Source organism: Thermobia domestica, chromosome 16, assembly GCF_964235325.1.
Source record: "Thermobia domestica chromosome 16, izTheDome1.hap1.1, whole genome shotgun sequence".
In the NCBI taxonomy this organism is placed as follows: domain Eukaryota; kingdom Metazoa; phylum Arthropoda; class Insecta; order Zygentoma; family Lepismatidae; genus Thermobia; species Thermobia domestica.
Genome location: NC_137469.1, coordinates 177307124 through 177451302, shown reverse-complemented (window position 1 = coordinate 177451302; position 144179 = coordinate 177307124). Strand labels below are relative to the sequence as shown.

Below are 144179 nucleotides of genomic sequence, written 5' to 3'. Positions count from 1 at the left end.
GAACATTCACTGAAATTAATTGCACAAACTTACAACGCAGCTTCTTTTATGTCTGGTTATTCCGTGGGAAGAGAAGAGGAGTGTGAACCAATAATTGAACTAAACTTTTCCTAATGACGAATATATACATTGTTTTTCTAATCTAGTTAACTTGGTAATAAACAAATCTCAATAAATAGAAAGGTAGGACTTTTCTAATTTACAAGGTCTTTGCACATCTTTTTTCTCTGGTAGCCCACAGAGGACCGCGGTTTTGGATTGATTACTAATAAAACTTCAACTGACCAAAGCAGTAAATATATATTTTAAGATTATATATTTGTGTTACAGTTTCGGCTATGTAACGTAGCCTTCCTCAGACACAGCGAGATCAGCGTGTTCCTCAGATAATGTGTCTGAGGAAGGCTACGTTACACAGCCGAAACTGTAACACAAATATATAATCTTAAAATATATATATACTGCTTTGGTCAGTTGAAGTTTTATTAGTAATCTTGAATTTTCCAAAGCTACAGTGAATAATTTACATTTTGGATTGAATAGTTCAGAATGGTTATCTTAGGCAAATAATAATAATACTCGTTGGAATTGTATGTTTAGAATGTGAATACGGTATTTTTATCATGAAAAAGACATCTTTCAGTGCATGGATAAGATACTAACGATGGAAGAGATAAGAAAATGGAAGTACAATCCATCAGGCTGGTGGTCTAGAATAATTCCGGTAAGTCATCACTTCCATTTTGATTATCTTTTTTCAGCAAAATAATGCCACTTGTATGTACAAATTTTGTTTGGGCAGCTTCAAAAGAGAGAAACTGATTCGTCTTGTGCAAAACAGGGAATTTTAAAATTTGAAAAAAAAAAAAAACATTAATGCAATAAGAAATTAAAATTGATGATGACAGGAGCAAGGGAACGGAATCTGTAAAGAAAGAGTAAAAAGAAAACCAGGAAGAGTGACATCACAGAATGAAACAGAGAAAACAAAACATATGTGCGATGTTATATTGTAATTTGTGAAGCTAAAACTCCGTTTAAATTCATAGGACATCTCATAGTATATAGAAAGTTTCCTCTTCTTATATACTAAATGCTGGTAAAGTATCACTAGCTGCCAGCTTCGTTTCTAAATCAGCTAAAAAGATAAGGATAGAGAGAAAGAAAGGAAACATATTTGAGTTATTCTATTATATATAAAGTCAAAATCGCCAGAACTGAAAATCATAATCAAATTTATATAAATAGCTAGTGCTAAGTTAGTGCTACAACATAACTATAGTGCTCCTACATACGGCAAATAATTAAATTAATGTCGCGGTTTTATCTTAACGCCAAGCCAATATCGCCTCTTTCATAAAAATGCCTTGCGGAAACCATAAAGAATATCAATCGTAAGTGTTACGTGAGTACTGGTTAGTACTCTCACGTACAGATAGTTACATATAAAATAATGTGGCGATTCTGCCTTCACGTCAAAACACAACCATCACTTTCACAAATAAGTTTCTGCGGAAAACGAAAAAGGTGTCAATTATTAGTGCTAATTTAGTGTTGCTTAGTGTCCCTACATATAGAAAGTTATAAACAAATTGGTGTGGCATTTCTGGCAATTAGTGTGATAAGTGAAAATCACCATTTTTACAAATAAGCCTTTCAGAAAGCTAAAAGGGTGTCCATTGTTAGTGCTACGTTAATGCACGTTAGTGATAAAAGCTCAGTGTTACTGCTTCTAAGTAAGGAAAGCTATTAATAAAGTAGAGTGCCGATTCTGGCTAGACGTGAATCCAAACTCAATACTTTTACAAATAAGCTTTGTGAAAGAAGCAAAGGGTGTCAGTGGTTAGTGACATGTTCGTGCTGATTAGTGTTATAAGCTTAGCGTTAGTGTTCTTACGAATGGATAGTTATAACCATATTAATATGGAGATTCTGTCTTGATATCAAGCAAAAATAGCCGCTTATGCAAATAAGAATTGAAGGAAACTCGAAGGGTACCAATTGTTAGTACTGGTTACTGCTAGAAGCAAAACACTGGTGCTCCTAAGTACAAAAAATTATTAATAAATTAAAGTGGCGATTCTTGCTTTACGTCAAGATAAAAATGCCATTTCTAGAAATAAGTTTTGCAGCAAACAAAAATGGTGTCAATCGTTAGTGCTATGTTAATGCTGATTAATGCTACAAGTACAACGTTAGTGCTCTCACATACAGAGAGGTATTAAAGAATTAAAGTTAACGATTTTGGTTTGACATGAGCCAAAATAGCCATTTAACAAATAAGCTTTGCGAAAAACTAAAACAGAGTCAATCGTTCGTGATGCGTTAGTGCTACAAGCACAAAGTTAGTGTTCCTACGTACGGAACGTTACTAACAAATTAATATGGTGATTCGTGTTTGACATGCGGCCAAACTCGCCACAGTAATTCAACTTTTCATAGCCGCGTTTTACGAACGAATTTTGCGCAATTCGCAAAGGGCGTCAATCGTTAGTGCTACTTACTGCTGGTTAATGCTGCAAGCACAATGTTGGTGCTCCGGTGTAACAATAGTTGTCTGCAAATTAAAGTGGCGATTTTACTTAACGTCAAGCCAAAAAGACAACTTTTGCAGATGACGTTTGGAGAGACAAAGAAAGCTGTTGTTTAATCATTGTGCTAGTTACTACTCCTACGTCCAAAAAGTTATTAAATTAAATGGTAATCAAACCATAATAGCAATATTTACAAATATGCTTTGTGAGAAAGGAAAAGGCTGTCAAATGTTAGTGGTACGTTAGTGCTTGTTAGTGCTACAAGCACAACGTAAGTGTTCGTCTGTGTCACTTGGCCGTTCTGGATTGATGACAAGTCAAAATACCCTCTTTCAAAAGTAAACTTTGCAGAAATCGTTTTGTATCGATCATTAGTGCTGGTTAGTGCTACAAGTTCAATTGTAATGTACCATTACAGTTGAAAGTAATGGCAATTTTTTTTTACTCACCCTGTACCTAGTGAATTTTTTTTTAAATTCGATTTCGGTTTAATTATACGATTTATTTATTCTCTTTACTTCAAATTAAATGTAATGAATCGTTAGGACTCATTAGAAGTCATATTTTAACTGAATAACATATTTATTTATATTTTGATTAATTGTAAATCCCATTTTCGCATATACAAGTTGAATAGTTACAAGATTTACCATTCTGACGTCATACCGAAATATAGTTCCGCCATTGGATATAAATTTTCTTAATTTCAGACCAATGTAGATTTTGGCCAGGTAACTAAACCTTCCCTCACCCCCTCTCACTAGTCCATAGTCACTTTCAGATCCGGTTATATCTGGATTTCACTAAATTGCTATTTGCTTTGTAATTTCCGCGGCTTAAAGATTTCGCCCTGATTGGAGGAATCCTTCGACCCCTGTCGTTTTCGACGCAATATTATCATTCTAAGCAAGGACGCACCTGGATGCACAGCCCGTGACGTGTACTGTCACATTTCGACTGGATAGGACAGATATTTAATAGAATTCAAGGTAAAATTTAAGTTAATTTCCTAAATAAACACTGAAAACTGCATAGGAGCATATAAACCCATACTTTTGTTGAAAGAACTGAAAAAAACAAGGAGAAATGGGAACCAGTTTGTTAGACGCCATATTGTTCGTCATTCAAGCCAAATGATTGACAGAACGAAAGAGTGATCTTTTAGGTTTGTTTTCTCTTAAAAAAAACCAGTAATTTCAGTTCGGGGTTAGGGAAAATACGACCTGTTTTGTGTATTTTTTTCATGTATATAGTAAATGTAATTTTATTTATCCGGTAATATGCTGTATATAGTAGGTTTCGTAGTGCAATACTAATTATCATAATGGCAGTTTAATCTAACTAAAAGGGTTCCTATTCTCTCTCCAAATTGAACCATTTCTAGCGAGGGATGGGTTAGTTATTGTTTGTTTTAGGGCCTTTTCCCCTCTCAGGGGAAAGGTCCCTTAATAAATTTTGTTAAGGTGCCCCCAGGGCTTCAAATTCTAGTAAATATGTTCTAAATAATTGGTCAGGTCAATTGGACTAGGGTTACCCTTCTCATTTTGCCCCCATAAAGTTCAATAGAGCCAACTTTATATACCGACAAGGAGTAGTGTGTTTGAAGGTACTTGTCTTCAACATGACTATAATAAATGGTGCTTGTTTTGTTTAGTTAGTATTTATGTGTAGTATTTATAGTGGTGTGTAATTCGTAGTTCTGTGTGAGTGCATGATTTTTACCGTAAGGACAGTGTAGTTCACCTGCGATAATTTAATACCATTTTTCTAACTAAAATAACTAAACCAGAGTAAATATTACAGTTCTGATTAATTAGTGCAAGTATATATTTTAGTACACAGTAGATTATTCCTTACTACAGCGCCATCGTGTCGGCGATCAATTGTTTGTTGACATTACGTCATTGCACGAGTTAGTGATTTAGTTTGTTTGATTTTGGCCCCTTCTTCTTAAATTACATCCTGTGGACATGGTTTTGCGGTTCGAATGAGTATACATTCATATAAAATAGCATGAGATCTTACTGTTCTGAAAATTACAGCTTGCTATGTCAATTAGCAATCGAAATATCCACTGGAATCAATAACGCCTATTTTCTTAATATAAATAAGCCCACATGATGTTACTGTCTGTTTCGAAATGTAATATTAAATTCTCTTTTCCCGTGGCTGTAGAAAAATTCCATTGTTGCTTTAGTTTTATCAGCAAATCAGAAATAAAATAATCGTTGACAATTTAACTTTCAGTGAATGCACGTATGATTGTTTTTTCAAAACTGCGAAGTAAATACAATTTGGGTGCTTCGAAACAAAGAGTCCGTGGTTCGATGAATGTTATCGTGTAGTAGTTTAAACGTGACGGAATGTGATAATTATAGATTTATTAGTGCGTAATGTAAATATGTGTTGGCCTCCTTGTAAATGTATGTAATAGGGTGTCCGTAAAATATTACTTCGTGTGGAAATGAGTAAATAATGAATAAATGTAATGATATAGTAATAATACGATATAAAATATGAATGAGATGGTAGGACATCCGTACTTAAATGAATAGGCCCAGTGCATATTATATATGTAGAATATGAATATGTTTTACTGAAAATCTCTCCCGTTTTGACTTCTACACCAATACACTCATCCAACCGAGTTTGCTATTGGATAGTAATGTGTAGTTGGGAATTGTATGTTACTTCGCATTTAAGTACCTCATATTAACAGCCCCGGATCTTAAGCCTTTCATCAGATAGGGTAGCATCATGTGGGAATTACTTTTAAAGGTTGACAGAAATGATAATTAAGAAAAATAACTGCTATATCCTGTGATCATCGAAAAGTACAGGTTTGGTCATTTGTCCTTTAACATTCATTGACTCTCCGAGATTTTTTTCTTCGTTGGTAACCTTATTTACTGTGCAGTGTTCATATAGCTAACAGCTCAGATCGGGCTATCCGATTAAATCAACCACTACTATGTTAATATTTATGTCCATTGCGTACCCGGATGTCGACCCCTGACCCTCTTAAGTATTTTCGTTTCTTTCCTTAATTTAATTAGATGATGGAAATTAACGACATCCCAGACCTTGGCATGTCTGCGCAGGGTAGCCATCGGTGCTGTTTGGTCACTGAAATCACCGATCCAAGATTTAGTTTATTTTAATTTTTTTTATTTTGGCAAATTACTCATTAGGGATATCTTAGCTATTACTCTAGTTTCATTACTATTCTGGACTTTCTTAGTTTTTCTGAGAGGTCAGATGATTTTCTTTGAAATTCTAAATTAGAGCCTTCTCTAACCTTCCGGCATGGCCGGAGTTTCCAAGGACTCAACCGGATACAGCGAGGAGGGGAATTTCCTTAAAGCTTTCGTCTTTCTGAAAATTCCCTTGCGGGCACGGACTCGTTGTGTTTTTGGAGATAGCTTTAGAGTTTACGTATTTAAGTAAACCACCCTCTTTCGGCATATGTGAACTTTTTGGCTGTGAGTTGTTATATACATAAATTCGACCACTTATCTTTCGTAGTTGTAGTGTTGTCTCCTCTCTTTTTACCTATCCTTCTTCTATTCCTTCTCTATAGTTTTTTTTTTTATTTTTTCAAACTCCCCCCCCTCGGTTCTGAAACTCATGAAAACATACAATATTCATATCACTTATTTCGATCGTATGTACTAACTGAGACATCGAGGGATACAATTCGTGGAGGTATTTTCGGTGTTTCAGCACAACTCAGGACCATTTTCACGATATTCAATCCACCATGGGAGGGACTGACGAGAAGGTACAATACGATTTCAGATACCCAGAAACTTGATTATTGTTCATTGATTACTGATTTCTGGTTTTCTTTCTATTGATTGGTTATATGGTGTGTATGTATTAGTAGTTTGGGCCCACTAGTTTCAAATAGCCTTGATTTTTTTTCTTTCTCTGTATATGCATCTATATATATATATATATATATATATATATATATATATATATATATATATATATATATATATATATATGCTTACATAGTTTGAAAAGTTACATGCCTGTTCTATTTGTTGTATTTCCACCTCTTGTGTCAACTTATTAAATAACATCAACCATTTCTTTATACGCGGATGTTAGTAAATTGAGAATTATTATTGATTATCGGGTTTATATATACAGTTCAATGTTGCGATTATGTATGTAAAGGGCTCGGTATTTACCCTGGTTGTTTTAGGTTGCCATAGATTTTTGACACCCGATACTGACCAACTATTTGAGTTTGTACAGTATTACCGCGTAATTTGTGATAAATAACGCCTTACGGATTTGTTATTAATGTCTGTGTCTATTAAAGTGTAATACTATGTTAAATGTTGCATGTAAATAGAACAAGTAGCAGGTCGTAAGAAAACAAAACCCTAATCCGTATCCAAAGTTATTTTGTGGAACAATAGTGAAATTAATAAACTATGAAACAGTGCGCCCCAAATCCTTCCCCTACGATCGGAAACCTAACTATTTGTCGTTCGTCAGTTCAGTGACTAAAATCTTTTGACTCCATGATTTAGACCAAAAGTCAAATTTTAGTGATCTTAATTTGAACTAAAAGTGATTAATAATTTCGTAATGTGAATACAGGACCTAGACAGGTCCAAAGACCTAACTCCATTGAGATATCATATAGTATTATGGAAATATGTTCCCATTGTCTGGGACTGGATTCGATAATTTTTTTAATCTTAATAAAGTTTGAATTTTTATACCAAGTGCGTCAAGTGAAGAAATGAAAACTATATATAGTATGAAGAAGCTAATTTTTTTTCTGTAGTTAAGACAAACGATTAAATACTCTCATGGACACAAATCACAGTGCATAAAGAGAGTTAATAAAGGAGTTACTATCGACGTGAGAACAAGGACTCATAAAATTGTCGAAATGTCCCCTCTTGGGATAGAGACTCAATAAAACTGCTACCAAAGTTTTTTTTAATAAGTAACGAATTTATTCTTCTTTCGCATTGATATGTAATCGTTTTGTACTGAATGTCAAATATGTTCAATTTTAACCCTTTTTTCTTTCTCTCTCTCCTTCTTTCGTTTTGTCGATTTTTTAACGTAATCCAATTTTTTTGTATCTACAAAGAGAAATGTATTATTCTATATTGTTGAAAATAACAGATTTCTGTGCATGCTTATGAAACATATCTTTTTTAAAATTCATGTATCAAACTTTTCCTGTTATGTCAAACTAAGTTTTTATTTCTTGAAATATAATAAATGTCTATAGAAATGTAGTTAGGTTAGTTTAATTCAACTAAATGCAACCTGAAGTATACATTGTCCTTTATGAATGTGACTGTGAGTGAAATGTAGATTTAGTATTAAGTGCACCAATTCTTTTGACATATATGTGTGACTTACTATAATTAATGGTAGTTGGCAATTAAAGTTGTTGAAAGTCAATACTAACTTAATTTAAGTTGGCTCTATAAAGGAAGCAAAAAGGACGGAAATAGCCTGAACGAATGATCATCATGAGAGAACTTCGAGAGTCAAAATCTTCGACAAAGATGTGTTACTCTGATTTTTTTTTCTGTGGTCGATTCTAGCATGCCATCAACTTCATCATTTATCTTTCAAGTATTGGATACTAGTCGAGAACTTTCGAAAATATTGAATAAACTGTTAAATTAAACTTTCTCATCTATCTCAGACCTAGATTGGGATAATTCGGTAGTTGGGGTTAAATGGATCTAGGTCTGGGAGGTATGGGTTAACATGTGTTTACCTTTGATCACCTTAATACCAAATATTCACTCAATAGCTATTGGAAATGATCCCAATTCGATAATTCTTCACTTTACCATATTTCTCAAAAATATCCAGTAACATTTTCCCTCTTTTCTCATTCTCTTACTTTCCCTCTGTTTCCTCTTCCTTTTTATCCCAACTTTTTCTTCTCTTCTTTACTTCTTCTTCTATTCTTCTAAAACTGAAAAGGGGGTCGTGACTGGGAATTCTATATGTAATAAACACGGTCATGTTATTATTTATTTTAGATTTCTTCGGAAGTCCGATATAAGAGTTTTTCTTCATTTTGGTTGAACACATAATAACTTCACACTGATAGCTTCATGAATAATCCCCCACCAGGGTTGAAGGGTTCCCACTCACGACTTATTCCATGCATATCATTTGTTACAGAGCGAGCTTAGTATTCTTTCTTCCTTTCTTTTTTTTATTTTTATTCTTTTCCCCTTTTCACAATGTTAGTGCTCCTATGTAGAAAAAAGCTATTGATAAATTAAAGCGGCGATTTTAGATTGAAGTCAAGCTAAAATCGTCATTTTCATTTACAAATAAGCTTTGCAGGAAACGGAAAAGCTGTTAATGGTTAGTACTATATTAGTACTGGTGAGTGCTATAATCACAACGTTAGTGCCTACCTACAAAAAGTTGTTAACGAACTTTAAGTCAAGCCCAATTCACCACTTTTATAAAGAAGTTTTGCAGGAAATGAAACTGGTGTAAATCATAAGTGCTACGTTAGTGCTACATGCACAAAATTTGTGCTACTTAGTAATTTGTAGGGAAAGCTATTTACTAATTAAAGTCACAATTTTGGCTTGACGTAATGCAAAAATCACCATTTTTAGAAATAAGGCTGGCAAGAAACGGAACTGTTGGCAATCGTTAGTGCTATGTTAGTACCTGGTTAGTGCTACAAGTATAATGTTAGTGATCCGAGATAGAGAAAAGCATTTACAGATCAAAGTAGTGATTCTTGCTTGCTATCTAGAGATCTTATCGAGACGAGACGAGACGAGACTTCGTACAGTCTCGGTCTCGTCTCGGTTGATAGATAGCGATCTCGGTCTCGTCTCGAGTCTAAAATCGCCCTCTCGGTCTCGTCTCGCTCAACAGATGCTTGTCTCGATCTCGGTCTCGGTCTCGTCTCGAAAGTCTCGAAATAAATCGTGTGAAATTGAAATTGTAAAAATATTAATATCCTACAGTCTGTCGTTTCCGCTTCTTATTTTTCACCTTCATTTCTGACTTAGAATTATGGTATGGTGTACCTCTTCATAGCTAATTTGCTAGCGCTAATGCTTTCGATGTGTGTGTTCCATGTTCGATCATTAGTGGGTATATCATACCTTGTGACCCACATTTTACTTTCAGCAATAGACTTTATTTCATATACCCTCAGTACTGCCTATACAATTAAACTCTATTAAATTACCTCCAGTTCTATACAGTAGTTTATTTCTCTCCTTTCAATCAGAATTGTTTAATACCTCCTAACGGATAACGCAACACATAGCAGCACGAATATATTAAACGTACCGAAATTGAAATTTTAAAATGTCTCATTTATTATCCAATACATTCTGCTTTGACTGTCATTTTAAAAACAGAATGTAACGTTCATTATCTTAACAAATAGGGTAAAATATTACTACAATATATTCTGTTTCAAATTGATCAAATGCTTTATTGCCGTTTTACATATCCGTGCTTAATTGACACTTTATAACACGAACTTCCTGAACCTTGTGGTAGAAGCTACAACACTCTTCTTTGCTATGTGTGGTCACCCGGGTTGGATCACCAAACAAGTTAGATTCAAAGTCCGATGTTGCAATCTTTATTCGAGAAAACTAATCGAGAAATTTTATATTGATTGAAAATTAATTACGAAACATTGACATGCATATTATATAAGTATAGCCCTATAGGTAGTTCGAGCTTTCTGTATCTATTTTCTCTCTCTTGCCAAAACAAGTGATTCTTAAATATCTAGTTTTCTTTTGTATTAATTTTCGCAGTTTTGCTGCAACATGAAGGATTGAATAGTCAAAAATATTTTTGTTTTTGCTGTACAACTGTACACTTAAATTTTGGATCCATTTTTACCCTACTTTACCTAGTACAAGTTATATATATACAAACTTTAGAGGTAGACTATGCTAAGTCACTTTTTGGTCGAAATTGAGTAAAGAATACCTTTTAATATACTATGTCCTTTCTAGTGGTGTAATAATGTAAGTCTAAAAGCATCCTACTACTATGTAACTACGTAGTATAATTTGAAAAATAATACTATAGTTCCTAGTTAAGAAACCGGTTTTTCATTTCTCTTGTAAAATTACGAAATTATGGCTTGATTTAGTTTACCTCTGAGATATAATAAAATCATCACCATCATCATAATCAACCATTATCAATCCACTGATAGATGAAGGTCTTTCTAAGTCTTCTCCACAACTATCTATCTTGGGTAATTCTTTTCCAAATTACTCCCTAATGGTTCTTGATTTCGCCACACCTTCTTGTATGCGGACGTTTACTAGTCTGTTTTTGTCCCGTGTTATCCAATTTAGAATTGTTTTCGTCCATCGATCATAATTTCTTCTTGCACTACGTACAGCACATTTTCCAACTCATGTTAAAATTATTTCATTAGTACCAGTCATTAGTTGATAAATAATTCAATTCTATATATTTGGGCTACAAGTAGAGCAAATTCGCTACTTTCGGAGCACAGACACGCTTCTTTTTGATCTTCGGATCTGGCCACACTGACTGAATGATTTAAATCAACACAATGTGAGGACCCTCATTTGGTCTAGCAGCAAGCACGCTTGATTTCGGTTCGCATGGACAACATTCGATTCCGGTGGGGATAATGTTGAATGACCAAAATGGTTCGGACTCCACTATAATCAGTAGCTCCACGTCTCCTTTCGCGGCCCTTGCATTACGTGGGACGTTAAACTAAAACAAACCAAACCAAAAATGAACACAATGTGTATTACTAACTGTAAGTCCTTGAATAATTGCATATAGCTATATGGTAGGGAATGTCCTTGAATAATTGCATGTAGCTATATATATTGACTTTGAGATGGTTGGTGGTCGAACTAAAGCAAATGAAATAATCCACTCGCCCGGGGCGAGTGGTTCATCGGTGCGGACGAGTTTTTAATATCAGTATTAAAATACTGAATGTAAGTAAATGATTTCTATTGTAGGATGTGGCAGGCACGTATCCAAGGGGGGTGTCCGGGTTGTCCGAACCCCTTCCCTTCGAGACCAGAAATGAAAAAATTAAGGAAGGATGAAACAAAATGAAATGAGAAGAAGGAAGACTAGCGATAAAAATTTAAAAATACAGGAAGCTTTTGGTTACTCTTTCTTATGAAGAGATTTGTATTATTTGAAATACATGGTGGCGAGGTGAGCGAGATACCCTGAAAGAGTCAGGGAATTTGAAATTTTTTGAAAAGTTACGGAATTCTCAGAATTTCTGCTGCTAGTCAGGGAGATTTCAAGCGTCCGAAAACATAGTGCCGTTGTGTAACATCGTGGACATTTTTTATCATAATTTTTCGTCATCGCGTCCTTGCAGTATTAAATATGTTATTTCAAAAAACAATTTTGTACTGCTCCTTCATTAACCTGTCATTTGGAACAGACAGTAGTTGAAATAGTTTAGAATAATAAAAACAAAAAATTATGTGGAAAGAAAGTTCTGTTAACATTTGATTCAACATAGAAAGGAACGCAGATATTGTAAAATATTTTACAAGACATTATTGAGTCTGTACTTTTCATAATAGTTGAGGTCATAATGAAAGGAAAATTGTTATATTTGAATAAACAAAGGAACAACTTAAATATTGTAAAATCTTTTTAAATACGTTTTTTTATTCTTTCACTAGAGATTTCTTCATAGTTTGTTATTAAAATACTTACCAACATATCCTGATTTTACTGTCCTAACAAACCAATATGTGTTGATAGTAAAGTAGTTTAGATTAATCAAGCTCCTGGGCCTTCAGAATTTCATGTTACGCCTCCCCGTCCCACGTTACGAAATCCTGGCTAAAAGAACCAATATATGTTCCAGTAAAATAGTTTAGAATGTTCGAGCCCCTCGTGTGGTGACTACAGTATTTCATGTCACGGACCCCGCCCTTCGCGAAATCCTGGCTACGTGCCTGGATGTGAGTCAGTAGTTTTTTTCTCGGGCTAGTAAAATTTTATTGTTTATTTGGATCCCTGAATTAAAGTGTAATTAGAACTTTTAATTATCACGGTTTTAATCTAAAGTGTACACCAGACCTAAGGCTTCTGTGAAACAACTAGTGTTAATGAAAAGTTATCAGTTACATTTAATTTCAGTTACAATTTGTATTTACATGTAGACCCTACTGCTGGAACGAAAAATTTGATATTAACATTATAAGTAGCCCAAAGACTATGGAAAACAACGTCTTTGGACCATAATACAAATTATGAGTAATTTTAAAATATTTTGCAGTTTAGTTACGTTATTTGCACTATATTTAGAATAATATTTAGCAATTATTTAAGTTGGCAACACTGCTTAAAATGGTGTAACTACGACTTGTTGTAATTAAAATCACAAAAACTATTGTTGTAATGTTATAGAAGCAAAGGAAATCAACAACCATTATAAAAATTTAACACAAATACGTCATTTTAATCAGTATAATAATCATCACTCATGTGTTGGGTATCTCTGAAACTGTATGAAATAACAATTGTTGTAAATGGCAGTATGATCATTTAAGTCTTTTGGAAGCATCTCCATGATGAGACATGATATGTCAGCACGTTTTCGAAGTAAAATATTTAGAAAAAATTAAATTTTCAATTTCTTGTAACTTTGTTTCTTCATACATTCGAAATATATTATACCATGATCATAGTGCTTGACGCTAAGATAAAATTGATGCGCATTACACCATCCATGTCATTTGAGTTATTAGAGATCTCCAAAATTGAGTTGAGTTGAGTTGATTTTGAGTTTAACGTCCCGTTCATCAGCGAGGCTATATAAGACGTGGACCTACTGATTAACGTGGAATCCGAACCACATGAGCTCCCGCCGGGAATCGAACCCGGGTCTCCCACGCCAAAGGCGCGTACGCTAACCGCTTAGCCACGGAGGAGCTCGAGATCTCCAAAATGTTAATCTTAGTGATAATGTATTGTCCTTTGTTACACTGAATAATGTATGTGCTGTTGTGGTTTTATTTAATATTTAAATAAGAAATATGTAATACCATACGTAGTGCAATTTGAGAAAATACCATTTTATATTGCGTTAGCAACACTGCTTGCTTATCTAGAAGAATTTCCCCTTCAATATTTCACACAAGTTGGTACACATTTGCAACATTTTAATATATATATATATATATATATATATATATATATATATATATATATATATATATATATATATATATACAGGGTGGTCCATTGTAATCTTTCCATAGAAATATCTCGAAAACGATTGAACATCAATGAACTGAACAAAAGCTCAAATAGAAAGTACCATGGAGCAAATCGAGTGTTGATATCAGGGCCGCTCTTCAGGGGAGCCCGGAGCCCAACTTTAAAATTTTAAATAGAAACATGAAGCGAGTGACACCTCGTTCGATAGACCTTTAAAAACTAAAAAGCAATGTGGCAAAATATTTTTTCATATCGGTCTCCGTATTCAAAATGGCCGCCAATATATGTTACCTCTATCAGATAAAAGTCCAGTAGCACTAATATGAAAACGGTTGAACATAAATGAACCAAACAAAAGCTCAAATAAGAAAGCCATGGAAGCACATCAAATGGTGTTGTTGCGGTGCCCCCCAGGGCCACCATTCATGGGGTCCAGGGCCCAACTTTAAAATCTTAAATGGAAACATGGGGCGAGTGATACTTTGTTCGATTGATCTTCAAACACTAAAATGAGCTGTGACGAAAGTTTTTTTTTTCATATTGGTCGCCGTATTTAAAATGGCCGCTAAGACATGACGCTTATATCAGATTAAGCGTCTAGTACCACGAATTTGAAAGTGGTTGGAGATAAATGAACAGAACAAAAAGTGAAACAGGAAAATCACATAAAGCACGTCGAATGGTGCCGTGGTGACCCCCAGGGCTGCCTTTCATGGGAGCCAGGGCCCAACTTCAAAATTGTCATTGGAGAAAACATAGATCAAGTGATATCTCGTTCGATAGATCTTTAAAAACTAAAAAGTGCTGTGGCAAAAGATTTTTCATATTGGTCACCGTCTTCAAAATGGCCGCAAGACATGGTGCCTGTATCAGATAAAACGCCCAGTACCACTAATTTGAAAACGGTTGCAGATAAATGAACAGGATAAAACTCGTATAGGAAATCACAGAGGGTATTTATCATTACACGCCTCGACAATATTCCAGCGGAGAAAAAGATTATTATAATATAAGTGGCATAATGCTAAAGACGAAGTCTAATTCTTAGAGAATTATCTTTCCGATCTATTTCCGTAAGTTGGTGAAGCGGAAATGAATGGTAAAATCTCAAATGAGAACCCCACTTTTACTTGCAATATGTATGGTTTGTCTGAAACACTTGGATGTACAAGTGACTGGTACTGTAATGAACCAATATTGTGCAGACTACTTTTGAGCAAAACCAATGTTTGTACACGTTGTTCTAAAATTGCATTGTTCGACAAACTGGTTTCTCATTTCGGTTGATTCATTTTTGCACAAATCATTGCCTGCAATCAAAATGGAAGATACCATTTAACAAGAATTTTACCTACTTTTTTCCATTCTGTTATAAAAACACATTTCAGATAATTTTGGAGATATACACAATTTGCAAAAAATTAGGTTCTCATTTGCAATTTCACCGTTCCTTGCCGTCCAATTTCACCGTTCCTTCCCGTCCCGCTTCACCCATTACGGAGGACGTTGGAACAATGATTATCTATGAATTAGATTTCCTGCTTTGCATTATGGCACTTTTATTGTAATCATCTTCTCCTATATTGCAACATTTTCGAGCCCTGGAATGACAAATACCCTCTGTAATTTCCTATAGAAGTTTTATTCTTTTCATCCGTTATTATCATCAACTGTTTTCATATTAGTGATACTGGACGTTTTATCTGATACAGGCACCATGTCTTGGCGGCCATTTTGAAAACGGTGGCCCATATAGACAATCTTTTGCCACAACACTGTTTAGTGTATGAAGATCTATCGAACGAGGCACCATTTACCTATATTTTCGTTTAAAATTTCTAAGTTGGGCCTGGGCCTCCATGAAAGGCGGCCCTGAGGGGCACCGCAACAACATCATTCGATTTGCCCCATAGCTTTGCTATTTGCGTTTTTGTTTTGTTCATTTATGTTAAACCGTTCTGGAGATATTTCCGTGGAAAGATTAAAATGGGGCATCTTGTATATATATCCCGGATCCAAGGGGAGGGCTATAGAGGCTATAGCCCCCCTTGACGCTCAGGTATACACTCGATACAATGGGCCTCAATCCTACTTTCTTTACACTGGATAAAGCGGCAAACTATGGTTTAGCCCCCCTTCATCATATCTAGGATCTGCGGATATATATATATATGGAGAGAGAGAGAGAGAGAGAGAGAGAGAGAGAGAGAGAGGGAAGGCTATATACATCAACAGTGGATTTTGTTTTAAAAGAGGCTTGAGAAACAAGTAAGCATGATTTGTGTTACACGTGGGATGCAAAAAAAGAAAAAAACGATCACAAATTTATTCTGGGAGGGGCTTCAGCCCGATAACCACCACCTAAATACGCCACTATACATCAGTCAACCGGTACCATAGTATCTAACCACAGCAACAAAACAAATTTTTAGTAAAGACAATTTTAATAGTTAGCAGTATCAATATTCGAGACGAGACACCGAGACTTTCGAGACTGACCTAAGTCTCGTCTCGATTTATAAAGGACTCTCTCGGTCTCGTCTCGGTATATAAAAGTCCATCTGGGTCTCGTCTCTGTATATAAAAGTCCGTCTCGGTCTCGGTACTATCTCTAATTTGTATGCACAAAGAAAAAATAACCTGGCGATACAAATAGTTGTAGAGAAATGATCCCAATAAATTCATTGAAATTTTAAGAGTTTCATATGTCAATAGAATGTTTAAGAAAAAGAAAAATAGTAGTAATCAGTCTTTGAAAAAGACGAAATTTGTTCTGTTAAGTTTGACCCGCTGAGTTCGTATTCTACAGTTGCTTGGAGCTCGAAAATGTTATTATTCCACTTGTTTACCTTCATTTTTAATATTTTCGAGCAAACAATGGTTTGCGTGTGTCCCTTCATCCCTCTCATTTTCATACCTTCATTCTTACCGTCGTGATTAATCCGATTGGGTAGACAAGCGGGATTAACTAAACAAACTCATCACCGTCAAAACGCTGAACACGTATTTCAGACTTTGCCCGTTTCTGATTTTGAAAACGCTCCTGCGTACACTATGTCATTACTCGGCACCCTGTATATCTAATCGTCATTAACAGATCATATCTAATAATTTTCCTTAATTAAGATTAAAAACTTATTGTGACGCCAGTTGATGTGTTCGGGTTGCGAGCGGAACGAGCAAGAAAATTTATATATATATATATATATATATATATATATATATATATATATATATATATATATATATATATATATATATATATATATATATATATATATATATATATACGAGGGTCATTCGGAAAGTAAAGAACGTTTTGCGCTAGCGCGTGCGCGTGTTCCCCCACCCCCGCTGCCGCTGGGTTATTGACCTGGGCATGCTTTAGCCTCAGTCTGGCACCAACTGCGATCCGCTACGGTCCGTTATTGCTTCGCTGTGCGACTGTAAAATGTGCGATACAATTACTGATCCCGCCAAGTGTGAGGTTCGTAGTGTGATAAGATTTTTGAATGCAAGAAAAGTGCGTCCGATAGAAATTTATAGACAAATCACTGAGGTGTATGGAAATGTAATGAATGAAGCATCAGTTCGTAAGTGGTGCATTATGTTTAATGACGGACGGACGAATGTGCACGATGGGGAACGCTCGGGCCGGCCTTCTGTTGTGACTGACGAACTCAAAGGAAGAATTGAGCGCAAAATTCAAGAGGATAGGTGATTCACTATTGATGGGCTACACGAATTCTTTCCTGAAATTTCAAGAACTTTGTTGTACGAAATTGTCAGTGGTGAACTTGGTTACAAAAAAAAATTAGTGATTGGTTCAACAGTTTGGCGGCAACTGTGTATGCCGAAGGCATAGAAAAACTTGTACCACGGTATGACAAATGTTTAAATTTAGACGGCGACTATGTCGAAAAGTAACTTAAGTATCACATAGTATGTAACACAAATTTCGCCTTTGTATATCAGTTATTAAAGTGTTTGTACAAAAACGTTCTTTACTTTCCGAATGACCCTCGTATATATATATATATATATATATATATATATATATATATATATATATATATATATATATTGCAAACCGACAATATTGATTTAATACGGCGTCAATACTTTTTCGTGGCGACGCGTCGTTTACTCATTTCTAACACTTTTCCTTTCTTCTTGGTCATTCAGGAGTGCCTAGGGCAACCGTCCGCTGTTTCCCCCTAACTACTGCTCTGTATCTATCTCACTACATAAAAAAGTAGAATTATAGTCTATCATTGCTTTTTTTGGTTTTCAGATGATAAATGTCGTGTATTTTAGGTATTTAACCAAGATCGTTTCGGTGGTCCTATTACCAGCCTCCTGAGGATGACTATCCTCGGTTAAATACGTAAAATACATGACGTTAATCACCTGAAAACCAGAGAGAACAATGTTGAACCCTCGTCGTGAAAGATGAAAACAACGGACTTACACAGTTTATGATTCTGTTTTATTATCAGCCACTGGTGTGAAGGCAATGAAACTACATTCGTTGTGTTGTCTTTCTTGATATATTGTATATCCATTGCATCTACCGAGTGGAGTTGTCCGTCTTCCTTTACAAGAAAATATTTTAAGAGAAACGAGATGTCTCCTCTCCTTTCCCAATACATCATCCTTTGATTAGTGTGTCAACCAGTCACGCGGCGTTACACCACAAGCGATGATTAGGCAAACAGCAAACACACTCTCTTGCATAACCATTTTTGCGTGTATTTGGAGAAATCAGGCAACTACATACGCTGGCTGGTAGCTTCCCCATTTCTATTTAGTCTCAGAAGAACATTTCTTCGGAGTTTCTACAGTATAAGACTTAATAGGATACCAAATAATAGTCTATTATTACCTTAGGATAATATAGTAATTAAGGACATCTTAATTAATGAAAGAAACGAGAGACAAATTTCGTTGTTATCAATTTACAGCAGTGGTTTCGATAACCTTCTCACTATATGAGAATAAAGAAAGACTTTTATTGCTAGCCATATATATATATGTTTCTCTTTTAACAGAATAAAAGTAAGTGATTATTGTTGTTGATAAGTATATATATATTGGCATACCCCCACCCGAAAAAAAAATTTGTTCGTTTTCTGCATTCCACATACAGCAAAAATCCTTCTTACCATTTCTAAGAATTTCATTGACTTTCCATTTTCTTATGCTCTTTGTTCAGAAATAATGCTGTATTTGTCAAATTTCATTTCATGTAAGAACTGTGTTCTTTTTTTTTTTCATTCTTTCGTCCATTCTACTCATTTCTTTTTCTTAGTTGTTACTTCTTTTTTCGTTTCTCCTATTATATTTTGGACCCTTCTTAATTATGATTCAAGTCGGTCGTCGTCAGTAACACCAAAAATAAGAGGAGCTGATAAGCGAAACTGCTGTTCCATACCAACTTGCACGGATATCAACATAAAGGGACTTCAGTTACTATAGAAAAAGGAATATTTACTTTTTTTAGTCATAAAGAAAGGTGAATGTGTGAATTAAAGAAAATCAAGATAGGGGGAATAAGTAGCCCGAGAAATTAGGTAGGCCAAGAGGATGCTTCCTTTTCCTTCTATGAATAAAATAAAAGGTTAGATTCACTGCTAAATTTTTGTGCGTTTCATATCACGTAATATTCGCCAGTCTGCAATTCTTGCCATTAAATCTGCAATCAGTATATTTCAGCTTCAACTTGGCAGGCAGGCAGGTCTGGAAAGATTTCTAATAGTGAGCATACCTGGCTCTTGCATCCAGTCCTTCAAATGTATCTTCTAAGGATGATATTGTTCACTTGACAAAATTCTGAATACAGACATTTGTATCACGCCAATCTCTTGTGCAACCTTACATGTGGATCAATTCGCAATAAATGTAACTTTTGCAACCATATCGATACTTATTCTGTAGGAAGTTGCACTTTGTGGACTTTCACTGCCCGACCTCTTCGCCATATTGCCTGTGACTTTGAATTATGCATTGAGTATCGAAATGACTTGGTAGGACGGTGCTACCTGATTTAAATAACTCCTATGATACTCCGCTGTTGCTTCCCGTTGACTCTTTCCAGGTGCATGAAGGAGCAATACTTCGTTTTTTTCTTCTATTGAACACACTTCACTTCCTGAAAACATATGTCACAAACAAAACCGATAGAAGTACATTAATTGTTCCAAAAACGTAGTATTAGACACGGCCCGGACAGACAGCCGCACAGGCACACAAATCCGATTGATATAAAATTTGCCATAATTTACCATTTGCTCTGATGATAATGGTCAAATTCAAGAAGACATGTATATTATTACGAAGTTGCTCCGCTGAGATACGAATGAAACAATTGTGTTTGCATTTGATATGTTATAACTAGACGAATCCAGAAGTTATACTGCTACCGGGAGGGATATCGTGAGTTACAACATATTTTGTAATGTAAAATCTACAAAAAGTTACCTGACAAAATAGTTTGAATAGAAAACTCGGGGAACAGGTATCCCATAATTTTTTAGGACAAACTTTTTGGGGTAAAAACTTTGCCCCAGGGTCCCCCGCAGGGTCCCAGATGGGTTCAACTTAAAATTTTCAATTGGCAAGAAGAGTTAAGTAGCACATCATTTGAAAATTGTTGTGAAATGAAAGAAAATGGAGCAAGTGTCGACTCTCTAAAACAACCCTCTGGAAAATGGCGGCGGATCAAAATGTAAACAAAAACTTAATTGAAAAGTCTATGGCCACCACTATAAATCGTAAACGATGAAACAAATGTGAAAACAGGAAACAAAGTGTGGTATTATTTTCAAAGCACAACGATTTAAGTTAAACGTATTTGTCCCAGGGCCTCCACAAAGTCCCAGGTGAGGTCCAACTCAAAAGTCTCAAATGGCAAGGGGTAGTTAAGTAGCGCATCATTTGAAAGCTGTTGTTAAATGAAAGAAGGTGGAGCAAGTCTCGACTTCCTACGATAATCCTGTGCAATATGGCGGTGGTCAAAATGTAAGCAAAAGCTTAATTGAAAATCTATGGTCACCTTCAATCCAAGATGGCCGCTTAAAACCTATATCAAAAGGATAGGCATACCAAACTGCTAAAGTTAGGAAAACCAAATTTGGCATGAATAGATGAAATTCGGCATCAGTAGATGACGAAAAGATGCGACATGTTCAAAATGCGACACCTTGAGTTCAAAATGCCGCACTATGTATCGGACGCATGTCCAGCTCAAACCACTGGTGTTGCAGAAGTGAAATGTGGTATTTACGTATATGGTTAATAGCAGATATCCACAAAATATCAAAGAGTATCATCTGTAATCCAATATGACTGCCAGAGTGAAAAATGAATTTGTATGTAAATATGTAATTTCTTGAAATATTGTGACAAACCAACAAAGTTTGCGCAGGTAGATGCACTGAAATGATTTACACGTGGCTTGGTATTTCTCGCCAACCTTGTAAATGAATGCTTTTGTATATTTGGTATTGCTTGAAATATTTGCCATCAAACCAACGCATGACAAAGAAATGTAATCATCACGAATACGTTACCATAGAGCCACCAACCTGACTTATGCAGCAAGTCCTTTATGTATGAACTACGTATGACAAAATTAGAAAAATACCCGAGGTTATTGAACTTTTGTTTAGTAGTATGAATAGGAGATCGAAGTTCATCGCATATTCGTTATATTCACGTAAATGATATCGAGAAAACCGTGACGAACGTGCATTAGGAACAAAACATATAGAATATGTGTTGTTACGGAATGAAATAATAGTGTGAGTGAATCGAAATTCAATTGTTCTTTAGTCTTCCTATTGTTTCGTAATACATAATAGAGAAAAATGGAGATTTAGATTTGTACTGGTATGAATGGCATAGGTTTTAAGCGGCTATCTTGGATTCAAGGTAACCATAGATTTTCAATTAAGCTTTTGTTTACATTTTGATCCCCCGCCATTTTGCACAGAGTTGTCGTAGAAAGTCTAGATTTGCTCCATCCTCTTTCATTTAACAACAGCTTTTAAATGATGTGCTACTTAACACCCTTGCCATTTGAAACTTTTGAGTTGGATCCCACCTGGGACCCTGTGGGGGCCATGGAATAAGAACATTTAACTTAAATTGTTGTACTTTGAAAATAATACCATTCTTCGTTTCCTGTTTTTACATTTATCTCACCGTTTCCGATTTATAGGGGTGACCATGGAATTTTCAATTAAGTTTTTGTTTACATTTTAACTCGCCGCCATTTTGCACAGGGTTGTTTTAGAGAGTCGATATTTGCTCCATTTTCTTAGTTTCACAACAGCTTTCAAATTGTGTGCTACTTAATCCCATTGCCATTTGAAAATTTTAAATTGGACCCCGTCTGGGACCCTGCGGGGGACCCTGGGACAAAGTTTTTTTATCCTTGAAAATGATGAGATACGTGTTCGCCGAGCTTTCCATTTACGTAACCGTTTCCGAACAAATGACCCTGTTCAATCTATTCTGCTCGCTTTGAAGGTTTTACAGTACATAATATGTTGTAACTTACGACATTCCGCTTAGTGGAACGTATAACTTTGGGATTTGTCTAATTATAATATATCAAATGTAAACACAATTGTCTCATTCGGATCTCAGCGGAGCCACTTCATGACCCTCCCTTGTTAGTATACGTTGTGCTCTTTCCAACTTTGTTCATTTGTCTCACAGGACACCGTTTAATTAGATTTACCTACCCGCTCTTTGCTCTTGAGTTTCAAAGTAAAATAACAGCATAAGTGATTATGTGGATGTGAAATTAAAAATGCTTTGTTTCGTTTTCCGTGTTTGTTGTTTAGGGCGGAGGAAGATGCATAGGTTAAAAAATCTGTTGTGGATATCTAGCATCTGCACAACAAAATAATAAAAAAAAAGTGAAAATTCGTCAGCTCATATAAAACACGTTAGTCTCACTGTGTTGGGAAATGTGAATATTGCTGCTCAACTAGATGCTGCTTATAGACGGTTCATTGAGAATCACAATCAAAAAGTGACGCAAAACAGATACGTGCTCAATATAATCATCAATTCGGTTTTGTGGCATCTTCGAACTTGCTTTAAGAGGACATAATGAAACAGACTCTTCTTCAAATCCATGCGTATTTAGTGGATTAATTAATTTCAGCGCTGAACTTGACAGCGCTCTAGAGTCATTTAGAAAACGGAACAATTTTTAAGGGTACGTCAAAAATCATACAAAGTGAGCTTCTCCATTGCATGTTAGAAGTATACCATGAAAAAATCGCTATTATTGTTTATAGTAACTACTATTATTATTAATAGTAATATTTATTATTATTATTATTAAATTGTTAGTATTTATAATAATATTAATAATAATGAAAAACGAGGTAATATATTGTGCACCACCTAAAATTCAAAGCACAAGCCGCCACTGATATATATATTAATGTCGAATTAATAGTATTTGGGGTAGCTGAAACGATTAGTTTCAGCGAAGCCCAAGTTCAGCCGAATGGACCTGGAAACAAAGGAGCAAAGGGACGGGAGGGTCCATTATAACTCGGTCGACGACCTCGCATCTCGTGAGCCTACAACCATACCCAATATTAAATTCCTATTCCCATTTCAATCATGATATTTTATGTTTCAATGAAACGTCCATTTAAATAACATGGAGTTTTTTTCTTCTCCCCATTAGACTCCCTAAAAACTGAAAATATTCACTTTTCGGAATTTTCCTGTGGGTTAGTCCCAGACTGCTACAATCATGCCGAAACTGACCATTGGGGCCCTACCCGAAGTGCCCAATAATTTTGGGGCCAAATCATGTCCGATTTAATTAATATGGGAACAATTTTCAGTTGCCCATAAAACCTCAATAAAGTTGTATTTTTTTTATTTTTTGTTATTTACTTGGATGATGCTATAGGAAACGTACAAGGATACCAACTTTTAAGTTTTAATTCCAATTCTAGGTACCTAAAACATAAGATTACGTCAAGAAAATCTCCCTTAAGAATAACATGGGGAAAAATTTATCCTCCCTATTAGACGTAAAAACTCAAAATATTCACTTTTCGGAATTTTCCTCTGAGTTAGACCCTGAATGCTTACGAAAGCTGACCATTGGGGCCCTACTCGAAATGTCCAATGATTTGGTGGCCAAAACATCTCCCTTAAGAATAACACGGGGAATATTTTCTCCTTCCCATTAGATCCCTAAAAGCACAAAATATTCACTTTTCGGAATTTTCTTGTGGGTTAGTACCGGAAGGCTACAATTTTTCAGTTGCCCATAAAACCTCAATAAATTTAGATTTTTTTTTAATTTTTGGTGATTTACACATATGATACTATCGGAAACGTACAAGGATACCGACTTTCAACTTTTAATTCTAATTCTAGGTACCTAAAACATAAGATTTTATGTCCAAAAGAAAAACATCCATAAGAATAACATGAAGAAAATTTTCTCCTTCCCATTAGACATCCTAAAAACTAAAAATGTTCACTTTTGGCACTTTTTTCGGTCGATCATGTCCGGAAATGAACAAACATGCCAAATTTGAAGTTTCCAAGTTAACCAGAAGTATGCATTATTTTCTGTCAGTTCATATAGTTTTATATATTATATATTTATACAATTTTATGGCGTTAGCGGCATCGACAGCCTTAAGTCCGTCACGTTTGATGAATGACGTCTCTCGGCGAGCACAGAATCCGGGGAGGGAAAGGGAAGAAAGGAATGAGGAGCGGAAGGAAGCGGCGTGGGGCCTATATGTAAGGTGTCATCCCGGTATTTGCCTGATGTGCGTGAGAAAAACCAAGGAAAAACCTCTCTCGGGATAGCTGGCCTGAAAAGGTTGTACACCTTTTCGATCTATTGGCCCTACTGGGAATCAAAAACGGCATCGCTCTTGCCTTCGGCGCGAGAGTTAGCGACTACGCCACCGGGGCCACAAATTGGAATTTAAAAAACAATTAAAATTTGGTATTGTAGGGTCTGGATAGGGTTGTCTATGAAAATTACAATAAATAAATAATTAATTAAAACAACAGTTTAAAACTTTTGTTGTGCTTTATTAGGAACTGAAAATCATTCCATGTTATTTCAATTTAAAGCATCCCAAGGTATTTATGGAATATTTTCTATACCCAAAAATGATTAGGCACTTCCAGTAGGACTACAACGATTAAATTTGCCAAAGTTTGTAGCCTCCTGGAACTATATAAAAAATTCCCAAAAGTGAATATTTTCCATTTTTAACAGCTTTAAAGAGTTTAAAAAAATGTGTAATTTAAATAGACTTTTTGGATGTATAAAATCTCATATTTTAGGTACCGTAATTGGAATCCTGATAAAAACTAGGAAGTTTGGTATGTTTGTAGGTTTATGAGGTGCGAGGCCGTAGGATGAGGAAATTTTGTATCTGGCGACAAATCCCACCTACTTAAAACTACACTAATTATACAAACATTCAACTGTGCCAACTGCAAGTTCATAAAGAAATTGAAAATCATGGCAACTGGCTAAGTAAGAAAATGCTAAGCCAAGTAAGTCAATTGAAAGTAACGGCAGTCTTTTAAGTAAATATTGACAACAACGCATTTTTATTTTACAACTTAGTCAGAAGTTAGTAACTTTGGGACGAAGCCGCACCTAACAAAAACCTGGACTAATTACATGAACCTTCAACTGTGCCAACTGCCAAGTCCACAAAAGAAGTGATAATTCACAGCAACTAGATAACTAAGAAAATGTTATGCTAAGTCAGTCAATTGAACGTAACAGCAATCTTCTGAACAAGGCATTTGTCGACTTGATCAGAAGTTGGTGACTTTGGGGGGAGGCTCCCCCTTTCTCCCCCTTTACGACGCCCCTGCTGAGACAAGACTTTCGGTTAGCTTTTCCGGCCCTCCTGAATAAGTCATAGTTCCCAAGAAAAACTTTCTGGGTATATCCCTGTATGATTATTTAATAATATTTGTCACTATTTTATTTGTCAGTTTCGTTTCTATGCAATTTGGACCCTAAGCACTTTGGATCCTACGCAGTGTGGATCCTATGAAGTTTGGGTCCTACGCAGTGTGGATCCTACGCAGTTGGGATCCTATCCAGTTTTGTTCCTACGCAGTTTCGATCGTATAGAGTTTTGATCTAGCTACGCAGGTTTTTCCCTATATAACTTCAAAAAAATTTATTACTTAATATTCTGTGATTATAAAATAATTGTTTTATTTTTTATTATTCGATCATATGATCTTACCTGTTTTGGATCCTACGCCGGTTTCAATTTCGGTCGTACGCGGTTTGGATCGTACGCAGTTTGGATTCTACGCAGTGTAGATCCTACGCATGTAACACTATTTGACCAACTCCCGCGATACCATATGAAAATTTTATTAAGAGATTTCAATGCGAAGGTAGGACTAAAGGATATTTTCAAACCGATTATAGCAAACGAAAGTATGCATAAAGGAAATAATGACAACGATGTTAGACTCGGAAACTTCGAAAAATCCAATATATATATATATATATATAGTGAAGAGTACAAAGTTTCCACATCTCGACGTTCATAAATATACTTGGACTTCACCAGACGGAAAAACACATAATCAAATCGATCACGTTTTAGTAGATAGAAGAAGACAATATAGCATAATTGATGTTCGGTCGTTTAGAGGAGCTGATTGTGACACTGATCACTACCTGGTAGCAGCGATAATAAGAGAGTGATTATCGTTCAATAAAGAAAATATTCAATGTCGGAAAACGGAGAGATTTAATTTAAAGAAATTAGAAAGGGAAATGCTCGTACACACCGCAGAACTGTATGTCCCAGAACCTAAACGAATAGAAGTAGATATCGCTATAAAAAAACTGAAGAAATACAAGTCTTCGGGTGTAGACGAAATTCTGGCTGAGTTAATTTTAGCTGGAGGCAAAAAAAAAAAAAAAAATGTGGAACAACATACACAAACTCATTTTCCTTATCTGGAACAACGAATAATTGCCACAAGAGTTGAAAGAATTGTTCCAACCACAAGAAAGGCGACAAAACTGACTAATAATTATCGAGGCAATTCTCTTCTGTCAACGCCCTATAGAATCCTCTCAAAAATTCTATTAGCAAGATTGACCCAATACGCAGATGAAATTATTGGAGATTATCAGTGCGAATTTAGACGAAATCGATCAACTATCCACCAAAAATTTACCATTCGCCAAATACTCGAAAAAAAGTGGGAATACAATACCCGGTACATCAACTATTTATTGATTTTAGAAAAGCGTACGACTCGGTTAGGAGAGAAACATTATACAATGTTCTTACAGAACTTGGAATACCGAGAAAGCTAATTAGATTAATTAAGATATGTTTAAATGAATCCCAAAGTAAAGTCCGGGTAGGGAAATTTTTGTCCACGAGCTTTCACGTCGAAAATGGCCTGAAACAAGGAGATGCGTTGTCGCCATTACTATTCAACTTTGTTCTGGAATACGCTATAAGAGAAATCAACGATAGGAACCAAGGCCTAGAGTTGAATGGTATTCACCAGGTTATAGCATATGCTGATGATGTAAATTTAATAGTGGATGACTAGCAGCGTTCACCCCGCTTCGCTGCGGTCACCCCGGAACGCAATAAACTTTGTTACTTAGATAATTTTTACTTTTTCGCTTTCAAGTGATATGATAAAAACCATAGTAGATTGCAGTAAATGTTAACATTATATCGCCTGTCATTTATGTTAACCCGCCCCGCTTCGCTGCGGTCACCCCGGAACGCAATAAACTTTGTTACTTAGATAATTTTTACTTTTTCGCTTTCAAATTGCAGTAAATGTTAACATTATAGCGCCTGTCATTTATGTTAACCCGCCGAGTCACACGGTCATGCGGGTTGCATATAAATACGTTTATTTTTACCTATGATGAACTAATAACAAAGGATTTGTACGTATGGACACCTGAATGGTCAATTATCTCAAGACACTGGTAATTGAAAATTAAAGTGATATGATAAAAACCATCTAGGGTCCAAATCCTAACAACCCCCCAAAAATGAAAGAAATTGGTTCAGCCGTATTAGCGTGATGAGCGGACAAAGGATTTTTTGTACGTATGGACACCTGAATGGTCAATTATCTCAAGACACTGGTAATTGAAAATTAAAGTGATATGATAAAAACCATCTAGGGTCCAAATCCTAACAACCCCCCAAAAATGAAAGAAATTGGTTCAGCCGTATTAGCGTGATGAGCGGACAAAGGATTTTGTACGTTCTCTTTTATATATATAGATAGGAGAATTACAGAAAGAAATGCAGAGGTTTCTATTAAACGCTTGCAGGGACATGGGTTTAGAAGTAAATGCAGAGAAAACTAAATACTTTGAAGTTCGTAGATATCGTAATACGGCAAATTATGGATGCGTTAAAATATCGAATAATACTTTTGATAAAGTGGATACTTCCAAATATTCAGGATCGACGAAAACCATATTCACGAAAAAATTAAATGTCTATTAAAAACAGGGAAATCGTGTTAGTATTCGGTTCAAAATCTATTGTCGTCGCGAATTCTGTCGAGGAATTTGAAGCTTAAAATATATAAAACAATAATCATACCTGTTGTTCTGTATGGTAGCGAAACATGGTCGCTTACTCTAAGGGAAAAACGTAGACTGAAAGTAATTGCGAACAAGATTCTAAGAATATTCGGACCCAAGAGAAGCGGGAATGGGGAATGGTGGAAACTTCATAACGAGAAACCACATATTTTTTACGGTTTACCCAACGTTGTCAGGGTCATCAAGTCTAGAAGGCTCAGGTGGGCAGGTCATGTATCAAGGATAGAAGAAAGTAGGAACGCTTTCAAAATCTTAACTGGAAGAGCAACTGGAAAACGACCATTAGTGAGACCTAGGCGCAGATAGGAGGACAATATTAAGATGAATGTCACAGAAATACTAATACAAAGTAGAAACTGGATTCAATAGGATAAGGATAGATGACAGTGGAGAGCTTTTGTGAACGTGGCATTGAACCTCCGGGTTCCACAGGCCATAGAGTTAGTTAGTTTAGGTTTCTTGATTAAGAAATGGCACGCCCAGAATCGAACATATGAATGTTCGATGTAAAGCAGAGAATGTAATTAAACAACTACAAAATTCTGTAATAATGCTCTCGAGATGATATGTCGGCTGCTTCAGTGTCGTAGGATCTGTCTGGGTCTCCACATAAGACTGGGTCTGAAAAGCCAGACTGAGACGCAGATAACCCGGACAAAAGTGGTGATCCAAGTTACCCGGTGTATAATGACGCATTTTATCACTGGCGCTAACACATTACCACCAACTAGGAACACTGCAGCCAACCCGACATGTTTCCAAATTCTAGTGTTTCGACTGCTATTAGTTTCGACTAGTCAATCCCTCCTTTAGCTTACTCGGAGCTCTGTCGGGACTCCCAATCTTAGTCCAATAGCTTGCTCGGAGCTCTGTGGAAATCCTGCCCTAAGCTGCTAGGGCCTTGGATTACATTTCTCTATCTTATTTGGTCTGGGAATTAATTCGTGCGGTTGGTACGCACACATTGAAGCTGTAGTACAAACACAAAATACATAAATACCTTAAGAAAAATATTGTCCATCGCTAGCCACCACTTTCGCCCATCTGTCAGGCAATGTACGGATTCCGTGGCGAAAGAAGTCCTCATCTTTGGAAGCGATCCAGTCAGAGACCCATGTTTCGATATCTTCTGAAGAAGTAAACCGCTGTCCAATCAAATCGTTGTTCATGCAATCGAAAAAGTAGTAGTCCGAAGGAGCAACGTCTGGTGAATACGGCGGGTGGGGTAAAACTTCCCATCCGACATTTTCTAAATAGGTTTTGACCGGTTTTGCGACATGTGGGCGAGCGTTATCATGTTGAACAATAAGTTTATCATGTCTGTTCTCCCATTCTGGTCGTGTTCCGGCCAGAGCTTGCTTCAAACGCATTAATTGTCGTCGATAACGTTTTCCATTCATAGTTTCACCCGGTTGCAGCAGCTCATAGTACACCACATCTTTCATATCCCACCATATGCACAGCATAACCTTTGCACAGTGAATATCTCGTTTTGGTTGTGATGAACCTGGTTCACCTGGTTTCACCCAGGCCAGGGTTCTCGTAATGGATCCACTTCTCATCACCCGTAATAATTCGATGCAGAAACCCCTTTCTGCTCTGTCGTTGAAGCAGCAATTCGCAAATGGTTTTTCGTCTTTCAACGTCTCTGTCTTTCAATTCATGTGGAACCCAATGTGACATCTTTTGAATCATTCCCATGGCTTTCAAGCGTTTGGAGACTGTTGTTTGATCAACGCCTAACGCTGCTGCAAGTTGTTCCTGCGTTTGACACGAATCCTGCTCGAGCAATGCTGTCAATTCTTCGTCTTGAAATTTTTTTGGCTGTCCAGCTCGCTCTTGGTCTGCCAAGCCGAAATCACCACTTCTAAACCGTGCAAACCACTTCTGACACGTTCGCTCAGCTAGAGCATGGTCACCATACACTTCCACCAAAATACGATGACTTTCAGTCGCACTTTTCTGCATGTTAAAGTAATGCAAGGACACCCCGCAAAAACACTTTATCAGGCACAAATTGCGCCATGTTCACTTAACTACAAACTGGTGTTGTTGACGCTTTAATCCACTGCCCTATACTACGAACGATACGCGATGACAGGGGTTTGCAACACATGTGTGGATACACGGAACTGTGGGACGCTCCGTTCGTTGCGCCATCTCTTGTCCACCCGCACGAATTAATTCCTAGACCAAATATATTTTAGAAGTTAAATCATTGTAGTATTTCTGTAAAATACTGTTTATAGAGAATTTTTAAATAATAAAAAACGGTAGTGGAAGAGGACTCCGAACTATAATTTACTCTACGAAGCTCTACCTACTCCTACACAGGGAGAACTTTATATGTTCGGAGAGAGAAAGAAAGAGACAAAGGGAGAGAGCCTACTTTGGAAAAACAAAAATACTAGGAGCTGATCTAGTATTTAATTAATTTTGATATTTCAACAAAACTTAAGAATATAACAATGATTACACTGTACATTTTGATAGGGTGTCCCACTTTTAGTCTGCAAGTCTGGAAGCAATAAGAATAAATCTTCATTCGACTAAGTTGAAAAATTAAGTCACATATAACCTTTCTTAATTCAAAACATAATTAACGGTAATTTTTTTAACTTGAAATTTTCGCAGAATTTACATAAACGCTCCATGGCTGTATGCAATTGTCGCTTAAACTAGTTATGTGGTTTTTTGACACGATTCATAACTATATTCCTCCTAACTTAACCAAAAATAATTTTGTCAGTAAAGCCGATTATACATCATCAAATATTGTATCAAGATACCAAGACATGTACGATACCAAGCTGTATGCAACTTTTGGGTTGGTTACAACATTTGATACAACTGTTCTAAAATAGAACATGTTCTATTCCTATTCAAAATTGTACCGAAGAAAACAAAAGAAAATCAATGTGCCGTGGAGCTAAACGTGGACACGGGAAGGAATTGAAATGCTTATTGATGCCTACAAGCTGCATCCAGTTTTGTATAACTGTAAACTTAAAGAATATTACAATGAATACAAACACAAAGAAGCCTTAGAAAAAATTGTGGCTGAAGTTAGGCTTACAAGGCCAGAGACTACAGTTTGGTGAGCGTTCACATTTCTCATGCATGGTACATATTTCCAATTGTTCGTTTATTTTAAGATTTACGATTTAAACAGCTTATTTTTAGGTAGCTTCCTCAAGCGAGTAGCGCGTTACACTCTATGTTTACCAACAAATGTTATATAATTGAATGAAGAAGTGTAAACAAATGAACAACAAAATTAAGTTCTCTTATTTCATCCTTTATACTGATTGTAAAAGTTCTAGCCAACTTATGTGATCAAATAACTATCAAAGATAAGGTTGATACGACATTTGATCGAAACCTATGACCATGTATAACAGGCTTAATGTAAAAACAATATATATTTTCTGTTCGTGAAAGTAACATAATTGAAGTTAACGAAGGAAGTTCTGAATAAGTTGAGTGCTATCACGATAGCTTTGAACTGTAGAATGATAGAATTACTACAAAAAGCAATAAAAAAAAGAGTCAATAACCCTACAAAAATTTTGAAGTTTACCAACCAATTGCTCTAACTGGCGCTATGACTTATGGAACACGAAGGTTCAATGCCGCTTTCACAAAAGCTCTCTATTGACTTCTGTTCTAGGGCTGCCAAGTGGTCGATTTTTCACTGGCCTGGCCGGAAATATTGCTGTTATTTTGATTAAAGCCTGTGACCCGTACAAACTTCTTACCAGCCCCTTTATGATCTTCTTTTCAATGTATCTAGTTGGAAGCAATATTATCTACTACCAAGTATAGATTTAAAAAGTAACTTTCATTCTGTAAATCCAAACTGCCACCTTTCACCATCTATCAACGATTAATATATTTTGTTCATTTTGTTAGATGATTTTAAACAGATGATGGACTGTATCAGGGAAAATTTGAAATTTACTTGTAAGGAATTTTATACACTTATTGAGAGTGAAAAAGGGCTTCTTAAAGCAATTTCCTGTAGTTGAAGTATAAGTTAAAAAATAAATTTTCATTTTCCAAATCCAAAATTGTCATGTACAGATTAATATACTTTTGTTCATCTGTTTCAATAATTTTAAAGAAGTGGCAGTTATTGGTAAAGACAATAAAATGGCAAATACCGATTTCAGTTTCTCATTTATAGCACAATGTATCTATTACGCTTATCAGTGAATGTACTAAGGATATGCAGAGTACAGGTGCTAATTTACTTTTGTTCACGATAGTACATTTTCTTGGCATGGATAGGTCCGAACGCAGATACTTCACACTCAGGACCTATATCAGCCCTGCCCACGGCGAGCAGATAGTGGAAACTCTCCTCGTGAACGCTCACGAGCATTCTACGGGCAAATACCATTGTTCGTGCTTCGTGTATCTTCGGGTTTTGTCCTTGGAGGAGCGGAAGTGTTGTCAACCTTGGCGGTAATCACTAGCTTACCAAAAAAAAAAAGTATGTATGGTAACTGATTGCCATTTAGTGTAAAGTGTTTTTTTTTTTTTTTTTTTTTTTTTTTTTTTTTTTTTTTTTTACAATGTGGTAACCGTTAACTATAGACAATACAAACTTGTAACAGCAATCAGATGATAAACTATGTACGTTCCTTTTCTTCTTTTTTCTTTCCTTTTGTTAAAGAGGGATGTGGGTTTGTTATATCCGAGTGTGGGTTTGTTATATTATGTTGTTTCGCTTTTTAGGAAAAGAGATAATCTGTTGATAAGAAAAAAAAAACTGTAGCACTTGTTTGTAATTATCTAAGTATATCTCCAGAAAATTAGCTTATGCATGTGTGTGTGTACGAATAGGTTTAGCAAGGGGTTGGTTGTGGAGATTAGAAGCCACTATTACACTATCAATAGGAAGAATAGTATTTCTTACTCCACTTTTAAAGTTACTTTGATCGCAAAGAATCAAACAAAATATTAAGAGAGCCAAAGAGATTTTCCATTTTTAAGTGTGACCGTTAGTGACTGCAATTAGTTTTTTTTATATATATTTTTTTTAAAACAAGGAGTGTCTTTTTAATAAGGAAAAATGTATTGTACCTGGCTGGTTGCTTGCCGGTGGCTTGTTAAAAGTGAAAAAGAATGTTAAATCATTTCAACGACTGAAGCTACACGCTTGTCTTTCTTCGATAGTTACTGACTGATTTTGAAAGTCACAATGTTCTAGGCCTACTGTAATAGCGTAGGCCTACTGTAATAGCGTAGGTCTACTGTAATAGCGTAAATTCGAAAGGAAACGTTCCAACTGAATGATACGAACAATTATTCCCAATGTCTTGAACATGAAACGTGGGTTGCACGGATAACGCTTAAAGTAGGCTGGACTGCACTGGAATTTCCTTCCGGCAAATTAGTGTTTGGTCGAAACTCGGTTCTTCTGTGTAATTGTCTCTTAACAACATTTGAACATTTCTTTTAGATAATAATAACTAACTAACTCTATGGTCTATGGAACCCGAAGGTTCAATGCCGCGTTTACAAAATATTTCCACTAACTTATGTCCTTAGCCAACTGGATCCAGTTTCTACTCTGTACTCTTACTTCTGCAAGATCCATCTTAATATTGTCTTCCCATCTACGTCTAGGTCTTCCTAGTGGTCTTCTTCCAATTGGGTTTTCAGTTAAAATTATGAAAGCGTTTCTAATTTCTTCAATTCTGGCTACATGGCCTGCCCACCTGAGCCTTCTACACTTAATAACCCTAATAATGTTAGGTGAGCGGTATAAACTATGCAATTCCTAGTTATGAATTTCCTCCAATCCCCATTTTCATCCCTCTTTGGTCCGAATAATAATAATAATAATAATAATAATAATAATAATAATAATAATAATAATAATAATAATAATAATAATAATGCGTATTATTATTATTATTATTATTATTATTATTATTATTATTATTATTATTATTATTATTATTATTATTATTATTATTATTATTATTTTCAACCTCCCGTCGTTCTCCTATCAATCTAGCAACGAAAGGCGTTTACAACTTAGCAAACGTGAAGCGAATGACAAATTACAGACCGAGTGCTAATGTAATACGTCACGAATTGTGTAAGCAAGCTAAAAAGGTCTGAAACAATTCGTTTCCGATTTTTGCAGTCGTTTTTATGTCTGTAAGATGACATGTTTAATATTAGTTTCTTTCTTTCTTTCTTTCTTGTTCATTTGTTAGTTACTTCAACGCTAACTGTAACGTCTATCATGCGTCTTCCTCAACCAAAAACGTGCCAATTTATTTCCTGTAGTGTTTTCGCGTCACTGCTTTCGAAATGGGGAGGGGGAGAGCACACCTGCACATTTCACGCTTGCGTCTGCTCAATGCTTATCATCGTGCGAATTTCTGGCCAGGCTTGGCCATAGGTTTTTTGCCATCATGTGTGGTTGGCAACACTTATCGGGTGCAGTGGAAGAAGCGAAGCTAGCAGCACCTGTGCTCACCTGTTCTTATCTTCGCTCGTGCCCGCTCACGCTTTGGCTCCGGGAGCCAATTCATGGACAGGCCTGACCTATATCATAGGGAATTTTGAGAGAGTGACGTTTTTTCTTTATTTTTATTTTCCAGGCTTGGCAATCCTAATCTGTCCTTAACAAACTGAATGCACTATTTCGTTTTGTTCCAAATTGCTCCAAAAGTACTACTATCTTGATAGAATTTCAACTATTATGAATACTAAATAAATCATGACTAAATAACGTTAAGAAGAAAAGCAAAATCAGAATAATATAAAATACCACATCGTCAATAAAAACGTGAGACCAAAATAAGTTTCGATATTGTGCTTATTTTCATCAACGACGTATTACATAGACATGTTACACTGACATAGAAGACTTTGCTTGTGTGACGTGTGTTGTTTTTACACTGAACAAGAGATCTTCGGTGTCAAAAGCGGAACATAAATTTTCTTCAAGTCACGCACCACTTAACTACGATGTAAGATCTCGTTACCAAAATGATACAAGCCAATATTAGCACACATATCAGCCGTTTTAATACAAGTCAAGAAATAACCGTAAATCAGGTGTCTGTCGAGATATATTACATCATATAAAATGAATTAGTCAGATTGGAATGTAAGATAGTTTATTTGTCCTATTTCCAGTCTGAAGGGAATTCTGTTGTAAAGCAAGCAACAAATAGGCAAAAGCATTAATGAAAGTGAAGCAACTGTTCACTAATTTTAATATCAGTGCTAATCCGTTATTAACACCTTCAGTGCGTAATTTTCAGATGCGAACCGCTGTAAAAAAAAAAAAAAAAAAAAAAAAAGTGTAGTTTTTTTTTTTTTTTTTTTTTTTTTAGAACTTTGGAATTTGTTACCTTTTAATAACTTTTGAACCTCTCAAGCAATCACAATGAAATTTTCGGCATTATGATCTTTGTTGCTTCTAATTAGCTACTATAAATTGTCATTGTCGTATTTATGGTTATCATAATAATAATAATCATAATCATCATCATCATCATATGGTTAGGTTACACAAAATTTGGGAATGCCTCAACAGATCAAGCCCAATTTTTCTGTCTGGTCTCTTGGGGTTCCTAGGTGAGTGCAAACTCGGTAAATATTGTCGGAAATAACATTACTCATACTATGGGCAAGTATATTCGCCATACGCAATACAAAATAGCCAAAGCAAGATGAAAGCGTATATATACGCCATCCGCACCGCAGGTGCGTTTTGAAGACACGAGTTATCTCGCCACCCACACTGAAGGGGTTAAAACCAGTTGAGAATGCTCCAAGAGCATTCTCAGAACGCACTTTAAAAGAATTAATTTATCTTATTAACTTCTACAGGTTTTATACCAATTGTTCTATGTATTTTATTATTATACTCATTAAACAATTCATGTATTATTATCTATCCATTTATAATTTCCTTGAGTACTAATTTTTCCCTTATGTTTTTAGAGTTCTGTTAAAACGTTTTACGATATATTCTTTTAAGGAGACACATGCTCAAAATGGAGGACCCAAAATTGAAACATTCGCAAAATATCATCTCTCTATGACCTACAGTTCCCGAGATACGGCTCCTTAAGTCTCCCGAAATCGGAACTTTTTTCCAATATCTCGGGAACGGTAAGAGTGACGCGAAAAAATTCCATCACTTCTTTGAGATAATTTTTAATGCCCTATAGAATGGAGGGCTCAAAATTGAAACATTGGCAAATACCAGACACACACAAACATATAGACATAGAAAGATCAGTAACGAACTTTTTTAAGTTCGCTGATGATTCCAAGCTATAGTGAAGTTAGCAAGAAACAAATAGCGCAAACAATGGATAACATTTCTAAAATTACTTTTAATTTATTAAGCAGTTATTAATTCCACTCAACACTGAAACAAGCTGCTTTTGTGCCTACTGTCAAGGTTACACCAGTGGCTACAAAATCGACTTCTTCCTCTCCCCCTTGCAGAAGCAAAGAGCAAGTCGTATGAAAATTGATTTTCATAACTGTATGAGGCTTTTAAAGTTTGGAATCATTTACATCGTAAGGTCTGTGGGGCTGTTATTACCGCCATCAGTGTTTCTTTCTTTCATCCCTACTTCAGGAAAAGCTATACAAAGAAAAAAATGTATGTGGAGTTCGTAAAATCGTATGTTATATTTGTAAATCCTGTAGTTTTTGGACTTAACGTACAGCAAACATATAATTGAAAACACATGTTTTATAATACTTTCTGTATAAGTGTTCCATCTGTACGTACTTTCCGTATGAAACAATATAGGTGGTCAGGATCTTACATACAAATGGACGTATATAACATATAGCTGACGAAGGTAACATACATATGTATGTAATATAAGGAAGACTGTTAGATATCAGACATCCTGCAACGGCATGATGTAACATCTAAGGGCATACGGATAACATATGTTCCGTACAGATTTCTGTAGTAAGCAAAAGGATTCCTTATATTTGTACGATATACCGCTGTCCGGAGAACGGATTTTTCCCACAAGGAGACTTACGGAAGTGTCACTAGCCGATCTGAATGAAACTTTGCACATTTGTAGAACATCGAAAAATAATCGACATGTATTTTCTTGTTTCGGCAATGATGAAGATTTAAGGGTAGAAATCACTCTTTGAACGTTACGGGGTACTCTCCAAGCATAGACAGAAAACAATCACTTAAATATATATATACCTGTAGTTGGCAACACGTCAGATGTATGGATTGGCAGTGGTGTCCTGGCGCCCGCAGAGCCGGACCGCTTGTGGTGGTGTATTAGGTCGGTCTCCATACTACGTCAGGTGCAGTGCAACAGCAGTGTCCAGTGGCTGCAGCAGACGGAGGTAGTGTAAAATGGGAGACCTCTCAGATTTTCAAAGAGAGCAAAGTGTTGGTGCGCGGTTATGTGGAGGGAGTGTCACGGCAGTGGCTACTGTGTTAGGTGTGTCGCGTGGGACAGTGTCGAAGGTGATGACGGCCTACACACCACACGGGGAAACCACATCGGGGAAGCGGAACAGTGGGCGGAAGAAAATCATGAGTGACAGGTCACGCCGGGTATTAAAGCGCATTGTCACGCAGAACCGTCGTGCCACTGTGGAGCAAGTGACGGAGAAACTCAATCAGCACCTCCCCCACCCTGTTTCGACAATCACAGTCCACCGCGAATTACATTACATGAACTTACGGGGTCGTGTTGCACGGGCCAAACCGCTCATCAGGGACCATAACGCTTTGACAAGGACATTTTCAGATTAAAAGAGGTTTTTTTGGACTATAGGGTCAAATGTTCCATCCTTTTCCTGCAAAATAATTAACAACGGTGATAGCAATACTATTTTCAGAAATTAAAGGCTGTATGGTGTAGCTATGAGTCATAGATTCATAGACTGTGCCATACATTCTACTGTTTGTGTCCCTGTAAACGCTATAGTAAGAGGTACAGAGACTCACTTTAATAAGCATCCCATTAAAATGAGTACAAAAAGGGGGTTTCATATTGGTCTGCAACCTCCTCGCAGTAATCTCTGCCAACTCTAATTGTTTTTTGGCTAACTGCAGAGAATTTCAAACCAGAAGACATTTTGTAATTTTAGTCACTATACTGGATCCGCCATTTTGAATTTTGTAATTTGGACGTCAGATTCTGAATGAGCTGTCCTAAGCAGCATGTTTTCTTCTAAATTAAATGATTGTTTTTCGATGTATGCTTAGAGACCACCCCTAACGTTCAAATCGTGGTGTCCACCCTTAAATCTTCACCATTGCCGAAACATATATATATATATATATATATATATATATATATATATACGTGTCGATTATTTTTTAGTGTTCTATAAGTGTGCAAAGTGTCATTCAAATCGGTGAGTGACACTTCCGTAAGTCTCCTTGTCAGTGTAGCAGTGTAGCCGCTCCCCTGAATTGACTAACTGCTAGTTTCGCTGCTAAGACAAATCAGATTGTGATTACATGTAGCCAGCGGCGGAAATTTGTCTTCAATATTAAGGGGGGCGGTAGGACCGTTCCCATAATTTTTTAAACATGTTCAAAATATTTACGAAGTAGAAAAACAGCGCTATGGAGGATCAGGGATGCAGAGTTGTCTTCAACAACGGGAGGCGTTCAGATTTGAGGCTTATTGTAGGGGAAGGGAAGATGAGACTCATATTACGGTATATGAATCTGATTTCTGAAGTGAACTTGTTGTACACTATGTATCAGGCGATGTAGATGAAGTAGTTGTACATATCAGTATTACAAATCAGTGCCGTGAACACATTCTGAAATCTGCACTGAGAAACGTCCGTTCTCCGCACAGCGGTCTATTGTATACGGAATCCTCTTGCTTACTATAAAAAATCAGTACGGAGCATAGGTTATCCGTATGCTACACAGGTACTACCCTTAGGTGTTACATCATGCCGTTGCAGGATGTTTGATAATTAACAGTCTTCCTCATATTACATACATATATGTATGTTACCTTGGTCAGCTATATGTTACATACGTCCAGTTGTATGTAAGATTCTGACCGCCTATATTGATTCATATGGAAAGTACGTACAGATGGAATACATATACAGAAAATATTATAAAACACGCGTTTTCAGTTATACGTTTGCTGTACGTTACGTCCAAAAATTACAGGATTTACAAATGTAACATACGATTTTACGTACACCACATACATTTTTCTCAGTGTGAATACACGTATATTTATAATTAGTATGTTTCTACTTAAGCATCCAGAATAATCCTCATCCGCAATGTAGATGGAAATCGCATTTCAAATAGCATATTGGGAGGACAGTCCCCTCCCAGTTGCAGGATTGGGGGATTTCATTCACCCCCTGACAAAGTTTTCTGAAAGAAAGCCTGGCCTCTACTGAGCTATATAAAATCACGCATATTAGAATTATTTTCAATTTTATGCTTTTTCGTGTTCAGTTAACATTATGTACTTTCTATGTGCTGATCTTCGCTTGCGTTACTGCCTTCCGATAGAAGCGTGAGTACTATTTTCCACCTGAATCTTATCTGGCACTTTTATTTAGCCAAACACTGGACTGGAATCAAGAAACTATAATAAACGTTATTACACGCATACGTTTATAGAATAATAAAGTTCTATTAATATAAAATAGTATTTTGTTTTTAGGACATGATATTTTTCTTTTCTTTTTTTTTTTTTTTTTTGTAAGGTGGTATTTAGTTCTATTAATATAAAATTTTTCCCTACCACAGCAGGTTTTAACGTTATTTAAGTAACTTGGAATAATCAAGAAAATTAACATTCAACCTTGTAACAATCATTTTGTTTATAATCATGGAAACAATTTACAAAGAATAAAAATTTGAAAGTGAAACAGGAATTCATTCACAAGATTTCGCAAGATTAACTGACTATATTTTAATATGTAAGATACTATAGTCTCCAGAATCAGTAGCCTTAGCCCAGTTTCTATAGTAGTTGCCTTAAAGATATTCTTCTTCAATATGAAAAGTTTGTATTTGAGGCGCCTAGTATAAAAAAAAAAAACACCAAATTAATTTTTTACCAAAATTGAGTTATATATCGATTGTTATATATTTGATCTAAAGGAATTCCATGGAAACAGAATTTTGTTTAAAAGCGTAATATTTTATACTAAAACAACTACTTCATTTATGGGACGTTTTTATGCGTATACATGGAGCTTCACTACACGTTTTGCGAGATTACTCGAAACAGCAAAATGGATGTGTTGGATTTTGATATTAGGCGCTTTATTTAAAGTTGATACTCGAGGACTGTGTTGATATTTCGATGTTCTTTTGATTTGATGTTTGTTTTTACGATCTGAATTATTTTCCGATTATGATTTCATTGGCAGAGGAATTCAAATTTAAGTAAATGATAATTAGTTTTTGTGTTAAAGTGAAACTGCATTGTATGGTATTATTTCTAAGCTTTTTGTTTGCGAGTAATGTAATACACAGTGTATAAAGCAGAACGATTGCATACCACATCCGAGCGAGATTGACCATTATCTCGCATTAAACTCCGACGATGTCCAACCTGCAATGGATCTGCATTAGTTTGGAACCTTGCAGCAGCTTCTGGGAAAAGATGCCTCTCATCAAACGACCTCTACATGAGACGTCCCATTATAGAAGGTCATCTGCTACAGGCATTCCATTCTCACCACTACACATCAACATTGCTTAAATGGTGTCTAGCCATTGTGTGACTGGAGAAAGAACAGTGAAATAGGATACTTACTCTTTATTGATAATTCCCAGACCAATCTTGAGTGGTTTTTGTACGTTCGAGCATCTGACGAGGAACAAGGATATGTTATGACCCTTGGACTTTTTTAAAATGACGTCCTTATGATGGTGCTGGGGTGCCATTGTGTTAGAATCGTAGACAATTCTACATGTGTTCCCGCAGGGTATTGTGGCGGGAGAGATCTTTCGGGACGTTACTCTGTAAAAAATATGTACGACTATTACGTGATGTTCATTTCATCACTGTACTGTAGATTTCATCTAATGGACGATAATATTTGTCCATGGAGCGTGCTGATGATGGAGGAATAGTTAGCATATGTAGGTAGTAGCCAGCATGCTCCCCGAATCTTAATTCGATGAAAATGTCAAGGACACCACTGGATCTGAGATCAACGCAAGAGTGTGATGCATTAATGCAGAAGATCTTGAATAGCCTGATACGATAAAACAAAAATGTATGTAAAATGTTTAACTATTTGGGATAATCAAGTTCCATACTGATTGTTTCTGGTAGTGTCAAAAGGAATAAGAGAAACACCTGGAAGTAGGTGTCTCACAGTTGCCATTTACTGTGTTTCTTTTATATAATCCCTAGTATGGTCCTTGGGTATCTCTTTCACAAGTGCGATTCCGCAAACCAACAGCAGTTACTCGTACATATTCATGGAATTCCGTAATTTCTAGACATGGTTTTTTATACCTAGGATATAGTCTGTGCTAGTTATTTTACGCTGCAGTGACTCTAATTTCATTCTTTAGAACTATACTTGAAAGTAAAATTTAGGTTATATATGATATGTTTATTTAGGTTTTCTACTAGAATTCTATAAACTACAAATGCACGGTTTCAAAGAATTTTACACAAAGACCATCTGAATGTTTCTTTCTATAGTATTTTTGGATATAGTACACATGAAGCTGCATCAGTTCCCGAAGGAGCAGGACGCTCATACTTTTAGGGATTATTCATTGAGTATGTACGAACTTACAAAGTGGGTAACAAAGCAACTTTTATTTACTTATCGACTGATACGAAAATAAAAAAGAACGTACCTGTACTTTATATCTGCATGTGCAGTGCCCTTGTACTTCATCTATGACTATGTGTGTGTGTGGGGGGGGCTTAACGCATATCGCATGTCTTGTGCACATGGATACTTCTTACTATTGCACTACGTAGAAAATTTATAGTATTTCATGTGGAAGTGGTAATAGAACACAGAAGAAACGCAGATCAGGGAGTTCTCATGTATAGAATAGCTACTATTACCGTATTTTTCTTAAATATAACTAAAACTTCAAAGGAGGCAAATTATGAAATACCGTACGTAATCATCACATCGTGGCGTGATAATTTATCTCAGATATATTACGCAATGCTGTGCCACTGAATTAGGAATACCTGAATAGCAAATACTGTATTTTACAGACTATAAGACGCTACGTACTATAAGACGCGCCTTAATTTTTAAGCATTTTTAAAAATAAAGGTAACATTTTTATCATTTTTATTATTAGATTGCAAATCCAGACTAAAAAAAAAATCTTAGTTTATGAAACCAACCTGACCTTTAAACTCCCTGACCACGCAACTCATGTTCATCGTATCGGTGCACTACTGCTGGCATTTTCGCCGATCCCAAGAGGTTCATCCAAAACATGGCTGAGCACTGGACATTCTTATTGGCCACGTACCGATGACGTCATCTACTATTACTACTACTACTTTTGCTATGGATTTCTATAGTACAAGGGCAAACTTATATTAATGAAAGAAGTTTAATGAAAATTTTAAAAAATAATCGTTAAATCACTTTCTGAATATTATTTTAACAATAGAAGTGTTATAAAAAAATTTAAATAATAAAAAGCTTCCTTTGGCAGTAGGCAGGGTTTGAACCCATGCCAGAAACGGTTTTCCTTAGTAGGATGGCACGCTAGCTGACTCGCCCACGAGGACCGACAAAACCTGCCGCTTACTTTGTGCTATATGTATGTCATGACTCGTGATGTCGTATCTGAATCGGCCAGTCAGATCAGAGGATATCTGAAGCTCTTGGGATGCGCAAAAATGCCTGCTGCTGCCAGTCGAATTCAATGTTGCCAAATAGAGATAGGTTTTCCGCACCATTTTTAAGACTGACGGGAATTTTAAACCAAACACTGGACATTTTTGTATTAATTTCGAGTGTAAGACGCACCTGAATTTTGGAGACAATTTTTCGAAGAAAAAAGTGCGTCTTATAGTCCGTAAAATATGGTAGTTGCTTCAACAGTTACCAGAAACAGGACAATAAGTTCGCGGAAGTGGAACGAAAGTTCAGTCCGCCAAACGTTATCCAGAAATACTCATTAATCAGTTTAATACGCCGGCGCGGCGGTGGGTAAATACGCTTCCTTGTAGCGTATTCCAGAGGGGTTCAGTGAAATTTACGTCCGGGCTTCTAGTTGACCATCTTAACAGGGAAAAGAAGTAGAATGATCCTCGAATCAAATAGTTTCAACCTGGGAACTTGACAGGGGCAGTTATCCTGGTAGTACACTGTATTTCCTTTCGGATGGTGAAAACTTTGAAGGGATGTAAGCAATTCCCTTTACTTCTATGTACTTTAATGTAGTGCTTTAGCGTGATGCACCAAAGAACCCAACGAAATGCATAAGAGTTATTTGCCAACAATCGATGGACAATTTAAATTTATCACTATAGTTTTACCGCACAATTATGACAAGATATACACTTCTGTCTGTATTGTTCAATGTTTCACAATAAAATCTAATTGTTATCAAAATTCCTATGCTAAATATATTTAAAAATTGCAAGAGATCAAAAGAATATCGCTTAATGTATAATACAACGGAAATTAGTAACTGTACAAGTACTGTTGTAAAAGTTTCTATGTTCGATGTTTTATTCTGGATTACAAATTTCAAAATACTAGTCATAAAGGAGCTGGTAAGAAGTTTCTACCAGTCACCGGCCTTAACCAAAATAACAGTAATATCTCCGGCCAGTTCGGTGAAATACCGGCCAGCTGGGAACCTATCCGGTCTGTTTCTAATTATTTGTACTTCAGTGCAGTATCTCAGTAGTAACAATACAGAACACATTATTTTGTAACTGAGTACTACGATTTTGTTTTCAAAGTTTTAATATTTATTAAGAAAAGAATAAAGAGAGATAGAAACCAACAGGAGAAGATGGCCTGTTATTTTGAACAGAAAGTACAATTAGAGAATTTATTTTGACCAGATGCAAATAATTTCTTACTAAAATACTCCAATGACGTACTTTGCTACGCACATTGAACACAGGGCCACATACTTTTATCATAATTATAGCTAGTATTACAGACAAAACTGTACAGTACTACTGTACTCTAAAACATGTATGATTCATGTAATTTAACTTCCTGAAAACCTTGCCAGAAGATGTGTTTTCGTCTTCCTACGTCCCATATGGAGAAACGCATTCTTTTTGATTAGCCAAGGGCGAGAGATTCACTGCTATCCTTGTACAAGAAGACACATCGTGTATTCATAATTAGAGATTCCAAGAACGTAACATGTTCAGCAGCTGGAATCAGGAGATATTTGTTCTTATTTGCATAATCAAAAGAAGACCTACACAAGTGAGAGTCTTATATGAGAACATGAAACTGAATAAATGTGATTTCAAGAAGTACAGAATTCTTGTTTGTCTTTGATATTCCTTCTTGCTTAGATATTTGCCGATGGTTCTGTAAATTTAGGAAGCTCAATATTATAAAAGTGTATGCTTAATTTGAGGAGATACTTGAATATTTAACTAAATCAAAAGCTTTCGCAACCATGAATGCTCTTTAAAATTTCAGGTTTAATTATGTAAGTTGGATACCGAGAGTCAGGAACAAGGAAGACTTGCCATGCATCACTTTTTTTGCATTGCATGGTTCTGCAAATAAACATACTGCACACGGCATAAAATGCCACTCATGTGGTTTCCTTATTTCAAGACAATCTTGCTTAGAAATTAAATCTCACAAAGATGATCATGTATGATTATACAGTATCACCAAACACAGGAAAGAACTTAAGTAATAAAACAGTCCTGATAAATCATGGAGGAAAGTCCAGGAACCGTTCTTATAAAACATTTTGTCCAGATGTATAGGTGTGAATTCGTTCACTCATGAAGCAATAGAAGGTGTTTTTTTTTTTTTTTTTTAACGCATTTCATTTGGGTCTAGAATTTCTAACTGAAGTCCGAGTTTTGTGCAGTTTGTGGCAAATGATGAACGAAGGACGGGAGATTTATGGAAATATGTTTACTGGTTTCAATTCATCCGGGATAATATCGGCCATACCCTAAGAAAAAATAGCAAATATTCGCTAGTGTAACACAATTGGAATGAGGTGCGATGAGGTGTGGAGATTTGAGTTTTCTTCGTTTTATGGCAACCTCGCCAAGGACAATAAGAAACAGGAAACTGGGCCGTTGTATTGGAAATTGTGCAGTTCTGTGCTACTGTGTATGATCAGGGCACAGTGAGAATAGTGTACTCTTTAGAGGAACATGAGTTTATCCTTAAAGGATTTTGGAGAATGGAATCTGTTGTTGCTACGCAAAGGGCGTTTAGAAACAAATTTGCTTCACGTTCTGACCCACAATATTTTCACAAGTGAATAAATTGGAAGAACCGGGATTACTTCTGAGTGATACAGAGAAGCATCCGACCCTGCAGGCGGGTGTTGTGGAAGGTGTTAATTATCAACTCCTTAGGACGCCCAAGAAATCTCTCCGTCGTTTGTCGCAAGAAATCGGCTGTAGCTATTCAACATGTCAAAAGGCTAACACTTTAATTTGGGCTCTGCAATCTCCCCTCAAAAATCCAAAACCTTATTCCAATTGTAAGGTACAATGGTGAATATTTGCTGTTTGGTCGATATTACCCCGGATGAATTTAAACCAGCACACATAGTTCCATAGTCTCATTAGATCCTTCTTTGATACTTTTCCAAAAACTGCATGAAAATCGGATTCCAGTTAGAAATTCTAGATGCAAATGAAATCCATGAGTTTTTTTAATCACCTGTGTTTCCTGAGAAATACGTTTGGAAATCAACTGGTTGAAATCAATAAAAGTAATGTTTCTTTGCGGTAAAACATGTTCCATTTATCTTCTGTTGCTTAAGCATTTTCCTTATATAATTACGATGTATACGACCTACGCTTGCATAAGATATGTAAATCATTTCGTTTCTATTTTATTTCACATATATTATTTTTCAATTGTACTAAGTTATAATAATATATCGAAATGTTAACATATGGCTAGAATACTTTGTAATAGAATAACAAATAAATTTTACGTACATAAAATATACTCTTCTAATTTTGAAACAAGAATCTTAAGAATGATCTAAAAAAATGAATAAAAAAGATTACGATCTTGACCAAAAATTTTAGGAATGATCAAAAAATGCATTAAAAGATTGCGATCTTGGCTAATAATTAGTTTCTGGGTCAGGGGCTACAAAATTTGTGAACGGCCCCTAAATCGAGTTTTCGTATTTTTTACGGGACAAGCACATCATACTGAGTTAAGAGATAGTTTGAGTTTGGTTATACTATATGTAGCTCTTCAGATATAAGGCCTACAAGAAAGTTTTTGACTGAAATATAAAGGATATTTTGATCCCTCCCCCCAAATGAAAATATTTTTGAAAATTAAACAAAAATCCTTAACACTATTATTCAACAAATTATGTATTTACTAATTATACATACAATACTAGTACTGATCACTCAAACACTCATGTTAAGTAAAACTGGAGATAAAGTGAATGCCTCGAATGTTTATAATAGTAATGTTTTCCCTTATTGGAATTTTTACGGGAAATTCAAATTTGAATTCAAATACTTCCTATGTAAGTTGTATCTCTTCGTTACAATGAGTTCAGTCAGGGGCGCCGAAGAAAATTTTCAAGGGGAGGCCATGGTAGCTATATTACATCTGGTATTTTTGGTATTTAATATAAGTGGTTTGCTATATTACGTATAGACAGTGGCGTATTTAGAGAAAGCTTCCGGGCTTAAACCCCCCGAAATCTTACTTACTATAGTAAAGTATATAAAATATCTTGCAGAATTTTCACATTTGCAGGCAAAGTCCCCTCCCGAAAGTTAGCAAAGCCCCCCCCCGAAACAAAATCGTAAATACGCCACTGCGTATAGATCTACATTTTCATGAGCCACGGGATGGGCGGGCCCTACCCTCGCCTCCCCTTTGGGTGCCCATGATTTCAGTACATAATCAATATCAATATTCTTAATCAATATCAATATACACAATCAATACGTGTATTAACATGAAAGACATAACATATACTTTGGGAATTATTTCTGTACGTTTGAAAATAATGAGTGGCTACGGGTAAGCACTCTAGCACTGAGCCATCGTGTCCTACAATGTTGTAGAGAAAAGAAGACTATCTGTATACGAGAGTGCCCATGAAAGAGAGGGATCTGTTCCGTAATAACACATATATTTTTGAAGGTACAAGATATATGGCCGTATTATAAAGGTGTCACTCTATGTGTTAATATGTGTTTCACTGTACATCCTATTTTCAATATAGGGCTATACACAGGTGATTCGGCGATATTTTAAATATTTTATTTTAATGAAGAAATTGCTGTGATGAGATTTTGTCCGACCATATTTAGGCCGACGAAGTCTCACATGGTGATTTTGTGCTGCCTTATTTTAGATTTTGTGCTGCCTTATTATGGACAGCAAGGTTTTCGCCATGTGAGATTTTGACTAGCCCTTTTAATTTAAAAAAAATATATTTTTATGTAAATTATAGACTTCCAGTGAAACAGCTACAGCATCATCCCTATTTATCCTAGGATCATGACTCGTAACTCATTCTCTTCAGAATATAACTTCCTTTCAAACGGTACCGTTCATATTTCCCTATCATGTCCTTGAGGCAGGAAGTTTTGAGAGAAATCGGAATCTTTTGTGATTTTTTTTTCAAATTTTTAGCCCCTCTGGACCCTTCTGGGTTAACGCACAGATCTCAAAATGAAGTGGAAAATACTAAGAGGTGCACTAAATGTGTGTACAAAATTTCAAGTTTCTATCTTGAATAGAAAGAGGGGTGAAAATATTTAGCAATGAGCCCCACAATGCCCAAGATTATTCCAGAAGAACTGGATATAACATAAAAATTTCCTGACACATCCCTATCTATCTTAGAATCATGGTTCGTCCATTATTCTCTTCAGAATAGAACACCCTTTCAAACGGTACCATTCACATGTCTCCATCATGTATCTGAGGCGGAAAAATGGTGAGGAAAGGGATTTTTTTAAAATCCCTTTTTTATCTTTTTGCCCCTCTGAACCCCCTGTTTTAACGCAGAGATCTGAAAAAATCTGAAGAATGGTAACAGGTACAAAATTTCAATCTTCTAGGTGCAAAAGTAGACCCTTCAAAAATAATAAAAACCGGCATAACAATTATTTTTCTAAGTTATAACGTCATCACACCCTACGTGGGGACGCAGAAGGACATGTTCTGCAATGCCTCTATACTTGAAAAAACAAAAGAAAGCGAAGTAACAAAGCTTTATTGGTATATTTTTAAGCGAATAATGAAGACACTATTTTAGTGCCTATATATAGGTACTAAAACTTAAAAGGGCTAGACGAAATTTTAGCCAGTGAAACTTTGGCCAGGTAAGATTGTGGTCGACGTGGTTTTCTATCCAAATTATTAGCGTCATATCTCGCAAAAAGGCGCCAAGCAGTAAACATTCAATCAGAAAATCCAAACCATGAGTTTTGAAACCTTATAAAGGTAATTGAGGGAAAATATATTCAACTTCATATTTACGGAAGAAGAATAAACAACAATAAATTATTGTGTGTAAAAGCTTGGCACCCAGAAGATTACCTTCGTGGCTGCTTTACTAGAACCCCTCTCTGATAGACTCTCTGAAGACTTTTGGATATAGACTATATTTATTATTATTATTATTATTATTATTATTAGTAGTAGTAGTAGTAGTAGTAGTAGTAGTATTAATGATGATGATGTTATTGATGATAATAATAATAATAAGAAGAAAACGAAGGAAACAAGAAAGTAATTAAGATATTTTTAGTATTGTATGCTAATTACTACTGGGATAAAGAAAAAATATAGGTGGAAAACAAGTAGAAAGACTTCTTTAATGATTTGATCAACATGCAGGAAAAGAATAATGTTTTTGGCAAAAGTGAAATATATATAGAGCAGATCCGTGTATTTCAGAACTTAACCGAACAGAAATTGCAACCGTATCCGATAAAATTCTCTCAAACGTTATTGCGAGATTGACTCACATTATCATCATCTCAGGCCAGCAATCTCTCGACTGGTTTGACGCAACTTTCCACTCTTCCCTATTCTTGGCCTGATCGCCATACCCAGATGAAAATATTGGAGATTATTAGCATTTATTTATGCGAAATCAATCAACTATCGACCAGATATTTACATCATTATCCATTACCCATTGATTTCAAAAATCCCATGACTCGGTTAAGGAAAAAACATTATACAACATTCTTACCAAATTTAGTATAACAATAAGACTCTTGCCTTCGGTGCGAGGGGTCCCGAGTTCGATTCCCGGTGGAGGTACTCGGTCGAAAAAGTATAAAAAGGTTTTTCAGGCCAGTCATCCCCCATGAGGTTTTCCTTGGTTTACTTCATTCCCACCAGACAAATGTCGGGGTGGTACCTAACATATAGGTCCCAGGCCGCTTCCTTCCTCCCCTTTCCTCGGATAGTGTGCTCGTCGAAGGACGTCAGCCCTCAAAACGTGACGTGATAACATGACCATAGACGCCGAAAGCCCAGAAATCTAAATCTAAATCCTAAATCTTAAATCCTTAGCATACCAAGGAAACTAGTTAGATTATTAAAGAAGTACTTTAAAAATCTTAAAGAATGTCCTAGTATAGAAATACTTGTCCGCTAGCTTTCATGTCAAGAACAGCCAAAAACAAGGAGATGAATTGTTCCCATTATTATTCAATTTTGTTCTCGAATACACTATCAGAAGTAAAGATTGCAATCACGGTCTAGAGCTGAATGGCACTCACCAGGTTGTAGCTTATCCTGATGGTGTCAATGTGATAGGATATGATATGAGAAATGAAGAGAATCTCAACCCAGGTGAGAAGCATACTCGAGTGTCCATCAGTTGCGAACTCCATAACAAGTTTCCATAGGCGCCCACAGAGGGCGGCAAGAGAAAGCAATTGCCCCTCCCTGATTTTCGAAAGAGGTTAACATTTATAGGCTCTTTTGGTGACAAAAGTTTGCTTTTAAAATCAACATTCAAATAAATGATTAGGAGTAACAAAATTTAGTCGAGCCCATCCCCAAGATTTTAACTGAATTCGCGACTGATGGACACTCGAGTATGCTTCTCACCTGGGTTGAGATTCTCTTCATTTCTCATATCATACCCTATCACATTGACACCATCAGGATAAGCTACAACCTGGTGAGTGCCATTCAGCTCTACTCCCTTCCCCCGCGTGATGTTTTACATTTTTTCAGTAATGATTATATCCAGCCTGATGAATGCAATGGCAAAGTATTTTGAATGGTAGTTTCCGTCGGTTGAATTGAAAAGATAATTTCGCTCTTTGTTGTTTCTTTTGCAAATGTGAAGTTGTGCTATGTGCTAATATAATTGTTTAGTTTGATATGAAGGATTACGCGCACACGTCTCTTAAGGTGATTGTGTGAGGGAAAGTGGATATATATATATAGGTCGCAAAATTTCAAAGTCAGACGCATTCGCCATTCCAAAAATGATAATCGTCAGCATCTATCACATATAAATTATGACAGGTCCCCTCCCCCCTTCCAAGGCATTCTTTAATTTGAGAAAGAGAGATATTTACATCAGGGCATAAAATTTCAAAACCAGACAAGTAGATTCAGGATAATCAATTTAGAATTAGACATATTCAAAAATATCTTTAAAATATCACGTTTGTGTAACGCTCTTCCTCTATCTGCACTGAAGTATCAATTGTCGATTGAGTTCTCGGATCAAAGTCCTTAAGTGAAGGATTATTGATGGAAATTGTCAGCAAAACAACCAGTGTCGGTCTGCAGTGAATTCCGGCAGTCTTAACTCTGTTGAGACTGTGAAAGCCTCTCTCACATGAAGCATACTCACAGGTAAAACTGTGCAAAATGTGACAATTGGAACCAGATTTGGGAAACTGGTAATCAAGTTTTCACTGTAAATCTTTTACAGTGTCTGATTCAACATCAGTGAAGAAAACAAAGTTTATATTTTACCCACTCTGCTAACACATTCTGAGGACAGGAAAGGAGGTGCGAATTACAGCCTTGTGAAGACTTCACTTTTTTAGTTCCTTTGTGAAGACTTCACATTCGCTGTTTTCTCTCACCCAGTGACAATTATTTTTCGTGGGAAACAGAAACTGCGCAATTCTGTGAGTTTAAGAAGAAATCATTTCTACTGAACACTCGTCGCCAGTTCTAAATTTCTAGTCGCCATTTGCGACCTGGAGACCGGAAAATTTGACCCTGATATATATACATAGTACAAGTGTGTGGGTATGTCTTGCCCCCCTTTGGAAAAATCCTGCGGGAGCCCATGCAAGTTTCGTACTGACACAGGTGATTGCTTTGCCCGTAATTATGAATGAAATGGGGTGCATCATTAATCGGGGGGAGGGGGGCTAATATGCGATATCAAAACGAAAAGATCGTTCGTGAAGATCAAGATGTTAGCGGAAGACCGTGGAGCATACAAGATTCTCAGTTGCGGCAAATGATCTACCAATAATGCGGAATACCTACGATGATTATGGTGATTCCGGATGTAATGAACCGGCCTTTTGATACCGTTCACCCGTTCACAAGAACAAGCTTTTAACTTGTAAAATTCCTTACATTTGATAATTTATAGCAGTACAACTACTATATATTGCAATGATTTGATAGGTAGAAGCTAAATAATGGTTTGGGCTAGTTTTTTGTCGTTCACCAATTTATTATAAAATTTGTTAAATATAAATGTTTTTGATTATAATGAGTAAAAATAGTATTTATTTTGTTATTGATTAGATGAGAGGAAATAGGCGTTTTGTACGGTGCCCCCTTTTTTTAAAGGTAGTTTTCAAGGCACCTGTTGGCTTTGTTGAGTTTTGAAGGATAGCCCCCTCAGCCCAAAGCAGCTTTGCGAGGCTTGGTTATAGTAAGGATTTTTAGTTTAATGCGACCTCGGGTAAGGATAGGTGTACTTTTAGTTTAATGCGACCTTAGGGCAGGTTTTGGTTAGTTGATTAGTTGGTTGATTGATGCTGGGTCCCTCGGTGGTTGAGTTTTTATTTCCTTTTGGGGGGGATTCGTAAAGTCCGTCTTTTCTTGGCGCTTTTTGGTGTTTTTTTGTGTGTGTGTGTTGACACTGATTTGCTACACCGTTTACAATCAATAGCACGTATTATGTTAACATGTGCTTTTGTTGTAATATAGAAATCCTTATATTATTATTATTATTATTATTATTATTATTATTATTATTATTATTATTATTATTATTATTATTATTATTAGTTTACATCTACTTTTTAAATTGAGTGTACGGTATAAACATGTGGACAGTTTTGATAAGGGTCTTACACAGATAACACTCTGTTAGCGGTAAATAAGCAGGTATAATTACACCTAAGAATGTTTTAGCTTGAATACGAGCTATATGAAATTAGTGTTACTCACAGACTGAGATGTTTCGCTCATTATACTTAACTATATCGCTTTTTTGTGCTGCAAATATTATTCTCACTAAATTTCATTTTTTACATATCATTTGAGTAAAGATGTAATTTGCTTTAAGAGTCTTCATCCCGGCGAAATTGAAATACCGCTAATTTTACAGTAATTATGTGATATCTTCAAATAGATAAAAAAAAATAATTAAAATATGGAACAAGAGCGCCCTAGACAATATTATTTTGCGTGAGGTACCGTTACCACAAGTCACCTAGCGGCTTTCCATTTTCAGCTGTTTAGAAACGCGAAAATAAATGCCGATTTTCTAAATGGCTCGAAATCGAAAGCAGATAAGTGAGTCGTGATAACGGTATCTCATGTAAAATAATATTGTCTAGGGCACTCTTGTTCCACATTTCGATTATCTTTTATCTATTTGAAGAGATCATATAATTACTGTAAAATTAGCGGTATTTTAATTTCGCCGGGATGAAGACTCTTAAGGAAACAGCACCGGAACCCGTTTCACCACCGTAGAAGAAATCAAACCAAACGTGACATCTGAACTTCGGAAGATACAAAAAGAGGACTTTCGTCGGTGTTTCCAACAATGACAGGAGCGGTGGAACCAAAAGAGGACTTTCGTCGGTGTTTCCAACAATGACAGGAGCGATGGAACCAAAAGAGGACTTTCGTCGGTGTTTCCAACAATGACAGGAGCGGTGGAACCAAAAGAGGACTTTCGTCGGTGTTTCCAACAATGACAGGAGCGGTGGAACCAAAAGAGGACTTTCGTCGGTGTTTCCAACAATGACAGGAGCGGTGGAACCAAAAGAGGACTTTCGTCGGTGTTTCCAACAATGACAGGAGCGGTGGAACCAAAAGAGGACTTTCGTCGGTGTTTCCAACAATGACAGGAGCGGTGGAACCAAAAGAGGACTTTCGTCGGTGTTTCCAACAATGACAGGAGCGATGGAACCAAAAGAGGACTTTCGTCGGTGTTTCCAACAATGACAGGAGCGGTGGAACCAAAAGAGGACTTTCGTCGGTGTTTCCAACAATGACAGGAGCGATGGAACCAAAAGAGGACTTTCGTCGGTGTTTCCAACAATGACAGGAGCGATGGAACCAAAAGAGGACTTTCGTCGGTGTTTCCAACAATGACAGGAGCGGTGGAACCAAAAGAGGACTTTCGTCGGTGTTTCCAACAATGACAGGAGCGGTGGAACCAAAAGAGGACTTTCGTCGGTGTTTCCAACAATGACAGGAGCGGTGGAACCAAAAGAGGACTTTCGTCGGTGTTTCCAACAATGACAGGAGCGGGGAACCAAAAGAGGACTTTCGTCGGTGTTTCCAACAATGACAGGAGCGGTGGAACCAAAAGAGGACTTTCGTCGGTGTTTCCAACAATGACAGGAGCGGTGGAACCAAAAGAGGACTTTCGTCGGTGTTTCCAACATTGACAGGAGCGATGGAACCAAAAGAGGACTTTCGTCGGTGTTTCCAACAATGACAGGAGTGATGGAACCAAAAGAGGACTTTCGTCGGTGTTTCCAACAATGACAGGAGCGGTGGAACCAAAAGAGGACTTTCGTCGGTGTTTCCAACAATGACAGGAGCGGTGGAACCAAAAGAGGACTTTCGTCGGTGTTTCCAACAATGACAGGAGCGATGGAACCAAAAGAGGACTTTCGTCGGTGTTTCCAACAATGACAGGAGTGATGGAACCAAAAGAGGACTTTCGTCGGTGTTTCCAACAATGACAGGAGCGGTGGAACCAAAAGAGGACTTTCGTCGGTGTTTCCAACAATGACAGGAGCGGTGGAACCAAAAGAGGACTTTCGTCGGTGTTTCCAACAATGACAGGAGTGATGGAACCAAAAGAGGACTTTCGTCGGTGTTTCCAACAATGACAGGAGCGATGGAACCAAAAGAGGACTTTCGTCGGTGTTTCCAACAATGACAGGAGTGATGGAACCAAAAGAGGACTTTCGTCGGTGTTTCCAACAATGACAGGAGTGATGGAACCAAAAGAGGACTTTCGTCGGTGTTTCCAACAATGACAGGAGCGATGGAACCAAAAGAGGACTTTCGTCGGTGTTTCCAACAATGACAGGAGCGGTGGAGTAAGTGTGTGTGTGTGTGTGTGTAGGAGATTAAGTAAACATGTATTTATATTGTGGTATTAAAGAGCTACAACCAAATTCTATAAACTTCTTGGTTGCCCCTCGTATGAACAAATTATGAAACATAATAAACTAATTTTAACTATTTGTGATCTAATTATTGATATTATCTAACTTTTTTAAGTTTTGAATGTGAGAAGACCAGCGTGAAACTGCCCCCACCGTGTTTTGGCTTCTCTCTTTCTCTCCTTAAATAAGTGTGAACAAATTTGAACAAATTGCGACCTATTATTATTGATAGTGGTTTGAATTGGTTCTATGTTTGAGTATGCAAGTGTGAGGTTTTCTTTCTCACTTTGCTTTGGTCTCTCCCTTTAAATAAATATCAACAAATTATATGGTATACTGAACAAATTTGAACAAGTTATGAGCTAATTATTAGTATTTTTTTTTTAACTTTTCACTTCTGAATTTTGAGAGTCCAGTCCGAAGTGGACCCACCTTTGTTTGGTCACGCTCTTTCTTTAAATAAGTGTGAACAAATTACAGGACGTAGTAAACAACTTGGAAGAAGTTGTAACCTAATTATTATTAGTATTACAATTATTATTAATATTGATTTTGTGGTGTTGACAAAATGAAAATGAAATTTTTGAGTTAACGTCCCACAATTATACCTGTTAGGCTAAGGGAAACAATGATTGAAGCAAGGGAATGATGGTGAAAGAATTGGCGGAAGAGAAAATGGGAGGAAACGGAAGTACCCCGAGAAAACCCACGAGCACGATGTTGTCCACCACACAATTATTTGGCCGAGAATCGAACACGCAGCAAAGGGAAGCGCACTACAACAGAGCCACCGTGCCATACTTGTGACATTGAATATACAAGTGTGAAGTTGTTCCCATGTCTTCTTTGTGTCTCTCTTTGTCTCTTATTAAACAGGCGTGAACAAAGTATGGGACATACTGAACAAACTGGAAATAAGTTATAACCTAAAAATTTAGATTGGTACCGTTTTGGATTGATACTTTGACATTGAGTATACATATGTGAAGTTGAGCCGGCAACTTCAGCTAAACGAATAAAACGCAAGCTCTGGCGCGACGTTGCCAAGTGGTAAAGGGGTGTGGCCAGTGCTTAAAGTGAGGCGGTATGAGCCGGTTATGCATCCGAAAGTTAGAAAATCGGCCAGTATGGCATACCGGTAAAAATAACATATTTAAATTGTAATTTGCATGTAGAAAAAAGAAAGATTTTACACAGTAATAAGTACGATGTTAGCATTGAGTCGACAAATATGTTCGTAGTATCAAAGATTTCGTTGCTGCTGCTTTGAAAAGTTAATAATAGTTCCCTATCACCCTATTCCATTGCAGAATTTGTGCTTTTGATTTTTTTTTTTTTTTCAATATTTGTGAGAGCGATTCCATCCCCCCTCAAACAATTCTAACTACTGTACTGCCCGCCTAAAATGTTTAACCTGGATCCGTCTCTGATATTCACAGGACTCTTTTTTTTTTTAATTCAAAATTATTCTTTTCATTTTGTCTGGAGTTCTGTATTTACAACCATATAAGAAAATTAGTATTATAACCACGAGACGAGACGAGACCAGAATGAACTTTTGAAAATGGAAATGAAATTGGAAAGAATCATTAAATATTAGATACTAGAGACGAGACGAGATTGCCTACAAAGCCTTGTAAACGAGACGAAAAACATATGAACATATATGTGTTTTCTTGTTTTAATCCACTTAAAGGTCGCGTTGGATCGCTATGTTGTTGTAAATACGATGTTTAAGTAAACGTACCATCCGTGTTTTTCCACATTTAGATCGCCGATATGGTCAAAAAAAAATTTTTACGAAAGCATACCGCCTCTGCTTCTTTCCCCACTTCGTAATCACTATTGCTCAAACAATCAGTTTGGAGGCAGAAGTCTAAAGGCTAGTTCAACAATAGAAAGCCTAAGCCTTGCAAGCCGCTTAGGCAAGCCTTTTACACTTTTATATTTGGATATTCAAAAGTTTTTAAGTTCATTTAGTTAAGAAAAGGGAAATTCAGTTCCTTTCCGGAACTAGAGCCTTTTTATTTCGAGTGTGAACCTTCTGGCGCTGCTGTCAATAGTATGTGCTTTCCCGTACCTCCCTCGAAAGAGGAAAGACAAGTTGATGTAGCCGAGACCCTTCATTTGTTGGATGTGGACAGAATTGTTACATTTAATTATTTCACGGGCTTCGCTGTGCACCGACTGGTTAACCATTCTAGGTAGTCTACGATCTTCACTCGCTGAAGACCACACGACTGAATGACAAATTGGCGACGCAGTCGAAGAAATTCACTTCTTTCCCCAAACCAAAAGGAAAGTTTCCTCCATAAGATGGATGGCGGGGGTGAGGTCGAAGTATGTTTCACAAATTTTCCTCTCTGCAGCAAGAATCGTGTATCTATGAACGCATTCCCCCTTCGCCCCATCTACATCAGCAGAGTACGAACGGCCTGCCAGGTAGGATCAGTTGCCTCTAGAGAAATCGGTTTCTTGCGCGTGAGCGAAGAGTAAAGGAAAGTTATACGAGTAATGACAGCGCATTTTCGGGTCCCTGGAGCCTCGTTCCGTAATGGTTTGCGTCAACGCAACTCAAATTTTGTGTTTGACAGTATTTTGCGGGAATTGGCACAGCTTCATAATTACTTGTTTCATTATTTGCGTTACGTTGCAAAGGCTCTTAAAACTGAGCCTCCTTCATTGGCTGATCGCTTCTTTCAACGTTCTTCATTGCTAGCACAACTTCCATTTACTCCGGTGAGTAGTGTTACAACTTATCCAAAGCATAGGTGTAACTGGAAGGAAAATAGGCTCCCTAGTAGGAACTCATTATTTCAAAGAGGAAGAGTTATTATTATTATTATGAATGTACAGGTGTTATGAAGGGTTAGTGGTAGCTCAAGCCAGCAAACCAGTATATACGTCACTGATGATAGTGGAGCGTGAAACATTTATATATTAGTTCTCTCTCTCTCTCTTTCTCTCTCTCTCTCTCTCTCTCTCTCTCTCTATATATATATATATATATATATATATATATATATATATATATATATATATATATATGGTCATATTTGTTCCATACCGTCACCGTGGCTATGGTCAAGCAGACAAAATACCGCGCGATCAGGTGGCAGAGGATAGACGTGGATGTGTACAAAATAAACGTGGCAAGACCGCTGGCCTCTCATTTGCTAGCAACATTTAAAGGGAACTTGGAGCGCCGCCTTCAAATGTCAAGATGTTTATTTAATTATCAGTAGTGGTTTATATCGATTCCCTGACATTGAGTATGTAATTATGAAGGTGGCCCTCGATTTCGTTTTGGTCTTTTTCTCCTTAAATAAGAGTGAACAAATTGTGGGACATAGTGGACAAGTTGGAAAAAATGTGGAGTTATTATTGGTAGTGGTTTTGATTGATTCTGTGATATTGAGTATGCAAATGAAAAGTTAGCGCTTTCTTGTTTTTGGTCACTGTCTCCTTAAATAAGTTTAAACAAAATAAGGGATATAGTGAACAATTATTTTTAAAAAATATGAACTTATGGCTAGTAGTTTGAATTGATTCTGAGACATTAAAAAAAAAAAACTCCTTATGGCTAGTAGTTTGAATTGTTTCTGAGATATTGAACATCCAATTGTGAAATTGGCCTTTCTCCACTTTATTTTGGTCTCCTTCTCCTTTAATAAACGTGAACCAATTATGGAACTTAGTGAATTAGTTGTAGCCTAAATACCAATTGATAGAATTAGAATTTATTAATATGTAGGCCTATATGAGTACAAAACAGTTACTAATGATCTTTATGTGATTCAGGGAGAAGCCGAGCTTCTGCTATTTCTGGTTCTCCCTTTCAGAAATCAGAAATTACATATTATAGGATGGCTTCATACATGTAGATAACACAAAATTACATGAGGTTATAAATACTTAATAAGTTCATAATAATAGAGCTAATAATGACACGCTAAGACGGCGTTATTTCAATTTTCATTTTTTTTTTTTTTTTTTTAAGTTTGTAGTTCTCTGACTCTCAGGGGTAGGTCGTTCGAGTCCTTAGTGCTTTGGAACCCAATATTTTTGATATCATAATTTAATCGTACTCTTGGTTTTCCAGTTCTTTGTTTGGCTTTGCATGTGTACTGACTTCTTTATTTCAATAAATTGTGGTGAAAATATATCTTTTTTGAGGTTTCTGTACATTAGGTAATTTATCCTATAAAAATAAAGTTTATCTGATTTTAATATGTTCTGTTCATGGAATATTCAGCACGGCCTATCTAATTTTTATATTTTGAATGATCTTTGAATGATTAATACGTATTGTGAACTTTTATATTTCACATTGCCCAGAAAGCGTACCTTATGACATTTCAGTTGCTCTAATACTCACTTCAAACAAATTAGTGATTTATCTTTACCGCGATTCTTTAGTGACAGAGTATTTTCTCTACTAGTACGCAGAACATACGTATTTCAGCAGAGAGCAAATATGATTGATGTGGTCTCGCGCTAAATTCAAGGCCAGTTCACGTTTTCTATAGCCTGATGATAATAAAGGAACATCTCCTAAATTAATGAATACCAATTCAAATATGTCACAGACTGCTACAGTTGTGTCCCGTCTTTACATATAACAAACCCAATAATTTCCTTCATGCATAGACACAGAAGCATTAGTAAGTAAAATCGCATCTTGTTAAAACCCGCCACGATTACTCGGAATTCCGAAACTAAGGAGCCAAATGGAAGACATCGTATCTTATAACATCTATCTTGCCTTAAGTTCTTCATTTCTGAATTTCTGGAACCAATTAAAACGTAGTTTACTCACTGAATGTTTCAGTGATAACACACAAAATAAAATATATTTAAACTGATGTGTTTTCAATAGATTTTCCGCATTTACCTTTCTATTTTTACAAAATTACTTCTTTATAATTGAGAATACATCCACTATTGGTGGTTTCTTGCATATTCTATCTTTCGCTGCTTAAACAAAAATGCTTATATAGCTATGTCTAGCCACACAACTTCACAACATAAATGTTCAGACCTGGTCATACAAGAAAATGATATTATACGATACGGAATATTGTCCATATAACCTATACATATTCATTAATGTTATCGTTATAATCTCACGCGCCACTGTAGCAGAAAAAAGACAAAAGTAAATTTTCTTTTTCTTTTCCAAAGCAAAAATAAGTTTTCCCCACTAATTATCTCTGATAGCAGTGTCAGGATGGACACAATCTTTAAACGATCGCTATCCAGTTGTCTCACAATGTTCTCTTGCAAATTGAAAATTCAATCAAAAAATGGGATGTATTAGTATTATCCTTGTTTATTTATTGCCTATAAACTTGTGAGTTTGATCAGATTATTTCATATTAAGTATGCAACAAACAAATTGTACGTTTCCGAAATTTTGCAAGATTATATAATCACATTTTTTTTAGTTTATTCCAGATTATTGGTTACCGTTATGATTATGTTCTTTACATGAAAGTTCGTGACGAACAGAAAAAAACCTTGCTCCTGACGTTTTTCTTACAACATAGCCAGCAATCAAACAAAAAATGAAGATGTTCTATCTTTGGTGAATACTTGGCTCATAAAATGCGAGTACTATTACAACATCTTTATGAAGAAACACCTTTTGTATAGCTGTAAAATTTTCAAACACAATATGAACACCTTTTTACATTGAGCTCTTATAATATGAATATGATTTATGTGTGACTGATTTCTTTAACTCCAAGAAATGAGAGCTTTATTAAAGTACTAACTCATTTGCTAAGGCAAAACAATTTGTTTTCTTTTCAATTGTATGCAAATGAAAATATACTTTTGTAACGTTACAAGGAAACAACAGCTGACTGCTTTACATTGTTAACAAAGAGACACAAGTTTTTAATCAGAATTTCTCAAAATCACGGTCTAAGCATAAATCAAGATTATAAATGTAATATATTTTTAATCATTGTTTCTATATGCGTAAGTTAAAATTTTATTGTTCCTATATCGTTCGAAATAAACTTCAGGACATTTAGAATTCAACACCAAGATTGAAAAGGTGAAGTAACATCAACTATAACATATATGTAGCTTAAGGTACACCCTATTCCAGAAAGAATGACCGCATTGAATATGACTGTTTTGAGGCAAAAATTTCGGATATTTTCGGAAACAGCAAAAAAGTTCCCAATACATATTTACCATGTGGTTCAGGAATGGTTCACAGGGCAGCCTCAGATTGATTTAATTTATTGGCCGCCTCATGGAGCAGACCTCAATCCCATGTGGGCAGAGGTGAAGCTTAGTCTAAGGGACAGTTGGCCTGAGGCAGATTCATCAAGAACTCGAGATGACCTGTAGTTCCGAGGAATGGCTAAAGGTAGATTCTTCGGTCATCTAATAGATTCCATACTCAGAAGAATGGAAAGTGTAATAAATGCAGAAGAGTCTTGGACACAATATTAGTGTCCCCATCTCAATTCCCACAACAGCCCTATAAACTAGGACTGCCTAAACTTTTCTGAAAGTGTTTCTTGTACCAACTACTTCTTGTATCACATTTTTGTGCACTTCTACTGAAAAAGAACAGTCTCTGTTGGGTTTGAATTCAAGATCTGACGACTGGAAAGCCCGCACTTACCAATGGCTAACATGAATACACTTACAAAGTCATTCTGAAGAAGCATCAATTTGAATTTCCGGTGTTCGATGACAATGATACTCACATCCGATGGAAATGCTGCATTAATCTTGGGATATCGGGAAACCCCAAAGTCTCGATGTAGCAAATGTTTCAACACAAACAACAAATGGCAATGAAAATATTCGAATTTGCCTCCATTATTCAATTAGTGAAAAATATGGATTTATACGATTTCTTTCTTATAACCTTGCCAAGTTTTTATGTCATGTTTCATATTGCTGATTATCGGTTTTTCACTTTCTATAATTCCGTGCCGCTTTTGAATCACTCATATAACTTGTAAACGGTTTGCAATGCCAGCCTTTCATCACTATACAATAATTTTGACATTTCATGAGTTTCTTTGGCACTCTTTGTAGCTTAACCCTTGTCTGGGCAAGATATTTTTGTAACGTAGACGGGCAACTGGGGCCTTACCAACCCTATTAGTCTTACCAACTCGATATGTTCATGACTTTAACTTCGACTAAAGATAGAAGAATTCAGAATTTTATGTCATCGAAATATTTATGGTTATTGAGAAATTCGAAAAAAAAATGAAGCTACTGGGCTTACGTTTACCCGGATAAGGGTTAAAACAAAACTTAATGTTGGCGTGCTATAGACACTCTTAACACTTCCTCACTCTTTTGCCTCTGGAAGCCAACTAATATATCACAACTCGTTCAAACTCGACGCTGACTGTACTAGAGGTTTAAGCTACCGGGATTACTAGTAGAAATTGATACAACATTAATAGATAGCATTGTGCAATTACATTCACCGTTCTTTTCGATCACACCTTGTATATATTGCCAGTACTTCTTGATTCCCTAGCACGCCGCTTTCTGCCTTTATGAGAACGTGAAAGTATGTTGGAAAGAAAGAAGGAAAATGTTAAGAGTTTGAACTAAAGATAGGAATAATATTTTCTTTCATAACATTCCTTCATTTTCTACACTTCTTTTCTGGATGTAAAAGAAGGAAGATAAATGTAGAGGTCAAGTGGGAGAAAGGAATATCAGAATAAGTTACACTGTGATTTTATTAATTTTGTAGTACATGTTAGTTTCACCTTTCTTTTTTTCTTTTCTTCCAAAGTATTGCATCCATAGGGCTACACATTGATAAAATACATAGAAACGACTGCGTTGATATCGTAATATGGTTATGAGTTTCTTTGGTTATCACTATCATCAAAGGTATTCTGCCCTCATTGGCAGGTCACTTGACGCAGCTGAGAAGCTTCCATGCTGCATGATCTTCCGCTAACCTCTTCATCTTCACGTATGATCTGTCTGTTTCTATATCATCCATTAATTATAGCCTCTCTCGTTCTCTCCCTCTCTTTTCTGCCACCATACCCTCTAGCACGTCCCTTATGATACAATTTCTTCCCGACAAATGTCCCAACCAGTTTCTCTTCCTCTTTCTAATAAGATCTAAAATTGTTCTTTTCTCCCCCACCATTTCTAACACCCACTGATTCGTTTTCCACTCGACCCAACTAATTCTATCCATTCTTCTCCACACCCACATTTTGAATGCTTCCAGTTGTTTTTCATCAGTTTTACGAAATGTCTACGTTTCCGCTCCACACTCCACACGAAGCATTTTATGAGTCTTTTTCTCAACTCTTTATTCAATGTCCAACAAAACAGATCTTTTTCCTCCTGAAGATTGCTTTCGCCATTCCTATCCATGCTTTTATTTCACGTTCGCACTTCATGTCATTACTAAGAACACTACCCAGATATCAAAAACTATTCACTTGTTCTATTTGCTCCCCTCCCACTTTTATATTTGACACAGACCCCTTCGTTCCAATCACCATGGATTTTGTCTTTCTAACATTTATTTTCAGCACATATTCTTCAAGACCCTTCCCCAGGTTTTGTAACATCGTATTGATTTTCTTTTCTGATCCTGCAACAAGCGCCATATCATTAGCAAATATTATACACCTAATCATTCTACTTCCTAGCGAAATGCCGTCTCCATCATGTAGGATCTTTTCCACTACCTCTTCTAGGTAGATATTAAATAATATCTTCTAGATCGATATTAACAGAGACAGCATCCTTATGGAACTCCCCTTCCAATCGCACTATCCTCTGTCAGTTCCTCCCCTATCCTAACACTTACTGGTTGGTTTATATATAAGTTTCTTTTGAATCTTCGATCTTTCCATGCCAACCCAACTTTCTTCAGAATTCCCTACAACAATTCCCAATTCAAGCGGTCAAATGCCTTTTCTAGATCAATAAGTACCACGTACATCTCGTTTCTTTTGTATATAATGCTTTATTGTCGGAAAATAATGAAACAAAAAAAATGTAATAATTTTATTTGTTCCTATGTATTTATTAATCTTACTTGATTTTTGCATTGGATACGATAGTTCTAAATAATAATGAAACATAAAATAATATAAAGTGTGAGAAAACTGTATTTTGGTATAAATATGGCATAAATAATTTCTCTTTAAAAATCCAAAATGGGTATTGTGTTTCTAGGGCGTGTTTTCTACGGACAAAGTTTCCGAAAATATTTTATAATTTTGTTCGTATTTCACAAGAATATGTTTCAGTAATAACTGCACCATAAGGTGATTTAGTTTAAGAAATTAGAGCGAATAACTTTAGGGTGGTGGTCCATATCTTTTACTTTTTTTCTGAAATTATAGTTGCGAGTAGCCACATAATTCTTTTACGTCACAGTATGCTGTCGGATGGGTTGGTATGATTTTACAAAAATGTTGTTTACGGTAAGTCCAAAAACGTGTCGGTTTCGTTGGTCGACTTCAAATTTTGTGTAAATCGCCAGTTCTCATTCAGATTTTCAATAAACATACCTTTACTATTTTACTCGATGTTTTAGGTGTCGTTTCGAACCCATAAGACTAACATAGTAGCTAGGGCGTCGGTAAGGTTCATATCCTTGCGTTAGGTAACCAGTTGTTATGTATAGCGAGTTGACGGACACTCCAGGCGCTTTGCTTTAATTTGAATGAGAAAATCTGTTATTGCTTTCCAGTAATTTCAAAGGTCTATAGAGCCGCAATGAGGTGTGTTTGGGTATGTACTTATACGATTCATTCCCGTTTCGCCTACGGACCTTTCAGGAATATATATGATTATTTCAATCCCGTCTTAGATATAGACCAAACAGGTATTTCCATTTGCCCTATTCCCGTTTTGCCTACACTCACTCGACCAAGGATATTTAGTGTCTGAGGAACGTTTTCTACTAAGATTTATGAACAAGTTTATTTTTCAACGTCAGCAACAGCTCTGACGGTGATTGACTGTAATTCTAGTCAAGCATGTGCCGTGCCACTAGTAGTCCCAGGGGTCACCATTTCAAAAATGCTGTTTTTAGAATTGCTCTCCTTGAAAATATTAAATTTACTTTTCAGATATGCTTTTTACTAGCTAAAAGCAATCATTATAAAAAGATTCATTAAAATCCATTTTTCAACGTAAATAAAGGCAAGAATAAGTAGAGAAAGTGAGCACAATAAATCTAGGAAGGACACGAAATTAAAGACCTAATTACGATTATTCTTGAAATTCTGTCCTAGACATTGATAATATTGTAGTTTTTATAAAGTAAATTTGAATTTTGTGAATAGTCTAAGGGTAAAGAGAGAAGATAGGCGGTTTTAAAATCGTTTTAGAAAGTACCAGCTAAAATGATGCTCAGCATAGGGTCAATTCATTTCAAATCAACCAATATGGCTGCTATCAAGCTATCAAAATACAGTTTTTCTTACTTTTTATTTATTATTTTTTTTTTTTACACAAAGTTGTACTATAAAACAAGTAGTCATTCAGTTTTTGTTTAGATGTTTAGTTTGTTTATGAGAGACCATTTTGTATAGCTGTTTGAGCTAATTTTGAACTTTAAAAAGGTTTGCTCTAAATTCTGTAGTTCCTGTATTTTACAAAATTTCTTTTAAAATATTTAAAATATTGAAACAGACAGTTACTATTTCATCTAATACTGTTCTGGTCCATTCACTTTCCATGCTCGCTATGCACATCATTAGATGGGGCTCCCATTAGATATCGGACGCTACGACCCTCGATATAATGAAATCTTTACGCAGGAAAAAAAATTGAAATTGACTTACGAGGAAGGTCCATAAACCGTGAGAGTTGAATTTTGATGAAAATTAGTGACAAGATTCAGTTCAAGATCCTAAATAACGTAGTAATAGTCACTCGATGCGCAAATGCTTCCTTGAGCTGCTACACCGACGCCATCTTGAAATCCAGTAGGCAATGTCCAAGAATACCCTTTCGGCACAAAAATGAAAAAGCTTTTAAAAGATCTGTCTTCAGTATTGTAAACCAAGGTAAACCATCTATATGTGGGAGTACTTCCAGTGCATGATCGCCATTTTGAAAGGCGCCATATTGAATCGCAGTCAAATATGATAAATGGCAAGGGGGTCATGTGGGGTATCAATTAGCACTGGAATTTACTCCTGAATCCATTTCCGTAACCAGAATTTACATATATGTTTTTACTTCTGAGTTAGGAGATCTCTAGCTCACAGGAACATATAAAAACTGAGCAAGTAAAATTTGTGTTATAAAATGTGGTCGTCCAAGCACATATGACTTTACAAGAATATGTCTTGAAGTTATTAGAAAATTAATAGAAAAATAGAAAAATTATTAGAAAAATAATATAAACTGGTGCACATAAGCAAATATAAACCTACTAACCTTTTGCTCTTCAGTTGTGATGGAGATCCCAAATAAGTGATTAGCACACAGCATCATGAAGCAGTGCAAATACTTAACAAATGCACTTTCGTCACAAACTTCATGTCCACAGACTAGTCTCCAGAACATTTGTAAATGAACCAACTATTGCTCCTGTTACGCACCCACATTTCTGCCATGCATATGCAAGCATGTCCTTTAGAACTGGCGCACAAAATTGATGGTACACAAAGAATGCATTTTCTTTATGAACATGCTGCCATATAACTTGTACACCGAACAAGTGAACACCTGCTACAATTAGTTATTTATCATAATTTTGATATGAAAACTAGTCTTGCCCTTATTATAAGCAAGTGTTTTATCGTTAAAGGTGGAAAGATGCAGATATTTAATTATTTTATATTGAAGAAAAACCAAGAAGGAAGCTTGTTTCATGGATTGCAGCTTGGTATGAATCTTGTAATAATATTTATTGCCATCTATTCTTAGCAGGTGTGTATGCATTCTCTTATCAATAATAGCAGAAGAGACAGAAGAAAAGTGAATTCTAAGTTTCCAGGTGTATCGTCTTCTAAGAATTGGCTGTGAACTGATAATTTAAATCCACTTCATTGTTCACTGCGGCAGCAATAAATTGATTGTATTTAGACAAACTGGCAATAAATATATTAAAGTACTTTAACTTCGTAATATACACGGTAAATTATATGTTGTCAAGTATGAGTATTGGAAAAGAATGCAATACTCTGCAACAATGATGGTCTTTGGGTAAGGTTTCAAGATTGGAGAAGAAAACTTAACACACTATAATGGACCTTGTAAAATTGCCTAAAATAGATTTTTGGTTTGATACAGTTCAACGTCCCACACCTATGCCTGCTACGCTAAAGGAGACGTGGATCTACTGATTATAGTGGAATCCGAACCATTTTTTGTTCAACTAATATTCACCAGTTTATATCATTTTTCTAATATATATCCGAATAATCCCTTTGGTATTCTCTGTTCGTCAGTTCTATTAGGCATGTGTTTCATCGACGAGCAGTCTATTCCATCGCACTTTGAAATAGGTATAGGCCTAACTTGCAGTATGCTACTATTCCATTTTTCACTACAGAAATTTTAATTTAATTAACGATTTCTCTCACTAGTCTCAAGATCTGATTGGTATAGAGGCTATTGTAGATCCAGTGACTACTACTGCATTAATTAAAATCCTGCAAGTGCTCGCACGACTGCATTTCATAACACAAATTTTACTTGCACAGTTTTTATATGTTCCTGTGAGCGAGAGAGCTCTTAACCCTGAAGTGAAAACAGATATGTAAAGTTTGGTTACGGAAATGGATTCAGGAGTATATTCCAGTGCTATTTGATACTCCACATGACCCCCTTGCCATTTATCATATTTGACCGCGATTCAATATGGCGCCTTTCAAGATGGCGGTCATGTACTGGAAATACTCTCACATATAGATGATTTACCTTGGTTTACAATACTGATGTAAGATCTATCAAAAGCTTTTTGATTTTTGTGCCAAAAAGGGTATTCTTGGACATTGCCTACTGGATTTCAAGATGGCGTCGGTGTAGCAGCTCAAGGAAGCATTTGCGCATCGAGTGACTATTACTACGTTATTTAGGATCTTGAACTGAATCTTGTCACAAATTTTCATCAAAATTCAACTCTCACGGTTTATGGACCTTCCTCGTTAGTTTTATCTCTTAAAAAGTTAATTTCAGAAATTACGATTTTCGTTTACGTATTTAAACTGTAACATTCAAAAATGTTTTAAAGGTATCTGTGGTACAGCAGTCTAAAATGTACACAAAGTATCAAGTATTACTTTAATTTACTTGAAATTGTTTTTGTGTTTCAAATCAATATCTTCAGAAATAAAGGAGCTACAGAGTTTACTGTAAACCTTGGAAAAGTGCAAGAAGCTGACAAAGCTATTGATACAAAATGACTCCTCATAAACAAACTAAACATCTAAAAAAAATGACTGCTGGTTTTTTTATACTTTATAATCGTAACGTTCTATTTTTTATGAGCTCACAGTACAGTTTAAAAAAGCAAGTGACTACCTATTCAAGGTCAGTTTCTCGAACTTTTCAATGCTGGTCGGTATTCCCGTGGTTCTGAGAGATAAACTGTTCTGCTAGGAACATTTCTTAATGTAATTTTTCAGCCTTAATAGTGTGTGGAAGTAACTTTGTATCTGCTTGAATAGAGAAATACTTGTAATATTGCAAGTAGAGTAAAATTGAGGCCCGGAAAGAAGGCTCAGGATGACATGAATGTTAGCTATTAAATTCAATTTTGAATGCTTCATTCATGTCCAGAGTGGTGGACGAGTATCGAGCCAAAGGTAGGGAAGGTGAAGTGAACGGAGTTAGTTCTCTTCCATGTCCTTCCTGTTTAAATAAATTGATTACCAGTTTCTCTGAATAAAGAAATATAGAAGCTATTTTGCTTTGATAATATTTAACGAGACTCTAAAATAGAGGACAGAATAGCTCGAATGGGCCCTAATTATCTTCTCAATATCTTTAAACTTATTTTAGTTAAATTATTAATTTTTATGCCAAATTTCTCATAATGAAAGAATTATTTTATAGGGTTGATGAGCCAGGATAAGCCTTGAGTCAAGGCATAACGTTTAAAGTGATAACAGACAACGGCGGAATTTGAACGTTGCTGAATCACATTTAAAAATATTATAACAACATTTAATTTACCTTACTCATAACCTTAAAAAAATAAAAAAAAATAGCATAAAGTTGAGAAATTTAAGCATAAAAACTTACAAAAAAACTTAGAGATGTTAAACTTAGTACAGTATTTTTATTAATTGGTATGAGAATTTTAGACAATAAAAGGGTTATTATGCAGTGTTAATTCTGGAATTTTCTTTGCTGTAAGTTAATTGGTTTAATTTATTAATCCCTAGACTGACTAATTTCCATAGATTTAACTTGAAAAAGACATGACTGCATTTAGTTGCTATATTAATATTTTCATTTTCTTTATATTGCGTTCCCACCTCAAACACTCAAAAATATCCATCACACACTAAACATCACTCATTGAGTCAGCGTAGGCAAAACGGGAATACTCGTTTTACTTACAAATAAGACGACATTGACATAATGATATACGTAATTTGCTGGAAGGTCTGTAGGCGAGACGGGAATAGGCCAAACGGGAAGACACCATTTATACAGGTTGTTTCAAAATAACACCGACAACGTTTGGAAGGTGATTCCTGACACCAAGATAAGACAAAAAGTATAGACCAACCTGGGTGCACAAATGTTTCCTTTCGGAGTTATAGGCTGCCAAAAACATGTAAAAATGAATTTTAAAGGTCCATAGCTCAAAAACTATGGGATCTACCGTAGTCGGGGCAAGACTTCACTTCGGAACTAATAGGCTATGTGCGCTATCCAAAAATACATGTTTCAGAATGGTAATTTACTCACGCAACAATTTTTATAGAGTGAGTTTGCCTACGGGCATATAATTTGGAGTACTCATGAACCACCTCTATAAAAATTGTTGCGGAATTCTGAAACTTGAATATTTGAATAGGGTACATACTAGTTCCTAAGTGAAGTATTCCCCCTACTACGGTAGGTCCCATAGTTTTGGAGCTAAGGACCTTTAAAATTCATATTTTCATGTTTTTGGCAGCCTATAACTCCGAAAGGGAGCAGGTCGGTCTATTTTTTTTTTTTTTTTTTTTTTTTTGTCTTATCTTGGTGTTAGGAATCACCTCCCAAACGTTGTCAGTGTTGTTTTGAAGCACACTGTATTATTTTAAAAATCAATTTGATATATAAACTTATCACTTCTCCAAGTTTGCCACAAACTCACTCCAACCTCTATATATTAAAATACTACGGCTCTATCTTTGTCTGCAGCAACTCACTTCTTGTGTGAGTCCTCGCGACCTTCACTTATGTCTGTAGAGGGACAACTGAAATAGTGAGGAATTGGGAAGAAAATTCATGTCCGTATTAGAATGATGCGCTGTACATACAGCGAGCGCTCAACTAGTAATAATGATACGTACGTTTCAAGAAGTCAAAATTGAACATTTGATAGTAACAATTTAAGGTAATTAAGTCATTCATTAGAGCAAAATTTCGTAAAAAGTTTTTATTAAAGGAACATTTATTTGTTACTTTATTATTAAAAGAATAAATATTTCTGGTATGGTATTACATAACGTTTGAGTAATGTATCATTATCCTTACTGTAAGGTAACTATTTTGGAAATACACTTCTGAAATGGGTTATGAGTAGTTGAGTGGTTAGCAAGCGTGATTTTTAAGGACATAATCTCTGGTTAGATTTCGGTTGGCTGTGCATTTCCTTTCATTCAAGTCGTAGTTTTATCTTTCATATACGAGGAAAGGAAAAGATACATTTATTCTAATGACAGAAAACTAAAACATGCATTATTTTTCTACATAATCTCCCTGTACTTGAACGCACTTTTCCCAACGTTTCGCAAGTTTTTTGATTTCTTCGAAAAAGAAGAAGAAAAGTTTTTCGGTTGCGCCTGTAACCAATTTTGCATCGCATCAATGACTTCTTCATCGGTTGAAAATCCTCTTCCCCTGAGCGCTTCCTTCAATGGAATACGCTGAACTATGACTGATATTGTAAAGTATTGGCCATTTTGTCTACTGTGATTGGTCTGTTTTCCATCACTATACCCTCAACGACTTTCAAATTGTCCTCAGTCTTTGACGTCGATGGTCTGTCCGAATCTTCCTAGTCACATAAAGAAGTTCTTCCCTGTTTGAAATGCCCTATCCATTCGTAGATCTTGCTTCGCGATAAACAGCTGTCACCAAAGTGCGCTTGCATTCGACGAATAATTTTCTCCTTGGTGCAGATCGCCAATAGAGCTGACGCTTTCAACGGTCTGTTACGCTCCAACGACTAACGCGGGAATAAGAGTGGCACGTTGAATAGAAGTGTTGCAGACGACACTGATTCAGCGCTGGATACGAACAGTGTTACCAAACCCTAGTCAGAGGAAAAACAAAAAAGTCCCTTACTTTTTGACTTTCCCTCGTATATTGTATCTTCGACCTACAAAGATCAGTTAATGAGTAAGATAGTTAAAAACTTAATGTCCCTTTCAGCATCAAAGCTATATGAGGTAAGGACCAGCTTAACGTGGAATCTCAGCCATTTGAAATCCACTACAGTGTACCTTAGTCGAGTGGCGTAACTAAAGGCTTGGGGGCCTCCCCGCAAACAGCGTGGAGTGGGGCCCCTTCTCTACGTCCCACTTCATTATTTCGGGCCCCCTAATGGCTTGAGGCCTCCCGCAATGCGGAGTCTGCGGGGCCCTTATTTATGCCCCTGCCTTGGTCTTCCCCACAAAAGGCTAAATCTTAACCATATAGCTTCGACAGAGCTCTCTATCTGAAAAGAAATAATGGGTGAAACAAATACCATTATTTTGAAACGTTCTGAAGTTGCGTGTGTCTATAGATTATGTGTCTTCACTTTCGTTAGTACGTGCTTTGAGAAAACCACGATTTTGCTACTGAATTTTTTAAACTGACATCATAAGACTTAAAGAACAAAAATGTATTATGTGAGACTGGACTCAAACACGCTGCCTGTATACAACCTGTACGGTGTTACGTTCAGCTTTTAATTCGTCCAGTATTTCCAGGAAATACGTATGCTGGTTGTTCTCCCTTTCCCCTTAGACCCATCAATAGCATCTGATGCTCATCTCTGTTGAGGCAGTGACCTTCTTTCCACACAAGGGTCTTTGAGATCAACTCTCTCCGTTCGCCGGTCGCCAATCACTTACCTTTGTTTCGATGACGTAAGGGAGAATCCGTAGAGATAGGCCACGAATATTTTTTTCTTTAATTTCAAAAGATGGAGAAAAATAACCTTGGCAAGCTCTCTGCGCAAATGCCATTGAGTTCAGTTCTGTTGTGAACGATCGGCATTTCCAATGGAATGTGAGAGTGGATTTTATACAAGATTTATCTAACAAAAGACATCCACAGCTTTGTTGGGGGGAGGTTGCATATATAAACGGATTGTTACCACTTCCCGTCTTAATATACATGCTGTAGTTTCTGTGTTGAAGTTGGGCTTTTTCAGTGATACATTTTATTTTCAAAGAGAAAATTTTTATTATACCCTATAGGTCAGGTATGTAATATCCACATGTGCTTACTTTAAAATCTAATACTATCATTTTTTAAAAAATTACTTTTAGATTACTATAGAAAGTTTTTTTTTAATTCACATAAGATCAGTCATGTGAGGTTAATTATACTTTCGTCAAATGTTTTCTCTGTCATGATTTTATCCAAATTTTGAGTCAAGGACTTACTCTAAATCATAAAAGAATTTTGAAAATGGTTCTTTAGATAAATTTTATTTATGTATTTAAATATTTTATGCTGGTTTTGTTTAGAAAATACTGCGGTTATCTTTAATGAACTAAATATTCAATAACAATTTTAGAGTTGGTAGAGTTCGTTTATAAATGTGAAGCTCTTGAAGTGGCTGTAGAGCAGATAAATCTTTAGGATTATATTCTCTCTTGAATTCCTATTGGGAAAGAAATTGAAATAAAGAAAAATAATTGGCCGTATCACATTTTGTTTTTCAAGTACCTTGCGGTTTTTAGTCACGTTCAGTATTCACAATACAAATTGCAAGTGACTCCCGTTTAATATAAATACGAACAACTGAAACCCAATTAAACTGAAACACCATTGCAATGTGTAAAGTAAATAAATCTGAAAATAGCTGCAAATATTTGAGTTACTTTTCAGTTTAACGTCCCTTTCAGCAGCGAGGCTATATAAGATGGGACCTACTGATTAACGTGGAATTTGATCCACATGAGGCTACCGGCGGGAATTGAACCCGGGTCTCCCACACCAAAGGCGCACATGTTAACCGCTTACCCACTAAGGAGCTCAGCTAAGAATATTCGTACCGTTGGTAAATATAGGAAAGAAGCACTAACACTACGTATTATGAGACACAGTTGATCACATGCTACATAGCACAATAATATTTCAAGTATTGTTTACTGAGATGTTTTGTTTGTATCACTACTTACCATATAACATATGAAATATTATAATCACTTTACCCAGTAGAGAAGAGAGATAAGTAAACACAATAAGTAAATTACCGTGTTATATTTATTTCGTTCGTGTTATGTTTATTTCAACTGGCATTTCAAACGCACTAATTGCGTTTATTATTAGTGTTGTATTAATCAGGGGAATAGGTTGGAGATATAATGAACAGTTTTCTAAGTTAGTACAACTCTGTTTTTAAATGTAGTCAGTGCGTTTGAAACATCATCATAAATATTCTGCCCTTTTCGGCAGGTCACTTGCTGCAACTGAGAAGCTTTCATGCTCCACAGTCTTCCGCTAACCTCTTCGTCTTCACGTACGATTTCTCTATTTCATATCGTCCATTAATTGTATTCTCCTTCGCCTCCTCCCTCTCTTTCCTGCCACCATACCCTCTAGAACGTCTCTCATGAAATTCTTAACATAAGTTAAAGTAAATAAAGTAGCTAACTCTTAGCCCATGGTACTCAGAGGTTTAATGCCGCATTCCCAAAAGCTCTCCTTTGACTTTTGTTCTTAACCAATGAATTCAGTTACACAGACGAAACATCGAAAGTTTAATTTGTATAATTACATATATTTTCACGAAAAAATCAGGGGCGAATCCAGGGCGGACTTCTGAGAGGGCCGATAGGTTGTACTACTGCTACTTAGAGCTACTTTTAAGAGCTCCAAACTTTGGGATGTTTTTTATTTATAAATAAAATAAGAAAGTTTCCTCTTCTGGGAGGCAGCGATTGCCCCGATCGCCCCCCTCCTGGATCAGCCCTTGGAAAAAATTATGTGGAATGTTACATTGTTGGAGCTGGTCAGACAAATGCAATTACATAAAAAGAAGTAGCGATCGGGATGCAATATCTGAAGAAATCAGTGTAATTTTATAATTACTATATTTCAATACTCTATGTGTTTATTTTTACTGGAATGAAATAGAAAATTAAATACAAGATATTGTTTCTACATCCGAAACTTGCTATAGAGTTAATATATTTTCAGGCTATTTACTTATTTTCATTTCGACACATAAGTTTCCCTAAATTTGAGAAATTTTCCACCCATCTATTAACATTAGGGCCGCAACTATATTTAAATTTGGACATTAAGATTTGTGTATATTTCTACAGTAATGCATTGTGACGATTTAGTTGCAACATAAACTGTCTTGTTTCAATTTACTGAAATGAAATCTTTGAGTTTTACGTCCCACGATTATGCAGCGTGGGCTAAAGGAGATGATGATGATGAGAAATAAGTGAACTCGTGGAATAGAGAAAGTGGGGGCAAACGGGATAAGCCCGAGAAAACCCCTGCGCATGGTGATTGTCCACAAGAAAGATCACTTGGCGCAAGCTGGGATCGAACCAGGGACCGCACACACCAAAGGTGAATGCTCTACCACTGAGCCATCGTGGACTTTCAATTTAATTGTTTTAAAATAGATTATGGCGATAAAAATAGATTTTGGATAATATAAAATAGATTATTATTTATTATTAGCACATGTATAGAACTAAGCAATACGGACTTAGTTCGAAGTACTTGGTATTGCAGTACTTCCTTCTGGTTGGCTAAATCAAGAAGACTATCAATTGAAGGGGGTGATTGTGGAATTTTAATGGTAACATTAGCTGAGTAAGATATCAATATCACATTCAGCACCGATTGACAAATACTTAAAGTAAATCCTATTACATTCTAAAAGTTGGCCACCTCGTTAGGTTAGTCGTATACTTAAAGCAACTCCCTATTTTCTATTTCTCTGTAAATAAGGTTGTCAACGAGGCAAGAGGTGAGGCTGCCTGGTCTCGAAAATGAGACGTGAAAGTGATATCTTGTTTCGAAAGAAGCATACATTTTTATTGAGAGAGCTCTGTCTCGTCTCCAACATCGTCACGAAAATTCTGTTTCTTCTCGTTTCGTGTGCAACTCTATCTGTAAGTTGGACTTTCAAAAGTTCCACTGTATCCAGAAACAGCTTTTAGCAATGGAAGATTCTTTGGAAGTAGTGACACTCACTCAGAGCTGATCAACCATTTCTCTTATTCATAAAAGACGAAATAGAAAACTATAATACATATTTTTGCAGGTACTGTAACTGGAAAATAATAGAACTAACAAAAATGTTCAAAATCTCTTGAAAGAAAATTAACAATAAGTCATATCTTGTAGAGTGCGTTCAGAAAGTCGCTCCGCAGTGGACGTAGGTACTTGCTATTGTGAGAAAAGGATTGAGACCTTCATTTTTCTCCTTGTGTAGAAATATGTTATGTTATGCAGATGTTCGACACAGAGAGAAAGGATCCTACATTTTAACTGTCAACTCACACGTTAGTAGAGACGTACGCTGCACAATCGAGACGGTTCGCGTTACGTTGTGACCAGTTTCTGTGCTCAAAGGTTGACCAGAGGTCTATTGAGTATCGGGTAATACAGGTGTGTATGTGTTATAATGTTAACAATGGAGCAACATTTTTTCATTGAATAGGTGTTTCGTGCGGATGATAAGCATATAGAACATCTGAAACATTATTTATTGAAGAATGGTTCAACAGTGGTTGAACAGCCTCAGATTGACCTAAAACTCAGGGATGCTATCACATATAAGGTACCTACAATTTATCGATCACCAATATTTACTTCTAGTTCTCGCACAAATGAAAATGTTTAAGTTTCACTTCCCACGTTTGTGCCGGCTAGGCTAAAGGAGACGGCGATAATGAGAAATGAATGAAATGGTGGAATAAAGAAAGTGGAGAACCCCGAGAAAACCTACGCACACCGGTGTTTGTCAAGAGTAGGAAGATTAACCAGTAGATCCAGATAAACCATTTTCAACATTTGCTGTAGTGAAGTGTTTTCATGTACACTACCGCTCAAAAGTTTTCGAACACCCCGAATTTTTGTAAGTATCTACTGTGATCCTATTATTTTGGTACGAGAACTTTGTCACCCTCCATCAGATGTACTTTGTGTAAAGCATAGAATTTAGAGATAGTTGAATCGAGGTCTGAGAGATGCTAAAGATGATATGTCGAATTGTAATTCTTAAAACTGAGGACAAAAAGGATATTTCATATAGATATTACACAGTATAAACTAAACTATGCAACGCTAAGCAACAAAGTATTGTTTTGTTGGACGATGTAATTGTAGCGGAATGTAGTAACAGAAATTTGAAAGAAAATTCAGTTTTTCAAATTTTGCCTTTCCCCATACCTTATACAAATGCTGGCTTTAAAAAAGTTTAGAAACGCCATTCTTTGAAAAATGTTTACGACAGTCAATATGCATCCTTCTCTGCTCAATTGTAGTTCAGTGGAAGCGTATATGTAATGATCGTCATTACTATTTCAACGAGGGATAATGAAGCATACAAAACCATTGTAAACACTTTTCAAAATATGGTATTTTTGGCGTTTTAGACGTTAGCATATCAACAAGCTATAAAGAACTGCAAAATTTGGAAAACTACTTTTTCTTCTAAACTTTTGTCACTACATTCATCCTCTACCTCTACACTTTCCAAACAAAACCAATATCTCGCCTCATCTTCACACTCTTGTTTGTACTATGCAATATCTATATCAAACTGTGTTTGTTTGGTTTTAAATTAAGAATTATAATTTGACATATCATCTAAAATACCTCTCAGATTTCAATTCAACTGTCATCAAAATTTATGCTTAAGGCAGCAGTGCCTCTGATACACAGCGGCAAAGTTCTCGTGCTAAAATAATATGATCATAAGTAGATGCTTACAAAAAAACCGGGGTGTTCGAAAACTTTTGAGGGATAGTGTACCCCTTTGGCATAATCCACTGTGGAATGACTTTTTGAACGCACTGAATATGATAAAAGAAGATAGTTTATTATACAGTATTTAAAAGAGTATAGTACTTGTGTGAATGAAATATGGTATTTCCCGTCATACTGCATGCATTTTTCGACAGTAATTTTGTAACGTAGAATGATAAATGATTGAAATTATGTAATGATTTTCCTTTCTATTTGATGATGAAGATGATATGATGAACAAAGGAATAAATATGGAGAACTATCTGTACTGCAAGAATTATATCTTATGGAGTTCTGCTGAACGTTTTTATCATTTAAAGAAGTCTCAAGGCTATTTATATTAGCAATATTTAACAATTAGTAAAGGTCTTCAACTTTCATTCATGCAAAAGAAATCACGAGCTAACTCATATGGTTCAGATGTCGCACAAAGCTACAGAGGCATGCCTCTTATAACTTGGATGCAGAACATTAACCTGCATTTCAGAATTATATGCAAAAGTTTGTAGACGCTAAAATGAGTTATTTTACATTATCCTAATTGCTGTTAGTGTTTCAAAACGTTCAAATGTCTTTACAACTATTTCCTCTATGTAGCCTATTTCAGTTAAACTTAACAGATATTATAACCTAGGAGACATGAAAATTTTCGAGATACCTTTCTCCTGCAAACACATATCCGTGAGGTCTCGATAAGGTGCTCAGTATTTCAGGAATATTGTCCAAATTTTGGATCATTACACATGTATATTATATCTGAATCCTTGCACCACTCTTGAAACAGTTAAGTATGAAGCGTGAACCCACGATAATTAGGGTACAAGGAGGGGCTCTTTAGAAGAATCAAAGCGTAGCAATATATGATATTCCGAAAACTTTTCTTCTATCTTTATACATACAAACTGTTCCTAAGTGAAACTTGGCCAGGGGTCCCCAGATTATTAATTAACATATTTTCGAGGAACATTTCTTGAATTTCCGCAGATATTTTCGAATTCACTGATCATGAATCATGTGTTTGGTCATTTAAAAGGCTAGTTCAAGACAATGACGTACGAATCATGAATCCAATGTAATTAGGGTATAAACAGGGACTTCCTGTTTTTTTTTTTTTTTTTTTTGTGTGTGTGTGTGTGTTTCGTCAACGACGCACTTCATTTCAGTCCGAATATATAATTTTAAATCTTTATATGCATTATCCGAATTTCAAAAATTCAAAAATGTATCAAAGCAAGGGTGTTACTTTATAAGTATCCTTCACGGAGCTACCAGTGCCCTGGGCCTCCCAAGGGCACCCAATGGAACATCGGAGTTTTATTTTCTTGAGATTTCCGAACAATGACCAAATTTCTCACAGCTTTTTCATTCAGGAGGCTAGTGTATATACATGTGTGCGTGTGTGTGTGTTATCGTTACAAAGCATGAATGCTTCAAAAAACAATTATGTGCAGTCAGAAACAATATTAAGTACAGGTTAGAGCTATCATTTCTTATATGGATACCTCCGATTTATACTTAATATTGTTTCTGACTGTACAAACCATTAATTTAAGGTATTTCTGGTAGAAGCAGTGGCTCCCAAGTTAAAGTCTAAAATTTCTTTTCAAAAACACACAATTTCGGCTGATTTTAAAAGAGTTAAGAATCTACTGCAAAATAATATGTCATTACATTAACATGCATTTTCTGAATAATTAGCAGGAACTAAGTTGCGTGAATATTTCGTCATATAAAAAGTTCTAATCATTAATATCTTCCTGACTCAATGTTGTCTTCATTCCACAGTTGCGTGAATAAGATTTTTAATACATTTATCCTAACTTTACATTTCATTAGAATATAATTTAGCAGGTACTATATATTATTAATAAGTTAGTATTACCATCGTTAATATTTTTCACAAGTTAAATATTAACTGTATTTCTATAATTGGGCCAGGTTTTTACATAAATATAATTACTGTACATATAATGCCAATTCTTCTTAAGAACTAAGTTTAAGGAATTTAATATCAAACTTATTTAATGTCATGCTTGAAATTCTTATCGCTATTCGCTATTCGGAAAAGGATTATCAAATATTGCGTGTATTTACACAATACATAATTAATTACTACATACATATTTTTGGATCAAAAGATTCAATATATATGTATTTCAATCAACGCCTTATATCTGGAGAATTACATATAGTGTAGGCAAACCCAAACTATCAATTAACTCAGTATGATGTGCTTATTCTGTAGAAAATACAAAAACTCGATTTAGGGGCCGTTCAAAAATTTTGTGGTCCCTGATCCAAAAACTAATTATTGACCAAGATCACAATCTTTTTTTTTTTTTTTTTTTTCATTCCTAATACTTTTGCTTTCTGGGAGAGAGAGAGAGTAAATTATACGCTTACAGTCTTCATTACATAAATGAAAGAAAAATTAAGCTGTTGTACTTAACAACATTGAGGACTTAAGTTATTAAACCTAAGCATGTTTCTATGTTGAAATTAAATGTCTTTGTAAGTGCTAGAATTTCCTGATATAAGTACATTCACTGGGAACAGTTGGGCAAATTTCATATTAACTCTGATTGACAACTCTATAGATCTACGACGACGTACAAATTTTCGTGAAATATTACCCCAAGTAGTTTTTGTTTTTCTTACAAAACCATCAGAGAAAGCACAAACTACTTGATTTTGTCAAACTTCTCAAAGAAGAAAAACAACACACTTAATCCATGATCTCCAGCAAATATTGAATGGGAAATGTGGTTTCTTTGTATCCAACAATGTAATTTGGGACATTCAGAAGAATTTTCTTCGCAATAGAGATGAAGTGATTGGTAATATCGTATTCGTTCCAAATAGACTCTCAAAACCTATGATTGGAATGTGCCAAACATGTTGATTGCTTTACCTAAAAGAACATAAATGTTTTAGTTGCTTAGCTACAGAAACCATATACGGAGTGTCTGACCCGTAACCATCAACACATTTTTACAAACTTAGTTTTGAATTATACTGGCTCAGGGCGTATCAGAAGTACTTACTCCCCTTTTGAGTGATCAGTACATTTTTATTAAAAACAAGAATGGCATGAAACAAAATTGTAGGTACACAGGAATGATGGTACAAATCAAGTCGTTTACATTACCGGTTCTCCATTTGGAGGTCCACCTGGCAACCATTAACATCGCTGCATATCTGCATCCGGAGACACACATTTCTGCAGGCATCTCGGCACACCTGAACGGGAATTGTTGTTGAATTCCTCGGTGATTCGGGCCGTCAATTCCACAACACTGTTTATGGGTACACACAGTTGTGACAGTTCACTGACCCTGACACGTGGAAGTTTGCCTCGTCCGTGCAGGCTATGTGGTTCTTAAAGTCGGGATTTTCCTCCACCTTCCGCAGGTACGACTCAGCAAACTTGATACGGCAATCCGATTGTCCTCATTGATTGCGTGAAGCAGGCGTGAATGTTACGGGCTCAGTTTCACATCCTTAAGAACATTGAAATTGATGACTTTGGGATTTTCAAGATGCGGGACAACTTTCGAATTGATTTCAACTTCTGCGGCGACCTTCCTAGTTCCGCTTGTATCAGAGCCGCATTTGCGGGATTGTTGACGAACCTAGGTCTATCCGGCCTCTTGGTGTTAATTACACTACCATTGGTATCGAAGGCTTTGTTTACTCTTGTTATTGTCTTTAGCTGTGGCGCAGACTTCCGTAACGTTGTGTGTCTCAGAAAATAGAGGAACGCATTAGACAAGTTTCCCAAGCGTCAAACGAGCCGCCATCTTGCAGTGTTGCCAACTGAGAAAAGAAAAAGCACTATTAGCCCTACACCACAACACAAACAAAACAAGAAACAGACAAATAACAACATCAATCATACAGCCTAACCTACCGCACTTAATAACAAGTAAGTAAGTCACTACTTCTAGGACACCCGGTAGTTTCTTCTAATTCATACATCTTATGTAACATGGACTTTATTTCCTCACCTCCGAGAGAGAATATCAAAAAGCTCAAACCATGTCTGTTTAACTGTATCTGTGCTTTCATCTATGACTCTCACATCTGAGTTCCACACTTTCCGCATAATTCTTTGTACAGTTTCATGGCTCAAAATAGTGTTTTCTTATAGTATTCTCATTGACACTGACATTTGTGTGATTCATTTTAATTAATCAAAGGTTGAGTGGCTTACGTTATTACTGGGCGTAGAAAGCAGTACTAATGCTTGTAAATTTCATCTTCAAAAAAGTGGTTGTTTAAAGACAATTACTCATAATAGACGTGGGATTTAAAAAAAAAAAAAAAAAAAAAAAGATTTTCGAGTGGTGTAGTGATAAGGAGAAAAAGCAAGACTAGAGACAGATTAAGGAGAAGAGAGGCAAAAAAAGAGAAACAGGAATGGAAAAAGGATGCTATAAAAATATCTCTATTCCATTTGAAGATATTTCGTACAATGGGTACTTCATTAGAATCCTTTCTTGCTCTAAAGAAAAAAAGAAAGAAAAACGATGTGCACCTAAAAATCCTTACTCTAATTATAACAATTAAGGTTTCATATGTACAGAACAGCTGTGGTTTAATGGTACAGCGATCACTGGGGCGTAAGGTTCGATCCCAGGTTCACAACATCGTATTTATCAGTTTTCCTCGGGACTCTCTCGTTTCATTATCCCACCAACTATTTCATAATCACTCGCTTTCATTAATCATCCGTCCCATTTAGCCTAAAGGGAATAAGTGTTAGACGTGAAACAAGACGTTTTATTTCATTATCAAAAGAGTTGGACACAAACCGAAACGTCCACAAACAAATAAACTTTTCTTGACCACAAATATAATTATAAACTTATCATTTTAATATATAGATGATTGTATTTTCCTTTGATACTTGGCAATAGGGCTTACTGCATATAAAATTAGTTTCCACAAAGAGAAGATTTCACCTCGTCTAGAAAGAGTGTTTAAGCACTCTTTTCCTAAAATTCATCAGATTGAAATTAAATATGTCATGTGTCTTCTTTGAGGCGTATCGTTTGGGGATGACATCAATCACGGGCAAAGGCTTAACCCACCTATCACTTTAAGAGCAAATTTCAGGATAGCTTTCATGAGTGCATATTCAATTTTAGAAATTAGTTTGAAGAAATTCTTCCGATAAAAGAACCGATTGTGAATATACATTCTTATGAAGTAATAAGTTGTTGCAGATACGAAAAGTCAATCTTTAATGCAACTAAGCTTCAGAATTACGACACCCAATAAATGATTCATAAATTACAAAACGTTAAATCAAATTTATCCAAATGTTAATATTTCAGAAACATATTTATATATACAGAGTGGGGCAAATAAAAGTGGTCCGGACGAGTGGCTGCAATTGGACGTGAATATAGGCATAGAACCACACCACATGTACGCACACCACCGGTTCAAATCTTAGTCCGGACTGTTACAATGTGAGTTGAGTAGTGCACAGGTGAAGATGGTATTCACAGTGCAGCAGAGGGTGTTCGTTGTGGAAAGTTACGTGAAAACAAAATCGTGGAAAGTGTGTGCCATAAATTTCATGATGCCAAAGTGTCAGCAAAGAGTGCAATGCAACGATTAGTCAGAAAATGGCGTCAGAGAGGATCTGTTTTGAACAAGGCAAAAATCATTCCGAAACGTCTCCGAACACCTGAAATTGTGATCATTTTCATTCATGTGGTCATTCAATAGATGTATGTTGGTCATTTTCAACATTTGCTATAAGCAAGTTAGCGAACTATTTCCTTTTCTTTGCTGTGTTTCTTTGTAAACTAGAATTCTGTTCTCCGGGCCAGTTTTATTTGCCCCACCCTATAGCAAACTTTACGAAATAAGAAATGACTTAATTTTGAGTTTAACGCCCCTTTCAGCAGCGAGGTTACATGAGACGTGGATCTATTGATTAACGTGGAATCCCAACGACATGAGCGAGCGCCGGGAATAGAACCCGGGTCTCCACTCTCTACGAAATAAGGGAAGTGAGATAAGGTTGGATAACGGGAAACTTGTCCTTCTGATAGCGCATATTGGTACATTACATAATTACAAGGTGACCAGACGTCCCGTTTTAGCCGAGACAGTCCCTTTTTTCCACCGTAGTCCCGTTTTTATCTGATTCCCAAACGGGACGCCTAAATGTCCCGTTTTTAAACAAAAATTACCTAGGTGTCAAGTAATTATTATTCAAAATATAAATGGTCAATGTAAATTCTACACTCTTCCATCCCAGCACTCATTGGGAAGGTTCAGCTGTGTATGGAACTTCTGAATGTTCAAATGGGAATTGAGTATTCTGTGCTTCAAGTGAAAATTGAGTTGGAATTCTAAGTGTTCAAGTAGTTAAAAGTATTGTTGGGTTGTACTTAAGTTAGAAACGATGTGTTATCATTCTTACTGGTATATTTTGTAAATTGAAAACACTGCTGAGTCCCAAAATGCATTGTGGAAGTCAGATTATAAGCTCCTTCCCCCCCGATCGCCGATTCGTATGCTTCCCGTTTTTGAAAGTAAAAGTTCTGGTCACCTTGCATAATTAGGTAATTAGGTACATTACATACTGGTTTTTATATAGTATTATAGACATTTCTTACATTAGCTCTTTTTTTTTTAAATCAGTCTGATCTCAGGACTTAGCATTCTCTTGTTCTCACGCTCAACACTCAACAATTGTTACCATGCTTGCAGCACCTTAAAATACTTATTAAGATATTTATAGAGCAATTCTTACATTTGCTGTAGTGAGCCACGTTTAACTCTAGCTTTATAATTTGAAACCATCTTAAAGTTGGAGTTTTAATACTTTGTTTGTTTACTTATTCTTGCAATTGTGAGATTGTTTTGCACTGGAAAGCAACAATAATGAAACATAACGTGGAATTTCGGAAATATGTCAACCAAGCTCTATATTAACCCTTTTACGATCCATGGTACGTTTTCGTACCATAATGTAGTGTTGTTTTTAACACTTATTTAGGTCCTATAACAGGCATTTGAGGAGGGCTCTTTTATTGGTCAAGTCAGTCATGGACCAAAGAACATCCTAGATGCGTTAGTTTGAAAGCAGATGGTCAACTTCCTGACACTACATTTTTTCTTGACCTAATTTTCAATAAAAAAATCCCTCCCTTATCTTTCAAGATATCATATTGAAATGTTGCATATATATTGTGTACACCTCCAACTATTTATGAATTCTTTTTGAGATCTCTACGTCAACGCAGGCTTGGGCTGGAGGACTCTAAGGTTTCAAAAAGGGAATTTATTCAGAGAAATTTCCCGATTTTCCCGTTTCTTTTGTATGATACGGACAAGCGAGTGGTACCATTGGAAAGGTTGCTCTATTGTGAGAAAAAAAAACCGAGATAAAAACCATGATTCTACGATAAATAGCAATGAATCAGTAGCTGCTTGACTGAACGTTTAAAATCTACGTTTAGAAAAGAGGATGGTACAAGGGTTAAAGGTTTCATATTAGTTTTAGGCTGATAGAACTAAAAATAAAGAAATAAAATTTAAAAAATGGTATTCGAGAAGGTCGAATCTTGGAGAACCTCTCATTGGAAAGGGAGAACGTTTATCTTTATCTACACCCTAAGATGCTTTTATAAAAGAAGCTTACATTTTATAAAACCATTCGTTGTATTAAAATGTTAGAAAGAGAAAAGTGTTTGTTAAAGCATATATGTTGTGTAGAATTCCTTTTCTTCAAATAAGGATGCACTATACGTCTTCATTTGTGCTTTCAGATGTTTACGTATAGCTTGGTTCCGCTTTATTCATCTCTTCATTTTCTTTTTGTGGTGTTTGTTGTATGTGTGAGTTCGGAGAATACAACTGCTTCTCTTCATCTATTGTTAGATCAGATGACGTAAAGCAAACGCTAACTCGCTCGGACGGTGAAAGTGAAAGTTGGTTGTGTTTATTGATGTGAAGAGCTTCACTTAACGCCCTCATCCCTCCCCCGCCCAACTCCTCTGCCACCCCCGACGGCAAAACGTGTCCCCGATTCTCAACCTGGTGACCTATACATTCACTGATCTCCAAGTGTTAGGGGCCAGCTCAATCTGACTAAAAAAAAAAAAAAAAAAAACATCCTTAATACATTGTAAGACGCATCACACACATATAAAAAGAAAAAAAGAAAAGTCAGAAAAATGTAAAGCATTCACTCACGTTCGCTCACTTGTGTGGTATTTAGATTTTGTTACGTCACACGGAGGTTATTTAAGAGACTAATGAGATGTCAGTTTATTTTATAATTTTTGAATCAACTTGAATACAGTACAGCGACACTCCAAACACAGGAATTAAAGATGTATGTAATATTTTAATATGAAGCGTCAAAGGTCTTCCTCTAGTTCAAAAAATGTTCTGTGAGGAAACAGAACGACAGATGATTCTTTTAATGTGTCAATTAGTTAGAAAGTATTACAGAACACATTTAAGAAAATGTTGTATTAACAGGGGCGTAAACGGCGCAAACGTAGAATAATCACGGGGACCTACATATACTACATATATGGAGGGTCTGTAGCGGTGGCGGATATCAGGCACATAGGTAGAAGTTTACTTCGGGGGGGGGTCCAATTGAATATGAGGATAGATTATATTAACATTTATAAAAATTACCCCTAAAATTAGACTAAATTTAAAGAGAAGTCAGGATTTCGGAGGAGGCTCGGACCCCCAGGACCCACCCCTTCGCTACTTCCCTGGCGTATCTAGAAAGCAAAAACTCAGGGCAGCCAGACCCCAGACTATGATAGATATATAATAAGTTTATCATAAGTTTTCAAAATTATATAAATAATAGCTTAAATTATTTTTGTCACTCAAGAAAACTGGGGTTCCTAGGTCTCCCGGCCTCGAGCTAGTCATTAACAGACTTCATCCTGTTAATGTTTATGCATAACTTCAATATAAGACTGTGGCTATTCATAAGCGTTCGCAAAGCGTTTTTATTGCTCATGCGTACGCTGGGAATACGCTGATCATGTATGTAAATGTGGATGGCTAATCACAATGCTCTGCAAACGTGGAGAAAACGTTAGTTCGAGCGTATTTGGTGAGTTTCGGAACAATAGACCTCCTGCTGTTTAAAAGATGTCTAAAGGAAGGACAAGAAGGAAAGACGTGTTGCCAGGCAACAGGGATTTTAGAAAAAAACAGCTGTTTGGAAGATGCTTTGTGCAGAGTATTGCAACTCTGTTATTATAGACCTGGACCTGGGAAAAAGACCCGGAAACCCTGACTGGCTCACAGTATGATTTATTACTCTGGTGAAAGTAAAATTAGCGAGTAGCCACCTTGACCGCGTTCCCTGCGTGGGGTAACTCATTCTCAAATACCCATACGCTAACTGTGCCGATTTTAATTATTCTTTTTCAATTTCATAATATACGAGGAGAGTAAAATAAATTATCTACCAAGAGAGTAAACAATTCAGATAGGATCACCTCGTCATCACTGTTTTTTGGTGTAGTCCCTATGGAGGTTTATGCACCGTCGCCACTTTATGGGCAGCGAAGAAATCCCAGAGAAAAAAATTGTCTTTGTCATGGCCGGCAAACCACTGGTCCGACGAAAAATGTTGTCCCGACAGATGTTTCTATCACATTGACTCCTGCTTGCTCTCAGGATCCCAATGGTGAATCCAGGTTTCGTTCCCTGTCACCAATTGAGCCTGGAATTTGTCCATTATTCTCGGCGTTACACAAACATTCGCTACACGGGGTAACACAAACACACAACATGGCCACTGTGTGGCTCCGATTGACCTCAGATTTCGCAGCGGGGTTTCCTTGGTCTTGGTGTGAGTATAAGGTGTCATTATGCTCTGCTCCTCTCTTTCTGTCTAGAAAGATAGCTTATTGGACGCTGCTCGTACTCTTTCTCAGGTTGCAATAAATTTTATCAAAATATAATTACAATCTTTGGAATTAGACTATTAAACTCCTCAACAGACTTGAAAAACGCAGTAAAAACCGGAAAATAAAGTCTCTTTCTTTCACTAAAAAAAAAAAAAAAAAAAAAATATTAAACTTCAATAAAAGCATTGAAAAGTGGAAAATAATGAAAGCTCTACATGGTGCTAGGTAACTCCACCGACAAACCTTGGGAGTCGATTCCTTATACGAAATGAAATAAAAAGGTTCTAATAAACATGGGCCGAAAAATGCCTCCTTTCAGAGTTGTGATCCATTGAAAATTCGAAAAATCATTTTTCAAAACTCCGTAACTTAGAAACTATAGGACCTATCCCAAGCGGTTTAAGGAATTACACAGGAACTAGTGTGTTCTCTATCTAAATATATTACTGTGGTGTTTCAGAATTCACCGGTACCAGCGAAACGAACGCATCATTAGTACTTAAAGGAGTATCCCTATACTTCAAATTCCTTTTCACAGTTCCTTTCACCGATAACGAAGGATGGTAAAACATGGATATTTAGATAGAGAAGATACTAGTTCCTGTGTAATTCCTTAAACCGATTGGGATAGGTCCTATAGTTTCTAAGTTAAGGAATTTTGAAAAATGATTTTTCGAATTTTCAATGGATCACAACTCTGAAAGGAGGCATTTTTCGGCCCATGTTTATTAGAACTTTTTTCTTTCATTTCGTATAAGGAATCGCCTCCCAAGGTTTGTCGGTGGAGTTACCTATCACCCTGTATAAAGTAATAAGACACTTACAAGCAAAAACAATAATAAGTTACTATTATGTATAAAACATTTTGAACTCTGTGTCAAGCCAAACAAATTAATGTTTTATAAAATTATCATCCCAAGCAATTTTATATTAAGTATTAATTTGTTTACTATGGTATAGACTTCAATTTTATATAAGATAACTGCAGGTATATATGCCAGTGTAGCTAAATACGCCAGCGCTCAGTGCGGGTACGTTTCCGACGAAATCCGCGAAAATGCGCCTCCAGTATGTGCCACGGTCTTGGACAAGTCCAATTTGACGAATACTCCGGGAGACAGCGCTCATACCGCCACACAGTATAGTTTTACTTGCTTCGGGAAGGTTCCGTAGAAGGATTTTATTGTTTCAATAGAGATACGAATCCGTTATTAGTACCGTGCTAACTAAAAACATTGTCAATTGTTTACAGCAATGTACGTCTTATTTCGTGTTCGTCTAGGAACACTGTTTTGTGAGTGTAATTTCAGTATTTGTGATTCCATGGATACTTATTAATGGTGCATCGAAATACGCCAGGACTCGCGCAGGACTGACTGCAAAAGACAAAGATGTTTTCATTTGTCCCACATGTCCATGTAATATCGATATAGTTTTTTTTTAATTTTTTTTTTTTTTAAGTCACAATACAGTGACACAGTTTGTTTATCTTCTTATGGACTAAAACTTTTCAGTTTGGAACTTCATTTCAACTTTGGAGATTATAGCTTTTACATTTTATCTTTTTATCTTTATCTTGTACTTTGGTTATTCTATTTTTTGCTTCAGCCACGTTCTGTATTAATATTTGAGTTCGTATAATGCAAATTATGTAAGCAGTTGCAAGATTTATTACATGTTTCTAGTAGTATTCTAGAGGCGTAATTGCCTGCACGTTGCAAACAATTTGTCGCAATATTCTGGTAATACGGGAATATATTCTTTACATCAAAATAAGAAAAAAATAATATGAACCTGTGGTCTAAAGTGGATAGTTCCGTATTTACAAGGTGCCGAAAACGTGTGAAAATGAACTGTAAATGTCCATAGTTTCACTACTATCTAGATATCCATATTTCAGAACGTCCTGTACTTGCACAATCATTTTTAGAGAGGCGGCTTGGGAGTACTTAATCACTACCTCTCTAAAAATTGGTGTGGAAATCCTGGATCATTCTTGAACATGGACGTCAAGATAGTTCACATACCAGTCCACCAGTGATGCCTTGACCCGACTACGTTAGGTCCCATAGTACGGAAGCTATGAACATTTAAAGCTCACTTATTTCACGTTTTTGGCGCCCTATAACTCCAAAATAATCTACTTTTGAGCATAGGTCCATATGAACATTTTTTTTTTTCATTTTGATGTGAGGATCTATTCCCAACATATTATTGTGATTCATTTTTGTAAAACACTATATATATAACGGAAATAAATTATTTTCTACTTTTTAGAGTTTATTATCATTATTATTATTATTATTATTATTATTATTATTATTATTATTATTATCATTATTATTATTATTATTATTATTATTATTATTATTATTATTATTATTATTATGTACATTTCATTACTCACTGCTACAAACTTAAGACCCTACAGCATTACAAACTTCAAAAATTTTGGTGTCCTCTACAAATAAATAATAAAGGAATTGTGAAGGTCAGGCAAAACAACATCCGAGGTCGTCAATTTCAAACACTATGATTATTATAAGATGTATTTTGAACATAGAAGATGTTTCAAATCAACAGCAACAACCTTTGGTAGGTGATTACTGGCACTAAGATAAGACCAAAAATATAGAGCAACCTGGGTGCAAAAATATGTCATTTCAGCGTTACAGGTTGCCAAAAAGATGAAAGAATGAATTCTAAAGGTCCATAGCTCTAATACTATGGGATCTATAGTAGTCGGGTCAAGACTTGATTTAGGAACTAATAGATATATTTACGGTATTCATATCGCCTTTATTGCAGAAACTTCAGAGGACATCCATAGCATTACAATCGTCAGATCTTAAAGTTACAGATTAAAATGTATACAGAATATTTACTGATATGGATACAGAAAAGAAAGAAAGAAAGAATATATATATATATGTACACTCATGTCCAAAATTATTGTCGCATATCTATAACTGTCTTCTTGATAGAATATAATTTGATAATGATTTTGCAGGGCACTTTTAATACTGATACTATGTGTATAATCGGGAAATGTATATTTGTGGTAAATTTCATAGGAAAAGAATTATAAATACGAAAATTAGAATGACTATAACAAAATGTTGCTAAATGGACAAGAAAGTTCTATTTTCGTTTTGTTGTTCTTATTTACTGTTCTTTATAAATGAAATTTGCCACATACATATCTTTGCCGATTATACACATACTAACATTATAAGAAATACCGGACAAATTCGTTATCAAATTATATTCCTACAACAACATATTTATAGATATGCGACAAAAATTTTGGACATGAGTGTACATATCAAAAATACATGTTTTAAAGTCCTAAGGTACTCACGCAACAATTTTTATAGAAGGAATTTGACTACGGGCATGTAATTTGAAGTACTCATTAACAGACCCGGCTACGGTAGATCCCATAGTATTGGAGCTATGGACTTATACATTTTTCCATATTTTCGGCAGGCTATAACTTCAAAATGACGGATTTCTGCACCCAGGTTGATTTATACTTTTTGTCTTGTCTTGGTGTCAGGAATCAGCTCCTAACAGTGTCGCTGTTGTTTTGAAACATCCTGCATAAGAACAAATTTTGAAAGGAATTGGAAATTAGACTTTTTATGGAAAGCTTTTGTTTCAAGATATTGCTTACATAAATATCAACATCCGATCACGTAGGTTGCTTTTAACAGACGTAAAAATCATAATGCCGTTTACGCGATCTGATATACCGAACTATTCCCTAAATATCAAGAACATTATTAAAGTTTCTAACACTGCTTAAAATGACGTTATTCCGAGCTGTTGCCCCGGGCGCTAATAGCAAGAGGGCGTTGAACGAGCAAGAAGAAAGAAAGAGTGTTGGAAATGAGTAAATGAAAACGTATTGGCACCCTATTAAATCAATTTTGTTGTCAGTTTGCAAATAAATAGATTGGTTAAAAATTTTCTTGATCGCTCCGCTCACAACCCAAAAGTTTCAATAAGAGTCACTACAATTTTCTACTTATTACTCTAAAAGGTTATTATGATTTGTTAATGACGATGTGATATACAATGAATGAATTCCAGTCTACGCAGGAGCGTTTTGAAAATCAAAAACGGTCAAAATCTGAAATACGTGTTTGACGTTTAGATGGCGATGATGCTATGCTATTTGATGATCCTATGCTAATTTTTCCAATGCTATTTGTGTGGTCACATACATAATAAAATTAGAGAAGTTTACAATTATTACTGGAAATTAATGTTGTCAGTCATTTCGAACATTTTAAAACCACATAGTTTGTAATGTATTGATATTTCATTTGTTATCGATAGTATGAAACGTTGTAAATAGCTGTAAATTTTTATAACTGTTCTCCAAGTGAACTTGTATACAACTAAAGGTAGTTTTGTGAAGTTTAACAAAAAGTCCAAAAAAGCCTCTTGAAACCAGTTCTTATTTCTAAAAGAACGCTTTTGGTTGTTACAATGGTCTGTCCAAGCAGCTTCATAAAAATTTAGCCTAGCCTAAAAACAAAAGCTGCTTCTCTTAGATATATGTAAGAAAAAGGAAAAGTTTGATAAGATAAGTGTAGTGGAGCCCCGAATTCTATTTCGCCCCGGGCGCCTAAATCTGTAGCTACGGCCCTGATTCCGAGAACTTCTAATTACAACTATTGATACCTGTTTCTGCAACATAACGGGAACAAAAGAAGCCAATAATCGTTATTTAAAATTCCCGAAATACGTAATTTTAATCAATATAACAATCTTTACCTTATGATGTTTATATTGCCGAAACTGTTTAAGATATTAAAATTATCTCTTGAAAATTCGAACCTTCAATAAAAATGCGATTTTTTTTACTGACTTGTTGGTTTAACACGGTAGGTAAAGTGCACGGCTAACTTGAAGAACTGAAATTAGAGATCATATCCAGACAAGACTTCATGCAGTCTCGTCTTGGTTGGCAAATAGCTGTCTCGATGTCGGTTTTGTCTCGAATACAAAATTGCCATTCAGTTCTTTGTTTCGTCTCAACCAGCAGATGTTTGCCTCGATCTCGACCTCGATCTAGTAAAAAAATGAAATGAAATCTTTAAGTTTTACGTCACACGGTTGTGCCGGTTAGGCTAAAGGAGACGGTGATGATGAGAGATGATTGAAATGGTGGAATGAAGAAAGTGGGAGAAAACGAGAGAACGCCGAGAAAACGCCGAGAAAATGCATGAACACAGTGTTTGTCCACACGGCGCGAGCTGGGGTCGAACCAGGTCCCCAAGCACCGGAGTTGAACGCTCTACCACTGAGCCCCACGCCCACGACCTCGGTCTAATCTTGATAGTCTCGAAATAAATTTTGTGAAATAAAAATGTATAAGTATAATCTTTTTGCAGTCTGTCGTTTCCCATTTTGGGTTCTCATTTCATTCTTGACTTTAAAATTATAGTAGGCTGTGTTCCGACCCACAGCTAAGTGGTTATGCTCCTTCTTTCTGTCCCGGTGTTCATGGATTCAATCCTCAGCAGTAGGTTCCGCATACTGATTCAGATGCCACTTTACGTAATAGATCTTGCCTCATATAGGCTCAGTACTGGCTATACAATTAAACTCTAATCAATTAATACTAGTACTACAGTTTATCTACTTCCTGTTGAATCAGTGCTACTCAATCTCACATACCATATTGAGAACCAGAGGAACGTACGTAACTCCAAAAATGTGGTTTTCGTTTTCCTCATGTTTGGACATAATTTTTAAAGCCCCACTTGGTGTAAATGGAACGTAACGCCATCTGTTCTCCTTGTCGATTATCTATTGTAATGTAGCTCAATTACCATCTTATTAAAAAAAAAAACTTCTTTCTAAGAAAATAATATTTTTGTCCTCTCGCCTGTAAACCTATGAAAATGGAGTTAGGTTCCTCTGGTTCTCATGTGACGATATAATGTACTGAATCCGTAATTTCACTACAAACATAGATTGTATTTCATACTAGAGTTCGTGTAGAGATAAAGAAAAAGAAAACTGTTTGTAGCTCTTTTACTGGCTAGTATTTCTTTATTTTAAAGAAATATTAATATACAGTTGTTGCATGATTTTAATGTAAAATGCTGGTTGATATCTCTAACCAATCTCTGGTTTAATTTAATGAGCTTTTCTTTCTCATGATTTTGCCCTCTCCTATTGTACTCGAAAATATCTGTTCCTACTTTGCCCTCTCCTACTGTACTCGAAAATGTCTGTTCCTACTTTGCCCTCTCCTACTGTACTCGAAAATGTCTGTTCCTACTTTGCCCTCTCCTACTGTACTCGAAAATGTCTGTTCCTACTTTGCCCTCTCCTACTGTACTCGAAAATATCTGTTCCTACTTTGCCCTCTCCTACTGTACTCGAAAATGTCTGTTCCTACTTTGCCCTCTCCTACTGTACTCGAAAATGTCTGTTCCTACTTTGCCCTCTCCTACTGTACTCGAAAATATCTGTTCCTACTTTGCCCTCTCCTACTGTACTCGAAAATGTCTGTTCCTACTTTGCCCTCTCCTACTGTACTCGAAAATGTCTGTTCCTACTTTGCCCTCTCCTACTGTACTCGGAAATGTCTGTTCTTACTTTGCCCACTCCTAGTGTACTCCGAAATGTCTGTTCCTACTCTACTTCAACATAAAGATTTTACCCTCAGTTTCAAAGAATACTTGATATTATTATTAGTACGAGCCGTTAGTAAAACAACACGAAATATTTAATACATCTTTTCTTGGATAATTCTTGATGTGTGTGGAAAAATAATGCTAGGAGCTTGAGACCTTGTTTAACGAAATTGGGTATCTGAATATTTTGACAACATACTCTTTGACTAATCAAAATTATTGGGAAGAGAATAAAATACAATAGAATACCAAAAACTCGTCCTAATGTGAACTGAAGGGTGGCAGAGTTTGTGAAAATGCCAGGTAATCGAGAATGGGTTAAAAATGAATAAGTACTAGTGTTTCGTCAGAAAATACAGTACTGTGCTTGTATGTATTGATTGCTTGAGAATACAACAGAAACTAAACTGCATAATTAGCCTTAAACAGAGGAAAAGTACTTACTTTATGAAGGCATAGAGCCTTTACTATACATGAAAATAAAAATTAATGAATACACATTGTACAGTAATTTACCTGATAAGACAGACCTCAGAAAAATACCGCGAGAAAAAGGAATGCAGGAAAAGACGATACGCGCACGCGGGCAATGACCTTGAACGGATCTGCGCGATGGGTTTCTTTGTTTTGCCAGTGTCTGCCCTAGTTATCCGGACTGCAGGCTTATAGAGTGCCAAGTTTTAGGAACTCAACTGTATACTGAATCCCCACTCAAATTTGAGTGTTGTTCAAATCAGTTTTGTTATAGTATGTTATCAAAGATGCCATTGCCCCCTTGCTTCAGTGTATGCAACTATAACTGCATTAGTCCACATATAATTGTTTCCCTTGCACGTCTCATCTCGAATAAGTCTCGGTATACTGAGTCAAGGTCTCGTCTTGATGTATAAAACCCATCTCGATCTCGATCTTGTCTCGAAATATCGAGACGAGATGAGACGAAGCCGAGAGACTAGTGTCCGTCTCGGTATCATCTCTAGATGTCTTTATCATCTTCAAGAATAAATTTGTGTGATATAGCTGTAAGAAATTTGGCAATTACAAGATAAATGTGTTCGCTAATATTGGCACTTTGTGTATAGAACTTAGCGTAGTAGTTCTTTCTTTCTTTCTTTCTTTCTTTTCTTTCTTCTTCTTTTTTTTTTGTTGTTGTTGTTGATGATGGAGCAGTTTACAGAACACTGATTACGTCGCGAAACACTTGTTTGATTTTTTTTATTAACAGTATAAATCGCGATAGTGTAACACAATAAGTTTCTATAAAATACGAGGGTCGTTGCAAAAGTTATGGCAACAATTTTTTTCTCGAAAATGGTAACAAATAAAAAAATTCTGAAATATGCAAATGGAAGGTTCATACGTAAACATTACATGTAAGGAGATAGATGAACACACACACCACCATAAATATATAGCACGCGAAAAAACACGGAAAAAATGTTTCAAACGTGTTTTACTGTCAATTGCAACAGTACACAATAGTACAGGGCAGGAACACGCATCTGTAACATATTAGAATCTCTCGAAGTAGTCCCCAAAGAATCCATCACACACTGTGAACGCTGTAGAAGACGCCGAAATACCCATGGCTTCACGATAAGCTACTCTTCGGATCTCACGCGTCACTGCTGTGGCAATGTCTTCACGTGTTCGAAAGCGAGTTTCAGGCAATAGCTCTTTTAGTTTTGATATGAGGTCTATGTTTGAGGTTTTAGTACTTCGGGGGACTCAAAGATGTCACAGGTACGTGTTCCTGCCCTGTAATATTGTGCACTGTTGCAATTGAGAGTAAAACACGTTTGCAACGACAAAATTTTTTTCGTCTTTCTTCTCGTGCTATATCTTTATGGTGGTGTGTTTGTTCATCCATCTATCTACATGTATTGTTTACATATGAACTAATCTTCCATTTGCATATTTCAAAATTTTTTTTATTCGTTACCATCTTCGAGAAAAAAAAGTACAGTTTAACTCAAAATTGATTTTACTTATTATTAAATGCTTCATGATTTGTAAATTCTAATATTTCCCGACACACCTTATGGCAGCGTTTCCCAACCGGTGTGCCGTGAATGGGCCGCTGGTGTGCCGCGAGGAATCGAAACAAAATTATTAATTTTATAGCAATCACATTGTAAAAAGTAGGGAAAAATGTATATTTGTATTTCACATTACTATGAACCTCTACTATGAATCTATAATTTTATGTTTCATACCGTGTTACTGTTCTGTACATTTCCAATGTTGAAAAAAGTATTTGTTGTCATTGTTATGATCATTATTGCTTCTTTGTTGTTGTAGACTATTTCGCAACTTGAAAATTTAAAATATAATTCAATCCTTTCGATAAATTACCTACATTTGTGTTTTAAAAGTAAAAGAGATTTGTTTGTTCGTTCGTTATTTAGTGATCTTCCTTTTAAGTAAAAGGTTGGATACAGTTTTTAAAAAGAAAGCGTATTTTTAATAACCTGTGTCCAATATTTCATTGCAATTGCTTTCTAACTTTTAAATTAGAATGAAAAATAAGCATAATGATTTACCACGGGAAAAACCCAGTGAGAGAGCATTCTTCTCTGTGAGAAGATCAATAATCACAGAAAAAATACCACTGTGTTTTATATTTACAAATAATATCTATAAGGGTGCCGCGAGAATCCAAGTAACACCCGTAGTGTGCCGCAAGTTGAAAAATGTTGGGAAACGCTGCCTTATGGGACTGCACGACACATCGGTTGGGAACTATTGGCTTGGTGTATGAGTGATTATAAGAATCTTTTCAAAGGTGGTATTCCTTGTGCCTACACACAGTTGTTGTTATTAACGTGGGGTTCATTTCATAGCGCAGCGGTTATTGTTAACTATTAAAAATTACTGTTACTCACAAATTGGAATGAATTTATATTACAATTATTATTAAGCATTCTGCCTTTCGGCAGGTCCTGGGACTATTTTTTATTTTTTATTTTATTTATTTATTTTATTTTATTTTTGTGGTTTTTGGGCTGGAAATGATTCTTCTACGTTTCTCAATTTTTAGCTCCGTCTTTTAACTTCCCATATTTTGTTCTGTTTTTCAAATCATTGATCAGTTTTGTCCTTATTACAATAATAATAATAATAATAATAATAATAATAATAATAATAATAATAATTATTATTATTATTATTATTATTATTATTAGTAGTAGTAGTAGTAGTAGTAGTAGTAGTAGTAGTAGTAGTAGTAGGAGTAGGAGTAGTAGTAGTAGTAGTAGTAGTAGTAGTAGTAGTAGTTGTTGTTGTTGTTGTAAAAAATTAAATCTTTGAGTTTTACGGCCAACGGTTATGCCTGTTATGCTAAAGGAGACGGTGATGATGAGAAATGAATGAAATGGTGGAATGAAGAAAGTACACGAGCAAACGGGAGAACCCCGAGGGAAACCACACACACGGTGTTTGTCCATCACATTCCTCATCACTATCAATGACATAACTAAGCACATCAAGAAATCGCATACTTTACTCTTTGCAGATGACTTAAAATTATATGCTCAAATTAAATCACTTGAAGACTGTAAAAACCTCCAGGAAGACTTGGAAAATGTAAAACACTGGTGCCACGTGAATAAATTTAGCCTAAACATAACTAAATGTAAAGCTATTACACATTGGCGGATTAAACCAAACGTCTTGGGGGGGCTCTTTGTTGTGGAGTGGGATATGTTCCCCGAAATTCCCCCCCCCAAAAAAAAGAAAGGTAAAACGGATTCAGGAAAAGAGGGTAAAATATATAATTGTTATGGAATTTTCACCACAATGCCCCCTCCCCCGAAAAGATTTTCTGTCTACAGGCCTAAAAATATCAGGTTAAATATTTCTTAGAACGCTCATAATGTTTCTGTATTTTAGTAAAATGAATTAGACAAAAGGACAAAAGAACTTACGACAAGTTACGCGCTTTTTGGTGAATACCACCCAACGCGTATGTGTCGATGTAATATTATCGCGATCTACGACAATGTTCCTGTGACATTTAAAAGTGCTAGTCCCTTCATCCGCTTTTCGCCAAAACGAGATCACAACCACGTTTTCAGTCGGTGCAATGTGGATTAAGATCATTCTGCACTGGCCACGCTCGAATGCAGGGTTACAAGTTGAGTTGATGTTGAGTTAAACGTCCCTTTCAGCAGCGAAGCTATATGAGACCTACTGATTAACGTGGAATCCGTACCACAGGGTTACAAGTATGCGCAGCAATTTTCGAATACTCACGTGAAGATCTTCGTCGCTGGTGGGCAAGGCCTCCAACGCAGTCCGTGATAGAGTTCCACCTTCTTCTTTAATTCTCTTCTATTGCAAATTCAGAACTAAAGAGGGAAAACAGCATTTTGTCTTGAGTTCCGATAGTTTTGTAAAATCTTTTTGCTAGAATGCGGAAGTTGTTGCTCAGAGTTTAATCAGGTGCGCGTGTTGGCAATAAAATGTTGAGTCCGTATACATTGAAAACTTCCTGCGCAAGACGAGTTTTGAGTTCCTCTATAACCGACTTTATCAACGGAATATAGACAGTTCTTCAGTAGTAAGATGTCGCGTCATCTGCCCTGAAGTTTGTACGATGTGTTTGTCTTTGAGTGAGATGAGGAGTTTGAATCTGCACGTCGACACTAGCAGCCATTCTGGATATTGCTTCGAAAGTTGCCTTGAATTCTTTGCTGTTTGAACGCTTCTTGTTTAATGCTGCGATAGTGTCCTGAATGGCATCTGACGCTGCGTTCATGTCTAAATTTGTCTTCTGCAAAAGTCGATTGAGGGGAGGGTTATCGTGAGAACATCCTGAAGACACATAATAGTTACGATAAACTCGCTATCGTGCATGGCAGAAGAAAGTGCCCATGCTTTGGCTACTGTATCTAACTCGGACCACTTGGAACACACTGTAGAGCCTTACTTATTTATTGAAATTTCACGTAAAATTGTAATACCGCGTCGTTCCGTTCAACCCATCTCGTTCCACACAATGTCTCCAACTGGTCACTAACCGTAAGCTTAAGGACAGTATTACGTTTTGAGATGCGGTGAAAAACGCAATGATCTCTTTCGTTGTTCCCAGACAGTTCCTCACGCACTGTACTGACGACGACCTGAAGATGGACAAGTTGAGGCTGTGACTACATTATGAATAGTGCAGCGCGTTTGAAGCCTCCTTCTGGATCTCCTGCACTGCCCGACGACTTTGAGATGTCGTGACGGCGCAACCATCTGTACCAATACGCAGTTTTTCGGGTCGAGTGAGAAATCTCGTAGCAAAGATAGAAGAATTTCTTCAATTTTCCCTCCAGTCAGTGAGAGTTCGGGCAGTTGTGCGTCTTCGGATTCCGAGCTCGAACAAATGTCCTCACCTTTCAGCTCTGCTGGTGGAGGATCAGTGAAACCGAAGCAGTCTTCTCTTATTTTACCCATGTGTTCGTACCTTAGAATCAATGACAGCTGAGATGTGTGTGAAACGACCGTAGTCTCATCAAACATAATAGAATAAAACTGATCCTCTCGCACTCAATTGACAATTTTACAGGCGTGATTTCTCATCCACAACCCTCAATGAGGGCATTTTCTGTGGTTTTATTGGTAAAAATCGTCCTTTTCGATGATTTCTTCCAGTGATTCTTCAAGAGATCGTCACTACAAGCCATTCTAAATTTGAGCAATTCTCGAAATTTGCCCTCGTTGAACTTAGTTTCCGCACCGTCACCACCTGAGGTACAATCCGCGGCAAAAAACCTGCAACATGAGGATGTAAGTTTATTATGAAACTACGCCTAACAGCACAGGGAATGAACATAACGTTTGTGGAACGAATCACGCCAGGATAAACCTCGTCCTCCTCCCTTGCACACTTATTTTGGAGCAAACGACTTCGTCATTTCACAATAAACTTATATGCTCATGTTGCAGGTTTTTTGCCGCGTATTGTACAATTATCCGCACAAGCATCGTCCCTGTGGCCTTGAAAAGTAATGCCTTGCCTTCCAAGGAATATCACATTCCGCAACATTAATTCCAGTTTGTCGCGATTTTGGATGACTTGTCTTCTTGACGAGTTGATTTGATTCTCGACTGATTTCACTGGTTCCCAGTAGTTTCTCAGAAACGCTTTTCCGACCTCAAGAGTGTTAATGTGATATTGTGCCTTGTTGTGAGTTTCTAAAATAACCGTAGAAAGTAGCGAATTTCTTGAAAGGTTTAGTTCCAAGAGTTTGGAGGGGCACGTTTCTTCGATAGTCCCCAAAAACCCGTTGTAAAAAGTGAGTAATATTTACAAAAAAGATCCCTCTACTTATGAGAAAGAACCAGCCATGGATAGTTTTCCAGATGTTCTGGCCTCAAGTAACATCGACCTTCTTCCTGAGATTTATCTGATATTATGACTCGAATTATCGTTAGCGTAAACGCGGCATGCTAAACGGAGACTATTTTTAAATAGAATTTAAAGAATTAACCCTCTTTTGAAATAATGCAAGAACGATCCCAAACTTTCATTCTTGTGACGGTAAGCTACAGCGGCAGTGTGTGTAATTTTAATATTTTAGAGGGCTCTTGGGGGGACGATCGCTCCCCTCGCCCCCTCCTTTAATCCGCCCATGCTATTACATTTACTAGAAAAGGAAAATACATAAATTATGATTATACTATTGACGGTATAAATCTTTGTAGGCCGGAAACTGTTAAAGACCTTGGTGTTACCTTCGACCCAAAACTGACTTTCGCAAATCACATTGAAACTATTGCAAACAATGCTTATAAGAGTCTTGGATTTGTTTGTCGTGTAAGTAGAGACTTCCGTAGCCACATGACAATTTTAAAACTATATTATTAGGTAATCAGAGTGCTCCTTTAACCGCGTATATTCGTCGATAATCGTTTGGGATCATAAAATCTCCTCGGCAAATTTATTATATTTATTATATTTATGATAAGGAATTAATTGACAGACTTTTAATACTTTTGTTATATTTATCTTTAGTAAGTTCAACGAACTTAGAAAATTTTTTACTGAATTCTCTATCTCTATGTGTGCGTCTGTCTGTTATTTGCGACTTTTTTTTTTTTTTTTTAATTTTGAACCCTGTACTCGATGGAGCATCAAAAGCTATCTCAAAGAAGTGGAGGAATTTTTCGCGTCACCCTTACCGTTCCCAAGATATTGGCCAAAAAAGTTCCGAGTTCGGGAGATTTAAGAAGCCATATCTCGGGAACCGTAAATCATAGAGAAATTATATTGGTGTTGATCAATACCAATATTGATTCAATAACAGTAACAGTTAAGATTCAATAATTATTGTGTCAGTCATTATTTATTAATTCAACAATTATTGCGTCATTAGTTAATCAAATAAATTTAATATACAATTTCATATAAACTTCGAAAAGAATCGTTCTGGCAATGCTCTTGCAGCATTCTTAACTGGTTTAATTTGTCAACGAAGTTTACACATTTTAGTTTGGGGAACATAAAAATTGAAAAAGTTCGACTAACTCTCTTTAAATAGAACTTCTATCATAATGTTTCAGAAATTGTGTTTTAGAAAATTGACTATGACTAAAATTCTTATTTAGATCTTAATTTTAAACCCACACAATACACAAATGTTACATTTTTGTCTATGAGCTTTTCGCAGAGCTCAAAACAAAGCTGCTATTATTATTATTATTATTATTATTATTATTATTATTATTATTATTATTATTATTATTATTATTATTATTATTATTATTATTATTATTATTAAGCTCCTTATATATAAGTGGGCTTAATATAAGTCGTCAAGTCTAGGAGGCTTAGATGGGCGGGTCATGTAGCTAGAATGGAAGAAAGTAGAGACGCTTTCAAAGTCTTGACTGGAAGACCAATCGGGAAACGACCATTAGGAAGACCTAGGCGCAGATGGGAGGAGAATATTAAGATGGATCTCGCAGAGATTGGAATACAGAGTAGAAACTGGATGCAGTTAGCTAAGGATAGAAGTCAGTGGAGAGCTTTTGTGAACGCGGCATTGAACCTCCGGGTTCCATAGGCCATAGAGTTAGTTTTTAGTTAGTTAGTTATATATAAGTGGGCAACTGTCTGATTTATGAAATATAACTGAGAGAAAGGAAACGATTCTACATTTATACAAAATATTGATGGACTGACATTGTGTTTCTCAACTCAAAATTAACAAAAAATACTTAAAGAGTAGGAAATATTAAATTTTTGCCTTTAGAAGTCAATAATGATATGTGTATCATATATCCATCTTTAACAATATGTTAATAATGATAATAATAGAGTGTAGCGTTACCGCCCTCGAAGAGCACTGACTGGCAAGATGAGGCACTTTCAACTTGATTGCGGAAGATCATGGCATGCATTATCAACGCTATTTCTGGCTTTTGTTGCGTCACAGATCGCTACTACATGAATAACTATTCAGAGCAGAAACATTTTGGGCTCTCGTCGCAAACCGAAATTGAACGATGCACACTGGAGTCTTAACAAATAAAAGACAGTTCTGACCAGAGCAGAATGAAATATATTAAAAACTATACTTACAATGTGTTACAGTTTCAAGGACCTAACGTCCTCTTCATCAGACACAAACACTCATCAACTTCATCAGACAGAGTGTTGGTGTCTGATGAAGAGGATGTTAGGTCCTTGAAACTGTAACACATTGTAAGTATAGTTTTTAATATATTGCATTCTGCTCTGGTCAGAACTGTCTTTTATTTGTTAAGCTACTTATCCAGAGCCATGGAGTTTGTTCACACTGAAGTCAAATTTGGTAACCATAGGCTCAGGGGCGACGATTACGGGGGGTTGGGGGTAAAATGGGGCAGTTGTCCACCCACTTTTTTTTTTTTTTTTTTTTTTTTTTTTTTTTTTTTTTTGAAGCGACCAGTTAATGTATATAGTTTCATTTGGAAATTTAAAGTTTTTGTATGTATTACTGCCTCACAAAAAAAAAAAAAAAAAAGTAGTGTCATATAATATTTGCCGTTGCGTTAGTACGTATTGGTTAACTGTCTTCCCATGGAGTTAAGAAAGATACAGGAACTGCGTTTTAATTGAAATTCAAAGCAATTAATATTGCAATTGCATATTTCTTTAAATGTCGTATTATATGCTTGTACTATTTACTGTCTTTCATTTCCTAACAGTAATAACATACATTTAATTAGAGATGCAAGGGCTCGGAAAAAAACCGGCTTTTTTGGGAAAAAACTCGGTTTTTTCTGCTTCGCTTTTTTGCTTGGGAAATTTTGGGCTTTTTTCAAAATTCTGCTTTAAATTGATAAAACAGACTTTGTTTCGCTTCTCTATAACACAAAAAGTCATTTAATTAGTGGTTGATGCTGATAATAATATAAAACTTCGAAAATAAACCATAAATTTCGAAAATATATTTCAAACAATTTTACTTCAACATATTTACATTATGTATTCCAAAGGATTAACCAATGTATATAATAAGAAGTTTTTAACTTTCTATACACAAAAGTAAGCAGAGTTGGCAAGAACTATGGTTGTTTTTGAAAATGCCAAAAACCCGTTTTGGGGGGATGTTTAAACCAGGCTTTTTTGGTTTAAAGCAGGCTTTTTTGGTTTAAACCAGGTTTTTTGATTTAGATATTTTGCTTTATGTGTTTATATTACAAATTCACAGAAATAACTTTGTTTCGCCGTGGTGTTATTATGCAACAGCGGGGTTATGCTGGAAGAAGTCCCATAAGCTTAAAGAAGTCCGGTCAGTAAATGTCTTAAATTGAGAAGCTCCCGCCCTAGCCATCGGGAAAATCCCGTCATTACTTGAAATGTAAAACAATAACGGGAAAATCCAGTTATTGCTTTGCATGTAAAATTTAAAGGTCAACGTATCATAATCAGTACGCTAAAGCTGAGGTATTAAATTACAAATTTAGTACGTAGTTATCATTGAAAGTCCAATCGAAGCTAATGTTGAAAGCTACGTATGCAATCGATAAATTTTGCCAATTTCTATCAATATATTTAAGCAATCTTGGCTTCTTTATAAAACAACAGGCATTTAGGCATGCAGAAATATACAATTTGGTTTCGTTTCGTATGTTTAGGCTTAACATCCTTACGTAATTCCGAGGTTATCAAGGAGAAGACTTTCGCTTAAAGTGACATCCGAACCGCTACTTGGTTTACGCATGAAAGAAGGGTTGCGGTTCGACCGAGAATTGAACATGGGACACCTTGATTAAAAGGTGAAAGGGGAATAAAACTAATGCAGGTGGTTTGATATGTGGAAACGTCACCCACACGATTCGCATTTTTCGTTCTTTTTATTTTTTATTTCTATTATTATTATTATTATTATTATTATTATTATTATTATTATTATTATTATTATTATTTATTTATTTATTTATTTATTTATTTTTTGGTTTAAACCAGTTATTAAAGAAAAGGTGGTGTAAATCAGCCAACCCTAAAAGTTAACACTTCTTTTTAAAAAAAATACATAAATAACTAGCAAAATTGCATGTAGTATTTTTACTTCAAAATATTCCACACCCTCTTTTTGAAACAAAATAAAATTAAAATAAAACATAAGAGAAATATTAGGCTGCACATCTAGAGCGTTTGGTTCTGTATAATCTTGAAATTCTACAGTTAAGTTTTATAGTATAACCACCATCACGGTTTACCCAATCCTCGTTTTCTTAATTTTTAACAAGAGGGATTCAACATATCATTACGGACCCCCACCCAAAAAATGACTACGGAATATATTTAAGTTAATCTAAATACAACTGCACAACAAACATGACTGAGTGGTTACTTTTGCGCTTCTATCGGGAAGTCCGGGATTCAACCTAGCATTTGACCATTCTGACAAAGCTTTTCTTCATTCCATCTGTGAATGTAGAAATAGTGCGTGTACTGTGAGTTGGCCGACTTCCTTTCTTATTGTTTTTAAATCGTTATTATTACTAATTACCAGCAATGATGGTTTTGTGAAGTTTAGGGGGGCGATCTTTTGGACTGAAGCCTGTTCCCCAAAGTTAGGGAATGTCTGCAACAAACGAAATATTTATTAGTTATGCCTTTACTCATAAACTTTAAGCTCCCGTCAAATAAAAATTATGAGTGTTTAGAAAAACTAAAAATTAGTAAGAAAAACCCCTCCCAAAATACTTTTCTAAATCCGCCACTGATTCTCAGTATAAAATGATCCGGAAGATTATTGCTAAACATATAAATGAAACGAATATTAGTTATGCCTGTACTCATCAGAGAACCCCCTCCTAAAGTACTTTTCTAAATCCGCTACTGATTATTTGTATAAATTGGTATTCAAGGTTGTGTCTGGAAAATTATTGCTAAATCACTGCACAGCTACATTATAACAGAAATGTGGAAGTACGGTTTGACGGATATATTGAAAACGTACGCTTTGACGAATATATAGAAAAACGTAAGTTTAACGTTTGCGCTAGAAGCTAGAGTACTAAGTTCTTAGAAATGAAACACGGATGACAAATTGAAGTGATCTAGAGAAGAAAAAAATGTCGAAAGCTCAAAAGCTAAAATAAAGTTAAATAGCCTCTAAAATTTCCCTCAAATACTACATTCTTCATGTTAGCTTTAATTCGTAAAACATGTGCTCCATCCATCTTGATGGTGAATTTCAGAGCGAAATATCGCATTTAGGTCATGGAATTCTTATCTAACTATAGAATATACTATAAGAAAGCTATTTAGATAGAAAAATCATGAAAATGAAAAAAGCCAAAATTTCCAAAATTCTCGTTTTTTCCCCAAAAAAGCCGGCTTTTTATGTGAAAAAAACCATCGATTCAAAAAAGCCGGCTTTTTTGCATCGCTACATTTAATACCATAGTGGAATTAAAAATATAATTTGTTCATTAATCCCCAATTTCAATATAACTGTTCCAAAATAAGCCTTATTGTTCATTACTATGATTAATATTATCCTTTCTATTTATTTGTTTTGCAAATTTGTTATTAAATAATCTGATCACACAATTTTACAGACAGAATTTTAAGATTTTATGAGCAAAGAATGAAATTTCTTCTTACATTTTCATTGTTTAAGAATACCTACTTTCCTTGCTCTTGTCAATTTACTTAATAAAATATGAAATGCAATATATGGTCTTTTAACTGAAAAAGATATTATCCTATTAGTTATACAACCTTTCGTCAAAAAACACTGTTAGAAAAACCATGAAAACTAACATTAATATACAAATATTCAGATCACGTCTTTCCCCTCACTTTTAACGTCCAATCGCCGGCACTGCATAGACCACTCATGAGTGTTTTACTAACACATCATAAGCGAATTACGAAAAACAGAGAGTAAATATCAAGTACACAAATGAAACCTTACATAGATATATTTTCTCAGAACCAGTTATGTAACGTTCATCTTCATTGCTTGCATATTTTGAATAATGATGGTGTTTAAATATAAAAGTATGCATTTTTATTTAATATTCTATTACTTTTTGTTCCATTTAAAGAGTTTCATTGGGAGAGAACACGGGCCATAATCATGAATTATATTTCTTTTTTTCTTTCCTGGTAACTTCATGTCTCACTTCCTTGTGCTGTAAATTCTCTGAATGACGCATCACATTTCTTTGGGTCACGCATTACGTAATTGAACGGTCTTCTTCTCCTCGCGGGCAGTTTGCTACGAAAGAGAAAGTTTCTCGTTTACAACCATGGAGTGTCATATTTTTTAAACTATTTGCTAAATTGTATTACCATCCTCATAATTACACTATCATTCAACAAAGAAACTCGTTCTGCAATGATACACCAAATTACTGGTCTCATGCAACGAATTAATTAGAATAATTTTAGTTGCGTGTCTTCACAAATGCTTAGATACTGTAATTTAAGGTATAACTATTTTTATCTCTTTAACGAAGCATTTATTTTTAAAATGTATTAATAATACTAAATAATAGAACTTTTAAGTATTATGCACAAGTACTGCAATTTTATGTGGTATTTTCAGCGAGACAAATGAAACATAAATACACTTTCATGTAATACTGGAATACATTTTTAAATTTTCCTTTTTTATTTTCTTTATTTATTTTCTGTCATGATCTGCTGGTCAATATATATCTTGATAATTAGGAATATCTTCAATTGACAGTGTTTTACCACTGACTTTATAAAATCTTTTCAATCAACTCCGTGAATTAAAAATAATAATAATAATAATAATAATAGTTTAGATTATTCTTTCAAAGTAGATGACATTCTTTGTCATGTCCTTATTATACGAAGAACTTAAAGTGCGATCGTATTAGCACTTAAATTGCCATCTTAATGGCATGTTTTCAGCTTACTACTATAGTAATGTATACTATTGTAATTTTGAAACTTTTCTTTTGTGTGTAGTTGTGATCATTTCAGTTTTGTGACGAAAAAAAAAAAAATGACTTCCAAGTCATTCAACAGTTGCGGCACTATTAGTGGAATGCACATCCACCACAGCGAGGTCTTACCACATTGGATCTTTTCCGTCATAAAACCTAAACAATCATGCACATTGAATAGTTCAGTTGGTTTTATGTGCACCTCATGCCAAAGCCGTCGTGTTTCGATTCAAAATGTCACTTGTAGCCGAATCCACTTTTGTTATGCCTTTAATAGCGCCATCTATTCATACACTTTGGAGACATTTGTCTTATGCCATACTATTTCTCCCTTCTTCAAGTATGTTCAGTTCAAATTTGAAGTCTTCTGACCAGTGGTTCTTGTTTTACAGCATTTTGAAAGCGGGAATTTACTTATAATCGCCCTATATATCAATAACATTTATAAATATGTATATGTTGACATGGACAATAGTCCGTATCGTATATCATTTTTCTTTATGGCCAGACCTAGGGTATTTTGTACTCACTTATCTGCTTTCAATTTCCAGTCATTTAGCAAATCGCCATTTGTTTTCGTGTTTATAAATGGCTTCAAACATAAATGTACTAGGTGATTTGTGATAACGGTATCTCACGTAAAATAATATTGTCTAGCGAGCTCTTGCTCCACTTTTCGATTATCTTTTATCTATTTGAAGAAATCACATAATTACTGTAAAATTGGCGGTATTTTAATTTTGCCGTAAGGACATTTATTCATGACAGAGGTTGTCAGACTTTTTTTATCTTCAAGATTTTAGAATGTAACAGTGGAAAGGAGAGAAAAAGGAATTAGGGGTAGATTAATATGCAGTTGTGTTATTCTAATTTTTTAACAACAGGCAACCGGCTCCATATATATAAAGGTAGACAATAGGAATTTTTTACTGGATATCACAAGTGACAAGTAGAGACTTACACAACATCCTAACACAAGGTGATGTCACAAAGTTAGGTAGCAATATGAATGTTTTGGAAACGAAGTTTCCCAGATAGATGCTTGTCAAAAAGTATTGTAAGGACGTTAATCAAACAATGGATCAACAATAGCTAAATTCCAAAATAGCCTTAGTCATAAAAGTATGTTTTTCAGGAGACGAATATTTTGTGTGTTTCCATCATTTTATTTCTGTAAAGACAGACAGACAGACAGACAGACATTGTCGGGTTTAAGTGTTTCGAAGTTCCAGGCTTTAGCCCTTGCCTTCCATGTGAATTGTGTTTTGATTGACTTTTGAGGTCCTACGTTGTATCATTGTAGGGCTGCAACTGTCGCAGGCCCTATGTTGCTTCCTTGTGGGTCGATTGGTTCAGTGTGGTCGTGGCATCCGGTAGATTCTTCTTCGTGGATCTCCAGTGGCGATGGCAGTGACGTACTGGTTGTCGTGTCTTTGGACTGCGTCCCAGAATCTTCTTGACTGCACTTCTTGTACTTCAGATAGTAGCGGAAGCTCTAAATCTTCATGAATTTGGGCAATTCTCGTGTCACGGCTGTGGCCCGTTATGATCCGAGCTGCCCGGTTTTGGATGATTTGCAGTTGGCGTTGATATGTGCGGGCTGCGTGTTCCCACGCCGGGTGGGCGTAGAGCAGCATCGACCTGATGTATATTTCATATACGTGTCTCCTCGTCCTGTGCTCAAATTGTGGGCTCAGTAGGATGGGAAGTAGATACCGTACTCTCTGGGCTCCTTTATCTGCTGTGTTGGATATGTGTGTGTGGAAGGTGAGTTTGCGATCCAGAGGTATTCCGAGGCTGCTTCAGTTTGCAGTTGGAGTGGTGTGCCATACATGGTATGCTTTTCTTCTAGTGTTTCTGGTGAAATCCACTAGTGCCGTCTTGGTGGGGTACTTCTGTAAAAGAAAAGTAATCTACATAAAACAAACTTGTAATCAGGGACGTATGCAGGAATTTATTTCGGGAGGGGTCTAAAGCGTTTCGGGGGGCCCAAATACAATTTGAGGCTAAATTATATGATTTTTTTTAATTGCCCCTAAAATTAGACTACATTTACAAATAGTCAGGATTTCCGGGAGGGCCCGGACCCCCAGGACACACCCCCTGCGTACGCCCCTGCTTGTAATTGCCTGCTTTTTGTAAAATAAGTAATCATCTAAGTAATCTGTGAAGTAATCATCTATAACAAGAGTTTTATAAGTATTTTTAGGCATGAGTCAGAAAATAACTTCAGAGAACACCGCTGACTAAGGACATTATGGAAAACAACGTTGTTTCCTTTTGCCTACAATTAATTTGACTTATGGAGTTTTTGGCATGAAACCCTTTCAATATACGGAGATGCTGAAATAGAACTTGATAGAACCAATATTTCAAAATTGAGAAAAATTACTTAGGCTCTTTTGGAATCCACCCCTGCAATTGTCGATAATGGTATATATGCGTTTCAAATATAAACAACCCTTATGTGATCCCAGTTCTCATTCTTGAAATCTGAGCATCTGAGTGTAAGAAATAAAGGCTTATATCTTGTTCCCAGAGATCATATGTTTAACCCTGTAGCTGTAAGAATTTCTAACAAGAATTTTAGGAATAATTTTTAAAAAAATGGATCAAAAGATTTCGATCTTGACGAAGAGTTTTAGGAATGATTCAGAAATGGATGAAAAGATTGCGATCTTGCCCACAAAATTAGTTTTTGAATTAGGGGCCACAATTTTTTTCAACGGCACCTAAATCGAGTTTTCGTATTTTGTACGGAATAAGCACAATCTATTGAATTAAGTGATATTTTGGGTTTGGCTACACTGTATGTAGTTCTCCAGTCATAAGGCCTACTGGAAAGTGTTTGATTGAAATATATTGGATTTTCTGATTCAAAAATACAAAACATATTGGATTTCAAACCGGAAAATATTCTGAATACGCTGATTTTGATTGAATATAACAAATATATACCTTTTTGAAAATCTGTCGTTATCAATGTAATTATTCACAGGAATGTGCAAAACCACTTAGAGTCAACTTTATTCAGTAGCCTAGCGAAAATGCAGAAGGCAACTATATACATTCATTGGAAATGATTACCAGTAACCTCTTTTCTTCAGCCTAACCTTGACCCCGGAATACGTTTAGGGTGTGTTTTGTTTCTCTGCTTTTTTTAAGTCACGCAAACACTTTCTTCCTTCCCTTTCTCCTTGGCTCGCTTTCAAACCTATTTCTTAATCTAAGCACGTACACTTTCCACAAAAGGTTGTTTGCTTCCAGAATTCAATTTATTTGTTGAGTCATCTTATGATGTCTATTTATAATAAATGTAGAAACGATTTTCAAAGTTAGTCAGAAAATATCATTATAAAGTAATAATTTTCGTTTCCTTTTTTTTAAAAAAAAAGAATCAACGCAATAATTTACAGAAGTGTTCATGTTTAGGTTAGTGGTGGGCACAAAAAACCGGTTTTTCGGTTTTCGGTTTTTAGAAAAACGAAACCGTTTTTTGAAAATTTTCAAAAAAAGGTTTCGGTTTTCTTCAAAACCGGAAACCGGTTATCGGTTTTCTCCAAAACCGGTATTCAAAACCGGAGAAACCCGAAACCGGTTCCGGTGAAAAACCGAACCGGTTTTGGAGAAAACCGAAATGTCGGTTTTTCGGGTTTCGGTTTTTATAAAAACCGGTTTTGCCCATCCCTAGTTTTGATACAACAATAACTAAATATTTTCTCCTAAGAATGATAAATGTGTTTCAATTTATCACGTAAATAGATATACTGTACATATCTACATTTTGAAAACCAATAACATGCTATCCTAACTATATATAAAACTACATGAACTGATAAGAAATAAAAGGATTGGCCTGGAAAGTTGAAACTTGGCATGATTATAACTTTCCGGGACTAACCCATAGGAAAATTGCTAAAAGTGAATATTTTAAATTTTTAGGGAACCTAACGGGAGGATGAAAACAATTTTCATCCTTTAAATGAGCCTATTTTTGGACCTATAATCTCATATTTTAGGTACCTGGAATGAAAATTTGAAATTTAGTATGCTTATACGTTTTCTGTAGGATTATTTAACAAAATCAGTAAAAAATAAAAATTTCCAACTTTAGAGTGGTTTTATGGGGAACTGAAAAATCCTCCCCGAGTTATTTACAGGGTTTGTATGATAAGTAATGAGACCAGGTCTGGAAACATTGTTTTATTGATCTGATCTGTACAGGGACTTAAAAGCTTTCGAAGTACTCTCCTCTTGCGTCGATGCACTTCTGCAATCGATGTTTCCACGCTGCAAACGCCCCCTGGAAGTCAGCAGCCGGCATGTCCTTTAGAAATGTGGTCACGGCTGCTTGGATGGCTGTGACGTCTGCAAAACGGGTTCCTTTCAAGCGTGGCTTCAGCTTCGGGAAGAGGAAGAAGTCGGCCGGGCTCACATCTGGGCTGTAGGGTGGTTGTGGAAGGACTTCCACCCCAATCCGGGTCAAAAAGGAGGTCACTAAGAAGGCGGTGTGGGCAGGGGCATTGTCGTGATGCAACTTCCACCGGCTAGCGATCGCCGGTCTTTTCCGCTTGACGCTCCTGTGCAGTCTCTCAAGGACTTGTTTGTAGAAGGCGGCGTTGACGGCTTGTCCTTGGGGTACAAACTCCTTGTGGACCACCCCCACATTGTCAAAAAAAACAATCAACATTGTTTTCACCTTTGACTTCGACATTCTGGCCTTCTTGGGGCGCGGGGACGCAGGAGTGTGCCACTCCGCGCTTTGACGTTTCGTTTCAGGGTCGTACTGGAACACCCACGACTCGTCACCTGTTATGACGTCATCTTCAAAGTTAGGGTTACTGTTCATGAGGTTCAACAGTTCCTGACAACAATCAACACGTCGTTGCTTTTGTTCGTCAGTCAACACTCGCGGCACCAGTTTCGCACAGATTTTTCTCATTCCCAATTGTTCCGTCACAATCTTGTGCACTGTTGTGTGGTTCATATCGAGTTCATCAGCAATCAATCTCAACGATAATCGACGGTCTGAGTTCAGGAGATCCCTCACTTTTGCCACAGTTTCGTCCGTAGTCACTGTTGTCGGGCGTCCAGCCCTCTCCAGATCCTCAACGCTTTCCCGGCCGTTCCGGAACGCACTGTGCCAACGAAACACCTGGGCTTTGGATAGGGCTTCCTCTTTGTAGGCCTCCGTGATAAGAGAAAGCGTCTGAGTAGCCGTTTTCCCCAGGCGAACGCAAAATTTGATCGCATAACGCTGTTCGATGCAACCCTCCATGTTTGTTGATTTTCCGCCGTGACAAGAATGTTCACAAGGGCTTTGTCCAAGGCTTGTCCGCGCTCCACTAAGGCTCGGAGCCAACTGACGCGCGGTGCGTTGCTTTGCTCGGACCCCCCCCCTACATCCTCCATCACCGACAAACCCGCTCCAGCGACACGCGCGCCGCGGCGCGGCGAGTCTCATTACTTATCATACAGACCTTGTATATGGGACACCTTTTACACCCCAAAATTATTGGGCACTTGCTGTAGGGCTGCAATGATTAAATTTGACATGATTGCAGCTTTTAGAGAATAACAGACGAAAAATTGGCAAAAGTGATTTTTTTTTTTAAATTTTTAAGGGTCTAAAGGTACGATGAAGAAATTCTCGTGTCATTTAAATGGGCGTTTTCTTGGGATACAAAATCTTACCTTTTAGGTGGTTGAAATATGAAAATAAACTTGAAATTCGGTAAAATTGTGGGTTTAAGAAGTGTGAGGCCGTAGGCTGAGCAAAAGCAGGGGTTTGGGGGCAAAACTCCCAGCTGGCCAAACTCAGGAAATATTAAGAGCAAATGCACGGGCTGACACATAAGAGATGCTAGGTCATAGGCCAAGCAAACGATCGGGTTTGGGGACGGAGCCCACAGCTAGCCGAAAGCTAGTATACATATAAATTCATATTTAAGTTAGTTGCACGACACTTAAGTTTACAATGTTAATAAAGGTCGGCCTATTCTCTGTCTTAGACGGAAACTAAGTCTTGGTACTAAAGGTAACATGAACCCATAAAATGTTCGTTAACCATTAGCATAACCTATATGAAAGTGTTACCTAACGAATTCAAGCAACTTTTGCAGAAATCGTTCTCAACTTCCTCTAGAATATTTAAAGAACGAAATTTCGTAATAGATATGTGAATACTTCCCGAAATATTCATGTAGTATTAATCAACTGAACAAACTTGTGCGAGTACTATTACAAGGATTACGTTGTAAGAATTCCACGAATAATTTAACATTTCTTTACAACGAATGGAGCATGGAAGCTTCTCAGTTGCGGCAAGCAACTTATTAATAATGGTATAATATCTATTATGATGATGATGATGATTAGTTAATACATAACAATTAAAATGTAGAAACAGAGAACCGGTTAAGCGTTATCCAATAAATTGGATTTCCTCATTTTAACTCTATTTGAAATATACCGTCAATTTAATAATGTCTAATTGAAGATAGCAAATTAAAAACCAAAACAATTTTTCATTTCCAGTGTTTTATTTTGGTCTAATTAAAGAATATTTTCTGTTCATTTTTAGGATCTGAAATATGATTCGCCAGATAGTACTAGCTGCGATTTTTGCTGGTAAGTATAAAACAATTTCTTAGCACAGTATCTTCAAGTCTTACAACTCAGCCATAGTCAACAACATAATGATCAATTCTATTTTTTTTCTTTAACGCTTTTAAGTTCTGGCTTTTTAAAGGTAAATTATAGACTTCTAATCAAGCAGTTATTGCATCATCCCTATTTATCCTAGGATCGTGGTTTGTACCTCATTCTCTTCAAAGTAGAACAGCCTTTCAAACGGTATCATTCAAGTTTCCCTATCATGTCCCTGAGATGGGAAATTTTTATGGAAATTGGAATTTTTCTGATTTTTTCAAATATTGGACCCCTCTGGATCCCCACAGATCACGAAATCGACTGAAAAGTAGTAAGGGGTGTACTAAATGTGTATGCAAAATTTCAAGCTTCTATCTTGAATAGTAAGGGCAGTAAAAAAAAATATTTACCAATGAGCTCACAATGCCCCAGATTACTCCAAAAGACCTGGATGTAATATAAAAAATTTCCTGAGACATCCCTATTAATCCTAGGATCATGGTTCGTACATCATTCCCTTCAGAATAGAACAGCTTTTCAAACGGTACCATTTCCATGTCTCGATTATGTATCTAAGGTAGGAAAATCGCGACAAAAGAATTTTTTGTTTAAAAAATCCCGTTTTACTTTTCCCCGTCTGGAACACAGAGATCTGAAAAAAATCTGAAAAATACTAAGGCATGCACTATTTGTGTGCGCAAAATTTCAGTCTTCTAGGTGGAAGAGTAAGTCGGTAAAAAAATAATAAAATTAGGCATAAACATTTTTTTTAAGTTATCACGTTATTCCTATGTGTCGAAGCAGAAAGGCGTGAAATTAGATGTAACGTATTCTACAATGCCTTTAAACTTGAGAAAACAAAACAAAATAAAACAAAACAAAACAAAACAAAAAAACCTAAGCAAAAACTTTTGTTGGTACTGTTTTAATTGAATAATTAAGACCCTACTTTAGTGCCTACGTATATGTACTAGAATTAAAGGAACAACACTTCATATACGAGCCCATAATAATTATTTGACTATCGAAATAATTGCCCTGTAAAAGAATTACGAACCACGAATCAAAGTTCCCGAACCTTGTATACCCTATAGGCTTAAGCAAATATAAAAGTACGTTTATTTCATTACTCACACCCACAAGGACTCCAACCTACCTATTTCTTGATCTCCTTTTCACATTTGGTAATTATATTTTCTGCTAAATTTTTCCCTTATTTTTATTCGGTTTCTTTTGTATTAATTGGTTTTATTACCTCTTTTCTAACTATTTTTTTCTCCTAGTGCTACGATATTTTAGTGCTACGATTCTCTAAGGCTCCTGGTTCGATTCCACGGACGGACACTATTTTTTTTTTCTATTGCCAAGACTAATTTTGTAGACTAAAGCCCACTGGAAGCATTTCTATAAACCTCCTTTTTGTTTGTTTGTTTGTTTGTTTATTAAAGTTAGTGCATTAGCAGATTCCTTTCAACCATGATAATGTTTCGATAACTTTGCTCATTACTTTTACCTTTGTGCGATCTGTTATTTTCTACTTGTGTCTCTGCGTTTCATTACTTCGTCGGGTCACTAAACTGTGCTTGAGAACAATCCTCATATATTGAGCTTATTTATGAATACTTGGAGCGTCCAGTCGGCACTCTCTTAGTTTTTTCTATTGACTTCATCAGTTATAACAAATTGCCATATTACTAGGTTTGTATTTATTTTAAAAGCTGTGGGGAAATCACCTCATGTTATGTGTGGTGTATAAAGTAACGGGTACTTTCGGTTGACGTGGGAAGTTGAAATTTGGCATGATTGTAGCTTTCCGGAACTAATCCCCAGAAAAATTGCCAAAAGCGAATATTTTTAATTTTTAAAAGGTCTAACACTGGGATAAAGAAATTCCCAACGTTATTTAAATGAATCTTCTTTGGACTTATAATCTCATATCGTATGTACTAGGAATTGGAACAAAAACCCAATGTATGGTTGTATGTTTTCATTAGCGTTACCGAATTGAATCACTAAAATTAAAAATTTCTAAGTTTATAGTGGTTTTATGGTGAATTGAAAATTTTTCCCCATGTTATTTTATTTGTATGGGACATCTTCTACACCCGAAAATATTTAGACACTTCGGATAGGATTAGAATGTTCGTATTTGGCATGATCGTAACCTTCCGAACTAACCCACAGAAAAGTTGCTAAAACTAAACTTTTTCTTTCTTTTTTCTTTCTTTTCTTCTTTTTTTTTTTTAGTTTTTAATATGTCTAAAGGGCTTGAAGAAATTCTCATGTTATTTAAATGGGCATTTTGTTGGGGTTCAAAATCTTATCCTTTAGTTAGTTGAAATACGAAAATAAATGGGAAATTTGGTAGAATTGTGGGTTAAGAGATGAGATACCGTAAACTGAGTAAACACGGAGCTCAGGGGGCGAAGCCCCAGCTGGCCTAAATTCAGGAGACGCGAGGCCAAAGGCCGAGCAAACGAGGTGTCTTGGGACCGAGCCCTCAACTAGCAAAAGGCTAGTGTATTTATCTATCTATCTATCAAATATATATATAGTGTCTGTGTGTCTGTGTGGGTGGGTGGGTGTGAGTATAATCGGGAGAAGAATATACCATAAATGCCATTATTGTAATCACTGATCATATTTGCCATTTTATGGTTACATCATAAGTTTTGTTCACTTCCCTATCGAGAATATAAGTCATATTGTTCAGCGTTATCGTAGAATACAGACCACCTGCAAGATGTGGAATTTAAAGCGGAGGGCATAAATCATTGTTGGTCAACCGAATACATGGAAAACATAGTTGATGTTGATATGAACTCCAAGGTTATGTGGTACTTCAAATATCATTCTGTTCATAAGTAATATGTTAATAAGCTAAAGAAAATGCTTATGATGTGAAGAGATTACCTTGTGAACTGAGTACTTCTTGCCTTGTTCTCGAAGCGTTGTTTTGTCACAATATTTGTTAGCGTATTATCCCAGAACTTACACGTTTTTTCTTATGGTATTAATATTTCCAGTAATTTTCCTTCTCTTTCGTTTTTATACGTTCTAAATATTGAAAATTTCAGTCATGCGTATTAATGAGTGTCATTTACAATCGTTAACGTAAAAAGGCCACATAGAGGCCTAATCACTGCGAAATTAAAATCCCGCTAATTTTACAGTAAATATGTGATATCTTCAAATAGATAAAAGATATTCGAAATGTGGAACAAGAGCGCGCTAGATAATATTATTTTGCTTAAGGTACTGCTATCATGAGTCATCTAGTACATTTCTGTCTACAGCCATTAAAAAAAAACGCGAAAATAAATGTCAATTTTCTAAATGGCTGGAAATCGGAAGCAGATAAGTGAGTCGTGATAACGGTATCTCATGTAAAACAATATTGTCTAGCGAGCTCTTGTTCCACTTTTCGATTATCTTTTATTTGTTTCAAGATATCACTTAATTACTGTAAAATTAGCAGGATTTTAAATTCACCGTTAAGGGGCCTCTTAATATGAGATTTTGATAAATTGAGTGGCTGATGGGAAGATAATGACAAATCACATTTTCTAAGTTTCCATTAAACACGAAAAGAAAGTTCAACATTTCCAAGGAATACAATATAATTACATATAGCAAAGAAGCTTTCCCTGCCATCTGCAGGTACATTTACAAAATTAAACTACCTACTTATTGTTCTGTAGTCCGATCCCCACCTAATAACTCAATTTTACTATAAGTGGCGCTTACTATTTATTGTCTTCCCTCAAATCGCTCTACTAATGACATAAAAGCTCAATGAATGTACTCATTTTCGCAATGTAAACTGCTATTTGTAATGTCATTTTACTATTGTGTTTAATTTTTGCCTCTCATTTCCACTGTGTTAATTTGCTAAAATTGTGGATCTTTACTAATTATCACCTAATTTATAGCCCTATACAAAGCTGTTGGAATGATTGAGGTGATTCACTAACTAAACTAACTAACTCTATGGCCTATGGAACCCGGAGGTTCAGTACCGCGTTCACAAAATCTCTCCACTGACTTCTATCCTTAGCTAATTGGATCCAGTTTCTACTTTGTATTCCTATCTCTGCGAGATCCATCTTAATATTATCCTCCCATCTGCGCCTAGGTCTTCCTAATGGTCGTTTTCCTATGGGTCTACCAGTCAAGACTTTGAAAGCGTTTCTACTTTCTTCCATTCTAGCTACATGACCTGCCCACCTAAGCCTCCTAGACTTGACGACCCTAACAATGTTGGGTAAACCGTATAAACTATGTAGTTCCTCGTTATGAAGCTTCCGCCATTCCCCATTCTCGTTCCTCTTGGGTCCGAATACTCTTCTCAGGATCCTGTTCTCAAATATTTCAGTCTATGTTCTTCCCTCAAAGTAAGCGACCATGTTTCGCAACCATACAGAACAACAGGCATGATTATCGTTTTATATATTTTAAGATTCAAATTCCTCGACAGAATTCGCGACGACAAGAGATTTTGAACCGAATAGTAACACGAATTCCCTGCTTTTAGTCGACATTTAATTTTTTCGTGAATATGATTTTCGTCTGTTAATATTGATCCTAAATATTTGAAGGTATCCACTTTATCAAAAGTATTATTTAATATTTTAACGCCTCCACAATTTGCCGTATTACGGTCCCGACGCACTTCCATGTATTTAGTTTGAGGTGATTCACAAAACATTATAAGTCTTTTATACCAAAATTATATGACTTTAAAAGGAAGTAAGTTATCGTGGAACATAATTTTTGAAATCGTACCAGGGACAAAAATTGACATCTCATTCTGACTGATTTCAAGCCAAAAGTACTGAAACATCAAAGAAATTATGTACAATATTGTATCAAAATTGAATATTTTCTTCAAAGTTATAATGTAATTAAAAAAAAAAAACAAGGGGTAGGGTAAGATGTACACTTTATTTTCCCCTAATTTTACATCCATACACTGTGGTTGATTAGTTACCCTCAAACAAAGTATCATTTTGAGCTCGAATATATCTCTTTAACGTAAATTAACTTAGAGCATTTTTTTGTTGTTCTTTAATAAGTGGCAGAGATAAATTCACATTTCCATTATTGACATATTTTAACGCCAAGTACTGGGAATGATTGGAAAATGTCAAAGAAAATGTACGCAATACTGCATTAAAATCAAATAAAATTGGTGAAAGATATCGGTAGAATTAAGTTTTATTATGTTATTTAAATACGGAAAGTTAGAAGTTTGAGGTAACTTACCTACTTTTACCTGATTATCCTTTGAGCGATTTTAACCGCAAGCAGTGGGCCGCGGTGGCTCAGTGGTAGAGCGTTCACCCCTGGTGCATGGGGTCCTTGGTTCGATCCTAGCTCGCCCCAAGTGAGTTTTGTGGTGGAGAAACACCGGGTGCGTGGGTTTTCTCGAGGTTCCACCGTTCCCTCCCACTTTCTTTATTCCACTTTCTTCATTCCACTTTCTTCAACGTCTCCTTTAGCCTAGTCGGCATAACCATGAAACGTAAAACTTACTTGATTTTCTTTTTAACCGCAAGTAACAAGAAATATCAGGAAGCCCTAAGAAAGTATGCACTTTATTTCAACAATGTTATGCTGAAAACTTGCTTAGAATCAAATTATGTGTATGTACAAACTTGCAGCATAGGATCCCTTTGCCCTTGTTCTTTATGGATTTCAATCCCAAATTATACACAAATTTCCTATCGTTAGGCGCAAAACAATTTTCATTAAAGTCGGATAAATTTTACTAGATTTATCGCAGAGCAGACACACATATTGAGAGTTGAGTCGAGTGATAAAGCTTAGACCTACGTTTAAATCATTGTAAAAATATAACAAGTCTACCAGAGTTTATATCTAGAAAGAGCTGTAGTTAGGACAGAAGATATAAATTTTAAAGAAATGATAAAAATGATGTCCATTTTAGAGGTTTCCTTCTATGTACACTTGTCTACTATACGATGATGACATTCAAACAATAACCTCATGCCACTTGAGAAAGCATGAAATTAAACATTATTCTCGATAGATGATACATGGTTTGTTTTATGCTATGGTGATACTTCACATGCTTTGTTCTATGAAAATTATCTGACATTAATAGACAACTTCTGTATCCCTACACTTGAACAAAGGCGAAACGTGATAAATCTGATTTTTCTCCACAAAATAGTACAAAATGAGTTTAATTGTAAGGATCTCATACCAACACTAAATTTTCATGTCCCGACATTTAAAATTCTTGCTGATAACTTTGGCCTGTTCTATTGCAAGGACCAACGTACTGTATTATTGAAATCACCAATCTGGAGGATATGCTCTTTTTACAACAAAATATGTATCGAACACAAAGAAATTGACATATGTAATATAAACTCTATGTTTAAGAAAACTATTGTAAATTTATTTTGTAATATACCAACATTATAATTGGGCTTATGCCTGATGTGTTGATGACAAATAAATAAATAAAATAAATAAATAAATAACTAGAATGATAGATGATTCTTAGAGTAATTATAGTCAAAATATGAGAATAAACAAATATTTAAAACAAAGTATAGGAAGTATTACAATGATTCAAATACTACTGTATCACCATCGTTATAAAACTTTAACGAAATGAGCCGTTCAGATGCCAAACCGATTAACCCCACCAAAAGAGATTTTTCAGTAGTACGCATTTTAATAACTTAGATTTATTTAAATGTATAGTAGGAAGTCGAAAATCCGAACTAATTGGGACCACAGGTAGTTTGGAATTTTAAATTGTTCGGATTTTCGAAAATGACCAAGACAATGCCATTTAGGCTTAAATATACTGTACGGTGGGCCGCGGTGGTTCAGTGGTAGAGCGTTCACCTCTGGTGCTTGAGGTCCCGGGTTCGATCCCAGCCCCCGCCAACTGAACTTTGTGGTGGACAAACACCGTGTGCGTGGGTTTTCTCGGGGTTCTCCCACTTTCTTCATTCCACCATTTCATTTATTACTCATCATCACCGTCTCCTTTAGCCTAACCGTCATAACCGTGGGACGTAAAACTCAAAGATTTCATTTCATTTTTTACACTGTACGGTATGCTTTTTAATCGATACAGTGGTTATACAATATATACAGTAATTACAATATCGTACGTAAGGTTACTTATATTTAATGTTTCTGAAGAACCTGCTCGTACAGTAAATTACACTGCTCTTGTAACTCACACTTAAAACTTAACTTATATAGGCCTAAGGGAAAATAGAAATAAAAATATGTATGACGAACAATTACATATGAATGAGCTTTTTTAAAAGTACTGACTTCACACAACGTCGACGGACAACCCATTTTTTTATTTTATTTTATTTTATTATTATTATTTTTTTTTTATCGCTAGCGCTAAGACATGTAAAAAGCTTCTAGGGACCGCGTTCGGATTTTTCATTTTCGAATTATCGAAGTCCTAATGAGAGTGATCCGAACGTTTACGCATTCTAATGGCAAATTGTTAAATTATGGAGGTAATCGATTTTGCCTCTGAAAAGAATGTATGTTTTCCAAGTCAAAAATGTGTAGATCAAAAGAAAAGCAACAAAAGAAAATTTGAGTTAATCGGTTTAGTTTCTGAATACCTCAATTGTTTCTGATTCAATTGTTTCCAATAACCGTGGTATTTTAATAATCGATTAAGCAGTTCATTCTTTTTTCTTACTTGCAGTAACAACAATATTAGAGTTACCAAGGTATTATACATGTTCCGAAAGAAAACTGTAATTTGTTCTCTTTTGTTTGTTTGTTTAGTAATTCAATAGGTATTTATATCAATTATATTTGTAATATTTCAAATGTACTTATTACCTTTTATCTTTACCTTTATTATTTACTTATACTTGATTACTTTTTCAGTATTGACGTATGTTTACTGCAAACCAGCCACCTTGCACAGAGTAAGTATTGCATGTTAAAACTAAACAATTATGTTAATACGAGGGTAAGTCAAAAATTATCCATCATGTACGTTTTTTACATTGTTCATTCCGACCACTGTCCTCGTTTATTTTATCGTTATGCTGTTGTGGTCATATTATGAGAGTTTGCTCCTAATTCCTCAATTTGTCTTCCCTTAGTTGCAGATAGATAATTGCCGCTTTATTAGAAGTTTGCACTAAAGAGGGACAAGAATCCATGATCCGGTTTTTGTGGTCGGAAGGTGTATCAGAGGCCGCAATCCATCAAAGACCTTCGGCACAATACGGGAACAGTGTCTTGTCGCAACGGAGTGTCTACGAATGGATTGAAAAATTCAAAAAATGGTCATACAGGTGTTACGCATGACGAAGAAACCGTACGACCATCTACATCCACAAATGATAGCAACATTGAGCATACACGTGACATGGTTCTGTTAGATAGAATAGTGACTATTGGTGAAGTAGTACATCATCTGGAAATTAGTCATGGTTCCTGATACACCTTCCAACCACAAAAATCGGATCACTGCTCGCTGTTCCTCTATGGTGCAAAGTTCTAATGGAACAGCCATAATCTGTCTGCAACAAAAGGAAGACAAATCAAGGAATTAGGATCAAACTTTCATAGCATGACCACAACAGCATAATAATAAAGTAAACGAAGACAAAGTCAGTATTAACAATATAAGAAAAGTTATAGGTGTATTGTGGATAATATTTTTAGTTACTCTTATATTTTTGTAGGTTTTACTTATGAGAGAAAAGTTAAATAAGAAATAATTTAAAGCAAATTTATTTTTAACTAGTTTGTATTAATATAAAGTAGATCGAAGAAATATGGATAGAAGAAATAAAGAATGATTTGGTGAAACTACTAGCAATTAGATCAATTTTCTTTATAATATGTTACTAACATCAAAGGTAATAATTCATCCACTCAATAGTTCAATTATCTGCAATTCCTTTTTGTAATGTGCGTTTAATGATGTTTGAAAGAGTTCAAATTAATTGTCGGATTTGCAGTGAACCCATTGTGGATCGGGTACAAGTGGCCTAACTTACGAGAAATACCTGACCAAAACTTTGGACACTAACATAATTAATATGTTACTGTGGTGTGTTTTCTTTTTCATATAACAATAATAACTCAGTGAATCGATATGAAGTAGTAAACTAGGAAAAGAAGTAAAAATGTAGAAACACATTGATGTAATTTAGACACGCTGATAATGTTCCAGAATATACAGTGTGTCGGTAAAGTTGGGTAACCCAACGTTTCATTGCATGTATGTTTTGAACCAAGAATGATAAAAACCTAAGATTTGAAACAAATGTAAGCGTGCTCCTTGTAGTTATTTTCGAGATCATGACCAATGTTAGAATTTGTAACGTTTTTGTGTAGTAACAAAAGAAAGTACTGAAAGTGATAAAAAAAAGAGAGAGTAGAAAATGAAGATAGTCAATACTCACAAGGGACATCACCCAATTGTCTGGCTCCCATTTCAATGATTTTTTTTTTTTTTTTTTTTTTTTTTGCTGATAGAGGACATGTATGTATTATTTGTTATGACAGAAATTTTTGCCATGGTGCATGCTTTCTATTTTTCTATAATTTTTAAGAGTTGTGATGTGGTTAATAGAGATTACTGCACAAGTCCCTTACTACCCTTTGTAAACGGAGTGTTAATGAAAAAACAACCATGTAGATACATATAAGGTTTAGGGAGAAGTTGTATAGTAGGTATGACCTTGACGGCAGCCATCTTGAAATCCGCCATTTTGAATTAAGGCGAAGTTTTCAAAAATGGAATAGCGTAATATGATACATAATTTCGAGCTAGAATTTAATCAGGAAGACAATAGTGAAATTAGTTTTAAGATACGCCCATTAGGGGAAAAGTTACAGGCATATTAATTGTTTATACTTACTATGTGCGTAAGTCCCTTACCTCTGCTTCTAACCCACGTATTAATGATAATAAGTGGATAAAAGCTTTGGTAATACATATTATGCCTAGAGGGAAGTGATACGGTAAGGATATCCTTGACGGCAGCCATCTTGAAATCCACCATTTTGAATTAAATTGAAGTTTTGAAAAATGAAAACCATACCATGTGACACCTCATTTTAATAGTAAATTTTCCCAAAAAGCCAATAGTATGCTCATTTTTGTTCTATAGTTAACGCGTATGAATTTAGGACTGCTTCTAATGTGCAGCAAACGTCCATTATTCGATCTTTCAAATTGGTAACACTCCTAATTTTCACCGCATGTTTTAAGATTCTAACTGGCACTTTGCAATTGTTGCCATGGCTCATGTTTTCTAGGGCCCTACAAAATGTCAACAGTCTTCTTCTTCTCACTTCAACCAAAGATTGGTGGGCAACCTGGAAATATTAAAACTTTTCTCTCCCTTGGGAGAGCTATTTTATACTTTGATAAGGTCTCTTCTTCGTAACTGCATCTAGATATTCTATCCTTGGCCTTCCTCTTCCTGGTTTTCCTTCTGCCTTTCCCTCTATCACGGTTATCCAATGGGAGTGCCGGAATAAGGTAACCAAGCATGTTGTGTCTTCTTTTTCCTATTATCTTAATGATCTGTCGCTCTTCATTAGCTTCCTTTAGTACGTCTTCATTCCTTTTCCTTTCTGTCCATGATATGCACAGCATTCTGTGCCAGAACCATATTTTAAATGCTTCCAGCTTGGATATTTCAGCTTTTCTCAGTGTCCACACGAACGTCCAATGACACATTTCTTACAATAGGTTGCTTAAAATGGACTGTTTGTCTTGATGTCATATTTATATTGCTTCTATGGTGAACATGATTCAGTCTTCGATGGAAAGCTGAAGAACACTTCCATAACGACTGTCAGTGAGAATATTTGAGATTGTGGAATATATTGGGAATTGGCTTAAAGTTTAAAAGTCAAATGTTCACTCAATTAAACAGTCTTATTTCAATTGAATATGGTAGAATTTTACTGTAGATCAGAAAGTAAAACCAACTTCAGTTTTTTAAAAAAATAGCATACACCAAGTTCCAGAGAACAGACCAACACGACCCATTCGATTATGTAAACATAAGGTTGCTCATTTCTATGACCTCTTTTCTGTTGAAGTGAGGTCAGCATGAGCCTATGACTAATTTTACCAAGTAGTTCACATTTGACAGAGAATGGGTGCCGTTTTTGGGAAAGGGTAGCTCGTTCAGATGGTATAGCTATACGTTTTACCGAGTACAAAACTGCGTTCTGTTAATTATATGGAAGTAATGTAAAAATTTAATCTATTATATAAAAGAGAACGCACAAATCCTTTGTTCCCTCATCACGCTAATACGGCTGAACCAATTTCTTTTATTTTTGGGGGGTTATTAGGATTTGGACCCTAGATGGTTTTTATCATATCACTTTAATTTTTAATTACCAGTGTCTTGAGATAATTGACCATTCAAGTGTCCATAACGTACAAATCCTTTGTTAGTTCATCATAGGTAAAAATAAACGTATTTATATGCAACCCGCATGACCGTGTCACTCGGCGGGTTAACATAAATGACAGGCGATATAATGTTAACATTTACTGCAATCTACTATGGTTTTTATCATATCACTTGAAAGCGAAAACTTCCGGGATGACCGCAGCGAAGCGGGGCGGGTTAACATAAATGACAGGCGATATAATGTTAAGATTTACTGCAATCTTCTATGGTTTTTATCATATCACTTGAAAGCGAAAAAGTAAAAATTATCTAAGTAACAAAGTTTATTGCGTTCCGGGGTGACCGCAGCGAAGCGGGGTGAACGCTGCTAGTAGAATAATAATTTTAATGTTGACAGTCCACGATCAACACGTAGCCACCTACAGTAAATAATAATTTTATCGAAAAACAATACTTTAATTTTTAATGCAGTTAAATAAATAAATATTTTCCTAGTTTTGAAAAGCATCTTAGCGGCCATTGTTTCTAGAGTTCATTTTTTTATAAAATATTTCTTGGTTTCAAGATTGCAAATTTAAATTTGAATTTAATAATAAGATTATATATAATATTTATACTGTTGTTTCATCTCAATCAGGCCCGCCCGCAACTAGAGGGGGCTAGGGGTGCTTCATCCCCCCTTAAACTTTTGGTGGCCCCTCTAGACCTCAATACAGAAAACACAATTTAGATATTTGTAAGAGAACTTTTAAAGACTTTCCCCTCCTCCCTAACATATTCATGGCCCTCCCAAACCTCTGTGGCTGGTTTCGGGCCTGATCTCCATTCGAATATAATTCTTCAGATAGTTAATTTTTAAAAGCAATATTAAATTATTGTAACATAGAAATGGAAACGTCAGTCAACTTTTACCCTCTTTCTTATTTAGAGCTATCTTGTGTTTAGGGTACGATTCCCGATTGAAGCCCATCTTAGCCCATATCTCGCATAGCACTATGGCCCGAAATGGAGGTTATACTCCAAATAAATCAATCAACATCTTTTTTTCTATTTACGTTGTCTCTCCTACTTAATCTCTCATTAATCTGGTGATAACATTTTTTGTTGTTGTTTTCTTTAGATAAAACACCGATTACGTTCCAGTGAGTGTTTCTGGTAGTTTCATCACACGGTCTCGCCATCGCTGGCTAATCGAAAAGACCCGAAAATGGTCGTTGCAATATCAACTTACAGGATGTAACCTAACACTCCATATTCTACAGTTTTAATGACATATACATTTCATAATATCATCTACCTATCAAAAATGAAAAGTGGTTTGGAAAGAATTGCCAGTCACTAAAATAACCAGACCTTAGGGCTCTTTCCGCGGTTAAACACTCTGTTTTCCAAGTGGGGTTTGTACAAGGTGACCAGACGTCCCGTTATAGCCGGTACAGTCCCTTTTTTCCAACCGTTCTCCCGCTTTTTTCTGATTCTCGAACGGGACCCCTAAATGTCCCGTTTTTAAGTAAAATGAGCTAGGTGTCCCGTAATTATTATTCAAAATATAAATCGTGAATGCAAATTCTACTCTCTTCCGTACCAACACTCGTTGCCAAGGTTCAGCCGTGTCTAGAACTTCTGAATTTTCAAATGGTTGTTGAGTGTTCGTGGTATAAGTTTGAATTGAGTGGGAATTCTGAGTGTGCAACTAGTTAAAAGAATTGTTGGGTGGAACTTGTAATCGGGAACCATTATTTGTTGTGTGGTACACATAAAGTTCGAAACGGTGTGTTATTACTCTTACTTGTGTATTTTGTATATTGAGAAGACTGCTGAGTCCCAAAATGCAATCTGGAAGTCAGATATCCCCCTCCCCCCGTAGCCGATTCGTATGCGTCCCGTTTTCGCAAGAGAAAATTCTGGTCACCTTGGGTTTGTATACATCCCAGAGTTGTTTATTTTGTTGTTACTTATTCAGAAGTGATATTCTTTAATTTTTATTATTCATATATATTAAATATCTAAAAAAAAAAAAAAAAAAGCAACACTATTCATTACCTTGTCTTGTAGAAACTTGAAGTTAATTAGTGTGTGGTATATATATATACCAGTTGGTAACTAAAGCAACAAATATTTTCCTGAATTATTACTAGATGACTGGTCATTTTTTCTCTACAAAAATGTGGCACAATATTTTTGGGACTGATTCCTCGCATCAAAATAAGAAAAAAAAAGTCCAAATGAACCTGTGTTCAAAAGTGATAGTTTCGGAGTTAAAGGATGCCGAAAACGTGAAATAAGTGAGCTTTAAAAATTCATAGCTCCACTATTATTTGACAATCATCGTCAGATCAAGACATCACTGAGGAACTAGTATATGAACTATATAAATCTCCATGTTTAAGAATGCTCCAGTACTTGCACACCAATTTTTAGAGAGGTAGGTGGAGAGTGATTAAGTACTCCCAAACAGCCGCTCTAAAAATGATTGTGCAAGTACTAGAGCATTCTTAAACATGGAGATTTGGATAGTTCACACACTCGTTCCTCAGCGATGTCTTGATGCGACTACGATCGGTCTATAGTAGTGGAAATATGGATCTTTCAAGTTAATTTTCTTCACGTTTTCGGCACTCTAGAAAAGAAACTATGCACTTTCGTCCACTGATGCAGATGAACCTTTTTCTTCTTTTTTATGTAAGGAATGTTTTTCCAAAATACTGTGACAATTTTGTAACACCCTGTAGAATGCTTTGAGTTAATACGTTTTTACAATATTCGTTTAGTCTGAGGTTATGGTTTCACCTGAAGAAAAGCCTCGTATATAATTTTTATTTTATTTATTTTTTTATTTTTTGCTTTCCTAGAAAAAACAACGTAACTGTGGTAACTTGGTAAACAATGGGTTAATGTTTTATACAAAACATTTGTCTAGAAATAAATGTCTCCTTTGGCTACGTATTAACTCGTTTCTAATGAATTGAATTTAGTCACATGTTATATTTCTGGTTCTATTTTTTTCAGGCGAAAAGGTGGGAAGAATTCCCAAATGTGACGTTCACATTTGACTGTGACAACCGAGCGGTTGGTTTTTATGCCGATACAGAATTTGAATGCCAAATATTCCATATGTGTGACGAGGACGGAAGACGAATACCATACATTTGTGCCAATGATACAGCTTTTAACCAACAGTATAGGGTGTGTGATTGGAAATACAACTTCGATTGTGCAGAAGCACCACAGTGGTAAGGAATCAATTCAGAAACTCTGTTTAGTATGCTATTAGTAGAAATTTATTACAGTTATCGGGATAAAAGTGTTTATGAAGGAATGGAAAAATAACTAGAATTTCCTAAGTTGCTCCAGTATTTATAATTTGGTCAATCATTGAATACAGTTTTTAACATTGAATACAGTTCTATTGTTCACACACGAAGCAAAGTGCTTTGGAAATAGTTTACTTCTTGCAATTATTTTTAGTACCGTAATAGCATTTCTCTTTGCGTTTACTTCGAGAGCATTTTAAGAAATTAGTTATTACTATATTTTGAAGATAATTGTTTATAAAAAGTATTTATCAGATTTGTGCATTTGATATGTCCGCTTCAAGATCATAAAATAATACCAATGAAGATTCAAACATCATATACCTAGAGAGAGAGATAGATCTTAATATTACTGTGCTGATTTTGTTTCATAATTTGGATATAGAATATATTTTGGAAAGTGAAATAGTATATGCTTTCGTTTTTGAATTTAATTAAGATATCATGTGAGAAAGATCAGTTATTGCCTTAACTTATCATGTAGTAGATATCACTGTGTTCATATGGCATGTCACCACATCACCATCTAATTGTGATTTCTTTCTATTCGTAGGTATTACCTCAACGAACTTACGTATGTAACTGATCCTCCAAAGCCTAGAAATTAAATCAATTAATAAATCAATTTGAAAATTGGTTCGGGAGGAGATGTAGGCAACATGTGGATCGGAGGCGAAGAAGAGGAAAGTAAAATACAAATAATCTACACCACACATAACGTCAACTAGTCCTATCCTCATGATATGTGTAACACACAGATTACAATAGGAGTTTAAGGATGTAAATAAGTCAGACATTATAATATATCAAGTCTTCTATGAAGACTCAACAAATTATTATTGTTTGTAAACATCCGTTACATTTATTACAAGTTCACTCCTGAAAAAAAGTATTTCTGTTCAATACTAGAGTAATTTTTAATATTAGAGGAAGTCAAAAAGTAAAGGGACTTTTGAGGAAAGGTACATTAATTCTGATAGAAAACTGAAACATACATTATTTTTCGACATACTCTCCATGCACTTCAATACACTTTTCCAAACATTTCGCAAGTTTTTCTTTTTGATTCCGACGAAAAAGAATTTTTTTGATTGATCCTGTAACCAATTTTGCACCACATCAATGACTTTTGAATCGGTTGTTCTTTTCTGTTTGAAACACACTATCCATTCGTTGATCTTGTTTCGCGATAAACAGCTGTCACCATACTGCGCTTGCATTTGATGAATAACTTCCGCAGGTCCAACACCTTCCGCAAACAAAAAGCGAATCATTACCCTCATTTCCTCCTCGGTGCAGATTGACAATGGAGCTGCCATGTTTTATGGTCTGCTACAGTACAACGACTAACGCGAGAATAAAAGTGACACGTTGCAAAGAAATGTTCCGGACGACACTAATTCAGCGCTGGATACTAGCAGTGTTACCAAACCCTAGTGCGAGAAATTGCAAGTCCTTTTACTCTTTGACTTCTCTTCGTATAATCTACCTTCCATTGGATATTTGTCTTTTTTTTTCTTTGAATATAAAAGCTTATTCGTATTAGATTTATATATGTAAAGAAACTTCGAAAGTTGGAACGTGCCATTCCTTATAATTAATAACAAATGTGAATTTACTACTTGGGATTTGCTATTGTGTTAATAACACTGATGTATAATGACCAAGGATGTTATAAAATAGAGGATCTGCCCATACTACAAAATCCTGAAGCTATACGTCACAGCTTCGCCACACCTACTCTGCCCACTCCGCGCCACTAAGATCGCAATGTTTCGAGCCAACAATCATGGCAGAAACGAGAGTAGCCAATCAGATGTGCCGGCTCAGACGATGCTCGATTGTTTTCTAGCTTCACTGAGTTCATATGATGAAGATACGTATGGGCAGATCCTCTATTTTATAACATCCTTGATAATTACATTTGTTTCCATTGTGTATGAATGAGAAAATATTAAAGCAAAATAGAAATATTGGAACTCAATCTGTTTATATCAAAACATGTTTGTGTAATAAAAGTAACAACAATAATATGTCTTATATTGTTTACTTTTAAGAATTTATGAGGAACTAATGTTTATTTTTTCTATCTTGAAGGAATATCTTTTTGTTCATTTTTAAACAAAGTTTTTTTTTACTATTTTGCTTCTGCAGCCCGTTTAGTATACAAGTTTGCTCTTCTGAAAACTCTATTTTGTACTAAAAAAGATGTAAATATTTTTATAAAAAATAAAACAAAAGTTTGAAATAAAAATAAATAAAAATCTTTTGTAATTACTGTTCTTTTTTCGCAGTGTTTTCATAAAATTTAATAATTTACTTTATCATAAGAAAAATTAGTTACCAATATCATATTTATATGAATTCAGGCCAGTAGCCAAGGAGGGGTTATAGTGTTCAATATCCACTTTTAATTATTATTATTATTATTTATTTATTTATTTGTTTATTTATTTATTTATTTTTTGCCCACTCTAAAATGAAATATTAAAGATAATTTTGAAATCGCCTCTACACTGCATAAGAAAAATTTCCCAACTTTATTTAACAAATTAAATTCATTTAACACATTTTCTTTGTTCCTGTGTACGTTAATATACCTTTTGGTAGATGAGCAAAGCATCTCCCACTGGTCCAGGGCCGTACTGGAGAGGCGGAAAACCGGGAAATTTTCCGGTGGGCCTTGGACGGTGAATTGTTTAGTGCGACTTCCGCCTCATATCATAAGTAACGGTATATCTATGTACACGAGACGCACTCCTTGCTCACGGGAGTAACTAAACGAAGGACGATAACATGTCGAGTACCGGCAAAACAGTCAGCTAATCCCAGATCAGCGTTGCCAGTCCAGGAAGTTGCGAAAACAACCTTTCACATTTTCCGAAATTCAACACTTGAAAAGTTTCTGATTTCCCACTCCGCTTTATAATTTTGCTAATATTGAAGATTAAACTAAATTGAAATCTCAAATGATGCCATAACTTGAAACTAAATAATAGTTTACATTTTACAGCACCGTTGTTTTCCGTATAGAAGATATGTAGAGCCAGATTAAAACCATTGGGGTCTCTGGAGCGGGGAAATACAAGGGGGGGGGAGCACATCAAAAACTTCTATAATGGGCTCTCTCTCAACATGTTCAAAGGAGTCCATGAATGAGTGATTCATGTCATGTTTTTTTAAACTTTGTGGTGAAAATGTTTTCAGTGAGTTTTAAAATTCTTAGGCCCCAATGGGCTACGGAGTCCTGGAGCAAAACATAAAAACCCGATCCGAGTGACACTCAGATTCCCTTTTATTGTCGGGGGAGGGGGCAGTACGTACATGTGAGTGGGCCCTCTAGAAAACACTGGTAGGCTCTTGGGTTCCAATATGGCCCTGCCTGGTCTTTACATATTTCAAGAATTTCAAATACAAGCGCAGTATTACTTGCACCATGACAAGTATTTAAAACATGGAACTAGATGAAGAAACCTTCCAACATGTATGAAAAATGATAAAACTACAGGAAAATTGACTGTGTATAGCCTCGTTCATGCATGTTAAAAGTTTTCAAAATCTTCTGTAAATATGCATGATGGCTTTGCCGTTCTTCATGCATGTTTACCGTTTATGTGCTCATTCATGCAAGTTGGTTATTTTATATTTAGGTCCGCCAATCACGACAGCCGAAAACCACGTGACTCTTTCCTCTGTAATGCCAAGGTCGTAAGCTGGACAGCAAGTTGGTACGTGTGTAAGTAAAATATTCTTCGAACATGCAAGATGGAACAAATCTTTCATGCACGTTGGTCATGCAAACGTGTGCGTTTACGGCTCGTATAAGGAAAGGTTTCATACTACAACACATGGAGAGCCTGCACCTTCCTTTACGTAACATGTGGGCTAGCACTGTCATCCAATATGAGTGCAGCAAGTTTGGAAATATTTGCGGATTGGTTTGCCAGATGCAGTTTATGGAATTCAGCACTGTAATGATTTGTACTGATAGTTCCACCTTGCCTGCGAAAGACATGATGGATTACTCCTACTATAGACTACCCTACCAGAAAGAACACTATATGTAGGTGGAGAGGTGGTTTAGGGAACCGCTTTGGACGTCGATCACAATTCAACGCTTATCCTGAGACCACATAAGATCGTCATAGTAAATCCATTTTTCATCTGAAGTGAAAATTCAATGCACGAAACTTTCCGGTTTTAAATTACACTCAGAGAGCTGCACAAATCCTGACGGTTATTGCTGTGGGTCATATTAACTGATGTGACTCCTATGAGTCTAGTTTTTGCAGCTTTTTGCTTGAACGGAGACGACGAAAAACGCTAGTCTTGTGTATGCTGAAGTCATCTGAAATGACACTTTTCGGATGAACACTTTTCGAAGGTTCCTATACCGCGATGTTATTGACGTGCTCATCCAAACAATGACAGTAGGAGCCCATGGGGCTCATTTTGCAATTTTGTGTCACCGGAATAAAATGCAACAGACCCATGCCAAACGGTGCTTTGTTCGTCATTTCTTGCCCAAATGCACTATCTTGTTATGCAGAATAACGTAGTTTGGATTAGTAAATAATAATAATAATAATAATAATAATAATAATAATAATAATAATAATAATAATAATAATAATAATAATAATAATAATTTGCAATTGTGCGTTCTGTATGATGCATTTTCATACGACTGTTCAACAACACGTATCTCTTAACGATCTGGATACCCTAGGCTGTTTGATGGACATGTACAGAGTTGGTGACCTTGGTTCAATTTTTCCACCAGACATCAAAGTGCATATTTCATTTGCACCAACCAAATATCTCACAAGGTAACTTGTATTCATTACAAAAAATGGAGCAAAAGAAAATTTTACGGGTTTCGAATATAAATAGGAACTAGGGATGCGCTCGAGTCGAGACATGTCTCGAATCTCGACTCGAATTCGAGTCGAGATTCGAGTCGAGACACACTTTGTAAAATTCGAGACGAGTCGAGACAAACGTATTTCTCGACTCGAATTTTCGAGTCGAGACACGAGTCGAGTCGAGACGGCTCTTAAAAATCTCGACTCGACTCGAATGTCTCGAAAATCTTTCTGTAATTTTTAATATTATTTTGAAGAAAGTATTCACTCAGAAACAGCCTTGAAACCAATTCCAGCTTTTATTCCTTCAGAAAGGTACAGAACGCATAAAATTAATAGTTAATCTTTAAAGATCAAGATTTAATTTTCAGCTCAATTCAGTTAATTAGAACTAATAGTTAATGTCGTTGTATTTGGTTGTACTGCAAATATAATGATAATAATAATAATAATTGATTATCTAGTTTGTATAAAACTATTATCCGTAGTCTAAATCTAGTTTGTATAAAACTATTGCGATAAAGTGAACTTCATAAATTCTCTGAATGAGCAGTTGGTAGTCTATAGTAATTTAGCATAGTTATAATTATTGTGTTTTCGTTCCCATGAACGCAATAGGGTTACGTAACTTCTGGATTATTCGCTTGCCCAACTATTCTGAGGCTTTAATATGTTGCAGCATATCACGAGCTACGGATAATATATAATGTAACATTTGTCGTAAATCACATATTATGATACGAGACTATTTTACATAGTATATCTTATCTAATATAAATAAAATAAAGAGTTTGTTTGTGTGTTTGTCTGTCTGTCTGTGTGCGACCTGGGGACCAGAAGAGTGGACCGAGAGTTCCCAAAATTTGGTCACGGGTACCTTAGTCCAGGTCCCAGATCAAGACGAAGCGTTTTTTTTTTAATTTTGAACCAGGGGGTCTCGGGGGGGACGTTTACTGGGACCGACCTGGGGACCAGACAAGTTGACCGAGAGTTAGCAAATTTTGGTCACGGATACCTTGGTCCAGGTCCCAGTCTAAGGCGAAGCGTTTTCGTCAAAATTGGAAGCAGGGGGTCTCAGGGGGGAGTTTAGCGAGACATGTAGTAAAAGTAATCCAAATTGATCGACATTAGTGTCAAATCCATAGTTTTCTCGGTCGCTGAGATCAATGGTGACACTTCCATCAGCGATGACTTGCAAATTCAGCTACTACTGTATGCGGGCCGGGTGTCAGCGGGTGAGGAATACCGAGACATGTATAAATAGCCCATATTGATTGATACTAGTGTCAAATCCATAGTTTTCGCGGTCACTGAAATGAATGGTGATACTTCCACAGGTGTTAACTTCCAAATACAGCCCCCATGCGAAGAATGGGTATATTAAGCTAGTATTACAATAAATGGACTGCTTGGATGCCAAGAACTAGTACAGATAAGTACCATTCACTTCTATGAATAGGTATTTTTTAAAAGGATTTTTGTAAACACTAAGTTATAAAACAATGAACTACATACAGTAGTTATGGTTTTGGTTCCCAACATAAAAGAAATATGGATTGTTCATGAGATATTGAACTTCAACTTTCACTCCTGGAAAATTTCAATTTTGGAGTTAGGCCACTTGGCATCAAAGCAGTTCACTGTAAGATAAATACATTCCGCACATTAGTAACATAGTTGTTCAGGGGCCTTCGATTTCCATCCTCTCAAATGAAAGCTGAACGATTGCTTGATACATGCTGACTATATAGGAGAAATAGTGTATTAAGTTTTCGAGCTTTGGTGCGTATCCGTATTTACACTCTGATATAACTTTATGTTCACACTCAAATCGAGCTAATTGTTTAATGCATTTCGAAAGCTTTTGTTTTTATGCAGCTCATTAAGGAAAATCTATTTCATAATCGTAACATTTATGTACTAAGAAACTATGAACGTAAAGTGGACTCGACCTAGCCCCGTGGCCGCTGTGACTCAGTGGCACAGCTCTCACCCTTGGTGTGTGAGGACTATGATTCTGTGTGTGTGTGTGAACTTTGCGGCTAGTGTACGCGTCTTTTCCGTGGAAGACTCGGGTTCAATTCCCGGCGCGAGCTCATGTAGTTCGGATTCCACGTTAATCAGTAGGTCTACATTTCATATATCCTCGCTGCTGAAAGAGACGGTAAAGTCAAAATCAACTCAACAATATATATGTGTGTGTGCTTATGTGAATTTCCTCGTGGCTGTATGGTTAACACATACGCCTTGATCGCGGGAGACTCTGGTTCGATTTACGGTGGAAGCTCATGAAGTTGTTACTGGTATCCCACTTTAAACTGTAGATCCATGCCTCATATAACCATAGATATAATATATATGCCTTTGATACACTTATTTTCCGACTTGGAAGCCATCGAAAATTTCCGGACACAGAGTCCCGTAGACCGAAAATGAGAAACATGGGTACAGAGTAAAACAGCCATAGAAATTTAAGCTTTTTAGGCTAACTTAATCCTTACATATAATGCAACTAGCTTGGCCAAGTTATAATGGAGGAAATGCTATCATTGCAACACTCTGAGAATAGAAAATGTTCGTCAGGTATTACTATCCCCCCCTCTCCTGCAGAATGAAAACCCTGACTAAAACTCAATATATATATATATATAACTATTTTGTGTAATGTAACAAACAGTGGCGGATAGTATTCATGTTTCCTTGCAGAGGTCCTTACGAGGGTTCGCTTCCATCTTCCTCTCCCCAAGAACTAAAATAAATTAAAAAATTGCTATTACTTGTTAATCTTGTACAAAGGACGCAATTAAAGTCCCAGTGTAACACCCCTTCACATTTAGATTTTTCCCCTGGAAGAAAACCAGTTATTATTGTTTCTTGATTTCTCAGTCTCACCTACATAAACATACGAATAGAATTACAGGATAGGACATGTTTAGATTGCTTGCACGTGACATCTAACTATATTTCTCATCAAATGTGTCACAGATGAAAATTTCCGTTTGTACTGCCTCTATTTTCTGGTACATATGTTTCATTTATGTTATGTTGCTAAAATTCGTTAGGAAACAAGTACAGACTGCGCCTGTGTGCCTGACAAAACGTAAATGTACTGGATAATTATTTCTTCACTTTCTTCCAGAAAAAAAAGTAACCCATCTCATGTCGGCTTTCAAAAGGAGGTAGCGGACCAAAGATAGCCGTTGTTTACCTAAGGTCGTTACACAGCAGGGGTTAAATATTTGATAAAGTCACGTAGATGCGCTTAAACCTATTCCATCTGTCCTTATAACTTTTCTGGTCTCATCAATTTCTCAGGAGAATACGTACAACATAAGTCCAAATTCCATATATACTCTTTCTAAACTAATGAGTAAACTCATTAAGAACACCAACTGATATCAATAAACAGGAAAGAAAACAATACTTTATACTTCTATCATTTGGTACACATCTCTATGAAGCACAGCTTGTTTCTTTTCGAAATAGCTCCTTCGTGTCACAGCTGTGGTTAGTTTTGTTTTGTGTTAGGATGAAAGAGAGAAATGCAACATTTGCTTCGCGGTGAAGTTATATATATTATTAAGATGAGCGGTGATAAGCGAGGTTTAACAGAGTGCCTTTCGGATGCACAATTTAACGGGTAGTTGCAGTCCGTGTTGAGAATCGAACCAAATGACATCATAATAAAGTCAAAACCATAATTTTGAGTTGAATTGATTCTGAGTTTAACGTCCCGTTCAGCAGCGAGGCTATGTGAGACGTGGACCTACTGATTAACGTGGAATCCGAACCACATGAACTCCCACCGGGAATCAAGCCCAGGTTTCCCACGCCAAAGGCAAGTATGCTAACCGTTAGCCACGAAGGAGCTCCACCATAATTTTAGTTGCCGTTAAGAAATGTCTCGCCAGTGCTTTTACAATAAATAAAATTTTATAAGTATTAAAGAATAGTGGTAAGATATTTTATAATAGCTCTTTTATTTATGAGATATGAGTATTTAAAAAAAACAACAACTAAAGAATAGGTTGGCGGAACCACAAAAGACTTTCTTATAAATACATACGCACCTTACTCACCTTTTATAATTGCCATGCTTACGTTCTCCATAAAAACAGAAATTCTCTTTTAGTGATACTTTACACAAGATCATGAAGTGGGTTCAAATTTAATTAAAGGCAAAATACAATACAATAATCCACAAATATTGCCTCAAGTGAGTTTAAAGATTTCTAAACACTAGTGCGAAACCGGGCTCTGCCGTTGCGATCGATTTACAGGTCTTGAGACGAAAGTAAGAAGGGACTTACGCACACAGTAAGTAAAAACAATTACTATGCCTGTAACTTTCCCCCAAATGGGTGTATCTTAAAGCTAACCTCACCATTATTTTTCTAATTAAATTCTAGCCCGAAATTATGTATCATATTACCCTATTCCCATTTGAAAACTTGACCTTAATTCAAAATGGTGGATTTCAAGATGGCTGCCATCAAGGTCATATCTACCATACGACTTCCCCCCAGGACTTATATGTATCCATATGGTTTTTCTTCACTTTTCTTCATTAACGCTCCGTTTACAAAGGGTAGTAAGGGACTTCTGTAGTAATCTCTAATAACCACATCACAACTCTTAAAAGTTATTTTAAAAAAAAATAGAAAACATGCACCATGGCAAAAATTTGTCATCACAAGTAATGATGCATACATGCCTTCTATCAGCAAAAAAAGTTTCATTGAAATTGGAGCCGGACATTTGAGTGATGTCCCTTGTGGGATGTGATTGAACGTGACGTTAGAGCACATCGCCCCCCTTCCCGGAATTTACGGGAATTAGGTGACCTGAGTGAGCACATGTGGTGCCAGCTCTCTCCAGCGACCTATCAAGGATCATTGCGTGTATGCCAAGACGTGTCGCCGTTTTTATCCATGCCAAAAGTCGACATACTGACAATTAGGTAGGTAGTCGTGATGGTCTGGCTGATGTGTGCGTATATTTTAACTCGTACATTTTGTCTCGACTCGAATTTTGAGATGTCTCGACTCGAATTCGAGTCGAGTCGAGACAGAGACTGTCGAGTCGAGACACGAGTCGAGACAGAAACATATTTTCGAGTCGAGACACGAGTCGAGACAACATTTTCTCGAGACGAGTCGAGACAGGCTTAAATCTCGACTCGACTCGACTCGAATGCATCCCTAATAGGAACTATTATTTTCTTATGTGTGCTTTATAATAATAATAATAATAATAATAATAATAATAATAATAATAATAATAAGTGATTTGTCTTGTCCTCCTTACTATCATTTCTGGACGATAATGAAATGTAACCTAGGTAAAATGAGACAAAAAGTGATCGAAATTTCATGATGTTTTTGTTTGGTGTAAATACAGTATAGATGTAGTGCTAAAGCATCCTTTCCTACCGCTACCCCTTAATATTTGTAGGTTACTGACAAACCTTTGTAGTCTTGGATTTCTGTACCTAAATATTTGTCAGGATCTATAACCTGTCTGGAACAAATTATGACTCTCTTACAGATTATATCAACAATCTTGTTAATTGGTTTGGAGATCTCTCTATATGAAATGCAGGTATATAATTCAACGTGAAAAAAAAAAAAAAAACAGTACCCCTGAAGGAAACGAACTTGGATATCTAGTAGAAAAGAACCAATCAAAGAATAAAAGTACTGAGAAAAGGGACTACATAAAATAGATTATTGAAATAACGCATGGTGAAAAAAATTTGCACAAAATTATAATCCGTCTGCCACACTGAACATCCGCAATTTTATTGTATTCTCTGATTGTTAAACAAAAATGACATTTGAACTTTAATGTTCAAACACATTTACGGCATATCTGCTGGCCTTACGACAATTGCGGGGAACGTTTTGCATGAGTGACGCGAAACACGATATATCAATTTCATTCAAGCATCTACGGATTCGTCGGATAAGACATGCAACGGGTGTTGTGTGATAATTATTGGCATACACTTGTCTCTTTAAATTTGCCCAAAAGTCCTCAATAGGCCGAATTGAGGAACATTAGGAGGATTCTGATCTTTGGGTATGTAGATGAGACCGGGGCTTGTTGTGACAAAAATCAGTTTTTATTTTTTCTAGGATCTCATTTTTATTAAATGTCAGAAAATTTTGTCTTAAAATAAAGTTTGGACATTAGACCACTTCCATAATTTTTTCTGCTTCTGTATTTTTCATTACAAGAACAATACAATAGAAAAAACAAACACAAATGTTTTGTCATAACATGCCCCTTGCTGGGGTAGGTTGTGACTTTGATCGGGTAAGTTGTGACAGAAAGAAATGTGCCCGATTTCGCTAATGTAATTTTAATATAAATTATTCTAAACATAACAAAGGTAATGTTTCCTAAGAAAAATATTTTGCATACATAAAGAAACTAATTACTTTCAATTTTTCATTTGAATACTCTTTCTAAATTATCGTTATCGTACACAGTTAAATGCGCCAACAATACTTCCTTCGTAATAGTTTTATAATAGAATCACAATTCCTTTCAGAAATGACTTATGATGCAAACCTAGACTACGTAGACCCCTATCATCGTCCGAGTTGCAGTTGTGACATACATAAATAGGATTACCTTCTGTGCACGCTTCGTGTGACCATTGGTTACAGTGAACACATTGAACCCACGATTCTCTGGGTTTGGAATTAGAACATGGTTCTAGACACACAAGACAAAAACAATCATCTTCACTATCATTTTTATGTTTTGAAATTTTCACTTCCTTTTTTCATAGAGCTGTTTAGAATATCACGGCTTATACTCTTCTTCAGAGATTTTTTTATGTCTTGCTCCTGCTTCTGCTTCTAATGCTTCTTTAACTAGACTATCAGTGAGTACAGCTGATACTCGCTTCTTTCTTCCTCCTTTAGTTTCTCTGAGTCTAGCTTTTGGTAACGGACGAAGGGCGCTAGGACTAACATGATGAGGATTACTGTTATTTGAGGCATATTTTGCATAGACGACAGTTGGGGTTTTTATTTACCTGTAGAAGGACTATTGTCAACAGTCGATAAGGTTTCAGATTCTTTACGGTTTGTTGCTGGATAAGGCTGGTTTGTTTCCTTCACAGGTAAATCTGGGAGTTCTGAATTCACTTCTTGTGTAATGTTAGTTGGTCCTTGTTCTTCATTATAATCTGTAAAGTTCGTTGAGGATGAGGATGCTGTTGAAGTTGAGTGATGTGTTAGCGAAGTACGTCCTAGTGCTAACTTTATAATGTGGTCACCATCTTCAATGTAACGATCAGTTACCTGCGGTGGCAAAAATTCATCATCTGTAAAAACGTCTCTATTAAAGGGATATATACCAGTTATTCTGAATGCATTAGGAATATAAGATGAATTTACACTAAGAGGAAATGCCGTTTTCACAATAGTCGGAATGTCATGGATACTAAATGCAGACCCAGGATGTTTTCCATCCATGCATCCATTCCATTTGCAACTAACTTTTTAAATGAAGAATATAAAGTATTCCTCTGTCCAGGGGTTGCAGCTTATGGCACGTGTGAGATGGGAATGACAGGAGAATAACACCGTTTTTCTTGGCATCATTGATTACCTGCACGGAGATATGAGATTCATGGTTATCAAGCAACAAAAGAACACACTGTTGAAGAGAACTGCCTGAATCTTTGACAAAATGCTCCATGAATTGCACAAACAGGTCTCCTGTCATCCAACCTGATGGATTACTTCCTGCAATACTTCCAGAAGGACCTTTATCATGAAATCGACGTCGGTCGAATCTCTTCTCCATGCAAATTGAGCTGAGTCCTAGATCCTAATTACCTGCAACAAACTGCTTCTTGTAGAATCTGTACAGTGACTGTATATTAACCTCATATTGTGCTGCAACTTGCATTAAAGATCCCTTGTTTTCGTGGTATGCTCGTGCTACATCTATGTGCACTTTAATTGGTATCTGGCCTTTCTCTTTCTCTTATATGTTCGTACCATCTGAAACGAGAAAGATTGAAGCAAACATTAAAATGCAAATTCAAATTGCTGCAAACTACATGCAAAAGGATGTTGTTGTTATTGTTGTTAATGATGATGTGGTGTTCTGTCCAAAGGCCAGTCTTTGATTCAGTCTCTGGGCAAGGTTAACCGGTTTGTCTTTCTTTGCCATGGGATGGTGATGACGTCCAAAGGAGGGACCTCCAACTAAGGTGGGATCCGAACCATTTGTGTCTCCACCGAGAATCGAACCCGGGATCCCTTAAGTACACTCATCCACAAGAGACATATGCAAAAGAAACCAGTCTAAATCTGCAAACATTGATGCATATACAATCAACAGCGTGCTAATGATTTTATGCGTTAGAAATCGGAATTTTTTTCCCAATACTATTAACGTCTCCACTTCCTAACAAAACATTAATAATATCGCTTATGTAAAATTAATAAAATTAATTAGACAATAAACTTCCATTATCTGGTTTCCTGCGGGGTCAGTTGTGACATTTGTCACAATTTACCCCTATCAGTTTGTCACAACTAGCCCCAATGGGTATTTTTTGCTTTTATTGGCAATTCAGTATTTCAGTTTTACTTTACCAAGAAACAAAACCGTTTACATGCGTATTATAGTTGCTTTAGTTTTTAGAAAATACCATTAATATTTCCAACTATTTTATATTGAAGAAAACAGAAATCAAACTTACCTTCAAAAATAGATCAAGACCTCACAAAACCAACTTTCTTCTTTGCTCTGGCTTGGCGCTACTCACACTGATGGGAAACAATAGCCTGTGAACTCGTGACTGTAGTCGTCAATCAGCATCACCAGGTCATGTGTATTGTTTGTACTTTTCCTAGAAACATAACTGTCACAACCTACCCCTGTCACAACCAGCCCCGTTCTCCTCTAGCGTATGCCATGGCTGCAAGACACGATTTTGCCACCTTACTGCAGTAGCTCGTCGAAGTTGTCTCAACACCTTGGGATCACTAAAGTCGATTTCCGTTCACTGCCGACCATATTTTCCACGTTCATATCCTTTTCTACTTTCGACACAATATTATTCACCGTTCGTCTTGAATATCTTACATTCTGGAAGCGTTTCACAAGATCTGACTTTTTAACATTCGGATTGTCTTTCCAATATTGCACGATTATTTTACGATGCTGTTCCTCATTTAACGCCAAACTCATTTCGTTGTGCATCATTCTTCTCCTGCACTTGCTAATGAACAACAGATACACTAATCTCCCTGCATAGCTCACAACGTGTGCCACGGTCCACTGTTGCCAGAATTTGAAGTGTTGCAAATTTTGTGCATTTTTTTTTCACCATACGTTATATCTAAATGTTATCCACTACATTAATCACAAGCTGCACTTTTGCAAAGAAACGTCTTCCTGTCTAAAACTTCAGCAATTTTTATTATAATCTATCTTTCAATTAATGCCTGTCTTTTTTCCTTTGAATATAAAAGTTCATTCATACTATAATTCTATATGTAAAGAAACATCGAAAACTGGAACCAGCGGTGCCATTTGGGGAAGGCAGGGGACACTTACTTCCCCTCGGTTTAGGAAAGACATAGACCCTACATTTTAATATAATTTGGTTGTGTGTTTAGCGTCCCTTTCTGCTGTGAAGCTATATGAGAAGTGGACCTACAACTTAACATGGGATCCAAACCACATGAGCTCTCGCAGGGAATGAAACCCGGGTCTCTCAGTATCAGAATTGATCACTTCTGGTCAACCACTTCTGTTCAACTGCACCAGTACGCATTATCTGATATAGTTTCCGGGATGAGATAATCCAATTGCACAGATCCAGGTATATATATATATATATATATATATATATATATATATATATATATATATATATATATAATGCGGGAATTCATGGGGTTCGGATTCTACGTTAATTAGTAGGCTCCATCTCGTATAGCCTCGCTGATGAAAGGGACGTTAAACCCAAAATCAATTCAACTCATCTTGACGAAAGAAAGCAAACGGTACTGGGAATGGTCACTTCCGGTCAACCACTTTTGGTACACGGCACCCAATACAGTTTCTTTGGGTAGGATGTGTTACGCGATTGTACATATACAACATACGTATATAATAATCAATCCATCTTGAGTTAAGAAAGCGTTTGGTATTAGATTCGGTTAATTTCGGTCAACCACTTCCGGTAAATGGCACGTAATGCACTTTGTAGGCTTGGGGTGTTTTGGTGCCAATCAATTTCGTTTATCAAGTTGAGGTGATTTATATATATGTTGCATGTGTGCAAT

The 144179-nt window shown here is 36.0% G+C and overlaps 1 protein-coding gene across 1 annotated transcript; it reads left to right on the top strand.

Moving 5' to 3' along the window:
• Nucleotides 1-72684: 72684 nt before the first annotated feature.
• LOC145673515 (U-scoloptoxin(01)-Er1a-like) lies at nt 72685-131239 on the top strand. The gene is made up of 5 exons (XM_081743287.1): nt 72685-72867; nt 114185-114231; nt 122164-122204; nt 128685-128908; nt 129543-131239. The coding sequence occupies exons 2-5, from the start codon at nt 114195-114197 to the stop codon at nt 129595-129597; spliced, it is 357 nt and encodes a 118-aa protein (XP_081599413.1). The 5' UTR covers nt 72685-72867; nt 114185-114194; the 3' UTR covers nt 129598-131239.
• The last annotated feature ends 12940 nt before the right edge of the window (nt 131240-144179 follow it).

Bases quoted from the DNA above. Each gene is read 5' to 3' on its own strand.
- LOC145673515 (XM_081743287.1), top strand. From the start codon at position 114,195: ATGATTCGCCAGATAGTACTAGCTGCGATTTTTGCTG. The intron at 122,205-128,684 runs GTAAGTATTGCA...TATTTTTTTCAG, and splicing joins AACCAGCCACCTTGCACAGA to GCGAAAAGGTGGGAAGAATT. The intron at 128,909-129,542 runs GTAAGGAATCAA...TTCTATTCGTAG, and splicing joins TGTGCAGAAGCACCACAGTG to GTATTACCTCAACGAACTTA.